The sequence below is a fragment of the Calypte anna genome, chromosome 28 (assembly GCF_003957555.1).
Source record: "Calypte anna isolate BGI_N300 chromosome 28, bCalAnn1_v1.p, whole genome shotgun sequence".
In the NCBI taxonomy this organism is placed as follows: Eukaryota; Metazoa; Chordata; class Aves; order Apodiformes; family Trochilidae; genus Calypte; species Calypte anna.
In genome coordinates, this window is record NC_044273.1 from 727384 (window position 1) to 866010 (window position 138627).

A 138627-nucleotide genomic window follows, 5' to 3' on the forward strand; every position below is an offset into this window, starting at 1 on the left:
CCCTGAGGAACTGGAAAACAAAAGAGGCTCCTGGAAAAGGGACTGGGAAGTTGTCCAAGCTTGGAGGGATTGATTTGCAAGTGATCTTTTGGAAATGTCTCTACATGTGCCTTATCTAATCACGTAAGAGTTGGGGAAGGAGAACCCTCCCTCCCCCACTGCCCCTGCACAGCTTCCAGGTGCTGATCCTGGAACCAGCAGGATAATGAAAGCAGTGGGGTGCAGCCTGGGGGCTGCAGGACACCCCTGGTACTGGGGCCAAGGTGAAGCCACCCTGAGCCAGAGCTCCCTGAATCCCCTCCACAAGGCAGGGGGGGCCCTGCTGCAGGACCCCCTTCCCTGGGGCTGGGGTTGGATCCTGCTCCCAGCTCCAGGGATTTCCTCACCAGTGTGCAAGGTGCTTGTGTTTGAAGCCTTCTCAACAGGACACAACCCCGGGTGGTGTTGAGCTTTTAGGTGCCTTTGTCTGGTGTCTGAGGTGTCACTTGAAGTGTTCTTTGTTGCTTGCTCAAGAACTGCCTGGTGATCAACTCCCTGGAAATCAAATTCCACTGGGAGGGGTGAGGGGAGGCTGAGCCTGAGGTCTCCCATGGGTCCTGGTGCAGCCATGGATCACACTCCTGCCCTGCCCCTCACCAGCCTCTTGCCAAATTTGGGGTTTTTTTTGGAATCAGTTGGTGCCTGTCCTTGCTTTTGGAGTGTGTCAGGTTGGGGAGCTCAAAGGAATCACGAGGAGAAGCATTGCCAGGGACTCCACCTCCTGCTTCTCTTTATTATTATTTATTTTTAATTCCTTTGGCCAATCTGGGGGCTCTTCTGGAGCAGCCTCGTTCAATCATGTTGGAAATGCTTGGGGCAAGGAGAAGGGATCCTGAGGAGCCTCTTCCCCAACCTGACCAGAGCCAGACACCAGAATCACTCCCGTGGGGGGTGGGATCCCCTCCCCCTTCACCCTTGATGCCAGAAACTGAATCTCCAGAAAGTTGATTCCCAAAGCTCTGCCTGAACTACTGCAGCTTCTTTTGGTTTTGTTTTTGTTTTGGACTCCTCTGTACGTTTAAAAAATGTTTACATTTGATTTCTTAAGACTTGTTAACACCATTTAACCTGGCCCTGGCTCCTGGGCTCTGTTTGGCCTCCCGAGGGGTGTCCACGTGTGATGTTCCTGGCACTCCTGGAGCTCTGGGCTTCTCTTTGTGTTTTCTCCTGATCAGAAGACAATAAATGCTCATCCTCTGCTTGGTGAGAAGAACTGCCCGGGTCACCACTCTCTGTTCCTTGGTAACCAATCAGCTGCCAGAGGGAAATCACCAGATCTCTCTTTTCTTCCCACTGGTGTTTTTTCCCACAGCACATCCAGGGATGAGGCTCAAGCTCTGTGCTGGGCCCTGGGAGTGGCTGCTGGGCTTGGGACCCTGACATCTCCCAACCTTGCTGCCATTATTATAGAATCCCAGACTCCTCAGTCAGGGGCATGGAAAAAGGAAGGAAAACCCCATCCCTCCTTTCCTGCAGCCTCTCAGCCAAGCTGGCAGCTCAGTGATCCCCTTAGTCCTCAGCCCTCAGTGCCTTGGCTTCTGCTGAGCACTGCTCTCCTGGTCAGCCCCACAGACACAAAATCCTAGAACCCCAAACTGGTTTGGGTGGGAAGGGACCTTAAAGCCCCCCCAGTGCCACCCCTGCCATGGTCAGGGACACCTCCCCCAGCCCAGGGTGCTCCAAGCCCCATCCAACCTTCAACACTGCCAGGGATGGGGCAGCCACAGCTTCTGGGGGCAGCCTGGGGCTCAGCACCCTCACAACAAAGAATTTCTCCCTCAGATCTCATCTCAATCTCCCCTGGGAATGGAGTTGAGGGAAATGCTGAGGGAGGAAGTTTCCTGGGAAGTGCTGGAATGGGTGTTTGGCCCAGAGCCCCAAACTCCTTTCCCCACTGCCTGAAAAGATTTCTGAGGTGAATCTGCCCCATGTCCTGGGGAAGAGGGGAGCAGCAGGGCTGTGCTCTGTGCCTCTTCCCTTCCCTGTCCAAAGGGGACACAACTCTTGTGCCTCTGAAAGGAAGAAACTTCCCTCCCCCTGAACCTTCCTTCAACAAAAGTTTTCTCCCTCCCTCCCAGGGGCAAAAAGCTCCTGGTGAGTGGCTGGGAACTCCAAACCCTGTCCTGGCCCCCCAGCCTCGAGTCCCATCCCATGACCCGGGGGGCACTGGGGACAATTTGCTTGGGGCCCCCAAAAGCTTCGAGAGCTGCAAACCCCCAGCTCCCGCTGTCCCGCTGTCCTCTGCTGTGGGACAGGAAGGTCCCGCAGGGCCTCACCCCAGCTGGGACCCCCCGGACGCTTCCTCTCACCCCCAGGCCCTGCCGAGACCCAGCCCGGGGCTCTGCCCCCCACTGCCGGGCTGTGCCCATACCCTGGAGCCGGGTCGGTATCCCCCGTACGGCCCCGTCCCCTACAGCGGGGCTGGGACCGGGACCAGGCCCCTACCTCCCGGTTGGATCCCGGGGCCCACCTCCTGCAGCGGCACCCGGCCCCTCCAGATGGCTGCTCCCCGCAGCCTAAGGGGGAGCTCTGCCCCGTGGCGGGGCCTGCACCGGAGGGGGCTGAGGGGGGAAGCGGGGGGAGCCCCGGTGGGCCCGGGCAGCGCGGGGTTAACGGGAGGCCCCGCCGGCAGCCGCCAAGCGCGGCGCTGCCGTAAAGCGCTGGGCGCTGCCGTAAAGCCGCCCTCCCGTCAGTCCCCCACCCCTCCTCCAACCTCCTATTCTCGAACGCGCTTTACGCCAACGCCGTTGCGCCACCCCCCCTGTGGTCGGGCTGCGCTTGCGCCGCGCTCCGCCGGGCCTCTCCGCTCCGGAGTTGGTATTCAGGAAGAGCGGTTGCGCCGGCGGCGTGGCGGGAGGCGCATGGGTGAGCGCGGAGCCTACGCCGGCGGCGTAGCGCTGTGGCTGTCTGGCCGCTGCCCGCGGAGTAGTGAGGGGAGGCGTGAGGAGAACCGGGCCGGGGGCTCCGCCATGGGCAGGCGGCCGCGGGGCAGCGCCGGTGCCGCCCGACGCTGAGGAACCGCCGAGGTAACCGCCGCCGCCGCCGCCGCGCCCGGGGAGGGCCTCTCGCTGCCGTTCGGCCCGGCCGGGACCGGGCAGTGGCGGGGAGGAGGGGGCCGGGCCGGGCGGCGCCTCAGGAGAGGGCGGTGGGGGCCGGGCCCGGGGCGCGGGAGAGGCCGCGGGGAGCGAGCGGGGCCCGGAGGGCAGAAGGGGCCGGGAGAGACACGGGGCAAGGTGGGTACCCGGGGGGAAGGCCCGGGCTGGGCCTCGGGGGCTGAGGGGCTGGGGAATGGGGGGGATGAGGAGGGGGCTCGGACGGACCCGGGGGGCTGAAGGGCTCCGGTTGGGGCCGGGTTGGGCCGTGGGGCCGAGGCCCGGGGCCGCCTCCCGTTTCCTCCCGGCGGTGCCTGTGCAGCGGCCTCGGGGAAGGGTCCGGGGTCCACCCGAGATCGCGGCCCCCCCAAGGCCCCTCCGGGAGCGGGGGGTGGCAGGATGGGCTCGGGGCCTCCCCCGGGTCTGTGCCCAGGGCCCGCACCCTGCCCCGTGGTGCCCGAGCCTCGCAGGATGTTGGCTCCTTTGTATGTGGCTTCTCTCTCTCCAGAGGGGTTGGGAAGTGTTTATTTAGGGAAAGGGACTCTGCCGAATCTGGGATTTAAAACAGCTTTTTTGTTTTGTTTTGTTTTTTTCCTTTCTTGTACGTGTTAGGTTTTTTTGTTTGTTTTTTGTTGGTTTTTTTTTTTTTTTTTTTAGCAAAGTGGGTGAGGATGAACGTGAGAAACAGGAAAAATACCCAATACCCCCCCCCCCCTTCTGCCCCCACCAGACAGGAGCTGACTTTAACTCTTCCCGAGGAGGAGCAGCAGCAGCAGCTCAGCTCTGCTGGGCCACCAGGGGCCTGTGGCTCCTCTCTGGGGGTTGGCAGAGGGACTGAGGGAGGCAGGGAAGGGAGGCTCTTGGACCTGGGAGGGAGAATGACGTGAGGCTGTGGGGATATTCGGGAAGGTGTCTCCTGAGGAATGGCTCATGGTGTGGGAAGTGTGGGGACCTGCCATGTGATGTGTATTTCCAAAGTTAAAACATGAAGTTTTGTTTAAAGCTTTCCCACGTTCTGCTCTGAACAGAACAGGGAGGGGAGGGAGGACCCGAGGTAAAATGTGTAAAATGACTGCAGGAGTGTGAGGGGTTTGCAGGCAGTGTGGTTGGAAGTTGCCTTGTGAACTCCTCTGCTTGGTGTTTTCCCTTTGCACAACAAGTGGTTGGCTGTCTGGAAAAGGAATCCTGAGGAGTCTGTGAGTTCCTCTGCCAGCTGGGCTGTCCCATCAGCCCCCCCAGGTGCAGTGTGCCCCCCATCTCCCCACTGCCAGCCCAGGGGGTTCAAAATCGGGCCTTATGTAACAGAGTGGAGACAACGTTTGGTGTTTGCCAGTGTGTCTGAAAAAGAATTGCTGCAAATGAGGGCAGGAGGCCTCCATGGGGATCCTGTGGAGAGGCCTTCCTCCTGGCAGGGGAGGCTTGGCTGCTGGGAGGGACTTGCCAGAGATGTGTTGGGGTTGTGTTCATTCAGTGCGTGGCAGAGAGGAGGGTTTGGTGATGGTGCTTTGGGTGCTGCTGAGCACCTTTGGGCTCCCTGGTGGGTTGTGGTGGTGCTGGGGATGGTGGGACCCTGCCTGGTGGCAGCTGGGCTCAGGCCTCTGGTGGTGGTGACTTTGGGGACCCCCCCAGGGGGGAATTGTCTCCTGTGGAGGTGGCTGCCTCCTGTGTCACTCTGCCTGGGGGTTTGATCTCTCCTGGGTTATCTCACAGATCTCTGAGGCTTTATAAATCATTTCTGGAGGTTTTCTGCAGAAACAGCCACTGGCATGGGGAGGACTGGGGTGCACTTGGGAGTGGTTTGCAGGGGAGGCTGTTGGGTTTTTTTGTTTTTTCCTGGGCTGTTTCTCTGGGCTGACTGAATGGAGCTGTGTTCCTGCCCCTGCAGGGTGGTTTCTCTTTGGTTTCCTTGGTGCAGTTCTCTTCAGGAGAGCCGAGTGGGGAGAAGGAAGTTGGAGCACTTGGAGTCCAGCAGGTTTCTGGATTCTGCCCGGCCAGTGCTTCCCTCCACTGTCTGTCCCTGTCCCTGTCCCTGGAGAGCCTTCCATCCCCTCTTCCTTTGTGTTCCATCTCCTGTGCAACCCTCAGGGCTGTCAGACCTGTTCAAGGGGAGTGACTCAGCGGATCAATGGGAACCACAGGAGGGTTGTGCTCACAGATCCAGCAGGATTATTCCCCCCCCCCTCCCTCCAGCCCCCACTGGGCTGGAAGAGACCACTTAGAGCAACTCCTAACAAAAGTGTTTGCTGGACTGGGGCCTGACTCTGTCTGTGGCCTCCTGCCCCCACCCTTGTGCTTTTTTCAGCCAGGGGGAGGTCTTCAGGAGCAGGAATCTTTCACCTTGGCTGCTTCAGCCAGGTGTGTGCCAAGCCCCTGCTCTGGGGGCATCCCAGCCTGCTGGAAGGACCAGTCTGGCATCAGCCTCTCCGGGCAGGGAGCTCTTTTAGCTCTGCTTTCCAGCCAGGGAAACTGCAGCACTGAAGGACTCTCTGAGATGGGGAGGGAGCCTCAGGTGAGTGGAGCTCCCACTGGGGTTTGGCTCTTTCCTGGGGCTGTGGCACCAGGGCCTTGCTTTGCCTGGGAGTCAGACCCTGCTGCTGGGAGGGGAGAGGCTCAGGTGCCAGTGCAGGAGCTTCCTTTGTGTGCTTACAGGGGGTTGTGCTCTGTGGAATAGCTCTGTCCACAGCCCTGGGACTGGGCTTTGACAAACCAGACTTGGGTTGTCCCAGTGCAGGGAGAAGCTGTGAAATTGAACCTTTTTTGGGCCATGGTGCAGCTTGGAGGCTGCTTTGGTCCTGCTGTGCCCTAGAGGACAAGAAGCAGGGGCAGCAGTCTCAGCAGCTCTGCTAGAGAGCAAGTTCTCAAAGCTGTGTGTTTATAAATCCTTTTCTCACTAGACTGGATGTTTATACTTGCCTGGCTCAGGTCTGTGGGGGCATCACGGTGTCCCCAGCAGGTCCCCAGCTGGAGGGCAGCAGGACTCAGTTGGGAGGGAAGTGTAAAGGTGACTTTTTGCCAGGGCAGCTGAACTCAGTGTTTGGGCTCACTGCCTGCTTCCCAGAGTTGTGCTGCCTGCCCTCCACTTCCTGGGGAATTCTCCTAAGTCCCTGCACGGGGTCTCCCTGTTGCACAACCCTCGCATGTCAGCCTGGTGCTTTATGCCTAATAACTGGCTTAAAACTGAACCTGACTGCAGAACATGTGTGGAGCTGAGGTGTCCCAGGGCAGCTCCTGCCCCTGCTGCTCTCCCCTGGGGCTGCTCTGACCCCAAGGTGCTCAGAGCTCTGCTCCTCACCACTGCTGGGTCCCCCCAGCCCTGCTGAGCTGGGGAGGGAGAGGTGGGACTGGGTGTGCTGGGGCCAGTGCAGTGTCTGTAAAACCACAGGTCTGTCTGTCTGTCTGTGGTGGCAGCAGAGTGGTGCTTGGTGAGCACTGAGGCCACCCCAGCCTGTGGGGGTTAGGAAATCGTTCTTCAGGTATGCTGAAAGCTGTGGGTGAGGCTTTGCAGGGTGTTTTAAAGTTTTGGGTAACTTGGTCTAACGGGAGGTGTCCCTGCCCAGGCAGGGGGTTGGGACTGGAGGAGCTTTAAGGTCCCTTCCAACCCAAACCATTCCGTGGTTCTGTGAAAATTCTGTACAGAGCAAGATGGCAATGGTCTCTTGCACAGCAAGGAGTGTTTCCTCCTGCAGGAGCAGAGTGCAGACTTTCAGTTGGCTTCTTTGGTTCTGAAAAGGTGATGGACAGAAGTTCTCTGTGCTTCCAGCAAGGTTTCCCAGTGCCCATGCAGTCTGTTCCTGCTGGAAGGCTGGTGACAGTCACACTTCCCAGGCAGTCCCCAGCTGACATCTGCCTCCTCCTCCCCACACTGACCTGCACACTTCAAAACCTGCAGCACAAACATTCTCATGTGCAGGGAATATCAGGTCTAATTCACCTGTGGCAGTAAAACCAAGAGCTAAAAACTTCCCTGCTAAGCCTGGAGTCCCCTCCTGTGAGAGCTGGAGGAGCTGAGCCCTGGGCCTGGGAAGGGATCCATGTGCTGCAGGCCAAGATCTCTGCTCCCTCTCCAGTGTCAGGAGCAGCACACAGCCCCCCAGCCAGCTGCTGGGGACTGGGATGGGGCTCTGGAACCAAACTGGGAAGTACTGGTTCATTTCAATGGTTTAAAACTTGAAGAAAGGAGATTTAGGTCAGACATTAGGAAGAAATTCTTTGGTGTGAGGGTGCTGAGCCCCAGGCTGCCCCCAGAAGCTGTGGCTGCCCCATCCCTGGCAGTGCTGAAGGTTGGATGGGGCTTGGAGCACCCTGGGCTGGTGGGAGGTGTCCCTGACCATGGCAGGGGTGGCACTGGGGGGGCTTTAAGGTCCCTTCCCACCCAAACCTGTCTGTGGTTCTAGGATTTTGTGTCTGTGGGGCTGACCAGGAGAGCAGTGCTCAGCAGAAGCCAAGGCACTGAGGGCTGAGGACTAAGGGGATCACTGAGCTGCCAGCTTGGCTGAGAGGCTGCAGGAAAGGAGGGATGGGGTTTTCCTTCCTTTTTCCATGCCCCTGACTGAGGAGTGTCCTGCAGCCCTTTGGTATTTACCATTAGGTAATGGGTTTAATGAGGGAGCCCTGGCTTTGCCTGCCCAAATGACAGCTTAGGCCTGAGAGAGATGTTCTGAAGTTAAACAACAGGGGTTCAGGTTGGTCTGGAACTTGGATTTTGTGGAGTTTTTCCTTTGGAAGATCTTTGCAGCCCCCCTGGGCTGCAGCAGAGCAGCCAGGGGCTGGGAGTATCCCGGGAGTATCCTGGGTGCAGGGCTGTGGCCCTGGGGATTGGTTCCCTCCCTGATCTGGAGGTTGGGAAGTTTTGAGGAGTGGCTGCTGCCTGGGTGTGGGGGGTGGGCACTGAAATGTCAGTGGTAATCATTTGAAAAGCAGAAATCAGTGGTAATCAGTTTAAAAGCAGAACAGAGGTGTGCTGTGTTGGTGCTGCTCAGGAGCTCCATTCTTCCAGACTCCTGTTGTTCCCTGATGCTTTCAGGTACAAAGTCTTGCTGCTTTCTGCTTTGGAGATACTGGGTGTGAGCAACAAAGCAAGAAACCCTTTTTCTTTTTTTTTAGGCTGGGCTGCTGGCAGTGATGAGGTTGATGTTTTGCCTGGGTTCCCCAGTTGGATGCAGAGGGAGGAGGAGGAGGATGGGGCTTTCCAGCACCTTCTGTGCCATGGGTGTGGGCGAGGGGCAGGCAAAGGCACTCCTGGAATGCCCCCACCCCCAGCTCTGCCACTTCCTCCTATCCCAAAGGTGCTGTGGCTTGGAGCTGAGGTCCAGCTTTTGTGTTACCCAGCACAGAGAACATTGAGGAGCCAGCAGAGAAGCAGCAGAGGTGTGGTCTGTCTGGGGGAAGGGACTGCTCCCAGCCATGGGGTGAGGCACTGCCAGGTCCAGGGCTGCTTTCTGCATTGAGCCTTGGGAATTCCAGCACCAACTCACTGGAGCTCATCACTCCGTGGGCTTTGGGAGCTGGGGAAGGAATAGGAAGTGCTCAGTGGGATGGAGCTTTAACATTTCCTCCAGGGTTACTGTGCTGTTTCCATAGGGATGTCTGCCTGCTGGGGGATCCTGGTCCAGAGCTCCCCAGCATTCTGCAGCCTGAAGCAGTCAGGGTGTGCAGTACAGGGAGGTGGAATCCCAGCAGGACAGATGCTCACAGCTCTCCCATCTCACACCAGAGCTGGGGATGTTGCCAAGGAGCAGCTCCCCACTGCTCCTCTTCTTCCTCCCCAGCCTGCTGCTCAGGGAGCTGAGCTGCTCCTCAGGCTTCCCAGCTCTGCAGGCACCAGTTCAGGAGAGGGAAAGGGAAGCTCATTTGCCACCCCCTGTGCTGAGCATTTCTCTGAGGAGTCAACACATGAATGGGATCTGTGGGGCAGACCAGAGCTGTGTCACAGGAGCCTTTCCCCAGCTCAGGCTCTCTGGGTAAAGCTGCTGTGACATTTGCCCACGGGGACACTCCAAGCAGCCCCCTTGCCTTGGAGCAGACTCTGCTTTCGGGTGGGTTTTGGCAGGGGCTCCTCTGCCTGGGCTCTGAGGGGCTATGGGGGTGCAGAGTGTGGCAGGAGCCCCCAGGATCCCAGCCCCTGGGTGCAGCCCTGCTCCAGCTCTCCTGACCTCACTGAATTAATTCCTTTTTTCTCCTTACCCTTCACTCTCCTGTTTATTGTGCTGACATCTCTCTGACTCCTTGGGCTCCTACCTTGCTGAGATATTTTCTTGCAAGAGCCAGCACGGCCATCAGGGGAGCTGAGCTGCAGAGCAGGAACAGCCTGGAGCATCTCTGCACTGGAGAGAGCAGTTTGCCAGGCAGGAAAGGTGGGAGCCTTTCAGGAGGGAGGTGGGGTGACCACGGGGGGAGGACAGCATTGTGCAGATGCCCTGACTGCAGTCTGGGTGGCACCCACAGGTGCTCTGATGTCCCTCTGAGGATGTGTAAGCACAGACCTGGCCGTGAGGCTCCAAATCCCGTGCCCAGCTCAGGGATGCACTGCAGTGAGCTTGGCTGGGTGACAGCAGAGACCCCAGGGGTGGGGATGCAGGGGACAGGTCCCACTGCTGCCTGTGCTCCTGGCAGAGCCTGATCTCTGACTGCTCCCCCGAGGAGAGTGTAACCCTCAGTGCTTTGCTTCTATTTCTGTTCAGAGCCAGAAATCAAAGTCCAGAGCTGTGCTTCTCCAGCCAGAATCACTGAAAGGCACTTGCTGTTGTTTTATGGCCAATATTTAACTTGTCCCTGTGATGAGACCAGCCCGATAGACTCTAAATATTTGCCTGGAGGAAGAAGTTGGAGGGAAGAACATCCACTGCTGGGGTTGGGGGGAGGCAAGGGGGGGTCAGGGGGCGAGTGGCAATCTGTGTGACCCGGCCCGGGTTCTGGCCCGGCTCTGCCAGGTCCCGAGGTTGCTCTGGCTCAGCCGCAGCACAGGGAGGAAATGTTTGTGAGCTCCGGCGGCTCAGGGCGTGTCTGCTCCCAGCCCCGGTCCTCGGCTCCTGCTGCCGGGGGGGATTTAAAGGCACCGGCTCTGGAGCTGCTTTCCAGCCGCGGCTGCTGCGGGCAGAAACTTCCTGATCAAAGCAGCTCTCAGGAAAGAAATGCTCTGCTGCTTGTGCTTGCTCTGTGGTCTTGGGTGCTGAGAGTTCATCACATCCTCTGGAGTGGATCCTGCTGGTTTCCCATTCCCTGGGTGAGGTGCTTGGGCCATCTCCTGTCCTGTCCCAGGCAGCCCCTCTCTGGGGACAGGGTGGGTTGGTAAATTCTGAATCTGGATGTGAAGTCTGGGCATGGAAACCTCTGCCCCACCTTCTCATCTTCTGTGCTCTCAAGCAGAGGCTTTTGGCCATTCTTGACTGTTAAAGCTGAGTTTTGCTCAGGTACAGAGAGAACATGTTTTCTCTTGAAGCCAAATCAAAGGCATGTGGCTGGTTGTGAGCCAGCCCAAGGGGAAGGCTTTGTCTGAGCTCCTGTGTGCAGAGTTCAGCCCAGCTCTGAAAGGTTGAGAACTTCCTCCTTCCAGTGGAGCAAAGGGCTTGCAGGCAGCCCTGGATCCCAACCTGAAGCTGTGCTGAGGGGAGCCAAGTCCAGCCAGGGCACGGCTCTGGATTTTAGTGATGGGTTTGATGCTGGGGAACCACTGAACTGTTTAGGTTGGAAAAGCCCTTTCAGATCATCAGGTCCAACCATTCCCAAGGCCTCCCCCACCCCATGTCCCTCATCCCCACATCCCCAGGGCTCTGAAACCCCTCCAGGGATGATGGGGACTCCAGCCCTGCCCTGGGCAGCCTGGGCCAGACCCTGACAACCCTTTCCAGACAGAAATTCTTCCCCAGCTCCAACCTAAACCTCCCCTGGCACAACTTGAGTTGTGCCAGAAGTTCCTCTTGTCCCATCCCTTGTTCCTTGGGAGCAGAGCCCGACCCCCCCTGGCTCCAACCTCCTCTCAGGGGGTTGCAGAGAGCCACAAGGTCTCCCCTCAGCCTCCTCTGCTCCAGGATCAACACCCCCAGGGCCCTCAGCTGCTCCTCCTCTCCAGACCCTTCCCCAGCTCCATTCCCTGCTCTGGACTCTCTCCAAACCCCAAAGCTGTTGTCAGGGTTTGTCTGACCCCCCCAGCTCAGAGGGGCTCAGGGGGTGTGTAGCAAGGTAGCAAACTGCCTTCCCTCCCCTTTGCAGAGTCTGCAGGTGTGGTGCCACCTGTGGTGATGATGATGATGATGATGCAGTGGTGATGACTGAGCTGGGTTGGTTCAACCCAAGGGCTCTGGCAGTGCCCGTGGTTGCATTCCCAGCTGGAAAGGCTGTGGAGGGGCTCCTGTCCTCAGGGATGGCTGCAGCCTCTCTGAGCACACACACACCCAACAGCACTGTGCTGCTCAGACTTCCAGCTTGGAAGTCTTGGCCCCTTTCCATAAGGAATATTGATGGGTTTTAGGCCCACAAACTGGCTGCATGATGAATGAGAGAGCCAGGAGAGCTGTGTCCTTCCTGCAGGGACTGGAAGAGGTGATGGGAACTCAAAACATGAGTAATTAAGTGAAAAAAAAAAAAAAAAAGGGTTTGGGTTTTGGATGGATGTACTGGAGAAGGGTGAACGTGTGTTGGCTGGTGTTTCTGGGACAAACTGGAGAAGTGAGAGCCCAGAAACGAGAGAGGAGGGACAGTTTGTTCATGTAAATAATGTTCCAGGTATTAATAGCAGCCAGATGAAACGGGTCCTCCTGAGGGGGTGTATCCTTTGTTTTCCCTGTGTGCAGATGAGGCAAAGGAGGGACCAGCAACGAGGTCAGAGGAGATGTACCTGAGGCAGAGCAGTCTTTTGGATGAACCCCTTGGAAAGTTTCCTTTCCCTGCCCACAGCTCCTCTGGGGGCTGTCACTGCTCTGCTGCTGCTGTGCAGAACACACCCAGGTGAGGAGTGAGGGGGGGGGAGAAACAGCCCTTGGAACATGAACTGCTTGGTGTCTGAGTCCTTAATCCCCAAAGCTGTCCTGGTGCTCAGTGAAGCTCTGAGTCTGATCCTCCCTGAGAAGGACAGAGGAGTGAAAAGGCCCTGAACGATCTCTGGAGTGAGCAGGAATGGGGTGTAAGGCTCTGGCCCTTCTGTTTTGAAGCTTTTCCCCCTTTTCCAGCTGGCTGGGGGGGTTGGCCAGGTTGTAGTGATTTGTCCCAGTTCATCTCCAGTTGGTTGGGATCCACCCTTCCCTACCCTCCTTTCTCCTGTGACCTGGTGGATGTGTTTCCTTCTGTGAGAGGCTGGAGGAGTTGTGTGCTGCTTCACTGCCCCATCTGTAAAACGAGTGGGTTGCTGCTGTACCTTTGAGAGGTTGCAGGGAAAAATGCGTGGTGGGTTGAGCTGCTTGGGTCAGAATGGAGGGGGTGGGACAGGGAGCACTGCAGGGGTCACACCTGAAGATGCTGCTGGTGTGGGAGCTGGTGGACATTGGGCCATGGAGCATCCCTCTGCCCCACTGACTCTGCAGAAAAGATTCCTTGCATGCTGCTGCTTTCCTGCCCACTGCTGGGTGACAGTCCCTGCTGGGTGACAGTCCCTGCTGGGTGACAGTCCCTGCTGGGGTAGAGGGCTGGGAGGGGCCAGGACAGCAGTGAGCCAACTCCTGTGGAAATGATTCTTGTGCCAAGGAGTCTGACAGCTCTTTGGGGAGAGGTTTCCCCATGAACTCCTCCTGGAAGCTTTCCCTTCCCTTGCCCCTTCTTTCCCTCCCCCCCCCCCCCAGTTCTTAAGGCAGAGGAAATGTGTGGGGCTTCAAGCAGCCCGGGGAAGAAAGTGGGGAGGGAGATGGTGTTTGCTTGTGTGTGGGACAGCTTGACTTGGCAGAGCTGCAGCTCTGCAACCCAGAAATGGAAACAGTCCTTGTCACCAGTGGGAATGACAGCCCCCTCCACCCACCCTGCTCCAGGGAGCTTTGGAGCAAAGTGCTTGGCCAGGGACAGAGCAGAAGAGCTGGTCCCCTCTTCCTTGTGAGCTGAGGGAGATGGGGAAGTTGCAGTTAGCTGTGGTTTGGGGGTTGAATGGCACCAGGCACTCCTTTTTCCCCTGCCACATCTTCCAAAAGGCCACCCCAGATCTGCCAGTGCAGCTGCTTCCTAACCTGGTTCTGTCAAGAGGATATGGGTTGAGGGAAAAAAAAAAAAAGCTAAATCCTACTATTAAAAGTGCTTCTGCCAACCCAGATCCTGCTGACAGAAAAGGGTTTGGTAGCAATACACATGACAGGAGGGCAAGCAGATCTCTGCTGAGTGACAGTCCCCAGATGGGCTGAGGAGCAGGGGAACCCTCCTGTCACAGCCATCTCCCCATTGGGGTGCAGCAGCCTGGCTGGAGGGACACTTGGGACCCTCTGAGCTGGAGTCCTGGGGGGGTCTGTTCCCCCTCTGCACTCTGGTGTGTGATCAGCTGGGTGCTGAACTTCCCCTGGATCCTGTGGGCTGAGGGACTGTCCCAGATCCTGGAGCTGGGAAATGGAATGGGCTGTGGGGTTTGTTCTTTGGCTTTCATCTCATTGCTTCCTCTGTGCCCTGCTCCTGAAGTGGGGCTGGGAAGGAGCCCTGCTCTTTGGGGTGCTGCAGATCTGGGTTCCAGCACTTCCCCAGGACTGTTGATGGAGGAAACATGTCTGGGATAGGCTGCACTCCCGAGTTCTCAGCTCTCCTGGGGGTGCTGCCACCTCTCCCTGGCTCTGGGCTGGTTTCTGGGTGCTGCTCACCCCTGGAGCCTCCCCTTTCCCCCTGCTGCCAGGTGACACAGGTGACAGCCCTGCAGTGACAGTGCCAGGGAGGGAGCAGGGGATCAGTGCTCACCTGTGTCCCTCTGGGTCACCTGCCAGGGGCTTGTTGGCTCTTCAGAGAGGCTGTGCCTGCCCAGGGTGGCACTGAGGGAGGTGCTGGCTGACCTCTGCCCCTGGGCATCTGCTCCACCCACCTCCTGGAAATGCAAACCAAGGGACAAATCTGAAACCAATCTGGGCATCAGCTCAGCCTGGGCACTGCCCTGGCCTGGAGAAGGGACCTGTGGTCAGAGCCACCTTCTGCACAGGTGACCTTAGAGGGCAGAGCAGCCTCCAGGCACCAGGGCAGTGCAGAGCTCCCCTGGATCCTGCAGGATGGGTTTCCTCTTCTGCTGGGGGTGTTTTGCTGTGCCCTGTGGTGGTTGTAGCCACTGACTCCAGAAGGTGCTGAGCAGGAGGGCTCAGGACCAGCTCTGGGTGGGGATGTTGTGGCCTCAGAGCTGCTGCAGTTTTCCCTTCTCTGCTTTGCTGATGTGTCCCCTCCTGCTCCTGCCCACCTCTGTGCCTGCTGCTCCTCTGGGATTGCTGCCCAAGTCCTCTTGCAGGAGGTTTGTCCCTAAAGCTTTGCCTTTGGCTGGGCAGCTCCTGGCAGGAGCAGGGCAGCTCAGCACTGCTGGGGCTGCAGAGCCAAGGTGGGAGCAGCTTTCCCCTGCTCACTGTCTGGGGAACTGGTGGCAGCTCTGTCACCCCCATTCCTCTGCACCAAGGGCCATTATAAAGAAAAAGCTGAGCAGCACTTCATGTTTTTATGAAAAGTGTTTGTTTTAAGGGCATGGGAGCATTCAGGGACAGGGCTGAGGAAGCAGTGTGCTGGTAGAGATTTGTCTTGCATTGATTTCAGGCAGCAGAGCAGGAGGAGGTGTCCTGGGATGTGAGATGGGAAATGGAAGCGTTTGTTCCAAGCTGCTGGGTGAAAAATTGCTCTCTGGTTGTGTCCAAGCCTTTTGTGTCACCATGGCCTGGGGACTGCCAAGGAGGCTGTGAGGAGGTGGAAGGGGAAGGTGCCTGCAATGCTCTCCTGCCTTGGCCCAGCACAGGTACCATCAGCACCAGCACAGGTACCATCAGCACCAGCACAGGTACCATCAGCACCAGGCTGGGGAATTCGTGTCCCTGACAAAATGGAGCTTTGTGCCTTTCACAGGGAGGCTCTGCAGGGCCTTGGCTCCCACCTCTGCCTCTTGCTGCCAAACCAGCAGCATCACCTGAAGTTAAACCTCCTCCCAAACTTCTGGGGGAAGGATGGGGAGGGCCCAGTGGTGCCTGGGACAGATGTGTTTGTGCAGCTCCTGCTCTGGCTCTGCAGGTGCTCTCAGCTTTCAGGAGCTGCATCCCTGTGGTGCTGCAGGCTCAGCAGCTGCTCAGAGCCCATCTGAAGAGGTTGGGTGTCCAGTGTCCAGAGATCCAGCACAGGACAGCCCACCCTGAGGGTGTTGTGGGTGCTGTGCTCAGGCTGCAGCTTCCTTGAGCTTCTTTTTAGCTTCCTAGGGCAAAAAACTAGGATTCAGTGGTTTGGGCTACAGACAGTCCTCTGGATACCTGCCTGCAGAGAGAGCCTGTTGGGGAGGGGTTACCAGGCAGGAAAGCAAAACTTTGGGGTTTTTAATAGGTGAGTTTTAGGAGCTTGACCTTTCCCAGTGGGTCAGTTGGATCCAGCTGGGTTGTTCTTTTCCAGAGCTGCTTTGGGTCAATGTTGGCTGCACAGCTGAGCCTTGAGCTTTAGTGATCTGGGCATGAGGGGGGTAAATAGCAATATTGGGTCTTGATTATAGAAAGAAAAGCTTTGCAGCCCCTCTCCCAGGGTGAGCATGGTTGTTACAAGGACATCAGTGCAAGAACTGGGCAGGATGGGACTGGAAGAAAAGAAGCAGATTCTGCTCTTCCATCAGCCTCAGCACGTGTGGAGGGGAGAGCAGGAGGAGGAGAGGGCACAGGACTGGTGAGCAGGGATTTGCTGTGGATTTTTGGAAGGCAGTTGGTTCCTTTGCAACTCTCCCTTGTAGCAGCAGTGTGGATTTAATGAATATCCAGTGTCTGACTGGAGTTTGCTGCTCTGGGGATGGACTGGCTGGTTCAAACAGAAATCCCACTGGCAGAGCCACAAAGCCTGGGGTGTGGGGGAGCTTGGATGGCTGAGACCACTTGTTCAAGTGGCTGGGGATGAAGTGGCTGATTGAATGGAGCTCTCGTGGGGCTTGAAAAGCAGCAGCAGTGTCTTGGCTGGGGTGCCTGTGTCTGTCCTGTGGAAACTGCTGGAGCATATGGGCTGTGGGAAGGGATGGAGATCTGGGAGTTGGACTCTGACTGCTGTCTTTTTAAGGTCTTCCAGCCAGAGACAGAGCTTTGTCTGTAATGATCTTCTTGTCTCCCAACACCAGGAGCTCTGCATTAGTAAAACCAAAACCACTTCAACATCCTACTTGGCTTTTTTTTTGGTGCTGACCTGCTAAGATGGGATGGATTCTCCAGCCCTGGGTGATATTCTTCACTCAGGCAGGAGGTGAGCCTGTGAATTCTCTGGTGTTGCTCAGAACCAGCTCTGACCCACCCCTTACCTGTGGTGTCTGATGGTAACACCAAAGCCAGTTCCAGGTTCCCAGGCAGAAATTGCTCCACCCATGAGCAGAACACTGCAGGAACACTGGTGTGAGCAGGCTGCAGCTCCAGCTGGGTCATTTCTTGATCTTGCCATCTTCCAGCTGCACACCAGAGCCTCTCCTGTTGCAGGAGAAGTGATACTGGAGTAGAGGGTTGGTAAATCCAGGTGTGAAGTTCCTCTGGTGGGGTCTGTGAAGTCAACCCAAAAGCTGCTTTCCTTCAAGTGTCTCTGAGAAAGCTGCAGTGGGTTTTCTGGTAGTTGTGGTGATCTCTGTCCTTGGAAGTTGAAATGTGTGGCCCAAAAAGGTGGATAGACTTTGTTAGGCACTTGGTTTTTGGGTGGATTTGTCTGACTTGCAACGTGGTTGATCCTTTCCAGCCTGGTTTTCAGATCTGGTTTTATTTTAGCTTGTGCATATTTACTATTATTATTTTTCCTTTGAGAAGTATTTTTAGCTTTTTTTTTTGGTTGGTTCCTGTGCTGCTGCTGAAGTTTCTGCCCTGGTATTTCCAGCTCCTTGGTAAAGCAGAGTTAATATTTTCCATCCAGGTGGCACTGCTTTGGACAGGGATCCAACAAAAAGAGTGAAATCCTGCATTCAGCTGAGAGCACATTGCATCCCAGCCCCCAGCAGTGGGCAGATGCTTCGTGGGGTTTTCTTGGTGGCTGCTTTTACTGGGACCTTTGGGAGTTGACTCTGCAAGTTGGTTTGGTGTTCAGAAGCATCAGGGATTGGGTTGTTCCAAATTTGGGCTGGCCAGAGCACGTTGCTTTGCATTTCTGCTGAGGGGAGCAAACACCCATCAAAAGTCTCACTCCTGGTGGTTAAAGGGACCTGCTCCCTCCCTGGGTATTTTGGGGGACAAAATAATCACTGCTGGGCTGCCAGGAAGGGGACTGAGTGAAGCTGATGCTGCTGTGCAGTCTGTCCTCTCACCTCCCCTCCTCTGCTCTGAGCTGTGCTGGGAGCACTCAGCACATCAGGGGGAAGTTTTCTGTGTCCTCCAGCACAGGAGGCTTCTGTACCTTTTCCAGGCTCCTCTCAAGAAGGAGGAAAGTGTTTTAAAATCCCACCTTCAGCACAGGGAATTCCCACCCTCAGTCCCTAGCAGCTCTGCAGGGTGTTGCCTTCTGGGCTCCATTGGGAACTGAAACCACTACTGGGGGTTTCCTCCTTTTTTTACCATTTATTTAACTTTAGTATTCTTAGGGAAGATATTTCAGGTTTGCTCCCCCTCCTCTTTTGGGGGGATGGAGATGCTGGGGTTGGGTCAGGAGGACACTGTGCATCCTCCAGGCTGGTGAGCACAGGCAGCTCCTTGGGCAGGAGGACTCTGGGGTGGTTGGGCTGGAGTTTGGCAGTGCTGGAGCTGGAAGAACAGCTGAGATTTTTGCATTCATAGCAGGCTGAGGGTTTGGGATCTGTCTCTCCTCAGAAGATCTCCATGGAATCACCTGTGAGCCATTGCTGGGTTGGTGCTGGGAGAACTTGGTGTCCCCACGGGTTGGTGAGGCCACCCAGCTGGGAAGCAGGACTCCTGTCTGATCCAGGATGTTCTCTGCTGAGGTGTTGAAGCTCTGCTCTTCTCATCTTTATGGAGGGGATGATGTGACACAACATTTTCTTAAAAAATAATATTGAAGATTCAGAGGAATCTGCTAAAGGATTATTTGTGTTTGGAAGCTGGGAGAAAAATAACTTTGAAGAGATTTGCAGCTTGATCTGGTGTAGGTTAAGAGCTGAGCAGGATGCAGTGTCCAGAAATCTCTTGGGGAAGGGAAAAGCCAATAATGAGAGAACACTTCTGATTCAGAGAAAAGGTTGATGGACACCATAGCTGGAAGAGGAAGCCAGAAAAAGCCATCTTCCTCACAACCCAGTTCAACTCTGGGGAAAAATAAATGTTCTATTATTAATTTTTTATTCTTATTTTTAATCCTGCTGTTTCTGTGTCTTGTTTTTTTATTTTGGATGTGACTGAGAGCCCTGGAGAGACACCAGGGTGAAGCACCAAGGCGCTGGGGTGGCTGCTGCTCTGTGCTGGGCTCAGTGCAGCTTTTCCTGGTGAATGCTTTAATCCCCAGCAGAGCCTCCGTGGGGTTGTGTTTGTTCCATGTGAGCTCCATGTGAGGTGATGGTGTGGGGGATCATTTGCCCCACTGGTGTGGTTTGGTTGGGTTTGGTTGGTTGGGTGTTTAATAAATGCTGGTGCCAGGAACAGTGTCTGAGCCTTGAGGGAGGGGGAGAGTCTGGCTCTGGGGTGCAGTGATGGGACAGGGGGTGAAGGTGCAGCTCAGGGCCTGCTCCTGGGGGCTGGGCATGTTTTATATTTATATATATAAACCTCTCACCATATTGATAAATTCTTTGGAACCACTCTGACAGCAGAGGTAAGAAGAGGAGTGGAGCCCTCGCTCCTCCCCACCTCACCGTGTGCTCAGCAAAGGGCTGGGGAGGTTTGGAACAAGGATGCTCAGATCATGCTGGATTAAAAGCTTTGCTGCCACAGTTTAGGGCTTTTTATGTTGATTTTTTTTTTCTCAAAGAAATTCTGGTAGAAACATTACCCTCAGCTTTTTTATTTTCCAGAAATGACTTGGTTGGGAGAGGAAGGGGGGGGTGAAGCCACATTTTGAACAAACTGCCCTTGCAGATTTCCTTATTGAGAACATTGTGGGGGCCAAAAGTGACACCAGGTTGTGGGGGGCTGTTTGTTTGCTGGAGGGAGGGGGGGGCACAGCAACCACCCCCCTGTGGAGGGGAAGCTCTTCAGCCCCTGCTGGTGCAGTGGCCATGGGGACAGAGCTGGGGGCTGTGCCTGTCCTGGGATCCCTGCACAGGAGCCATGAGGGATGTGACAGTGGGAAGAGGGGCCTGGGGGGCTTCAGGGAAGGCTCTGCAGGACGAGTGGGCTGGGGGGCTTGATGTGAGAATGCAAAGAGGAGATGGGGAGGGTTGGATGTTCCCCTCCTCCCCCTGAGCTGTGTGGGCAGGAGGTCAGGTAGCGATGGGGTGGGCTCCAGAGGCGGTGGTGCTGGCTGGGGAGGGAGTTTCTTCAGTCCTTGAGTGGGTTCTTGTCTTCTCCCTGAAGGATGGAGGCAAGGGGAAAGGTCACTGAGCTCTGAGCACTCTTCCAAAACTAAGAGGGAGCCAAACATCTCCCCAGGGACCTCAGAGGGCCAAGGCAGATGCAGGGGGTTGTTAACCCAATGGGACAGCCGGGATCTGCAGGGCCAGGAATCCACCAAGGAGGTGGTGGCAGAGCTGAGATCTCTCCAGTCCCATCCCTGAGCCAGAGGCTCCCCTGCAGCTGCCCAGGTTGTGCCCGGGGGCTCTGCAGCAGCAGTTCAGTAACAAAGTGTTTAACGGGAGCTTTCTGGTGTGCTGACACCCAGGGGAACGCACAGAGGAGGAAAGGGAGCAAACAGAGCAGCCTGAGCTGTGCTGGCTCCTGCCTTCCTGGGAAAAGCATTGGAGGTTGTGACCCCATCCCTGCTTCCCTCCACCCTGCAGGGCTCAGGAGGTGACAGTCTGGGGCTGCTTTGAGGCCTTCCTGCTTTTTGAGGGATTCCTCAGTATGGGTGAAGGTCCCTGCACCCCTGCCCTGCTGCTCCCACCCCATGTCCCTTATCCCCACATCCCCAGGGCTCTGAAACCCCTCCAGGGATGATGGGGACTCCAGCCCTGCCCTGGGCAGCCTGAGCCAGGCCCTGACAACCCTTTGCAGGGAGAAATTCTTCCCCAGCTCCAACCTAACCCTCCCCTGGCACAACTTGAGGTCAGTTCCACTTGCTGTTACTCCAGTACAGGTTGTCTGGTTTTACTGGTCCTGTTGGCTGGCCCACAAGAGATGCTAACGTTGGTTTGAACATTAACTTTCCAGAACATGAGTAGTTATATTATTTGTATACCCTGGAAAATCCACTGGCTTTCCCTTTTGTGGTAGCTGTATGGATTTTTATCCTGGATGAGCTTTTCCTCAAAGCTTTCATCTGTGGAAAGAACACAAGTGAGAAACCTCAGCCCAGGAGAGCCTCATCCAGCTCAGCAGAGCAGGGGACACTACAGACCTCCTGGAAGAGGTTTCTGCTGCCCTGAGACACTCCAGAAGCTTTTTCCCTTCCTCTTGATTCAGAGCAAAGTTGGTGGGGGAGAAGGAAGGGACTTCATGGCCAGCTCCTGTCCTTTGGGGTAGCTGGAACTGCCTTTGTCCCCACGCTGTCCCCCCAGCTTGTGGTGGCCTCTGCTCCCCAGTGGGAATGGTGGCTTCCCAGAGGATGTAGGTGTATCCCAAACCTCCATCCCAGGATGAGCTTTTGCACCACCACAGTTCCCAGCATTGTGTTGGAATGCAGGGGGGTTTGTTCCTTATTCTTCAGCTGCCCCCACCCCAGCTGAATTGTCACCTGGAAGGCCCCAGATCAGTGCCAGGCATGATGCCACAAGTTGTCCTGCTTCTCCTTGGTCTTTGTGGGCTTCATGTCTGGGGTGGGGGTGATGCAAGGAGCCCCCAGCAGTGGTGTCTGGATGCTGGGGTCCCCTTTCCACTCCCCAAGCTCTCAGAGTGGGGTGGGGGATGTCTTGGTTCTCCTGAGCTCCTGCAGGAGGTGGAACCTGCCCTGCATCCCTCCAACACCTCCTGTCCCACCCTTCCCTTCACCATCCCCATTCCAGGGCTCCCCTGGGGGAAGCCTGGGCAGGCTTTCCATGACCCCACTCCTTTGGGAAACCTCTGGCTTGTGTCTCAGCTTTTCCCTGTTCCATCATGCCCGGGGTTGGACTGGAATATGATCCCAGTACAAACCTTTGTAGCCATCACCTGGGCCCACCTGCAGTTGGCTTCACAGCTGTTGGATCTTCCATTTTTTTGAAGACTGGATCTCCTTGTAAGCTTTCCCCCGCCTCTTAAACTTTGAAATCGTGGTGGTTGGGGTTTGTTTCAGCAGTGTGAGGCACTTTGGGGATGGGATTTTTCTATTGGGAGCCAGCTGAGGGGTCGCCCTTTGGGACAGCAGGGTATTGGGATTATTTTTAGCTTTTAATTGGCAGTGATCTGTACTTGGAGCTCTGCAGTGTCAAGGGCTTTTCTTTTTTGTGTGTGTTTTCAAGAAGCTTTGCTTTCCCTTTTCATCTGGATGCAGCTGTGTTTCTCTTTTGCTTCCAAAAGGACGTGGGGAAACCAACTTCAAGGAACCATCCCAAAGGTTTCTGGTGATCAGGGCTCAGTCTGGTCAGGCTTCAGTGACTGATGGATCCATCACCCCCACCCAGGGGTGCCAGCTGGTCCACAACACCTGCACCCTCTTCTGAGAAGTGCCCTGACCTTCACCCATCATTTCCCTGCTCTGGTCACTATTTTTTCCTCTTCTTCCCCTCTTTTGTCTTGCCCTGGGTAACTGTAACCTTTTGCAGACAGGAACAGAGGGGGGGCCTGGAACAATGTGCCCCAGATGGGATTGTAAAGGACTCTCATCCACCGCAGGGTTTTGCCATACAGGAAAGAAATTATTTTTAAAAATACAACTTTTCAGCATTTTTATACTTGCAGATCTGTGGCCAGGAACTTCCCGAGTCTTGGCATTTCAGTCCAAGTCCCAGGTCTCAGAGAAGCTAGCACTAGAATCACAGCTTTTTTTCCTTTTTTTTTTTAAATAAACCCAACAAACACTCCCCCACCCCAAATCCCATTTTCTCACCCTCATGTCTGCAGGGAAAAGCTTGTAAAAATGACTGGAGCAGACTTGGTGTGCTCAAAACCAGATGGCCAAAAGAAAGAACCCAATATTTCAACAAAACCAACGTGAACCCCTTCTTTTGTTTCAGATCATGGCTTGAGTGTGTTTTAATCCCCTTTATGGTGCTTTCAGTCTTTCTGTGGTTCTGTTTTGGGGAGGTGCTGAATTTACTTGCACTTGTCTGCACTTTGTTTCACTTTCAGGTTCCCTGGCTGGGAGCACTCATTGCAAACACTGCAGGGCAGAGCTTATTTGGTTTAAGACCACAGCTTGCTTTGGGATTTCTTCCACCAAACTTCAAGCCAAAAATTTTTTTATTTTTTTTTCTTATTGGTTTCCCTTCCCCCCAAAGAGAGAAAGAAGTTTTCTTAGTCTCATCTTGCATCAAATTTGATGCCAGGCCAACAAATCCTGCCTAGAAGGTGCTTTTCTGAGGCTGCTTGCCTCTGTGTGACCTTTTGGGTGAGGATCTGTCACATCAGTCAGGGGCATCGTCCCCATGGTGCTGGTGCCCTGGGGATGGGGCAGCTCTGGGGCCTTGGTGCCCATCCAGAGGCTGCAGGGTTTTCCCAAACCTAGGTTTTGCAGGGCTGTTTGCTCCGGAGCAGCAGGAGTCCTGGAATTTCACCAAAGGTTTCTGTTTCTAATTAGGTTGTGCTCGATTTTAAAGGCCAGAGAGCTCTTTATGGCACAGAGTGGAAAACCTGAGCGGTCACTGACTCTGCACAGAGAGGTGGGTCCTGCATTTTACCAAGGTACAGAGAGCAGTTCCCTTGCCTTAGGGGCATTCAGATCTCAAAACAGATTCCTCCCAGCCCTCTTGGGCTCATCCTGGGAGCAGCAGCCCCTGGAGCAGCAGTCCCTGCCCTGCCACATAGGGATGGGGTTCAGCATCCTCCTGCAGCTCTGACCTCCTGGCTTGGGGAGAGAGGGAACTGCAGCCTGGCAGCCCCAGGGGAGGTTTGTGCTGTGGCCTCCATGGTCGTGGGGCTGAAATCAGGATTTGGAGCCAGGTTATTCCCTGAGGAGCTGCTCCTGAGGCTGAAGGACTTGTGCTGTGCTGCTGCCTGTGTTTGGGCCAGGGGAAGGCATCTCAGTGTCCCAGTGCTTGCAGGAAACAGTATTTATTTTTTTTTTCTTTTCTGTTAGGGATCAGTCTCGCTCCAGTGTCTGAAATGCTCTTGCAAGGGCTTGACCCATAACTCTTTAAAAGAAAAAAAAAAATAATAAGAATCCCAAGAGTGGGGCTGGAGCTGCCTCTGCTCTGGCAAACTGGGCCTGGAACCCTCCAGGACTGAACTCTGCTTCAAAAGGAAAAGGGGATGTGAAGCAGCAGGACCCCACACCTCATGGGCAGGAGCTGCAGCCAGGGAAGGGGGCTCCCAAAATGCTCCCAGGAGCTGTGAGGTCAGGGTTGGGAAATGTCTCTCTCTCTCCCCCAGGGAAGTGGGAAGAGGGGAAGGGGGGGGGGGGCAGCGCCGTGCGCCAAACCCGGGGCGGAAATTATCAGGGGAGCAAAGAATGAGCAGGATATCACGTGTGGGCTCTGTGTGCTTGGGGCTGGGGGAGAACAAAGCTGAGGGAAGCCCTGCTCTGGTGCTGCTCCCACCCTGCTTCCTGCTGGCACGGGAGGAGCAGGGCAGGAGCCCAGGCTGTGGCCTGCGGGGAAGCTGGAAGGCTCGGCGTGCCTCAGTTTCCCTCCGCCAAGGTGTGCTGGGTGCAGGAGGAGGTTCTCAAGTGTTGGTCTGCTGGGAATGGGCTTGGAGGGCTGGGATGCTCTGTGCTGGAGCAGTTGTGGATGCTCCAGAGGGGCTGGGCTATAGGATGGAGGATGTGAGGCAAGGATGGGGCTCCCACCCCACACGAAAGCCTCGTTCCCCATCCCACTGATGCGTGCCCAGCACCCTGCACCTCCAGTGAGTGCCTGCAGCTCTGCTTCCTCCTGGGGTCAGCAGTGTTTTGGGTGCTCTGGTGGTGGCTCTGGTGTCAGACAAGGGCTGGGAGTGGGGCAGCTCCAAGGAGCACCTCCCCTGCCCATGGACCCTGAGGTGGCTGCTCCTTCCCCCCTGCCAACCTTCAGCTTGGGTCTCTCCTTCCCTCTGTTGCTCTCAGACCCTCCTCCATTTCCCCCCATGCACCCTTTAGCACAAGAAGCCTTTTTTTGTTATTAATAGCTATCGAGAGCCATTAAAAAGTTTCACAGGGTTTGGCCAAGCCTCAGGACTTGCAGTGTGCTCATTTCCTGGAGGCTGAGCAGGGAAGGGGGGATTGGGGGGGGGTTTGGTTGTTTAACCCCCAGGTAACGAGGCCGTGGCAGGCAGGGGCCCTGGGTGGGCAGAGGGAAGTGGGGAGAGGGGGAGTGGGGCCCAGGGGGTGGGCAGGAGGGAGTGGGGGCTGCTTCTGCAGCTCAGCTGCCTCCAAAGACAGCAAGGGCTGAACTCAGAGCAAAACCAGAGGTGCTGGGAGAGTGTGCCTGTGTCTGTGTGTGCCTGTGTCTGTGTCTGCCTGTCTGTGTCTGTCTGCCTGTCTCTGTCTGTTCCTGGCAAGATTCCCAGTGTGCACCCAGCTCCTGTTTGACCTTCTGCAGATCCCAGTCCCTCTGGAGCTTCCCAGCACATTCCAGCCAATTCCCACCCAGGCATCTCTGCAGATGCGGAACTGAGCCTGATCCCCCTGCCAGGGCAGCTCTGGTGGGAGTCTGGGAGGGAGGGAGGGCACAGCTCTCTCTTGGAATCTTGTTTTCCTGAGCTGATGGATGGTCCTGCTCATCCCACTCCTCTGTAAGGGAGCGAGGAGCTGATTTGGGCTCAGTCAGGCAGAGTGGGCTTGTGCAGAACCAGTGGTGTGGAATCATGGAAGAGTTTGGGTCAGAAGGGACCTTTAGAGCTGACCCAGTCCAGGCTCCACAGGAACTCTGGTTGTTTGTGGGGGGAACCTGGGGTACCCCCCCTGCCAGCACGGGGCAAGCTGCTGTGTGACCACTGAGCAGATAACACGGCCATCAGCAAGTGTCACAGCAGGTTGTCCCCAGGCTGTGGCTACCAGCCCTGCTGGCCACCCTGCCTCACTCTGAGCTTTGCAATTAAAATGTAGGGTTGTTGGTTTGGGTTTTTGTTTTGTTTATTTTTTCACTGAGTGAGCTGGTACCAAGTCCTTGGCTCCTGGGCACACCGTGGTGGCAGCCCCAGGCATGGCCATTCCTGCAGAGTTCCTTGGAATCTCAGTCCCTTCCCACGCCTCCTGGCACAGGATCTCTGGCACCAAGGTTGTGGCCCAAGCACAGCCGAGGGGAAGCAGCTCTGACTCAGCTGCCCGCAGCCTCTGGGCCTGCAGGGACCCTCCTGGCAAGCAGTCACTTGGGGACAATGTCCTCATTTCCCTTCCTAGGAAATGGCATGCCTGGGGGGTTGCCATGGGGGTTTACACGTGTCCTCTGATTTTGGGGACCCTGGGGTGTGACAGTGGCAGCACAGCCCCAAGCACCTCGAGTTCTCCTTGCTCCGTGGGGACATTCTCCTGAGGTCACTTGCTGTTGGCTCTGGCACTACTCGAGTGTTTCACCTCCTGCCTTCACCTGAGGTTTATTTATTTCTGGCAGTGTTGGGGGGCACAGCCCTGAGCCCCCCCGGCATCTCCCACCGTACCGAGAGTTATCCCTAAGGCAGGGAGGGTGCTGGGGGAGCTCTGCAGAGCTGGGGGGAAGGAACCTGGAACCCAGATCCCACTGGTTGTCCTCCTGCTAATTTTCTCCCTGTCCTTTCTGCAGCTGGGAGACCCAGGAGCCGTGCTGGGAGGCCCCTCTGCAGAGGATGTTCCCTCCACCACAGAGCTCCCTGTAACGGGCGACGATGACAATCCCGGCGGGACCTTGGGAAGCACTAAGATTTCAGTAGCCCAGCACCCGTGGGTGGCCACTTCTCCCTCCTTCTCCACGCCCTGCCCTCCCACCACTCCCCGGGATGGTGTATTATTAACCAAGAAGAACCCTGCTTCTTCTCTTCTCCTCACCCCTCAACTTTCGGCAGCTCTGGGATTTGTATGGCAGCAGCGTAACCGTGGAGAGGCCGGGGTATCACAAACTTATGGATTTTGATAAGAGAGGAGGGAAAGGGGAGCTGGAGGAAGGTAAAAGGATGTCCAAGACAGGTGGAGGAAGGAGCAGTCATGGAAGCCGGAGTGCTGGAACCAACTCGGGAGTCTTAATGGTGGGTCCCAACTTCCGGGTCGGCAAGAAGATTGGATGTGGCAATTTCGGGGAGCTCCGTCTAGGTGAGAAGGGTGATCTTCTGTCCTACCTACATCTGCTTCTGCTCTGGCACCCACCTCCTGCAGCAGGAGGAGCTGGCATGGCCCTGTGACCCTCAGCACCAAGGCTGTTGTACAAGCCACAGGGTGCTGAAGCAGCACGTGTTGCTCTGAGGTGCCTTTTCCTCAGCCCCTTCACGCTGCTCTGCGTCTTTCAAAGCCCAGCTCAGCCCACAGGACTGATGCAGAGGTGGTTCCAGCCCTTTCCCATGTCTGTCAAGTTTGGGGTTTGTCTGGGAGAGTGTTTTCTGCTGGTCCAATCCAGCCTGGCTGTCCCCTCAGTCCAGGGGATGTCCCCTCCATTTCAGGAGATGCTGCTGAGCCCTCACCAGATCTCCCCCCAGCTGTGCCCAGGGTGCTGCCCTCCTGCTGCCCCACGAGCCTCAGGAGAGCAGAGGGAGAGCAGGGGGACCTGAGGGGTGTTCACTGCTGGGGTGAACATCTGAGGAAGAGAGTCAGGATTTTATCCCAGGTAAATTCTCTGCTTGTTGACCTCAGGTGTTTCAGAGACTCTTCCAACATTTTGTGCAGAGCAGAGAGAAAGGGCTGAATAAAACCCAGGCACCTTCCGTGGTCACTTGCCACTTTGGCCCAAGTTTATCAGGAAGGGGTTTGAGCAACTTCTTGGTTAGAGAGAGGGTGGGTTGCTCCTCTCCCACAGCCTTGGCGTGCCCCAGGAGGCTTTCAGCAAGCTGTTAACTCTTGGGTTGGCATCAGGCAGCTGGGAGAGGTCTTGCAGTGCCAGCAGCACAGCCTGGATGTCTCCAGGAATGCACCTTGGATGTGTTGGTGGGGTCTCTGCCAGCACCTCAGGGAAGTGTCCTGGGGAGAGGGAAGTGAGATGGTCCTGGGGAGCCTCTGGCAGCTTTGTTGCTCTGGGCTATTTTAAGCAGCCCCTTTTCAAACCCAGCTCTGAGCTAAACCTGCAGTCCCTGTGGTCTCCTGGGCGGGCTGGGTGTGTGCCAGAGCAGCAGGAGGTGGGAGGCTCAGGGTGGGGTGAGTTTCCCTCTGTCTGTGGGGAGTTAATGTCAGCTCTTCCCGGTGTGACAGACTGGCTGGTGCCAGGCTGAACCCTCCTGTCCCAGTGGGGTGGCTGCTTAATTGCAGAGCTTGAGAAAAAAACTCAGCTGCAAATCCAGCCGAGTGGTTCCTGTGTTCAGCAGTCCCTCCCAGCCTGGGGAAGGGCTCCAACCCTTCCTGCAATCCCACCCCCTGGGGAAGGGGTCAGGGATTTTGCTATTGCCTTCACTGCCCTGGGGGGATCTCAGCAGCTGCCTCTGCTGCCCTCCTGCTGCAGGGATGGTTGGGAAGGTGGATGGATGGAAGGCTCTGAGCTGTGCAGAGCCCACCTGTGTCCTGTCCCCTCCTTTTCCCTGCTTTCCAGTGAACATTCCACGTCTTTCTGGGTGGCTGTTCTCCAAGACCCTGCTCTGGGCAGGACTCTGAAACACCAGGGGCTGTTGCTTTGCCTGGTGTGCTCAGCACTGGGGGTCATTGTGAGCCCTGCCTTGGCCTCCCCCTGGCTTTGCAGGGACAGCAGCCGGGTGGGCACAGGTCTCACGGGGGTCTGAGCATCATCCGTGGGGCTGGCAGGCAGAACAGAGCCAGCCCAGGGATTTGGGAGCCCTTGGGCTTGGTTTGCTGTGGCTGAGGGACAAGCAGTGAGCTCTTGCTCTGGGGCTCTGCAGCAGTCGATTCTCTCTGTCAGAGTTTGTCCTTGCCACCAGCAAGAGAAGCTTCCAGTCCCTTCACGTGGTGTCCCTGCCCTGTCACACCCTGCACTTCCCAGCACTAATATGGGAAAGGCCTGAGCACAACATCACAGCATAGGGAGCCACAGCCATGGGGCTTTTCTCCTAAAACCCCATCTCTCTTCCTTAGGTGTGACCCTGAGCTGCCTCAGGGCTCAGGAATGCTTGCAGGATTCCACAGAAAGTAGGGATTCCTCCAGCTGCAGGTGAATGGCAAGGGACCAGAGGGATCCTGCTGTGATGTAGCAGGAGCAGGGGTGCTCCCCAGCTGCTGCTGAACACTCAATTCTTCCTGGGAATGGTGGCAGAGGCCAAAATGTGGCTATAGAAGTGCCCAGATCTGCTTTGAACTTTTTTTTCATTTCATTAAAAAAAAAGCCAGGAGGCCTTGCAAAAGCCTGCTGGGAGGTGACCCCTCCAGCTCCCAGTGATGGAGGAAAATGAAGTTGTTTTCCTGAAGCAAGCACCACTTTGCCCAATTTCAGCACCGTGCTGAGAGGGAGGTGTCCTTCTGAGTGCCTCAGGATGGGGACAAATCCTCCCAGGTATGGAGGTGCCCAAAATCACAAGTGAATTATTTAAAAATCATTAAAAAAAAAAAAAATGGGCACAAGGCATTTGTGGAAAGGGTTGTCAGGGCCTGGCCCAGGCTGCCCAGGGCAGGGCTGGAGTCCCCATCATCCCTGGAGGGGTTTCAGAGCCCTGGAGATGTGGGGATGAGGGACATGGGGTGGGGGTGGCCTTGGGAGGGGTTGGACCTGATGATCTAAAAGGGCTTTTCCAACTCAATGGATTCTGGTCTGTGCTCTGCTGGGTGCTGGGCTGCCTGGGAGCCACATTTCTGAGCCAGGAGCTGCTTTTCTCCTGCCCCTGGGGTTCCCCTGGGGCTGCCTGAGCTGGTTCCCTGCCAGGTTTGGTTTTCAGAGCCTCCTCTAGAAGAAAGTCAAATTTTAAAGTAACTATTTTTTATTTTTCAATGGTATGAGAGGCCACTGCTGTAAGGAACTGTCACTGCTTGGCCTGATGTCACTGGGGCTGTGGTGCTTGTAGGTCTGGGACAGTGCCTGCTGCCTTCACACAGAGCCACTTTCTGCCATGTTCCTCAGGTGCAATGCCTGGGACTGGAGAATCATGGAATTGTCAACGTTGGAAAAGACCTCTGGGATCATCACACCCAACTGCCTGCCCTACAGCCCCTAACCACTAACCCATCCCCTAGAGCACCTCATCTTTTGAACACCTCCAGAGATGGTGCCTCCACCCAGGCCTGGGCAGCCTCTTGCAACGTTCAGCCACTCTTACTGGGAAGAATTTTTTTCCTAATATCCAATCTGAACCTCCCCTGGTGGAGCTTGACCCCATTTCCTCCTGTCTGACCTCCCCTCTCCAGGGAGAAGAGGACAACATCATCTGTCTCACCACAACCTCCCAGGGAGTTGTAGGGAGCCATGAGGTCTCCCCTCAAGCTGAACACCCCCAGTCCCCTCAGCCTCTCCCCCAAACACCAGGACAGGAGAAGCCCCAGTTCCAGTCCTGGTGCCCATCCCAGTGCAGTGTCCCACTCTGTGCCACAGCCAAGGGGCAGCTCAGCTCCTTTTGGGGCTGCTGGGATGTGGGGGAGCAGGTGCTGGGAGGGCTCAGAGCAAGCCAGGTCCTGCTTGGAGATGGGAAGCAGAGCCAGGGACTGGCTGGCTCTGTCACTGCTGCTGGTGGCTTCAGCTCAGCTCTGCTCACACACAGTGTCCTGAAGGTGCTGGCAGCTGGGTTTGGAGGCACCACCAGCACTGAGCTGGGCAAAGGCCTCTGCAAATGCAAATATTTGTTTCCTGCTGCCCATCTTCTGCTTTTCTCTTTTTTTTTTTTTTTTTTTTTTTTTCCTCTCTTTATTTCATTTCTGCCTGTGACTCCTGCACTGCTTCCTGCCTGAGCATCCTCCCCTGGGGCAATCCATGGACTCCAACACATTTCAGGTGCTGAAGGGATCATCATGAGGGAGCTCTGGGCTGCAGGAACTGGGAGATTCCTGGTGCTAGCCAGGCCCTGCCAGGGGTAGAACCCTGCAGCTCAGCATCCTTGCTCTTTTGCTTTTTCTGTCCTGTTAATTTTTTTCCTGGTTCTGCTCTTCACACTTACATTTCTTTGGGTTGTTTTTTTTTTTTAATCAGAGAAGCTGCAGAGGGGGGGTCAGACAGCAGCACTGATTTTGCTCTCTCAGCTCCCCCATCTCTTCTCCCAGCTTTGTGAAGCCCTCCAAGCATTGCAGGGGGGGATGAGCCATGGAGGTACCAAACAATGTGAACTCATTTCTTGGGCTGAGAGAGGGCTGCCAGCTCCCAGAGCATTTGTGCTGGTATTTTTTTTGTGCATTTTTTCTGTGCCAGTGAGCCACGGGGGGGGACAACGAGGTGGGAACAGGACAGATGCCAGGTAACAGGGACAGGAATGGACTTCTCCAAGCACAGCCCTGCTGGGGATGCTCCTACCTCCTTCCTTTCTCCCTCCCCACTGTCCTGGGCTGGTTTTGCAGTGTCCCAGGTAACTGCCATGGGTTGGGTTGGTTGGTTATTTTTTTTTCCCCTCTTCAGACTGAGCCTGTGAAAATTCAGCTGTGAATTCTCAGGTTGCATGGCACTGCCCTGAAGGCAACAGGGATATTTTGGGGCTGAGTGTGCAGCCCTGAGGCTGGAGCCCACCTGAGCTGAGGAGCAGATGGAGACCCTGTGCTGCTGTCACAGGCAGGGCCATCCCTGCCTCTCCCTGCTTCCCAGCTGGCACATGGGGCTGTTTTGCTCTCCCTTGCAATTATTTGCAAACCACAGAGGTCTGGTGCCTGGCAGATGAGCTGCCTGCAGCACTTCTCCTCCCTGCCAGCTCCCTGCCTGCTCTCCTCGAGTCTCTGGGAGGTGACCCAGGAGTGAAGGAATCCTGGGTTCCATCAGGATTTGAGTTCTTCCCTGCCCCCATCAAGTGAGATAGAACAAGGGAAATGTCTTCAAGTTGTGCTTGGGGAGGTTTAGATTGGATGTTAGGAACAATTTATTCCCCAGAAGGGTTGTCAGCCTTGGCACAGGGCTGTGCAGATGTGGTGCTGAGGGTCATGAGTTAGTGCTGGGTTAATGGTTGGAGGTGATGATCCGAGGGGTCTTTTCCAACCCAAATGATTCTGTGATTCTGTTGTTTTCTACATTCCCAATGAATTGAGGGTTCTCTGGAGCCATGGATGTGTCTGGAGGTTGTCCCACCTCCTCCACAGGAAATGTCACTCCTCAATGGGCCAGAACCCCTGGGTCTGGCATGTGCTGGTGTCTGCCAGACCTTTCACCCCTCCTGATCACAGCTTCCCAGTTTCTGTGAAGGGATTTGGTTTTGCAGAGGCACCATGCAGAGCAGCTTGGTGGGGGTCCCATGGGATAGGAGAGGGTCAAGGAGGCAGCAGGACTGAGCCCCTCCTTGGTGGCAGAGCCTGTCCTGGGAGGAGCTGCTCCATGAATATCTCCCATTCATCCCTCTCCTCCGAATCCTGCTCTGGCACTCAGCAGCTGGTTCTGGTGTCACCCGGCCAGGATTTATTGCTGCTTCAGGTGGAGAGCAGCAGTTGGAGCAGATGAAATCTTATGCCAGGAGGAGCTTGTTCCCTGAGCAAATTGCTTGGAGAAAATCTGAGCAGGCAGATGCAGCTCCATCAGACAGACACAGGGTTGGGATTGGGATCGTGGGCAGGGATCCCCTGCAGTTACCTCCCATCTCCTGTGTCCTGCAGGACTCTGCCTCGGGCAGAAGGAGCACACAGCTCTTGCTGCAAACCTCTCTAATCACTGCTGGTATGAACCTGGGGCAGAGGTTGTTCTGACCTTTCCCAGCTGTAACATCATCCTTACACCCTCCTGGCTCTCTGGGCTGAGCAAGGGGATGTGCAGACAAACCTCTTGTGGTTCTGGCTATGTCAACTCCTGGGAAGGTGCTGAGCTCTCTTGGAAGGCATTTTGGGTGGCACAGCTGCCCTTGCAACTTACTTGGAGGCAGACATCTGCCTCTCCCCATTGCGCATCAGTGCCTTCAGCTCCTCCTCGGAGTCTGGAGCTGCTCCTGCCTCCCCCTACACCCAGGGCTGGGTGGAAGCATCCCACAGGAGGAGGTTGAACCACATGGATACCTCTGTGTGTGTGTGTGTGTGTGTGTGTGTGTCTGGCCATGTGTGACACCCCCAGGAGTGACCCCAGGATTGCCCCCTGCCCGTGGTGTCTTTGCCAGCTGCAATGCCTCAAGCTGCCCCAGCTCTCCTGGGGTTCCTCCTCCCCACCACCCTTTACATGGTTCTCTGGTCCTGTCCCCCAACTCAGGGCAGCCCTGTTCAATGCAGGGATGTGGCTGGGAGAAGCAGCAAGTCCCAGCCTTGGCTGCTCACATCTCTGCAGGCCTGGACTGGGATGCTGCTGCCTCCCAGCAGCCTTGGCTCTGGCCCCCAAGCAGCCTGCCAGTCCTGGAGGAATCCACTTAATTCATCTGGGGGTAATTAACAGGCGTGTTGCAACTCCCCACAGTGGGTTGCTGCTCCTGCTCATGCCTCCGGGCCTGGTTCTGTGTTTTGGGAGCCACCAAACCTGTTGGGGATGTTCTGCAGCCCAGGAGCCCTCGGGGCCACGGCGGGTGTGATGTGGGGGTTACTGCAGGGGCTCTCTTGCTTTCAATTGTCTTTTCTGTGTCTCTCCCCGCAGGAAAGAACCTCTACACAAACGAATACGTAGCTATCAAATTGGTGAGTCCCTCCGTGGTCAGTGGGGATGCTCAAGCCCCCCTGGGAGGAGATTGTTCACCCTCCCCAGGGGTGGATGGCAGGGGTCGAGCTGAGTGGGTGGCAGTGGGTGACACGGGGTGGCTGCACAGGAGCTGAGCTCACTATGGGGAGTCAGGACAGGCAGAGAAGGTGGGGTGAGCTGGGCTGGGTAGAGGAGATCCTGGAGGCTTTGGCTTCTCCAGGACCTCACTGTGCTGCACTTAGCTGGTGCCAGCAGAGAGACCTCCAGGAGGGGATGGTCCCCACTGCCACCTGCTGCTGGTGGTGTCTGTCCCAGCACCCGGGTGTCTCTGGAAGGGGTGGATCTGGCTCCCATATGGGCTCGTTTTCTCTCCTCATCCCCTGAGGCCTCATCTCCATTTTATACCACATACTCAATCCCAAATGCTCTTAGTCCAGCTGCTGCCAGCATGTGAAGGAGGTGTCTGACACCCAGACCTTCCTGACATCCTGCTTCCTACAACAGCCTTAACCTCTTCTCTCCTGCAAGGAACCCATAAAATCCCGGGCCCCCCAGCTGCACCTGGAGTATCGGTTCTACAAACAGCTTGGCAATGCAGGTATGGGCTGGGCTGAGGTGGCACCTGGCTGACAGGGCTCAGAAAGGGGAAAGGGGGAGAAAGGGAGGGATTGGGAGGCTTCCTAGAAATGTGACACTGCAGATTTGCTCCCCGGCATGAGTGATTCCTGACCATCTGCTGGGCTGGGAGAGGCCGGGTTTGCACAAAGCCACATCTTAATCTTTGATCCCTTTTTATTTAGTTCTTTTTTCCCTCACCTCCCCTGCAGCAGCCAGGGGTGCAGATGGAGCTTCCTCCTTCCCCCTCCTGCCAGGAGCAGAGTCAGGCTGTCTGTGGTGTGGAGGGAGGGCAGTGCCAGCCCCCATCCCAGCTCCAGCAGTGCCACGGCTGTGCCAGCATGGCCCTGGGCTGCTGCTCGGCCGTGTCCCCACCTCTGAGAGCCCCTGCTCCCTCTCTTGCAGAAGGAATTCCTCAGGTTTACTACTTTGGCCCTTGTGGGAAGTACAATGCCATGGTGTTGGAGCTGCTGGGACCCAGCCTGGAAGATCTCTTTGATCTGTGTGATCGGACCTTCACGCTCAAGACCGTCCTGATGATCGCAATCCAGCTGGTGAGCACCTCTGGTTCTGGTTCTGCTTCTGCACAGCTCACCCCAGTACAGAGCACCCCTGGGGAGTGGGGTGGGCATAGGGTGGTCTGCGTGGGGCCCCCAGAGGGAAGGGAAGGAGAAGGAGGTGTGACCCAGCATCCAGCAGATCCTACCTGCTGGCACATCCAAGCTCAGCTCTCCCCACACTCACCCCCCACAGGAGGGCTCTCTCTCCCTCACCCCTCTCTGAGCACTCGGGGACATCTCTCACCTGGGGTCACCCCAAGGCTGGGGTTGTCTCCTGGTGATGGAGTTTGTGCCCATCCAGGGTGATGTATGAGCTGAGGGGAGCAGGGTTGCTGGCAGGAGACAAAGCAATTGGAGCAAAGTCAATCCCAGGGGAGGAGGAGGGTGCAGGGAGGTTGTGTGTCTCTGCCATGATGCTGATGTCCTCTCCTGCTCCCAGATCACACGGATGGAGTATGTCCACACCAAAAGCCTGATCTACAGAGACGTCAAGCCAGAGAACTTCCTGGTGGGGCGGCCGGGCAGCAAGAGGCAGCACACCATCCACATCATTGATTTTGGCCTGGCCAAAGAGTACATTGACCCCGAGACCAAAAAACACATCCCCTACAGAGAGCACAAGAGCCTGACAGGGACAGCACGCTACATGAGCATCAACACCCACCTGGGGAAAGGTGTGTGCAGCCAGCCCTGCCCCACAGCCCAAAGGGAGGGGGAAGAGGACTGCAGGGTCTGGCAGGGACAGGGAAGCTGGCTGCAGGGGAAACATGGCTCTTTTTATTTATTTTTTTTTTCCCCTCCATGCAGAACAAAGCCGCAGGGATGACCTGGAAGCATTAGGGCACATGTTTATGTACTTCCTCCGGGGGAGCCTTCCTTGGCAAGGCCTCAAGGTAAGTGCTGCCCCTGGGCACAGCTGCCCCACGGGGCTGGCTCTGCTCTGCCCTGGGTAGCAGCAGGGTTTGGGGGGGAAAGCTTTCACTTCAGTGGGTCTGCACCTCACCAAACACAAGGGCCATTGCTCTGAGCTTGGTGCCAGGCCCTTGCTGAAGATGTCCCCCTGTCTGTGTCCCTCCTGCTTTGCAGCAATACTTGCTGCTCTCAGTGGCAGTCCGGGAACCACACTCCTCAGTGTTCGTCTTCCAGACCTGCCCTGGGTGAGGGGATTCCCTGGGAATGAGTCTCACTGTTACTTGGAAAAGGGAACCAAGAAATCCTTTGTGGTCTGATGGCACCCAGTGCCTTCCTGTCCCCAGGGGCCCTGCCCAGCCTCTGTTGACCTGCTCCTTGTCCCTGCAGGCTGACACGCTAAAGGAGAGGTACCAGAAGATCGGCGACACCAAAAGAGCCACTCCAGTGGAGGTGCTCTGTGAGAACTTCCCAGGTGAGAGCACTCCCTCCAGCCTGTCCCTGTCCCCAGAGCCCCCTGGGCTGGCTTTTTCTCCCCTGTCCCCTCTGAGCCCACTCTGTCCCCACAGAGGAGATGGCCACGTACCTGCGTTACGTGCGGCGCTTGGATTTCTTCGAGAAGCCAGACTATGACTACCTGAGGAAGCTCTTCACAGACTTGTTCGAGAGGAACGGTTACGTGTTCGACTACGAATACGACTGGGCAGGGAAACCACTGGTGAGTGGGGTGGGAGGAAGGTGTGCTGGGCCCTGGGGGGCAGTGGGCAGCACGGTGGGGGTGAGTCGGGGTGGTCAGCGGCAGCAGTCTGGGAGGATGCAGGTCAGGGCCTCAATTGTCCCTGCCACCCACAGCTGTGCCTCAGAAATCATCTTTTTAAAAAGAGACTGGATGTGGCACTCAGTGCTGTGCTCTGGGAAGCACAGTGGGGATGGGTCAAGGGTTGGACTTGATGATCTCAGAGGTCCTTTCCAACCCGGATGATTCTGTGACCAGGCACCCACAGCCAGCTCCCAGCTGGGGCTGCTGTGCTCTGGGGTAAAGCTGGGACACAGGAGTTGGAGGCTTCTGGAGCCAAGGGGAGCCCAGCAGTTTTGTTGTCACTTTGATTTCTGCTCCCTGCACCCTCCAGGGCTCTCTGCAGCCCCATACCATGCATGGCCTGCTGGGGTGGGGATCAGGCCCCCCCTTTTGGGAAGTTTCATGTTTGGCTAAGGGGTGTGGGGTGGCAGGAGGGTTGCTGTGCTGCTGCTGATGTTGTCCTTGTTCTTGTCCCCAGCCCACCCCCATCGGCACGATGCACAGCGAGGTGCAGGTGCAGCCCCCGAACAGAGACAAAGCACAGCCACACACCAAACACCAGGTGAGCACCAGCACTGCCATGGCTGGGCACAGCACCACAGCTGGGCACAGCACCATGGTTGGGCATAGCTCCAACTTCTCTCCACAGACCCATGGAGCCCAGTGGAGACCAGGCTGGGGGCAGCTTTCTGTCTGCAGTCTGTGGGAGGGCTCCCTGCCTGGCTCTGTGGCTAGCAGGGGCACCAGTGGCCTGGCAGAAGCAGGAGGGAGCAGCCACGGGAGGCTGTAGCTCCAGGCCTGGCTGTCAGCCTCTGGGCTGCAGGGTTTAGCACTGGGCAGGAGGTGCTGATATGGTCCAGGCTGCCCCACCTCCTGCTAAGGACAGTGTCCCCAGTGCTGTGTCCCCATGGGAGTAACTTGCTGCTCTGTTTGTGGTGCCACTTTCATCAGTGGAGACACAGGAGAAGGGAGGGGGCTGTCTGGTTCACAGGAGATTTGTGGGGCAGTGTGTGGCTCTGTGCTGGAGAGAACACGGGCTGGCTCTGGCCTGGGAACTGGCAGGATGTGGGAGCATCCCAGGGCAGGCAGACAGGCAGCTCCTGCCTGGCTCGCTGTGGGAAATGGGATGGGATGTCTGGCACTCCTCTGGTGCTGTGGTGGGTCCTCCCCTGGTGCAGGAAATGGCTTTAGGACTGCTGTCATCCTGAGCACAACTTTCCCCAGCAGCCCTGTATGGTCCATCCATCCTCTTGTCCTGAGCAGCTGCTGGGTGCAGCACCCTGTGCTCCATCACTCATGTGTCAGCCCAGGATGAGCATGGGGCAGCTGGGACAGCCCTGGCTCTCACTGGCAGCACTTTCTTAGGGAGAGGGCAACATCTTCAAAGCCCCTCTGACTTATTCCTGGGAACTTGCTCCCAGTATCTGTGCTTTGCCTCCAGCAGAAGAGGAATGCTGTGTTCAGCATCAAGCAGAGCACAAAACTCCCACGGCATGGGAGCAGATTCCAGCCTGGGGTTCTGCAGGGACCCCCAGCAGCTGTGGGGATGAGGTTTGGGGAACAGTTTGACAGGGAGGTGCTGAGGAGCCCCTGCCCTCAGGGAGCAGCACTGCTGACATTGTCCCTGTCACCCTCTGAAGGTCGTTGCTGGGCAGGGAACGCTGCGCTCCGCATCGCCCCTGGCACAGGAGGGAGATGCAGCTCCCACCCGCAGCCTCCAGCTCCACATGGGGTTGGTCCTGGTCCTGGTCCTGGTCCTGCTCCACAGGGCCACGAGCCCTCATCTGCCCAGAGCCCATCTCCATCGGTGGGGTAGGAGGTGTCTGTGTGTCCGTGGCCAGGGGGATGCAGCCCCAGGGCCTGTTCCAGGGAGCTGCCAGGATGGTGCTGCACAAGTTCCCTCCACAGTCACAAACTCGAGCTGCTCTGGTCATGTTTTTTGCTTTTGCATGTCTTATTTTCTAGACTCCCTTTGCCACTCTTCTCCCCGCCCTTTCCGTCCACCTCTCCCTTCTCTTCCCCATTCTCCCTCTTTTTCTTTTGTTTCTTTTCATTCTGTTCCTCCTGCCTGTCGCGAGCAGCCGCCCGAGGGGACGGAGTTGTGGGATCCTCAGGCCGGTGGGCAGCCTGCCCAGGAGCCTTTGGGAGCTCACCTGGCAGCCAGCAGGCTCGGGGGGTCCGTCCAGGTACACGCAACCACGGGCTGAGGGCAGGGGTGGGCAGCTGGGGGGGACAGAGCTGGCCAGCACCACGCAACCCGTGCCCACGTGTGCCACCAGCGGTGCCAGGGGAGCAGCCACACTCCCCCGTGCACGCCCAGGCTTGTGCCCAGGCTGCCACACGAGGGGCCAGGAGCTCTGGTGCTCTGGGTCGTGGTGGGTGATGCTCATAGCTCACGGATGCTGCTTCCCAGAGGCTGCCAGGCTTCCTTGGTGCTGCCAGAGGGACTCGGAGGGCAGTTAGAGGAGGACAAAGTGTGACTCTGCCACGCATTGCCAGAGAGTGTGGTCTCATCCCATGTGGGGACTTCCTGTGCCTCATTTGCCCAGAGTGACAGCTTCCAGCCCTTCTCTCCTCCCTCTCCCTGGGCAGTCCTCCTCTCCCCGCATCCACACCGTTGCTGCTGCCTCCCTCCTGCTCTGTCCTGGGGGGTCCCAGCCCAGGGGGATGGATGGGCACCCACACTGGTCCCCCCAGGGCTGGTCCCACGCTGCTTCTTCCATCTCTGCTCCTGGTGCTCGTTCCTGCTGCTCCGTGGGGAATCTCTGCAGGTGCTGTGTCCTGGGCCAGGGGGTCTGTCCCCTGTCCCTGGGGCTCACGCTCTGCCCCGCTCCTCCTGCACCACATCCCTGCTCCTGCTCTGCCAACCCCTCCTGTCCTGCTCCCAGCACTGCAGGGAGGTCCTGGTGATGCACAGGGGTTCTCTGGGGGGTCTGCAGCTTGGCAGAGCCCTGGGTGTGGTGGCTGTCGGGTGGCAGCTCCTCCACCAGCCTGGGTAAGGCCAAGTGTCCTCACGGGGACCTGCAGCTTGGTGTTCCCTTGGCCTCCACATCCCCAGGGAGCTCTTGGCTTTGCCTGGGGGCAGCAGGCACAGGATGGGGGTTCCAGGCAAGCCCCAGCTGCCTGTGCCAACCCCGTCCTTGCTTTGGTGACTGGGATCTCCTGGTGGCCCTGGCACTGTGCACGGCCCTGCAGGTTGGGTGCTGGGCTGCCTCGGGGCTCAGCCATGCTGGGCTTGGGGCTGGGGACCAAGAGCTGTCACCAGTCCCTCAGCCATGGTGAGGTGTCCTTGGAGCTGACAGTTTCTGGGGCCGTGTCTCCCTGGCATGTCTGGAAGCCCAGGGGGGTGCACAGGGGTTCCCAGGAGTCAGTCTCCTCCCAGAGACGCTGAGGGGAGCAGAACCCTCTGCAGTGGTGCTGCTGGGGAGTGCACAGCACCCAGGCTGATCTCTGCTCTCAGGGCAAGGGCACCATCCTGCCTGGGGACCTTGGTGCTCTCGGCTCATGCAGGGCCAGGGAGACCGTGTCACCTCCTGGAGCTGCACCTCTCCAGGACTCCGCTGCTGCAGGGCTGGGGACAAAGCCCAGGACTGGCCCCAGGGACTGCCCCACACTGACCCTCATCTCTCCCCAGGTGATGAGCTCCACCAACGGAGAGCTGAACACGGATGACCCCACAGCAGGACATTCGAACGCCCCCATCACAGCCCCCACCGAGGTGGAGGTGACAGACGATACAAAGTAAGGACACAAACCCTGCCCCCTCTCATCAGGGACAGGGGGACACAGGTTCCAGCAGCTTCCCTGGAACACCTTGTCCAGGCCCCTCTGGGGAGGAACAGCCCAGCTCTAGGGCAAGTAATTCCTGTCCTGTGGAACCACTTCAGGAGTGTCCCTGCAGGGCCACCCCAGCCCCCTTCCCCCCTCACCCTGCCCTGGGGCTCACACGTCCTGCCCAAAGCAGAGGGACCTGCACTGATCCAGGGCCACTCCTGCTCCGGACAGGAATTCTGTTCCATTCCTGCCTGGCCCAGGCTCCATCCACAGGTGTTGGCTCTGGCTGGCATCGTGTGCTGTGGCCGATGTCACTTGTCCTGCTTGGTGTCACTCTGTGCCCTTCACAGCGTCTCCCAGGGACACCTCCCAGAGCAGCTCTGCCCGCACGGGGCTCATTGCGGAGTTTTGATCCCTCCCCCCCAATCTCCTCCCTGGGGGTTCCCAGCCCGTCCCTCTCCATCCCGGGGGTGCTCACAGGTCCCCTGTGTCCCCTCTGTCCCCAGGTGCTGCTGTTTCTTCAAGAGAAGGAAGAGGAAAACCACCAAGCGTCGCAAGTGAGCTGCCGGGCGGGGTGGAGCGGGGCGTGCGATGGCTCCTCTGCCTCTGGCCACGGATGGAAATTCCCCCACGGAGCCGGGGGCCCTCGGTTGGGACGGGGACAGTGGGGGCCGGGCCGGACGGGCCCCCCCAGGGCCCCCGGTGCAGGCGGGGAGCGGGGCCTCCCAAAACTGCTTTGTCCTTTCCTCCGCCACTCGCCCGGCGCGTGGCCGTTTACTCGAACCAAGCCCGACATCGCCGAAGTTCCTGCGTCTGTCAAAAAGAAAAAAGGAAAAAAAAAAAAAAAAAAAAAGAAGAAAAAAAAACAAAACACAAAAAAAACCCAAACCCCAAATCCACAGCGTCACTTGCTTTGAGTCTATAACTAGTTCGAAAAAAGGGGATCAACTCTACAGACTGAACCGTCGCTGTCAGAAGAAGCAGAAGACAATTTGGAGAGCAGTGGGCTAAGGAGGAAAAACTTTTTTTTTCTTTTTTCTTTTTCTCTTTTTTTTTTTTTTTTTTTTTTCTGTTGCTTCTTTGTCTCTTAAGTTAATTTAAAGTGTCTCGGTGCAGAGTGCTGAGTCGTCAGTCTTTGACCGTCATCTTCAGTGTTACTGAATTCTGCTCTTCCTTTAGGCCCCCGCCCCAGCTCCCCGCCGGGTCCCTCCCCCTTCGGTAACGCCGTGGCTGGTGAGCGGTGCGGGCTCGGTGCGGTGAGCGGCGCTGGGGGCGCGGCGGGGGGGGGGAAACGCGTTTACAGTTCACTTTACAATGCACTTTTGTGAGCAATACAGGGGTTGGTCTTGCCAGGAACGGGTCGGTGACTCCAAGGGGTTGGAGGGGACAGGTACAGCTGGGCACTGGGCTGTCCTGGCCACTGACAGGACCACCTGGCCGAGACCAAAGGGACCCGTGGAGGGAGGTGGCGGAGCACCCAGGAGCAGCCTCACTGCTGACACTGCTGAGGGATGGATCTGTTTCCACCACAGCCTCAGGGGGCTGAAGGGGCAGTGGGGTTTGGGGGTTTTTGGCCTCTTTGGTTTTATAGCCCGTTTGCCACGTTCTGAGTCCCCCCTCGAGGGTCCTGGGGCTGTCCCCGGGGGGCACAGGGTGGGCCATGGCAGGTGGCACTGCAGGCAGAGAGTTGATGGGTGTCAGGGTGGCCTGGAGCTCCCTGTGTCCCCTCACCCCGGAGTTTGGGGCAGGGGCAAACTGGAGTTTTTTGCAACTTACACAGAAATGCATGGACACAGACACAGAGGGACGTGCACAGACACACAGACCCCCCCACCCCCCTCCCTGTCCCTCACCACCCCAGGGCACTGCAGCTTTCCCCGTGACTGACCCCGTGCGCTGTTGTGTGTATTGATCGTAACACATTGGGGGGTGGGGGGGGAGGGGACACACTTTACCTTCACCAAAACCCTGTTGTTTTGCCCCAGGAGAGGGGCTGAGGCTGTGCTGAGGCTTTTGCGGGGGGTGGGGTGGGACCATCTGTGGCTGCTTCAGAACATTTGTCCAAACTGACCGTGTCTTGGGGGGAGACTGAAGGCCCTGGAGCGGGGAGGGGGCTGCGCCGACCTGGGGTCCAGGAGGGGACAATGGGGTCACCCTGTCCTGCCCCAGCACCCCCAGGGCTGTGCCTGGGGTCCCCCTTCATCCCGGGTTTGGGACTGCCTCAGGTTTGGCTGCAGCAGGGCAGGAGGGGCCAGGGCAGCAGGTGGGGGGGTGATGTGCAACGCTCACCTTCTGTCTCCCCAACGAGGCAAACAAACAAATTCTTGAAAAAAAAGAAAAATCGCCTTAAATTTTCCCTGGAAGTGGATCCTCCTCAGAGCCCGGGCTGAGACCAACACAAGTGGAGCCTGAAGAGGAGCCGTGGAGGGGCCGGGATGGGGCCACGGGGGCAGCCCCAGGACTTGGGGTCCTTCCAGCCAGGAGTCCAAATGCTGAGATTGCACCTGAGGGCGTTTGTTCCATTGCGAGTGTAGTTACTGCTTTAAAACAAAGTGTACAGAAATGGCATTTAAATTTCTCTGATGCTTCCTGGAAGCCATAGAATTTAGGGGCTTTTTTTTTTTTCTTTTTTTTTTTTTTTTTATAATAAAACAATTTAAAAAATAATAAAAAAAAAATCTTTAAAACCCTACACCATTATTTTTCTGTGCTTGGTTGCCTAGCCCTGACGTGGTGGGGACAGGGACCCAGCAGCAGGTTCTGTGTCCCTGGGTGGCTCCCAGCCCACGCTGTACCCGGGCAGTTCCTGTGGAGCTGAAACTCCAATCCCTCCCTTCATGGGGAGCAGCAGGGAGCCCAATGGCTGCGGGCAGCTCCCTGCCCAGCCTGGCACAACCCAGAGCTCCCGTGGGTGTTCCCAGAGAGTGGGGAGGATGAGTGGGGTTTGAGGGCAGCTGCCAGGAGCAGCCCCAAGCAGGGGCTCGAGGCTGAAGGACCCGGGCCCTGTATGGGAGGTGGGGGAGCTGGAGGAGCCTTCGGCCTTGCAGCTGAGGAGGAGGAAGGACAAGGTGGGTGTCATGCTCAAGCCAGGTGAAGCTCAGGTGTGGCCATGGGGCCCTGGGCCTCCTCGGGTGCAGCCCTGGTGCCTAAAAGGGCCCTGTGGTCCCCTGCCCTCCAGTGTCCCCAGTAATGTGCTCCAGTCTGGATCCCAGCCCTGGGGACCCTCACCAGCTTTGCTGCTCCTCTCCCAGGAGCTGCTGAAAGGTTCCTTGTGCTGCTGGCAGAGCCAAGCACATCCCTTCTCCCTCCTCCACCTGGGAGCTGCCTTCCCATCCTGCAGCCTTCCCAGCTCCCTCACAGCAAGGTCCCTGCTTCCAAAGCATTGGGCTGACGGCTGCCAAGGCCAGGGCAGGTTTTAGTGCCTCTCTAATTGTAAAAAACCTCCAATAAAAGTTAAAGAAATTAACTCATAAGAGGGTGAATCTACCACATACAGGAATGAGGCAGCACCCATGGGGCGCACCCATTGCCCTCCTGCTCTCCTCCCCCAGCAGAAACACAGGCTCAGGAATAACCTCATTCCCCAGAGGGTTTGGGTTTCCCACGGGGGACCTGCTGTCCCCTGGGGACTCCCGGGGATCCCGGCTCCTCCAGGCAGAGCAGAGCAAGAGACCAAGGACTTGGCACCCTTGGTTGGATGAGAAGGGCTGGGAACCAGCCCAGTTCCACCCCCCCAGCTCCACCTTCCCTTGGGCACAGCCCTCAGCTCTCCTCAAATCATCAAGAAACGTCTAAAGACAACCTGAATGTCTTTATTGATTTCCTATTTACAAATCACAAAGCTGGCCAAAAGCAGAGTGTGAACACGGAACGAGAGCATCGGATACATTCATCAATACAGCACTGGAGTCGAGACAGTCCCAGCTCTGCTCAGAAGGTGACGTGGTACAACAGAATGTCTCATACTTTTGGGAACAGGCAAGTCCAACAAGGAATTACATTCATCTATCTACAAAAAGCCAGAATTGCATCAAACTGCAGGAAAGCCCTAAGAACAGAAGTTGCTCAGGTGTAGTTCAGCGTTTGCCTCATCCCCCTCCCTGACAGGAGAAGCTGCCTGATCTACCTGCTGGGGTGACAAGGAAGAGTTTGGGAAAATAATCTGCATAACGAAGCAGCTGGGAAAACAAAAACTTCCAGGAGAGCAGCGAGGAGGGGCTGAGCACAGCCTGTGCTCTTTCCACAGCCAAGTGTACAGCTTTGCTTCTTTCAAAACCCAATTATTTCCACTATTGCCACCGTTTCACATAAAGACCCCGAGGTGCCATCTCCACAGCCAGCCCCAGGGAAGGGCCACGGGGCTGGGATGCTCGCAGTGAAGTTCCCACAACCTCTGAGAGGGGAAGCAAGGACAGGAGGTGAGAGCAGATGCAGGGATGTGCATCCCAAGAGGTCACCTCCCTCCTGGCCAGGAGCGTGCCCAGGCTGTTAATCCATCCCATAACACCATTTGCATTGCACAGAGTCAGGTTCAATAACAAAGTCATGGACCCATCTTTTTTTTTTTTTTTTTTTCTTTTTCCTTCATCTTTTTTTTAGTACTGGCCATATTAAAAACATCCCACCTTGAAGCAGGCTTACATGAAACACATCTCACATTGTCTTTCTAGAGAACGGAACACACTACTGACATCTCTAAGAGCTACTGGTGAGGAGGTGCAGGCTGTTCCTGCAGGGCTGAGGAGGAGACACCAGGCAACCACAGAGCGAGGGCAGAGCAAGAGGAGGAGATGCCATTTCCCCAGCAAGTGAGCAGGCACTGAGCCCCCCACCACAGCCAGGGATGTCCAAGTTTTAACTTCTCACAGCTAAACACAGTGGCAGTGGCTCCCTAGTTCTTCTGTCTGGAGCACAAGGAGAGGTTTGCAGAGGGGAATCTCGACTTTGAGGCAGCACCACTCCTGCCCCCCCAGAGACCCCCAAAGGCTCCATCCATGCTGCCAAGCAAGGCTTTAATCACAGCTGCCTCTGCAGGGGGGGGACAACAGAAGTCTCAGAGTCTACCCCAGTGGACAGGAACTCTGGGGCTGGTCAGGTACAAACCCCTCAGCAGGAAAACCCTTCCCTCCCCAGCCCCAGTCCTATCTGCTGATGGGGAAAAGCACCCAGCCCCAGACAGGTGAAGGGATCTTCAAGGTCAGAGCTCACTGGGCCACAGCCAGGGGTATCAGTAAATACCACGTTGTGCCTCTGCACCCATCCCAACAGGGACTGTGTGACTGCACACAGGCAAACAAAAGGTCTTTAATGTTTTCCCAGACTGTCCTCATCCATCTGCTGCATTATCACGTAACAGGCAGCTGCACCTCAAGCCTCTCTCCCTGTTTCAGGTGGGCACAGCAGGCTCTGAGGTGGCCCAAGGACAAAGAGGAAAGGTGCCTGAGGACAGCAGCAACACAGAGGGCTGGGGGCTCAGGGGAGGGGTTCAGCTGACAACCACTGGTGCTCTCTGCCAAGGATTCCATCAGCACAGGAGCCAGCAGGGTGTGGGGGGTGTGGAGATCACACACAGCCCAGGGAACACCCCCCCGAGTTTGAAAGAAGCACCATGGAGCCTGCACCCAGGGGAGGGAGGAGTTGGCCCCTTCCTGGCTCTCTCTGCAGGGCCTCGGGCTGCCCACGGGGCAGGGCACTTGGCTGCCACCCCCTGCCCAGGGTCAGGGATTGTCACAAAGGAGTGAGAAGAGCAGGAAAACACGGAGGTGCCTCCAGAGGCCCTCTGGGTTTGAGAGCTCCCCATAGGGCTGAAAGAGTAAAGCCTCAGGGAAAAGGCCACTTCCTGTCACTGTTTAAAGGCGGCTGCAGGTGCCATGGCTGGCGGGAGGGAGGGTGCCAGGCAGGGGCTGGCCAAGCCCTGATGCTGCAGAGGTGCAGGAGTGACAAACGGTGTCACCCCGACTGCTGAGCTAGAGCAGAAGAGGATGGGCCATGCAGGCCTTGACTGTGTCTTTTTTGCAGGATTATCTCCTCACAGAAAGTATAACCACAACCAGAGCCACTCGTTTCCATGCTTCTGACTGGTGGAAAAGCATCTACATTCATTACAGTCAAAAAAAAAATAATGCATGTTGTTAGATAGGATTAATCAGTAAAGTGAAAAATGAGTAGCCACAGACAACCTACAAATGGGACTGGAACACCAGTTAGTCTGGTTTGTGATAGCAGCAGAATCACTAGCACAAGGCAGAACATGAGCTTTGAAATGATTTTACTGAGACCTTTGGCTAGTGTGGCTCCAATTGGTGTGGTCAAACTCAGCCAGAAATTTAGTTTGGAAGGTCACGGGGAAGAGAACAGAAGAGTCCAGAGCCAGTTCCAGAGCTGCACTATGTGTAGAAGATGATCTCTGGGATCTGTCCATCCTCCACCGAGGTGCCGTTGTTATTCCCAGCCGCGTAACAGAACGTGAAGCAGGTTTTGGCTCCTGTTGTTGGTGATTCATGGATCACTTTGCGCAGTCCTTTGGTTCCATAGTGGGAATCTGGACCCTGCCGTGGTCACAGAAGACAAGAAGAGATCAAGATGGGGATCCCAGCCCTGCAGGACCCTGTTTGGCCTCACGGCCTGGCCCAAAGCACTGAGCTGTGGAGACCTCAGCACCTCCCTTTTCTTTCTGGTTCTTGCACCTCAGGTATTTGGAACAAAGCTCTCCTCTCTATCAGAACTGAACACCCCCTTTATCCAGCAGTTAAATATCAACTTTTTCTAAACCACTGCAGGCAGGCTCAGAGTTACACGGCTGCAGGACTAACAGTTTATCTGTACACACCAGAAAATATAATCTCATCACTCATCACTAATGCAGCCTGTTAATTACTGCACACCTGCAAGAGGTGTTAAAAGACAACTCAGTGCTGGTGGTGAACGTGTACATTGCACCAGCAGGTGAAGGGCTGTGGAGACCTTTCAGATACACAACAAGCCCTGGAAAACACAGAGCAAGAACCACCTTGCACTGCAGGGCCTGCAGGGCCTGCTTCTCCCTGTCTCTGCCTCTTCTCCCCCTGCCCCAGGAAGGTACCTTGAGCGTAGCACATGCTGTGTAGTTCACATTGGGCAAAATCTCAACGGGCTCCTTGAACATGACGCGGAAAGTGTTTGATGATCCATCGCAGCTGAACCCCGTGTCATTCTGCCCCAGGACTGTGTTACTGTCTGTGTGGATGATCTGGAAGACACAGGGTAACTTTTCATCTGCATGGTTGTTGGACACAACCCTGCACCAGCTGCAGGTGTGTTCCCTGGACTGGACTGAACCCGAGGACTCAGCAGTTTGACCACCCCGCTGTGGCTGCTCTATCCCTCACTCCTGTCCATCTGCAGATCACACCAAACAGGGATTGGGTCCCAGCCAGCCCAGGACAATCCCTCCTTACCCTAAAGTCTGGCAGAGGACAGCCAGCCAACTTTCTGGGCTTAGACCTTCACTTGTCTTTCTCCTCCAAGAACTTAGGGGCACCAGGAGACCTGGACAATCACAGACAAAGTGCTGACAGACTCTGCTTGTCACATCAGCCATGCTGTGCTGGGGTAACTTTCCTGGAGTTCTTCTCAGCCGATCCAGACTGGAGTTACCTACCCTAATCCAGAACAAGGCCCACAAGATTTCTGCAAGCTGCCCCAAGTCTTTGAACGAGATCATGATGGACTTCAGACAATTTAATCCCTGTCCTACTCATCATCTCGGATGGGACACTGAAGATGTGAGGACCAGCACTGACACACCAACTGCTTTCTCCTCATCCCAGTTGTGGCTGCTCTGCTGCATTTCTAACAGCTCAGAGCAAAAGTTGATCCAAGTGCTACTGCAGCACCCAAGTGCTGCTGCAGGACCTGCAGGGCAGAATCACCCTGTCCTGCTCACAGTGGGACAACACTCACAGATTCTTCTCAAACGCTGCAGTGACGCATGAACGGGAGGCTGCATGAAATTGAAAGCAATAATCCTCCTTATCCCCAGTGCCCCATCTGGCCTCACTGCATCTGCCAACCACCCTACCAATAACAGTCCCTTCTAACTCAAGGTTTTGTTGCATGTTCACTAAAACATGCAAGATGCTCCCTAGAGCAGCAAATACTTCTGATGTGGTAAATTACCTGTATGTTTACTTGGTAATCCGTTGGCCCATGTATGGATCCGTATAATCCAAACCCAACTACAAATATCCTTTTGTTTACTGAGAACCTGCAGGAACAGATCAGGAAAGTCAGACCAGCTTGCCACCCCTGTAGTGGTTTAGTGCAAGGATGATACACAAAGATCTTCACTCACTTTAATTTTATACCTGTGATTTAATGAAACATGCTGCAGGTTTAACCACCACTGACTTATAACTGAAATCCTTCACAGAAACCAGAAAGTTTAAGCTTACACCTTTGACTGTCCTAATCAGCCAGCAACAATTTTGTTTGCTCATGGAAAATACAAAGCTGCACAACCCCATGGCTGAACTTCAACGTCCAGGCTCAGAAAGCATTTTAAGGCTGCAGTACAACATCAGCACCCAAACCCACCAGCCAGGCAAAGGCAGAGCAGGCTGCAGAGCATGGAATGGTGCCCACCCTCATGGCAGCAGCAGCTTTCCAGCAAGGTAACAACAGCAAAGATCACTCCAAGTGTCATTGGGTATTTCACAGCTGAGCACTGGAGGAGAATCCTTAATGTGCTTCTAAGTCTTTGCAGGATAGAGCTGCAGGGCAGCTGCACTCCAGATTTACACAAGAGTAGCAAGTAAGATTCAAAAGCTCCTGAATGCAGGAATCCTGGCTGCTGAAGGCAGCAGAGGGAAGGATATTCACCCCACTGCCCCACTACAGCTGTTTTCTCTGGTAGCTGAAAGCCTCATGCCTGCCAAACCAACATCACCATTTCTTCACCTGTCCACCAGCTCCTTCAGTCCTGTGTGTTCCAGCACCCACCACTGCTCTGCAACCAGCACAAAATATTCAGTGTGGAACCTGCACACAAGGCTTGCTGAACACTGACCATGATGCTGCCAGCAGTTGAACTTAAAAGTCATACACGGGCTCCAAAAGGCCTCTGAATGTCAGACCTGAGAGCAGGGAGTGTTTGGAGCTGGCAGGTCCTTCCAATTACCATCTCCTGTCAGGGGATGGGTGGCCCAGAAGATCCAACCAACAGCTCTATTGATAGGCAAGACAACCATCACAGGAGAGGCTTAGGAATTTTAAAGACCTGTATTAATGCACGTCCCACTTCTACCCAAGACAAAGGCAAATCAGGAAATAGCCAAGGTTTTCTGTTCCCCTCCTGTCTTGCTCTTTCTGGATACATTTCTGAGTAATCTGCCCTAGTTTTGGTCCTGCTCTGTCAGGGGGGTTGGTCTCAATGATCTTCAGAGGTCTCTTCCAACCCCTGACACTCTGTGATTCTGTGAACCACACACCACACCTCCAGCTCTGTCACCATGACTGAGCTTTGCTCTTTCTCTACAAGCTTAGGTCTAAACTAGATATCAGCAGAAAAGCAGGAGCAGCAAGCATTTTATCCTAATGTCTCTCTCAAATAGGCAAGATTCAGGGGCTTCTGAAGCTACATTTACACTTGCAATAGAGCAGGGAACAGACCAACTGGAGCACTGCTTACTCAACATACCCAGGCACAGGAGGAAACCCCGAGCTGCCTGGTGACCCCAACCACTGTGTGCCCACACAGCTGCAGGGAGCCACTTGGAAAGGAGAGAAATAATCCCCCAAGAGGCCTGTGCTGCAGAGCCATGTCTGTTGGAAAGCTTTGCCAATAGAGAAGCAAAGTGGCAGCCTGCAGCTGCACATGCAGGTTAATGTCTGGGGTGATGCTTTTGCCCAGCAAATCGCTGCCCCTTCAGGTTTCACACTATGGTGGACGTCAGGGTTTGGGACGAAACCTTGGAGGTTTAGTGCCAGGGTAGGCTGAAAGCTCAGTAAACATGAATCTATCAGCAGCAGAACGAGCAGAGAAGCTGACCTTATCCTGTCACTAGTCCCACTGTACCCCCAGCGGCTCTCCACCTGCTGGAAACGGCTGATGCTGCACTCCTTCCCCCGCAGGCAGCAGCGCGGTCGGTCGATGAACTCCACCCGGGGCTTGGGGTTCACTGTGAAGTGGAGGAACAGGCTCACCACTTCCCGGTCCGTGAGGATTCCCGACTGGGCAGGCCCTGCAGAGGAGCACAAAAGCAGCAAACCCATCAGCCCCCCCCCAAAAGCAGAGGGGATACTCTGGGGGCTGACCCTGACTCCCGCCTGCGAGCCGGCCAGACCCACAGCATGCCTGGGATCTTGCTGGCGTGTTGGGAAGCTGAATCCCAGAAGGCAGGGTGCTGCCTGCCTCTGGTCTGCACACCAGCTATGGCCTGAAGAGCCTCTGGATGGAGAATTTATGTGAAATGCCCACTAAGCACACAGCTCTGCAGAGCTGAAATGCATTTGGCTAAGAGGACGGGTTTAAAAACCTAAAACCTTCAGCTAATCCTCCTCTGCTCCCTCAGGAGATGATAATACTGGTAAGAGACAGGGATTTTCATACATTTATAACAGTGTATTTCATAACATCAATATATTAAGAGATGACAAAAGCCCACGAGGGGTAGTGGGAGGGAACATCACCTGGTTACAGTCAACTTAGAGAGCACAGGAGTGTTTTTCAGTCAAGATAACGATGGTTCAGTTCACGCCCTGCTTCAGTTCCCCTCTCCCTTTGGGCATTTTGACAAGGGCAGGGAGTGACAGGACATGGGGAGACAGTTTCAAACTGGAAGAGGGGAGATTGAGACAAGATCTTAGGAAGAAATTCTCGGGGGTGAGGGTGCTGAGCCCCAGGTTGCCCCCAGAAGCTGTGGCTGCCCCATCCCTGGCAGTGTTGAAGGTTGGATGGGGCTTGGAGCACCCTGGGCTGGTGGTGGCACTGATGAGCAATAAGGTCTCTTCCAACCCAAACCATTCCAACCTGAACTCCAAGATTCATTCCATTATTCTATAGTTAAATCCCTACTTTGTGTTTGAATTTTTTTAATGCCTTTATTGTAGAACCTAGGGAAACATGCTCGTGATTTTAGCAAGAGTTAGAACATGTTCTCCTCTCCTGTCCAGTAAATAGATGGTTTTTTCCAATGTGATGCTAAACTCAAGCTTAGGAAACCACCTGGAATGCTTTAAAAAGTGGAACTGGGTAAAAATTAGTCTTTTAACAAAGGAGTCAAAAGAAACAAGACTGCTGTGTACTAAACAAACAACAGCAATGCTCTTTAATGTGGGAAGCAAATGCCTGGATACTTCTTGGTCCCAAACAACCTGAAGCTGGTTAAATTCAGCATGATGTTATGCAGACATAATGTGGTCCAAAGCTGCAATAGGTAGAGATGAAAAGAATTTAAGGAAGTCTACTGTTAACAGATGAGCTTATGGATACTTTGCTCAGCAAAAATCAGCCATCACAGATCATGCCTGAACTTATCCTGTGTTGATGCCATTGGATTCTCAAGTGTCTCAGATTTCTTGCTCTAAGGGAAGGGAGTAACAAATTTGCCAGTTAAAACATCTCCATGCAAAGCACCATGTTTGATACTGGATTATACAAAAAACTGGTGAAACCACTGCCTGTAAAAATCTCTTTTTTGCTTCTGCTGTTGGCAGGGAGTGGTTCCCCTCTCCTACCTCTGCTCTGAGCACCAAAGAAATCAGAGTCACTCAGAAACTCAGAAGAAGGACAGAGATGAAGCAATACCCAGGTAGTCCCTTGTTTCAGGAACAGCTGACCAGCACAGCCTCTCAGGTTTGGTGTTTCTTTTGTTCATCCTTTAGGATAAAAGTGAATGGAGAAAACATGGGAGTTGCTCTCAAAGCAAGAAGATGAACCAAAGATCCAAGTGGATCAGACAGCTATGGCAGGGTTTGGGGAGGGACACTGACATTACCAGCTGAAAGGTTCAACTCAAGTATGCCCAAGCCAGCACCTTCCTCCCAGTGAGACACAATGGAACAAGATCTGAAGGAAGGGTTGAAAGAAAACCACAAAGCTTGGTACAGCCAAACTCCCCTGATGGCTGTAACACTATCCAGGAGGAGGATGCTCTGTCCCATCAAGCTGGATCCTAAGCAGGTGATCCCCTGTGTGCTGCTGTGTGGCATGATGGGCACTGGGTGCTCTGGGTGCTCCCACCCAGTGCCAACACAAAGAGAAATCACCCAGTTCAGGTGAAGGGATCTCTGCCTCCCTCAGCAAGCTGTTTCTGAAGAGAGGGGCATCCCTAAGAACACTCTGCAGCTGTGACAGGCCACAAAGAAGGCAGGGATCAAGTTTTATGCACAGATTTACTTCTTACTAACATCCCTCTACATCTTGAGAGATGCACAGTAACTGCTGGTAAGCTGACACCACCTTTGCCTTGAGAGGGGACGTGCAAAGGAAATGGTGTCAGTGACCCTTTCTGCTTCTTTGTACATGTAACTGCAGCCCAAAACAAGTTTCAGTTTTGAAAATGGCTCCACGGTGTCTTTTAGCATGAAAACTATTTAAGCCAATTGCCAAGTTTTCAGTCCCTGGAGAATCACCAGAATACGAAGTCAAAGGCAACAGGCAATAAAAACTAAACAAAAAAATCTTTACTCAAAACTGTTAAATGATTTAGATGTCTTTGCAGATCAAGATCTTAATATAAACTCGAAAATGTTTTAAGACAGACTAAACAACACCAACCCTGCAGCTCAAAGAAGATTCTGAAAGTTTTATTCTGTTACAGGGCTCTGCTCTGAAGGGCATCAGCAAGACACAACCAGCCCCACCACCAGATTACAGGTGGCAGCAAACAGAGAATGAAGAGAAACATCCCCATGCCTCTGAAGGAGCAGGCTACAACCATCACCAATTATTTTCAACTCCACTAACTTAGTGCAGCTTAAAGGTTTGGAATGGTCAGAAAGGAAAGCACAGGAACCCCTGTTTGGAACTCTGCTCTCAGGTGAATGAGAAGGTGACCACCTGAAGGTACTGTTAGTACAAAGCTGTGACCTGCCTGGCTCCTCCCTGATGAAGCACTTCCAGGTAAGAGTGAACGATCATGGATGAAAACAGCATTTACAGGACAGATTTTGCAGGTCAGTGGGAACAAGGAATAATCTTCAATTTAAATCACTACAGAACACAGAGCAAAATCCATTTTCAGGTCCTCGATCCTCTGTGGTTCAGCAAAAGCAAAGACCAGGGTTGCCAGAAAGGCCTTTGTTCAGTTACCTGCTGCAAACTCCTCAATAGTCATCAATGGGAAGCGGATAAGAGAAAGTGCTTTGCCCAGAACCTTCCGCTTGTTCTCCGGAACCACCTGGAGCTGCTGCCGCTGACACTCGGCCTCCGACCAGCGAACCACTGCATTAAACAACCGAACCTCCCGGATCCCCAGGGTGTCCCTCTCCAGCACTGCAACCAGGGTGTCTGCAAGGCAGGGCAGAGAGTGACAGCTTTAGGCACTGACCCACATCACCCCCTTTCACCTCGCCAGCAGCGTACCCGAGGTACAGCCCAGGCACAGGTAAAAGAGCAGCAATCCGAAACATCTCCCCAAAGTGCTGCCTGCAGCCTCTGAGGATCTGTCTGCAGATTCCAGAAGCAAGGAACTCGCTGGAGCAGCAAACAGTGCCCATTTAGTTGGCATGGAAGTGCAGCAGAATGAATTGCAACTTACTTGACATCACATTTGGATGAAGCCAGCAGCACGAAAGCCAAAAGGTTACCTGTGCCTTACCTCGGGGGTCCATCTCCTTAGAAGAAAGTTAAAATCTGAATTTGAATGTTTCACTGTTCCCAGCAAGTTCTGGAAACTGCATAAGGTAATTTAAAATCCAGTTCTTGCTTCCAAAAAACTCAACCCTTTTTAAACTTCAAAACCTGACCAAGACTCAGGGAATGATGCCAACTTCACAAAAGAAGGCAAGTTACACCCACCCAAAACCTGCCAACATCAACAGAGGAAACGGGCTTTGTATCATGCCCAGAAAACTCAAGTTGCACCAAAGTAAGCAGATTCCAGGATATTTTTAAAAGCAAGCATGCTCTTTTGCAAATGCCTTGTCTACAGCAACTTAGTACCAGAGAATTGTGGTCCAACAGAACAGCAAAGCCACAAAAAAGAGAAGTGTCAAGTATGAACCTGCAATAACTTCAGAGGCTCAGTTGTTAGGAAAGCACATAAAGGGAGGAGGGGAACAAGCTTACCCAGATCAATGTCTGTGAACCCTTCTGCATTGATGGCATCTGATGTGTTCTTGTCTATGTTCTCTAAGCACAGGCTGGCCAGCTGAGGCTCATCAAAAAGTCTTGCCTAGTAATGAAGAAGCAGTCATTAACAGGAAAGGTATTTCAAAGCTAAGCACAGACCTCCCCTTCTCTCCCAGAGCCCATCTTCATTAGCAGTACTATGCCTGACCAACCCATGAATCCAGTGGGCTGCAGCACTCTTTCACAAGCAGCTAAGCATGACAAGGCAAACACCAGAAAAATCTGCATTTGGCATCAGCCCTGGCTGAGCTGTGCATGTCTTCAGGCACGTCTTTGTTTGACCAGCACATCAGCTAATGGTGCTTCACTGCACCATACTGACCATGTCAGCTGAGCAGGGCTAAGTTTTACTACATCATTTTTACATTTAGAAGGAAGCTTTTCCCAGTGACTCCAGGACTGCTTGTTCTAGGAATATGTAGAGGCAATCTTTAAGAACAGTCACACTGATCTCATGTATTAGTGCAAACACCTCAGTAGGAACACTGCTTGTGTCCAGGGAGGTGAGCAAAACCCAGAGGGGCATGCAGCCTCAGTGCATTTGCATGTTTTACACAGAAACAGCAACTCCAATCTGGCTGTGTTAAAGAATTTCCCCCAAAATGGGTTACTATTCCAAAGAAAGCCAGCACACAGCTTAGAGAGTTGCTAAGAATCTCTCCACCCAAGTTAAGTGCAGTCTGGTAACAAATTTCACTCCCACCTCAGATCCCTCTGGACTGCCAAGACACATCATCAACCCTGTGCCTCACCTAAGCAGAAAGGAGGGAGGCACACATACAAGTCACAAGGACAACCTCTTCCTTCCAGTGCTTTGGCTTTGTTATTTAGGAAGCAACTGCCTGACCACCACACCTAACACTAGAGCTACTTCAACTCACTGCCACAGGTGAGGTTTAAAAACTGTGGTTTGGGCTGGGAATTCAGTCCCTGAGAGAGGCCAGGGATGTCAAACAGCATCTGCTTCACTCTTGCTCCAGAGCTCAGCAAGGCCAACCTTTGACACTGAGATATCAAGTGCAGAGAGCTGAAACACTTCTCCATTTTCCCAGGGATAAGGATGGCTTCAGCAGTCGTCACCTGCTCCTGGGGCTGGAGGGCTGCCAGGGCCTTGCACTCTTGGCATCCAAGAGCTGTGACTGACTCAGACTTTACTACTGTAGTGGCTCTCTCTTGACACGTGAAGGACTTACGTTACACTTGCAGAATTCTCCCTCAGAGCAGCTTTAGCCAAGCCATTATTTCCTTGTTGATCCAAGTGACGTTTTCACGTACATCTGGCGTGAAAGAGGATCAGGGTTCACTGGGAGGCACAATTAATTAGGGAGCTATTTTCCCACTGATGGTCCTGCCAGAGACTGGCAGTTGCTTGCCATGTTGTCAACGACACAGCTGCTGGACCAGCAGCATTCAGCAGGGATGCACACAAAGGAGGTTTGGGGTTGTATGATCTTAGATTCACATTCTTAAGCCTTTTGGGAAATGTTTTGTACAAGATGCATCTCAGGTCTCTAATTGACAGCACAAACTGTCCATTTGCTGCAGTAAAAGCAGAAAACAGGCTGATTTTCACACTGAAGGACCAGAACCAAAAGCATTTTGAGAACAGACCCATTAAATGAGGTGCCTCGTGCTGCCAGTCACTGAGATACAGATCCATTTCTCAAAGAACTCTCAGACATTTCAGACACTTGATATACTGCTACAGTGAACATAAACTGGCTACAAATCACCACAGAAAATTAATCATAAAGGATAAGCCCCAAACTAAAGGCATCAGGAAAGCCTGTTGCCATCTGGCATTTCAGCTGCCCCAGTGCAGCCAGCAGAGTGTCTGGGTTTTGATACCTGAACAGGGCTTTCCTCTTCTGCCAGAGGAGGAACCTTTGTCACTTGTAAGGAAATCCCCATGAATCTCAGTGTTACCTTCCCAAAGCTGCACAGTCAGGCTGCAGAGACTTAGCATGCTGCAAAAATCCCTGCATAAAGAACACCACCAAAAAGCTGACACCTCTAATCCTCCTAAGGTGATGATGGCTGGAAGCCTCTTCAAAAGTGCAGCCTATGGGAAAGATCTCTTCTCAGCTCCTGATCTTTCAGATTGCAGGCTGCTGAACCCAAAAATGGGAGAGCTGCAGCCAGGAAGTTACAGTTGTCCTACTTGATCCAAACACTTAAATAAAATCCCAGCCTAATTGAAGCAAACAAGCAAAGAGCTCCACAGCAACTACCTCAATTTCTGCAAAAGCTGCTGGTGTAGATACTACCACATAACTACAGTCAGAGCCTGACTACAGGTAACTACAGTCAGAACCTGAAAGGTGCCTGAACTCTTGACAAAGAGGACAAGAGTCAGCAGACAGCTCTGCTGAGCCAGACAGGACAACCCCTCAGTGTGCTGGTTTCCAAGCCAGGGTAGGTGTGAAAACCCCCCAGCAAGGTTTGCTTAACATCAGAAATCACAGCAGCTTTCCTGAGCTGGCTGATCAGAAATATTCCTCCAGAGCTAATCAAAAGGATGCCCAATCCCTAAAGGCAGGAAACCTGCACCTTCAATGCCTTCTGGTTTCTGGTTCCTACAACAACCTGGCCAAGATGTCTCTGGAAATGCCACAGACACTGCAACACGGAGGTGACAGCACTGTGGAAGTCACTGTCATGTCTCCAGCTATCAGCAGAGAGGATGACAGGGAACACAGAAAAGATGGGGCTAGGGAATGGGAAGGACAGGGATGCCAATTTCATCATCCTGCACACCAAGTCTGATCTTCTCCAAAATAAGCAGAAGTGTGAACTCTGCCTTTTAGTTTGCTACTTTAGAAGAGGTAAATGGAAGATGGAGGAGTTCAATCTTCTCAGACCAAATCAGATAGAGGGGCAAAGGGATGCACAACCAGCCTTACAGAGTCAAGAGAAGGCTGCACTGAAACTCCAGGTTCATGTCCTGCAGCAGAACAGGCTGGACAAGAGATCACCTTGTTCCTCTGCTAGGAAACCAAACCACTCATGGAAAAGGTGTATTTCTGTCTCTCATTCTCATTTAAGAGAAAACTATTGCAAAAAAAAAGTTCTTCAAAGAACATCTGACCATCTAGATGCAGCAAGCTTTGCACAGGAAAAGTTATTATACCAGTCCTAAATAGGAACAAGCAAAAATCCTTCATCTCACTCTTTTTCTTGGCAGATGAAACTCTTCCACCCTGTTAATTTCTTCTCCAGCTCTGGAAGGAATTGGTTGCCACACTAAAGCAGAAAGCAGATCTGAAACAGCAGCACCATTTGCTGTGTTTTATTGATCTTTGCAAGAACTTGCTCATCAGCACTAGGCTCCTGTAAGGAAGAATTCACAGTGACTCAAAACTGCTCCACTTTGTACAACCAACTCCACAACACTCAGAAAACTTCTGTTTTCCTGCTGTGATGGACCTTGCTCAAAGGACTTAATGCAACTGCTTGCAAACTCACCTGTGTTAGCAGCATGAATGCATTGTCTGCCCGGAGGTTTTTTTTCAGGAACTCCACACAATGAGCTTCAAGGGCTGGAACCGCATATTTTTTAGCTGTGTAAAGTGTTGTCATAACAGTCTCTGGTCCAATCTGAACTTCATCTGAATAAAGAAACCTGAAAATATGCACACAAACATTGCTCTGGTGAAGCAAACAGGGTAACAGCCCTGGCAATTCATACAGAACACGTTTGTGCTTCTGCCTACCACCCTGGGCCCATTTCCTACGCCTGGGAGATGGAAGGAAGGGTTTCCACATCCTTCCCACTGGCTCTGGTTCAACACGGAAAAACTTTTCTTTTAAAAAAAAAAACAACAACCCACACCCTTTACAATGTAACTTTTGATGAATGAAATAGCTGGGATAGCTGCTGCAGCACCTCGGATTGCCTAGCATCCCACCACCAAGTGAGCTGTTCAGCCTGCTGCTGACTCCAGGCTAGAACAGTCTCTGGCCAACTGCACCTCTTAAAATTAACATTTTTGGCTGCTCAGTTAGACTAAACAAGGACAAACTTTCAATCCTGCCTGCCTGCTTCAGAAGAGAAGCTCCATTTTACATGCTGCTTCAAAAGGAGCTCTAACACCTATCCATGTTTTATCCACACCTCACTTCCCCCCCATCTCCTCACACACTGAACTCTATCCCTCTCATTACACAGAAGTTACAGCACAGCACACAAGGTGACTTCAGCAAGAGTTAATTAGGATGAAAAACAAGGATGCCAGCAAAGCATCAGCCTTCACTCTTAGGCCAAACCAAGGAAGGACATTGATACAGCATGGAAAAACAAAGGTCTTCATAGGAAGCCTGCCCCAGCCGTGCTGATCAGAGACAACAGGAGTTGACAGGCTGAGGTCAGTAAAACCAGTGACACACTTGATGTTACCCCAACCCCATGCAGAGGTTTTGTTGACTGCTTTCCTTTGAACAAGTCAAGCATTTGCCACTCAGGATTCAAAAGGCACAGAGATGTAGTATTAAGTGTGGTAACTGCTCAGCATTCCTGCTCCATGGGATATTTTGGGAACACCAGCAATTTTCCCCTCTGCCTTTCTCTGCAGGGGACACAGCAACATGTCCTGGGGGCTCTGGGGCTGGAGGCTTCCAGCAGTGGCAGTGGGTGCCCAGTCTGGAAGGACCTGATGTGCAGCTCCAGCTAGAGAGGGGCAGGATGCAATTCAGGGAAGCAAAACCAGGAGGGTTTTTTTTTCAGAGGGAGGGAAGTGCTCATTACTATTGAAAGCTGGGTTTTGTGCTGCTCTAGAGCATCTGTTAATAACAATATCAAGCCACAGGCTCATGAATGTATTTTTGCACACATCCCTTCATCAGTCCTCTTTTCACTAAGCAATCCTTTTTATTACAAGATTAAAAGAACACTGTTGCTCTAAAAACAAATAGTTCTGTTTACTGCAATGACTACATTTGTATTTATTTTTACATTAAGCCAAACAGCGTGCACTAGAGGGATAACAATAGAGGCTCAAACTGAAAAAGTGTAGGCTCAATTTAAAAGATTTAGATTACAACCCCTGACAATCAACCACATTCTTCAGGTTACCATGAAAATAATCATCATGATTTTAAAAAAAAAGGATCTCTTGCACACTTACAGCAGAGCTGTTAAAAGCCACTAGTCCACAATCCCAAATGGGTGTCCAGGAGGGACCTTCTGCTGAACATTCAGCATGGGAATGTTGTCCCTGGAGAAGCTCCAATCTACACCATTAGGTCATGGCTTGGAGCAAGTCCAGAGACATATGTATGGATCAGCTGCCATTTCAGATCAGTGTTTGGAGGGACTGGTTTTCCTCTAGGGAAGTTCACACCACGTACTTGGTAAGTTTCCTACTGGAACACAGCATCCAAACTTCCTTTGGCACATTTAAGCTCTGAGCATTTGAAAAGCAACAGTTCAGTTCTAGATCCAAGCACCTAAGATAGCACTGGACCCTGGGCAGAGCTGCTGTGCATAACTGAGAGCTTCAGAAGCACTGTGAGAATCCAGAACTTCTCCTATACAAAATATAAATATTTCTACTGAAATTCACCTGAACACATCACTGCAGTCTTTTCATTTGATGGCTCTATTTCAAAAGCATATTGCTTATACAAGTGCTGAGATCTCAACACTGGCAGGGTAACTACAAGACTTTGCCTCTGATTCACTCTATATTTTAGCCTCACCAAGGTTTGAAGATAGATGCTAGCTCTGCACTCCAGAAATCTACCTGGCTGAGAGTCAGACACCAATCAGAGGGATTCTCCAGGTGCTGGTGTCTGGTTTAAGCAAGCCAAAGGGGAGGGGTCTGGGGGCTCCCTATTATTTATAGCCTTTTACTGTAGCAAAGATCAATTTTTAAATCTTCTAAGATAGCACAGTCGTGACTGAAGCACCTTTTGAAGGTAAAGCAGAAAGTGTGCCAATGCTACACACAGTTATTGTTCCCCATAGGAGGCAAGGGGGAAACATGTGAAGAGCACAGGACTGGAAACCTCTGGAAGTGGGTTACAGAAATCCTATAGAAACAGGACAATGAGTTTCCAGCATCCATTCAGGATTGCTGCTGGATGTTATATGGCACCAGCTGAGCTTAAAGAAATCAGTGAATAGGATGTTACAGCCCCTTCCTCCTCCTCCTCCCATCACACAGACTTACAACACAGCCTGTGAATGGAAACTCAACTCCAGCTCTCCAAAAGAGGAATAAAGCAGGCAGGAGGAGAGATCCCACACAGAATGGTTGATACTGCTTTCACACCCTTGCTTACCTGTTGTAACTTGCTCGTTTGCCCATAACCTAAATGAGCTCCAAGCATTTCTACCTTATGGAGCTTTAGGAGGGATACTTATCCCCTCTTCTCTCAAAGAGCATTTGGGTCAAATCAAGCCTATTTGTGAACAAGAATTCATGAGATGGTATCTAAAGGGATGAGTATCAATTATCAGGGCCAGCACATGCATTTATTCCAAGTGCTAAGTAGAACACCTTGTTGCTGCACTTACGTGGTGTGAAAATATTTAACAAATATTTACAAAATATGTCCAAACTGTCTGGATTAGCTCTGCTCATATTGCAGAGCATTCATTTAACCAAAGCGTGGAGAGAGTCAGGTGCTTTAGTGCAGTAGTGACAGTGGACTTTTACCCAGGAAAAGATTTAACACCAGCACACTTAAACACTCTTGAGCAGTTCAACAAAGGGGCATTTGAGACTGTATGTTAGAAGCAGCTTACTTCAGCAGAGCTAGGAAAGCAGCAGGCTCCACATCAGGCAGCTCAATCTCTGTAGAAGTTGTGGCCATTCCACCATTGAACATCGCATCGAAGACTGCGCTGCCCACGGCCAGCACAAACCTAACATTAAAACACAAACAAGCAAGAAAGATGTTATGTTAAATCCTAACAAGGAAAAAAAAAAAGGCCAGGCAAGTTGCTCTTCCCCAAGGCCACTCCCCAGGGAAAGCAAATCATTCCTAGCTTTAAAGCAAAAGTGTTTTGCAACACAAGGGAGTGTCAGGCTCTCTGCTCCTTTACACCAGTGCAAGCGACTTCATTTTAGTCCCATCCCAGCATACAACATGGTAATGGTTCCCCAAAGACAAGATTTTGTGCATCATGGAACAGAATATATGTGGCAGCTTTGCAAAGTCCTTGTAGGAGACCATTCATGAGGTTAAGAAGCTAAAAAACAATGAAGTGAAGGAATTTAAGTTATTCCAGTGAAAAGAGCCTGAATCCTGGTGGAATTCCCCACAGTCACATACTGAAAACACTTAGGGAAAACTTGCCATTAAACACTACCCATCCTCCTTCCCTCCTCCAGAGATGTCATCCTTGGTGACAGCACAGCAAAATGTTCTAAAAACATAGAAACTGGACCAGCAGCATCACCAGGAGCTGCAGCACCAGGCACAGGAGCTGTGTCCTTACACATAAAACCTGCTTCAGGCTTAGCCTAGAAGGCAGAGAAAACCCAGCTCAAAGCAAACCAGCACTGCCAGATACACTCAAACCCTCTCTGCACTCCTGTGAGTTTATGTGGTAATTAACAGCCAGACAGGTGTTATCAGCCCTGAAGAAACAGGAGGCACAGATTCCCCCAAACCAGGTCTGAGACTGGAAATAATATTCCAGTGCTCCCCAGATGCTTCCTCTCTGATCCACAGCAGCTCCTGTTTAAGGAGGCAGCAAAGCCCTGGGCTGCTGGGAGGCCTGTGCATGCCTAAGCTGCTGTACCTGCCTTAGGCCTCAGAAAAGCCATTTTGAGAACTTTCATTGTTTGAAAATGCAGAGACGAGGCTTTTTTTCCCAGCAAAGCGGCGTTTTTCCTGGGATCTGCAATCCAGCAGTTCCCTGAAGTTAAATGCAGCACAGGCCACAAAGGTCAGAGCTCAGCAGCGTGGGGAAGCAGAGGAGCCCAGGCTGCAGATGCAATTACTGCAACCACTTCTCCAGCTGACTGTAAAAAGGAAGGAGCTGGAAAATTCAGGGGCTGTTGCTGCGGCAGAGTTTGACGCAGACTTCAACAGAGAGAAGCAGCAAGAACTGCAGGCAAAAAACTGCCCGGGAACGAAGGCATGAGTCAGAAACCTTCAGTTCTCAGACCACAAGGAAAGCCCAGTACTAAAGGGGAATTTCAGATTTTGCTGCACAGCAAAAAAACACAGAAGCCTTTTTTTTTGTTTTCCTTTTAAACAAAAATTTCTCTCACTTCTCCCTCTCCTCCCATCCAGAGGAGGCCTTCCAGGGACACAACAGAGCACAGCACGACGGATGTGCCAGCCTGGTTGTGACAGACTGACTGACAAGCTGGGGCTCTATTGTTTCTGAGCCATTAAGAGAGTTAGGGACAAACCACAGCAGTTTTTAAAACTACACAGATGCATATTTTTATCAAACAATTCTGAAGACAAACGTCAAGAACAAATGAAAGAAAAAAACCCCGTTCACCATACTAAAACTGCCAGATGAAACAAAAATTCTTGTTCCTACAAAAGCAGCGATGGCAGCAGGACAGCTGAAGGAATTATTTGCCACTAAGAATTAACAGAGATCAGTTGCACTCTAAAACTTTCATTCTCCCAGCCAGCACAGTGTACATCCTCAATGAGCAGACTGAGTTCAGAAGCAATTTGAGAAGAACATTAATTAAAAAAAAAAATCCAAATTTTTCCTTCCATTTCATGGGACAAAGTGCTGAGGCCTAAGGGGATGCCAGTAGGTGCCACAGAGACAAACAAGTCTCCAGATTTGAAGTTCCCTTAAAATATCACAGGACCACAATTAGTAAGAAAATTCCTCCCTCTTCACGGTGTCTTCTGAACACCTGAAGTGATCCTAAAGACACCCCAGGAAAAGCAGGGACATGCACTGTTTCTCCTACACAATCCAAGCATTTTCCACTCCAACCACTCAGATCTGCAAAAGGAAGAAATGAGTTTGATCCAGATGGGAAAAACACAACTATTAAAGCCAAACTGGCAGAGGACTAAGGCTTTCTTTTGTACCCCCTTCCTATTTTCAGGATCACAGCTCTCAAAAGGGAAATGCAGGCATCCTAAGCTCAGTGTACTGACCCACCTTTGTCAGAAAAAGAATCCATCAGGGTTATTTTTCAACAAGCACACGGTGGCCAAAATGAAGTGGACTTTTGAAAAGATGCAGAGAAATGGCCAGAAGCAGAGTGAAAGAACCAAGAAAGCAACACCTGATGTCTTATCATTCCCACCACATGGGTAAGAATCAAAGGGACTTTCAGCAAGCTCAGCCACAGGAGCTTCCAGGGGGTTAATGATTTGATGTGTCTTCACAAGGATCCAAAGTTGGCTCCCAAGGTTTTTCAAAGCCTGCAAAAAATTGCCTTTCAGAACAGTACTTCTAACTTCCTTTCCACTGATTTTCACTGCTTCCTTGTCACCTAGTTTAACGTGTAAACCCAACAGTTCTGCTCCCCTTCCAGGCACTGTGGTAATACCAATAATAAAATAAACCCCTCAAGAACCACAGCTATTCCTCTCTGCACACCACCTCCCTCCTCCACCCGCTCCACTAGAGAGAAATCTTAAAATATTGATTCCAGAAGAGCTGGCACAGGAACAGAGCAACACATGATGGGCTGGAGCTCCATGAAACTGTGGGTGACAAGAAGCTACTGAACAATGATCTTTGCTTGCTGCATCCTTCCAGCACAAGGCCTGGAGACAGCAGGAGGCAAACCCCCCAGGAGAATCCCCTTCCCAAGCAGCTCCAGGAGCTGAGCAGTGGGACACCTTGGCACACAACACTGAACATACTCCTCCTATTCTCCCCCTTAACTCTGCTCTTTCGAGACCTCCACCTGGAGTCCTGTGTCCAGTTCTGGAGTCCCCAACATAAGGACACAGAGCTCCTGGAATGTGTTCAGAGGAGAGCCACTGAAATGCTCAGAGGGCTGAGCACCTCCCTGGGAAGCCAGGCTAAAGAAGCTGGGGTTGTTCAGCCTGGAGAAAAGGAGACTCTGAGGTCTCCTTCCAATATCTGAAGGGGCTACAAGAAGGCTGGGGGAGGGCTTTGGACACTGGGGTGTAGGGAGAGGACAAAGGGAAACGGTTTCAAACAGGAAGAGGGGAGATTTATGTTAAGACATTAGGGAAAAATTCTTTAATTTGAGGGTGGTCAGACCCTGGAACAGGTTGCCCAAGGAAGCTGTGGCTGCCCCCTCCTTGGCAGTGTTGAAGACCAGGTTGGATGGGGCCTTGAGCAACCTGGGCTGGTGGTTGGTGACCCTGCCCATGCAGGGGGTTGGAAATGGATGATCTGTAAGGTCTCTTCCAACCCAAACCATCCTATGATCCTATGATAGGTACTGCAAATAAATCTGCATCCAAAGAAAGACATCTAACAAGGGAGATGGCTGGAAACAGCAGCCAAAAAAACCTCCTCAGACTGTCCCCAAGATACAGATCTCCCAGGCTGGAGATACATCACCACATGCTCACCCTGTTCTGTTTTGGGCCGTGTTTTCTGGCCAACTAACAAGCTTAATTATCACACCCATGCAGCTCCTGCTTGATGAGGTTCAGATATTTCTCATGTCATTGACGTGCTTGATGAAGCAGATCTGGAAAACAACAAAAAACTCCTTTCCTCTTAAAGCTGGGCCAATCAACACGTTGACCTCAGCCACATCAGCATCATGAAGCTTCCAGGCAGCCTCCTTGGTCCACAGCATTTGTCAGCCCTGACACCAAGAAAAAATGAAGGCTGCTCCATCTTCTTCATGGCTGATTCAGCAGCAGCAGGGAACGAGCTCACAACACAAAAATGAAACTTGCTCCAGGGTACTCAAGCAACTTCTGCAGGGTCTGGACCCTCCTGAAGGTGGAAAACATCTCATCTTCCCAAGATGCAGATGCTTATAGGACATATGTACCCAGCACAGTCACCTCTGCTGTATCTCTCCCAACAGGGCCTTCACGTACAAAATGAGTGCTTGCTCTTAGTTGCTATGTGAGGTATCTATTGTCTGCTTCTTCAGCTTTGTACAAACTGCTGAATTTTCCAGATTCTCCTGGAAATGCACCTGAACCTACAGCTCTGCCATGCTCTGAAACCTCCTCCCTGCACCACCACAAGAGCTTGTTTGCCATATCTGTTATTTAACCACCTCACACTACAAATCACCTCTGCACTGCTTTTTTTCTCAAGAAGCCCCAGCAGGGAGCAGCTGCACTATCACCTCCAGCTCCTCCAAGACCACCACTCTCAGGTTTTTTATGCTGACCAGTTTGCTGCCAAAGTGGGCAATTTCTAGCCCACCATACACCCATCTCAAAGGTGACGAGTAAGACACTGCAGACCACTCCTCACTGACTATTCTTGCTGTCCAAGAACCCTCTTTGGGATATACTTCTAATGCAGCCATCCTTTATACCTGTCCCACTCTGAAAATTAACAATAAAACCAGACTGAAAACCACTTACCTGTTAACTGTGCCCTGTTAAAGACACTGAGCATCCAAGTGTGGTTGTGAGAGCCATACAGTGCCTCTCAAATGAAAGTCATGGTTGCTTTGCAACTCAATTCCAGCACAAAGTATCTCAGGCTGCTGTGGGAGAACTGAGCACAGAAAGGGTCTGGGTGGTTTTATTTTAAGCTCTCCGTTTCTGAAATAACTTTGGTACTTCATGAATCATCAGGATATCCCAACTGTACTATCACACAGGCAAGTTTTACCAAAAAAATCTATATAATCCTTAAGTGGGATGTCACAGCATGACACACTCTATTCTATCTTTACCAGCCAGAGTACCAGGTGGATTTCAGAGCAATTAAACAGCATTTCACTTTGGGGCTATTTTTTTTTAAAGCTTCATTTATTTTTCATTTATTTCTGGGCTGAATATTGCTCCTCCCCACCTAGCAAGTCTAGTTCTCAGCACAGGAGCAAGCTTACTCAAATACTAATTAAGCTTCTGTTCTTATAAAAGAACAGAACAGGCACCCTAAACGCTCCAACCAGCCTTGGGACAAGTGTGTTTCATTTGGAAAGAAAAAGGGAAATCTGAAGGTGAAACTTCCAGGAGTGCAAGCATGTCTGAGCAAAGTGATAGTTCAAAATAGCTTGCCAAGCACCACCTCTGAGTGTACCAACAATCCTTCCCCCAGCCCAATTAAATCATCTCCCTTCTTCAAGCAAAAGGCTCTTGCATTTGCAGCTGAGGAGTCCAGGAGGAACTTCCCAGAGGTGCCCCAAGAAGCAGCCACACATCCATCAGTTTTGCACTTCCCAGGTGGAGGCAGCTCCCAGCTTCTCAGCCAGCAAGCAGCTCAGAGCTGCCAACTCTTAATGGCAGCTGGGCCTTAAATGATAACCTCGACTGGTTACCTGGTGTCGTTCTCAGTACAGCTCTTCCAGAATCGAAGGGTTTGCTTTACAGTGGTGGATTACTCCCATAAATCTCGAGCTTCCAAACAGATTCAATAAAAGACATTGCAAAGAGAAAACAGTGTGGCAGAAATTTGGTTTCTCAAATCCTGGCTCCTGCTTTTCCATCCCCAAGGCTCTCTCACAGATGTGTCGGCAGAGATCAAGCAGACTTGGAGACTACTCCTCTCCTCCACTACCCACAAAACCAAGGATTGCTTCTGAGCAAGATACAACAGGGATTTAGGGATTTGGGGGTTTTCCCCACTGTGCTTGCCCCAGTCCCACCTACCCTCCAGGGAAAGCACACTCGGGTAGAATCTGAACCCCACCACCTGGGCTGCAAGGAGAAACAGGACATTGCTCCGAGGGCTGGGAAAAATCTGAGGGGACAGCGACTGTCGAGGGGCAGTCACCTCCCAGCAGGAAACCAGGGCATCCCAGCCTGGATCCCAGTGCTGCCTGACTGCCTCCATCCCACCGGGGTGTCTGATGCCAGAGCCGAGCTGGGCCTGGCTGAGCTGAGGCTGCTGCGTGTCTCCCGATGATGGATAAGCCATCATCCCCATGATGGATAAATCAGGGGGTGAAGTTACCCGACCCCCTCTTTATCCTCTCATGAGGGAGGCACAGAAATCCAAACCCTGACCCCCACCCCTCTCCCCACTGCCGCATCAGCCCCCAGAGGGTACGGGGGGCTCCCCAGACACCCCCAGCAGCCCCCACACCCAGCCCAGGGCCTCTCCCGACGCCCGGGACCCCTGACCACGTCGCAGGGTCCCCAGCAGGGCCTACAGCCCCCCCCCCCACGGCCTAGCCAGGCCGCCAAAGGTCCAGGGGCACCCTCACGCCCCGGGACACCCCTAGGGGGAGCCGGGGCACCCCCGAGGTCCGCTCACCCCCCAAAGCCCATCCCGGACGCCCGAGCCCCCCATGTTGGGGCTCCCCGCGGCCCCCCACCTGTGCGCCGGGATGCGCTGCGAGCCGCGGCCCTTCCCCACCAGGAAGTGCACGTCGCTGAGCACCTCGTTGTTGAAGAGGAAAGCGAAGCGCTCCTGCACCGTCGGCTTCGTCGCCTGCCAGTTATAGACCGGCTCCCGCTGCAGCGCCCCGCCGGGGCCGCCCGCTCCCCCGGCAGCCCCCGCCGCCCCCGCAACCGCCGCCGCTGCCGGGCCCCCCGCGCCTCCGCCGCCGCCGCCGCTGGCCGCCGGGTTGGCAGCACCGCACTGGTTGTAGGTGAGGCCGGGAGGAGACGGGGGCGCGCCGTTAGTGCAGGCGGCGGCGCCGTTGCCCGGCGGCGGCGGCGGCGGCTGCGGGCAGGAGGAGGAGAGGCCCCCGGGGCCCCCGCCGCTCCCACCGGCCGCCATCTTGTGCGGCGGAGGCGCAGGAGCGGGCGGCGCGGGGCGGCGCTGCAGCAGCACCAGCACCAGGAGCGGCGGGCGGGACACGGCGGCGGGCGGGAGCGGGGCGGCGATGGCGATGGCGGCGGCGGGCGGGAGCGGGGCGGCGATGGCGATGGCGGCGGCGGCGGCGGGGCGGCTGCTGCTGCTGCTGCTGTTGTTGCTGCTGGTGCCGGTGGTGATGCAGAGAGCCGGGCAGCAGCGGCGCATGGGGCACAGCGCGGCGCCGCCGCCGGCTGGGCCAGGGGGGAGCGGCGGCAGCGGCGGGGCGGGGAGAGGGCGTGGGGAGGCGGGCGGGGCCCCGCCGGGCTGGGTAGGTCGGGGTGCGGGGCCCTGAGGGGAGCGAGGCAGCCCCTGGGGGGGTGAGAGACCATCTTGGGGCTGCAGGGCATCGTGAGAGGCGGTTGAGGGCGTGAAGGGGCGATCCCTGAGATGATCCTTGAGGAGGATGAGGGGAAACCCCTGAGGCGCAGTTTTGGGGGATGAGGGGCGATGGCTGAGGGGCAGTTTTGAGGGATGAGGGCTCCATCCCGTGTGGGGGGTTATGCTGTGGAGGATGAAGAGGAGGAGGGGGGCTCAGTGAGCAGTTCATAGTGGGATGAGGAGTGGGGGGGGGGTGAGGAGCAATAGAGGTTTGGGCCATGGAAAGGAGCAGTCGGGGACAGAATGTGGAGGCAGGAGGAGCAGGGCAGGAGGCAAGAGTCGCTGCCTTCCCAATGTCACAAAGCAGCCTTTCCTCTGAAGCACAGACAGCCTCTGTCATCCCCACGACATCCTGATTTGTGCCCAGCAATTCCCCGGAATAATTATCCCCAGCTGATGGGCTGCTGCTGAGCCTGGAACCCCACATTACCACAGCACCCTGGTTATTACCCTGCGTGTCTCTTGGGGACTGCCTGATCTGCAGCCTCCTGATCCCTCACCTGCTCTTGCCCCACAAAATCCTACCAGATCTGCTGGGCAGAACAGCACCCTGGCCAAAGGGTCCCCACTGATGGCCATCTTGTTGCCAGTCAGCCTGAGGTGGGAAATGGCAGGGGGGGAAGGGGACAGGAGCAGCCTGAAAAGCAGAAGATTAATTAAGAGGCTGTGCCACTGCCCTGCTGTGATCTCAGTAACTGAACCAGTAAAGTGATTTATTCTTCACAGGGCAATTACATTCCTCCTTTCTCTCTTATCCATCCCCTGATCTGTGTTCAGCTCTGGGAGGTGCACGCATCTGCATTCAGGACCAAATGTGTGGTCCTTGATTTGACATGTTCAGTGAGGAGACGTCCCCTTCTGTTTTCTCTGTTTTTGCATTAAGGATTCTGTAATACATGAAGACTAGCTTTTTAGACTGAATCAAAGCTTCCAGACCCTTGATTAGCTCAAGGATCTCACAAATTAACCACTATGGCCAGGTGCTGTGGTGGCACATTGCCGCCGTGTTGTAACACCCCTAATTTTGATCAAGAGCTTCTGGCCTGGTTTTATATCATGTTATCAAATACCTATTTCTGCTGGCAGGTTTCCGCTGCATTTTTTTAAGGCTGTGTAACACTTCATGTGAGCGAGTTTGGGAAACTCCTGTAGCCACAGCTATGCAGTGTTCAGAGCTGGCCGTGCTAATAATCCTTCTGGCATCTGGTCTGTGCATGCGGGAATGAGGAGAAGAGGAACAGTTCTTTTTTTTTTTTTTGTGAAATCTTCCTTATATTAATAATAACTGAGCATGAAATACAGACATATTCTCTTTTAAAAACACTGCCTCCTTTTGTCTTTCACGCCATTTGCTCAGCACATCACACACTCACACCTCCTTGCTGGCCGAGCTGCTTCCATGTATTTCAGCATCACATTTTTCTACTCTCAAGATATCTGGATGCCTGCCCGGTCCCTGCTCAGTCCTGTTTGGCTTTTGGATGCTTCTTTCGGGCCGTAAACATTAGAGGGAGCTAAAGACTGCTGCGTGCGCCTGGAAGGACAGGAGGACGCAGCTGATTCCTGGCAGAAGTGGCCTGGAGCCTCCTCCCAGGGCAGGTGGGTACCGACTGCTTGATCCCACAGCCCTTCGGCTTCAGGAGAGCTCCCAGGAGGGTCACCAAGAGGCCCCTGGCGTAGCAAGGAGGTGATGTGAACATCCAGCCCAGCCCATGCTGGTGGGGATCAAGGTGGTAGAGGCTGAAGTCTCTGTGTCATAGCATTTCCTGCTTGCAAATCCTCCTCTGGGTCATCTTCAAGAAACAGAGATGCCTCCAAGGGGGCTGGTGTGCCTGCCAAGGAGGATGTGTGCTTCTCTGTCGTGCTGGGAGGAGATTTGATACCCACCGGAGCTCTCCAGATGACCTGGGATCCAGCAAGTGATCCTTTCCTGTTCAACACTGATCTCCCCAGCACCACCACCTTTTGTGCCTTACTCACCGTCCTGGCCCTGCTGTGGCTCATTAGACAGATCCTATTTATTCTGCACATGATGAACTAAGCAAGAATGATTCATACTGTGGTAGTAGCCAGAGGCTCAACCCAGGACCAGTGTAAGGAGAATAAGAAGAAATAAGAAGGGATAATACGGATAGCACAGAAATCTGCAGTGGGACACTTGGTCACCTTGGTTCTGTGGAATGGGGCCAGGCATTTGCTACAGCATCCCCAGGCCAACACAGCAGCAATTAGCAGTGTATTTGACAAAAGAAATACAAAAGAAAGAACCACATGGGAGAATCTTACATCCCCAAAATACATCTGACAACCAGGGCTCCTAAAAACGGCACGGCGCCGATACTTCCGGAGCTGATAGCTAGCAGATTTCTTCACCAATTAGGCACTCAGCAAACAGCAGCACTACTTGAGATGGGGTAATTGCAAGATCATGAAAAGCCTGAGCACAGCAATAACTCGAGGTGAGGGAATCACTGTGATTCAGTTGAAGGATGATGAAATATTGGTCTGGAAATAGAGGGTCTAAGTTGGACAAGGGCTGGAATGGAACTGGTGGGAGCAGAGTGCTCTGAGTTCAGTGGCAGAGGACACCTGGCCTTTCTCTACCTTGTAGAGGAAAAAATATATTTACAGCATATATATTCCAAGCAAAAGGAATGTTGGGGCAGTGCTTCCCTGACTGAGCAGCTCATCTCATAGGAGTTATGTTAAGAAGAAATGAAGCTCCAAGGAGGGCTGCATGGCAAAGACAGAGTGTTGGGTGTTAGCCAGAGGAGGGCTGAAGTGGGACTTGCCAAACCCTGTGATTTGGCACCAGACCTTTATTTAAACCTTCAGTCAGTTGAGAAGATGAATCATGAGGCCTATGACCCACTCCAGACATGGGTGGCAGTGAAGTCTCAAAGGGGCACAGACAGAGATGCTCTCCTAAACTTTAGGAAATCCTCACACTGCTCTCTTCCTGCTGACTGACCACAGCTCCCAAAGCCTGTGAAGTTCCACACAGAGCTGAAATCCTGGGAGAAAGCCAAACCTGAACTCCATGGCTCTCCAAAAGCCTCAGTTGCCCATCCAAGCCCACAAACACAAGACTGACCAAGGCCTTGTCCAGCTGGTGGAGGTGACAGCAGTGCCATGCTGTACTCATGACACCAGGGAACCAGCCTGCTGCAGGGCTGGACCCATGTGCTGGGATCTGCCAGGGTACACTGCTTCCTGAGATGGCTACAGAGAAGAGAACCTGCACACCTATGCACCAGCCACAAAATGACACCAAAAGGGCACATTCTAAAAAACAAAAACTAACAAAGGTTTGTTTTGGTTGCTGGACAGAAGTGGTGACTCACTGAGCATTTTTCAGCCCTTCACACCTTTCTCTCCACATGCTCTCTGGTTTTGGGACTCACTGTTTAGAACACCAGTCTAGGACTGAGGTCATCTGTGGGCCTCATGGTCCTTTTGGTTCTCGTTTTAAGATTTGTTTTGAGCAGATAGTGAATGAAAACCTTGGTTAATCATCCAGCTGGTCTCCTGTCACTTATATAGCCAGGTTGAGGCCCAAAATGCCAAAGACCCTTTGTCTGCCTGCTTGCCCACCCTCCTTGGGTTGCTACAGCATGGCTGTGGGGCTTTTCTCCAGTGGAAATCACCAGGGACTTATTTGTAGAGCCTTATCCCAGCAGGGGAGCCTGTTCTGTGCTGCTGCTCAAGCACCAGAGAGGCACAGGTTATTTTAACCCAGCGTTGGGTTTATTTTTGGAGTTGCCCTTTCTCTGCATGTGCTCTGCAACCATCTCCAGTTACCAGATACCTGTGAAACCAGGGGAAAGAGAAGGGGGGGGGGGAATTGACCATGCAGAGAAATTTTACAGACTGAAACCTAAACCAACCTCTGCAGGAAAGGCCCCTTTTTGACACAACCTTCCTGGGATGCACCCAGCAGCTTAGATCATCTGCAGGGTCTGCATGTAAAAAGAAAAAAAACTGTAAAAACATTGATGCTGGTCCCCCAGCAGGTATGGAACCCTCTCTGCTCTGCTACCTCTGTCACCTTCCCCAGCCCCCAGGTGCTCCCACATCCCCACCACCTCCAGACACTGCTTGGGGGCTCAGCAAGCCCAGGCCAAGCTCCCAGCCCTCCCCTGGGTGCTGCATGCCCAGAAAATCCCATTTCCAGAGCACTCCCCACTTCCCTCAAGTTTTCCCCTCTGCAACCTGATGGATAAAGGTGTGGGGAGAAAATTAAGTGGGGAGAAAATGAATGAGTGGTCTTTCAGAAGGGGGGGGGGGGGGGCACACCTCAGGCAGACTCCATCCTTCTGTTTATTGAACCATGACCCTCCAGCCCCCATTTGGGGACACAGTGGATCACACCACCCCATGGGAAAAGTGAGTCAGGGCCTGAGCTGCTGCCAGCACAAATTCCTGGCATCCAAACCCAGCACTGGGAGTCCAAACCCTGCCTGGCCCCCAGCCCCCTTTCGACCAGCCACAGGTCGGGGAGGAGGTGGTGAGGTCTGGGAAGGGCAACCAAGAGGAAGATCCTTTGGGTGGCTGCATTAGGGGGCTTGTTTGCCCTGTGCTGCCTGACCCCCCAACACCCAGGCACCAACCACGTAGGTCTCAATGCATTTTTATTAAATTCTTACAAAACAGAATACAAAATTCTGGCATCAACAATTGTTATAAAGGAAAACTTCAGTTCAGCTGTATCAGTTCACCTGGTACATACAGTAAAGTGCTTGTTTTTGTGGTTTCTTTTTTTTCCTTTTTTCCTTTTTTTTTTGTGGTTTTTTTTTGTTTGTTTGTTTGTTTTTTTTTCATTTTCTTTTTTTTATTTTCCAGCCAGCCCCCAAGCATTGGCTGCCCTTGTACAAACCAACAGTGCGTTAACGTGACTTATCGAACCAGCTTTGGCAGTCTTCATCAATTGTAAAGTGGAGAAAGTTTCTCCTGTTTTGATTAAAAAAAAGTTAGCTTCACAGTAAACATTTCTAACCAGTTCTAAGTCGAGTTAGTCGGCCAAAGGAAGGGTGGGGGGGAAGAAAAGGAAGCCAAAAACGCTTAAAATTTCCAGCCTTTAAAAGAGGAAAAAAAAAAAAAAATCTTTTTGAAGTTGGTTTCCGAGACAGATGCTCTGGGGAAAGGCTTTGGAAGAGGAAGAAGAAGAAGAAGGGCATTGGTGAGAGGGGTTGGCTGGTGCTGGACTGCAGGTCAGGGAGCATCTGTCTGGAAACCACCCTGGGAGGGGATGTCCAGCCCCAAGCATCACCCAAGCACTGCAGAGGCCCCCAGAGGTGCCCAACACTGCTGCTGGTCAGGGCGAGAGGGGTTTGGGAATCAATCCCCAAGCTCTAAAGGCATTTCAAGATCCTTCATAAACTCACAGCCCCCGCACACCAGAGCTGCCAGGAGCTCACCAGCCCGGGTACCCCCATGGGGTCCACACTCAAACCAAACCAAACCCCAAAGCCAAGCCTGAGCAGAGCGACTAACAAGGAGCTGACGTGCTCCCCAGCACCTCCATCCCCCCGATGCAAACACCTGCAGCAGCTCTGGGCATCCCCAGCCGAGGATGCTCAGCAGGGATGAGCCCCCCACACTGCAGGAGCCATCAGGAGAGGGGGGTTTGCTGATAGAAGAGAGAGGGGTCTCACACAGGGGAAAGGAGGGAAATTCTGCTCACCAACAAAAGCACGGGGGACTTAAAAAAACTAATAAATTGAAGACATCCCCCAGCGCTCCCCTTCCCATGATTCTTTTTTTGTTTTTAAAAAAAGGGCTGCAGCGTGCAGCATCACCAATAGCTTCCACAACACCAGCTCAAGGCATCGCGTACTGTACACATCATTCAAGTATTTCTTAATGTAAGACAACAAGGAATTATCTACAACTGATAAAATAAGCTATAAAAAGCAACGATGTACAATCAAGATGGATTTGTGTCTTTTTCTTTTGCCTTTAGAGGAGGCCTCTCCACGGTGTCCCAGTGCCTGTGGTAGGGGCTGTCCCCTCACCATCTCCCAGTTGGGGTGGTGGGACCAGGAGCTTGTAGGGGAGACTGCAAGGGTGAGGTGGTTTTGGGGGGGTGGGAAGGGGAAAGGGGAGCTGCCCTCCCTGCCCCACTGATGCTGCTCAGCAGAAGGGCTGCAAAGGGCAAGAGAAAACAATCCCTGCCCCAAACTCCATCAACACCCAAGATCACCATCTCCCAAGATAACCCACACACACCTCCCTGAAACAAAAAAACAACATATATTGCATAGTATTGCTGTCAGCAGTCTTAAAATAAAAAGGAGAACTTTCTCTTCTGGAGACAGTGACTGTCTTCATCTGAAGACCAGGGGAAGTCTCTTCCCCAGCTCAAAGCAAGCTCCTAAAGCCTTCACCTGTGCACATGATGGGCAGAGGCTGCTTTTTTCAACTCCAAAGCTCAAAGCATTGAGTTGGGAGGAAGAAGATGGCTAATGAAGGGGACACCCTTTCCCCCTCTATCTGGTGAGATGCAGGGAGGGCAGTGGGTACAGCTCAGTGGCATGGAGCAGAGGTTTGCTGCTCCAGCTTGGTGCAGGGGGGTTTGCAGGAGCTGGACCCCAGCTCACTCACCTGGATCCAGCCCTAGACCCCAGCCAAGGCCTCATCCTGCTGCAGCATCCCAAGTCCTACCCACACCTCCATTCCCTTTCTTCCCCAAAGCAAGCTCTGAGGAAAAGGCAACCCTGTGCACACACATGCATGAAGACACAGGAATAGTGAGCCACGTGAACACATGTGAACAGACATGCACAGCTCTCCCCAGCCACCTGACAGACCCTGCACTGCTCAGGCACTGCTACCCCAACCTCTAACCCTCTGGCCCCACATCCCAGCCCACTGCTGCACACCATGGCCCTTGGGGGCTGCTGCCAGCCCAACCCAAAGCCCACCAGCACCCCCTGGGCACTGGGCACACTCTGCACCCCCAGACCCCTCCCTGCCACAGCAGCCCTGGGGCCAGCCCAAAGCCACACCAGGTCACACCACCCCACAGCTCTTCACCAGGGGTTCTCTTTCCCCAGACCACCCCACTAGTCACAGAGAGGCATTTTTTTGGCTGGAGCCCCTTCATCCCACCTTCCATGTCCACAAGGGCACAGCTGCCAATGATCCCCTCTCCCCCCCTCCAAAAACAGGGGGTGCAACACCCAGCCCAGTGCAAGAGCACAACCCCAAATGCCTGTGCATCCCCTCGGCTCTGAGCTTACCCCTGGGGAGCTGCTGGCTGGAGTGTGGGAGGAAAGGAAGACATTTCTCCATGCCCTGTAGAGAAGCACAGCTGGCAATTTAAAACCAACAATAATAATAATTAAAAAAAAAAAAAAAAAAAAAAAAAAAAAGGAAAAAGAAAGAAAACAAACCAAGAAAAAAAAAGGGGGGGGCGAATAGCTTATTCTGGAAGCAGGCTGCCAAGGAGAGAGGGTGGCTTGGTGGGATGGGGCACTGCTCCCTCGCTGGCACCATCCCTCCTCAGCCTCAGCGGTTCCCTGCACAAGACCCCATCGTGTCCCCCCTGGGGACAACCCCGAGCACGGGACGGAGGGGCTCCCGGACCCCTGGGAGGGGATCTTATGGGATCTACCCCAAGACCAGAGAAAGACCTGCAGCTCCGAGGGGAGGGACGAGGTTAAAACCCAACTCCCGTTGTTGGAAACGCGACCGAGGGTCTTTTGTTCACAGTATGAAATGAGCTGAGATCGTCAGAGCAGCCGCGGATACAAAGAGTCCTTTGGTGTCGGGAAGGGGGGGGGAAAGAAAATGTCAAAGGAGTAACCAAGAGTCAGGAAACAAAAGTCCATGTGTCTGTCAGATGTCCTTGAGTGTGCCCTGGGTGAAGCAACCTCACGCTTGATTTAATACCTTAAAAAAAAAAAAAAAAGATCTTAAACAATCCCTCCCACCCCCAGACCTACAAGATCAGCAAAACCTTGGAAACCAGCCACAGGGAGGAGTCCTGATCTTGTCACTAGCCAGAAACGGTGGGGACTTAGGGGTGGGGGGGAAGTGGTGTGAAGAAAGAAAGGGGGAGATGGGGCATGGGGTACAGCAGGTCGGAGGGGCACAGCTCAGGCTTGGTCGGCCACCAGGACCAGCGGGGCCACCAGATGCTGCCCGGCGGCCACCGCTTTGGCCAGGCTGCTCTTCTGCCGCCGCTTAGCCAGCTTGGACTCGGAGGGGGGGGAGAGCTGCATGGCCCGTGAGGTAGCTTTGATGATGATGGGTCGTGCTTCCTCCTCCGCCTCCTCCTCCTCATCCTCGTCGTGCCGCGTCAGCTGGCGGTTGACAGCAATGGCCTCGGCAGCAAAGGACGTGAGCTCTTTGGCACTGCTGTTCCTGTGGGGAAGGGCAGGGGGTGAGGGGCTAGAGGGAGACTGGGGTCAAGTATTGGGGTGCTCCCTCCCCTCTCCTCCCAGACTTGCATGCCACTCTGGACCAAAAAACATGGCTTGAACCCAAATCACATGCTGCAAGGGCTGCCCGGACAGCAAGAGCTGCAGCAGAGCCCCTGAAAAGCAGCAAGAGTGGAGGGGACCCAAGATTTGGGGGGCTGGGACGTGTCCCCCCAACCCCAGAATCCCCATGCTCACCTCTGCAGGATGATGGGGGTCGGCAGGGTGTTGTCTGGGGCACACTGAAACAAAACACAGTCGGTCAGAGCTGCGCACTCCACAGGAGGTGTCCCCCACCCCGGCTTTGGGGAGCAGAAGGGGGGGCAGCAACACTCACCCCTGCACCCAGGGGTGCTCCAGGACCTGGGCAGCACTGAGCCGCTTCTTGGCATCTCTCACCAGCAGCTTGGAAATGAGATCTTTGGCTCCAAAGGAGATGTGTGCCCAGTCCTTGTCAGGGAACTCATATTTCCCCTCCTGGATGCTTTCGAAGAGCATGTTCTGTGCAGGGGAAGGGGGGGGGGAGGGAACAGAAATAAATAAAAAATAAGAGGGGCTGAGTTGAGAGAGGTGCTGCCAAACGGTCGGTGGGGTTTTGGCAATGCCAAAAATGTCCCCCCCACGTACCTGGCAGGTGTGGCATGCCTCGCCTCGGTCCCAGCCACAGTCAGAGCCACAATGGCCCACGAAAGGGGGGTACCCACTGAGCAGAATGTACAGGATGACACCCAGGCTCCACAGGTCACAGCGCTTGTCATAGATGGACGCCTCCTCGTTGAAGGCTTCCACCACCTCCGGGGCCATGTACTCAGCAGAGCCACACTGTGGGGAGAGGGTGGGGTGAGCCCCGAAGGATGGGGGATGATGGGACAGGGCTGGGGGGACCCTGCCAGAGCTGCATCCCCTGAAATGAGGGTTGCAGGCACGGCAGCTTCACAGGGCTGCTCCTGGCAGAGCTGAGGGCCCTGTCCTCACCGGGCTTCCTACCACATCCCATCACAGCAGGGACACCACCAACCTTTTGTGGTCACCCCAAAGGAGAGAGGAGGCAGCTGCCACCCCAAAATAAAAGAGCCTAAAGGGGTGCAACCACCTCCTGGGCACTCCCACAACCCAACCAGCTCAGCGCCTGCCCCGTCTCCTCGTGGGAGCGGCCACAAAGCACCGCGGGCAGGGACGATCCGGCTGGGGCTGTTCCTCTGCCTGGTGCAGGGAGGGCTGTGGGAGCAGGGATGGCCACCGGGACACTGACAGGATCTGCTGCTGCTGGAGGAGTCCCAGCCCCAGCCCCTTCCCGGTTCCTCCATCACTCCCGGGATTCTGGGGCTTTCCACAGCACGTGACTGACCCGCAGCCCACACGGGCCTCGTGACCAGGGCAGACCCAAGCTGCAGCCAGCAGATAATCACCCCCTAACATAACCAGGGGCCTCCTAAGGAGAGGCCTCCACAGCCCCAGCAGCTGATGCCACCGCAGGAAAACAAAACCCCAACCACCTCCCTGCACCAGGGCTTTAACTCTTCAGGGGCCAGGACAGCCACCTCCCTCCCCTCCCCCCCCCCAGCTTTCTGGGAATGGGGAAACTCAGGACACCTCAGGAATTCAGCCCCTTTCCCAGGAGGAAGATAAATGCAGAGGAATAAGGGGGCTTAGGGTGTTTTGGCCACCACATCTGCTGCTGTGCACCCCTCATCAGCACGGGGGGGGCCCTGCTGCAGGCAATAGGAGCAGTGGGGCTTCCCGCGGGGGGGTGAGGAGGCACTCTCAGCATCCCCCGTGGGAGGTGGGACAGCTCCTCACAACATGGGGGTCCAGCCCAGAAACCTTTGGGGTGACCACCCACATTATATCCAAACAGCATCACACAGCAGGTAAGGCGGGGGAGGGAGGGGCGAGGGGGGGGCAGCCCCCTCCCACCCACAATCACAATGCCCACCCCCCCCTCCCGGCTCCCCCAGCCCTGACCCACTTCCTCCCCCCCCCCCCGCCAGCCCCGGCCCCTGCACGGCCGCCTCTGCCAGGGACGGCTGTTGCTAAGGCTCACGGCAGCCCGGGCTCTGCGCCAGCACCCCCGGGCTCTGCGCCAGCCCCCCAACCCCCCCTCTGCACCGCCCGGCCCCCCTGGGCTCTGCGCCAGCCCCCCCGCACCGCCCGGCCCCCGCTCTCCTCCTCCTCCCGCCCCTCCCCCCCCCCCCCCTTTCCCGCATTACGAAACCGCAACTCCCCCTCTGCTGCGGGGCGGGGAAGGCGGCACCAGCGAGGGGAGCAACAAGCGTGGGGGAGGTCTGCATGCAGCCCCGTCCCCAAAACCCGAGGGGCAGCCCCCCCCACGGGCATTCCCCCCCCCTTCCTCTGCCGGGGTTTGCACACTTACCGGGGTGAGCAGCTCCGGGGTGGAGATGGGAGAGCAATCACCATTGAGTTTGATGCCACTGCCCAGATCAAAGTCGCAGATTTTCACGGGGGAGACCTGGAGGAAGGAAGGAAGAGCAGCCAGTCACCTCCCCCCAAGACCCCCCTGGGCACCTCCAGCCTTGCTTTCACACCCCAGCTGCTCATTAGTGCCGGGTCGTTTCCATGGCGTATGCTGCAGCAGCAACAGCATCCCCTGTGGAGGGGACCTGTAATACCCCCCCCGGCAGCATCCCCTGTACCCTCCCTCCCCCCAACCATCCCTGTGCTCACCCCAGCTCCTCCTCCCTCACCTGCTCATTGCTCTCACACAGAATATTTTCTGGTTTTAGATCCCTGTGAGCGATTCCTAGGAGGAAAGAGAAAGAGATCAGAAAGGCAGAAATCTGCCCCTCACCCCCAAACCGAGGCCTCCCACCCCCCTATATATTCCTGGAGAAAGCTCCAGGGGTGGCACAGGGATCCCGCCCTCCCTGACCCACATCACCGCAAAAAAATTGGCCCCAAGTCCTGGCCAAACCAGAGGAACAGGCTCTGCACCACCAAAACCCTCGTGATGCTGCTGGGCCTGACCCTGCGTGCCTGGGGCCAGCCCTGAGCCCTGGGCAGGAGGATCAGGGGAGGCAGCACCCCCCAGGGGAGGTGATAACGCCCCCGGGGCAGGGGGGGGCACGGTGGCTCCCTGGGGCATCCCAACTCACCTTTGTTGTGCAAAAAATGCAGGGCACTGGCTATATCCTGCACCACCATGCTGGCCTCCAGCTCGTTGAAGTGTCTTCTCCGGTGGATGTGGGTGAGGATGGAGCCTGTAGCCAGGGGAAAGCAGAGCTGGGGGGCTCGTGGGGGGCTCCTCTCTCCCTGGCTCCCCCAACCCTGGCATCACACTCACCTCCTCTCATCTTCTCAAACACCAGGTAAAACCTCTCCTCCTCCTCAAAGAACTCGATCAGCTCCAGGACGTTCCTGCAGGGACAGTGGCATCAGCCCAGCACCCCCCTAAAACCCTCCAGAGATCCTCCTCTTGCTGCAGCCCCCTGCCCCCCCCAAACACTCGCACCCACTACAGATCCCCGGGGCAGGGAGGGGGTTTGAGGGCACAGAACAGGAAAATTGCATTTAGTGATTGAAACCACACAGCTGGGGCCCCTCAGCTGCATTTCAGGGGGGCAGAGGGACTTTCAGCCCCCTGATTGCTGGCAGCCCCTCCTGGCTCCCTTGTCCCTCTGCAGGACCAGCGCTGGCAGCACTGGGCTTGGCCCCCAGCATCACCCCACCTTGGCCCCCACCCCGTGCCCCCATCATGGCAACTGCTAAGGGTGCCTCCCAGCCAGGCCGAGGGGAGGGAGAGCTGCCTGGCTCTCCCATGGGTGTCCTGAACATCAGCCTGGTCTCTGCCCTACTGCCCACAGCCACGGGAGGGGCAGGGATGGTGACCCCCCCCTGTGTTACCTGTGTCCCTGGCACTGATACAGCATCTCCACCTCCCGGAACACCCTGCTGCGGATGTGACCCAGCCGCTTCTCAATGATCTGAAATGCAAAGGGGAAGCTCAGGGAGGGGCACTCCTGATGGGTTAAAGATGATGGGGAGGGACATGGGTAAGCTCTGCACCCCCTCCCAGCTAGCCCTGGGGACCCCTGCAGCCGGGTGGAAGCAGGCAGGGAGTGCCTGAAGGGGTTAAGGCAGCAGAACAAGATGTTCCCCACCTCGGTGCCAAGCCGCTCCCTCCCGGGGCTGGGGCCAGGGCCAAGAAGAGACCCATGTGACACTGCCACGGGCCAGCGCTGGCACAGCCTGTGCCCAGGGGACATGGCAAAGGGGGGCCAGGGGTCCCCACCTACAGCATGGGTACAGCCTGTGCCCCTGTGCGCGGGGGACATGGCATCGGGGGGGCAGGGGGTCCCCACCTACACCATGGGTACAGCCTGTGCCCAGGGGACATGGCACAGGGAAAGGAGGGAACAGGGGGTCCCAACTCACAGCCTGGCAGATGGAGAGATGGGTGCTCCCACCAGCCCCAGCCCTTTGGGGCACAGAGCACCCCACTGCTACTCAGCCTACTCCCCACTGCCTCAGTTTCCCCACTGAGGCATCCAAGGGTCTCCCCTTAGGCGATGGGTGACACCAAGTTCTCCTTCCACATGGCCCCATTTTGACACTGGGCCCATCCCAGCCCCTGACACTGTGGCTGGGAGCCTCCAACACCCACATGCCTGCAGGGCCATGGAGACCTCCCCGTGGTGAGCAGGACCTGGCCACCCTGCCAGCACCACACCCCCTTCGAGTCCCCAGACCTGCTGCAAGCAGTGATTTAGTTTTCCATCTGCTGTAATTTCCAAGGAGAGGAGCATGGCTAAAGGGGTTGACCAAGGTCCCAAAGCTGGGTGGGGGCAGGTGTGACACCAGCATGGCCTGGCTCTGGCCCTCTCCTTCCCCCTCAATCCCATTCAACCCTTGTCCTGTGCCAGCATCACACAGTCATGCAAGCAGGAAAAGCCCCAGATGTGCAGGGTAGAAAGGGAAACTGAGGCAGAGGTAGGAGGGAACTGTTTGCACTCTCAGACAGCAGAGGTTTGTTTACCTTCACAGCATACTCCTTGTTGGTGATGAGGTTAATGCAGGACTGGACTCTGGCGTGAGCCCCTTCTCCCAGAACCTCCTCCTGCAGCTGGTAAACATCTGGAAGGGGAGAGGTCACCTGAGTTGCCAGCCTCCCCCAGCATGGGACACACCACGGCTGTCCCTTCTGCCCAGGCTTGTCCCCACATCTGAGGATACCACGAGGGCTGCAGCCCTGGCCCTAGGCAGCCCCTGCTCACCTTCAAACCTGCCAGAGAAGCTGTCAGTGGCTCTGCAGCGCTTCTTCTTCTTGTTCCTTTTCTTGGCATCAGGGATATCAATGGGCTGACTTGAAGGCATGTCTGCAGCACAGCAAAGCCACCACTGAGTCACCCCCAGCCACCCCCCATGCTCCTCCAGCATCACTACCCCAGGGCAGACCTCCAAAGTCTCTGGAGGAGCCCAAAGGGCCAGGGGCAAGGATGGGAGGAGTCCCCCAGCACACAGCACCCTCAGCTCACCAGGACGGGGTGGGCACTCGAAGTTGAAGACAGGCTCCAGGTGGTTGGACTGGTCAAACTCCAGGTCAAAGGGGTTTTGTCCCTGTGGAGGCCAAGAACAGGAGTGCAATAGTGGCCACTGGACTGGATTGCTACTGGCCACTCAAACACGGAGCATATACTGTCCCAGTACAGAAAGTGTGCTCCTGGCCCTGGCACACACCCTGCCCACCTGCCCACTGGTGCAAGACACCAGCTCACGTGCAGGACAGCAGCAGGACATGGCAGAGCCCCAGGAAAAGCCATGGGAGGAGAAAAAGGAGGAGGAAGGGTTTGATCATATCTCCTGATGAGGATGGTGCTGCCAGGTCATGCCTCCACGCCAGCAGCTCCACACCAGCATATGGGGAACAGTGAAAGGGGACTCAGGCTGCCTGCACCAACCCAACCTCAAATCTGCTTCCAGGCCTCAGATACAGTGAAGGGGGAAGATAAAAAAAGCCCTGGGGCAGGATGGGCTCAGGAGCCACCACACCGTGTCCTCCCAGCTCCCTGCAAGGTCATGGTGGGCTGGAGCCTGTGACAGTGGGGACATCATGCCCGCCTGGTTTTGAGACTTGGCAGGACCAGCCCCCTCTCCAAACGCTCCCCCTGCACCCTGGAGGGGAGAAGGGAATGGGAACCCCGACACACTCCAACCCCAGGTGGCTCCGGTCCCAACACCCCGAAGGGGACACGGATACCCTTTGCCTGCCGGATCCCTGGGTGGCCCCCGGATGGGATGGGGCAGTACCGGGGTGCCCGGGCGGGGAGGTGAAAGGGCCCCAGTATGTGCGGGGGTTACGAAATCTGTTTGGGCGGAGGAGGCGGCTGCCGGCAGCACTCCCGAACCCGCCCGCTGCCCTGGTGCCCGGGCCGGCTGCCAACCCCAGCGCAGGAACTGCGAAAACCCCGGTCCCACCGCCAGAAACAGCCAGAAAAACCCCGCTTGCTGCCGGGGTGGCTCGGGAGAGGGGGGGGGGGGGGACACGGACTGGGGACATTCCCACCGCGGTGGAGGAAGGGAGAGCACGTTAGCAAACCAAACACCATTCCAGATCTCTGGGGAAAAACATTCCTGCCCAGCGCTTTGTCAGCTTATACCCTGCCCTCCCCACCCCAAAAAAAAAAAACCAAAAACAACAACCAAAAATCTGAAATTTTGGAGTGCAACATAGCCCTTCAGCTGCTGCCCCACCCCCACCCAAGCCATGGGGCCAAGGACCCCGCATTTGGGTGACCACCCCCCAGAATAAGTCCCTGTTCCACAGGCAGGACGAGGCTCCCGGAGGGAATACATGGGGGACCCAGGGGGGGCACAGGGCCCTGCCAGCTGCTGCAGCACCGACACACAAAAGGTTTGGGGGATGGGAGGTGCGGCGGACGCTGCACACTGGCTCCATCAGCACATCCGAGGTGTCCCTGTCCCCAGGCACCCTGAGGGGGGGGGTATGTGTGGGGGGAGTGTTGAGGAGGGAGCCAAACGCCAGCCAAAAGCCTTAAAAGCAGGATTAGGTGTCAGCTAAAATAAGCCGGGCAGGTTTCGGGTGATCTCCCAGCATCCCTTGGAGCGCCGGGAGCCAAACTAAACAAAGATCCCACCAAAGCGCTGGGCCGCAGCCCGGGACAAGAGGCAGCGTTCAGGATCGGGTCCCCTCCCGCACCCCCCCCGACGGTGACAGCAGCGTGACGGGGCACGGGTGGGGCAGGGGGTGCCATGGCCACCCCTGAGTTCTACCACAGCCCCGGAGAAGGTGCCAGGGTCTGGCCCACAGACGTTTGCACAACAGGTCCCGGGGTCGGTCCTGGTGAGCCCCTGCAGTCCCCCAGCCCAGCAGAGACCCCCTCACCCCCCCGTACCCTTCGCCCCACAAGCAGCCGCCGCCCCCCCCCCCCAGCATTGCAGCCCAGCCCCCTGCTCCAACCCGGCTCCCCGGTGGCACATTAAGGGTTGCATGGGTGCAGCTAGGGGGGGCACAGTGCTGCCTCCCCCACAGGGAATCCCCGAGAGCTACAGCTGGGGGAGCAAACCCTTACTGCAGCATCCCAGGGCCCGCCCGGGGGAGGGGGGGAGTTCTCTGGGGACCCACCCTCCGGGAGTAGCCCAACCCTCGGGGCGAGGGGGACAGGGGGGTTCCGGTGCCCGGTTTGGGTGGCAGCATCCCGGGTGATCCCCTCCTCCGGGGGGTGTCGGAAAGGGGGCGCGGCGGGCAGAAAGAAGCCCTCCCCCCTCCCCCCCCCGCCTTCCCCTGCAGTTCGGGGATGCGGCGCATAACGCTGCAGCCCGCAGGATCCGACCGCCGCGGGCCCGCACCGGCCCAGTCCGCACCCCGGCCCTGGAGCATCCCCAGAGCCCCCCCCGGCACGATCCCGCAGCACCCCCCCGGCGCGGTCCCCGGAAGAGGAGCAACCCCTTACCTTGAAGGAGCGGTGGAAACCCGGGATCTCTGATTTCTTCTGCACCATCTTGCTGCGGGGAGGAGCGGCGGGGGGTGACGTTGCTGAGAGAAATAGGGGGGGACCGAAAAAAAAATAAAAATAAACGGGAGGGGGGGAAGGGAGGCGGAGGGACGGGCAGAGCCGGAGGGGAGTCCGGGGGGTGGCCGAGACCTGCGGGGAAAGGAGCGAAGGGGGGGGGGTGTCAGAGGGCTGCGGCCCCGCCCGGCCCCTCTGCCCCCCCCCGTCCCGGCAGCTCTCACCGGCACGGCCCCGCAGAGCCGCCGCTGCTGGTGGTACCGCAGCCCGCACCGCCGCCCGCTCCGCTCCGCACCGCTCCGCCGCCGGGAGGGGACGCGCGGCCGCCGCTCCCCACGCTTTTATAGCGGGGACCGGGCCCGCCCCGCCCCGCCCCCGCGCTGCGCCCGGGACGGGGACACCCCCCCGGGACACAAACACCTCTCCCTTCCCCCTCAAACACCCCCTCGGCGACACAAACAGTCACCCCCCGAAGACACGAACACCCCCCGGACCCTCCCGGGCCACGCACACCCATCCCGATAGCACAAACACCCCCCCCCCCGGACACCGCTGGGGACACAAACTCCCCCCACCAGGGACACAAACTCCTCCCCGGGCCACCACAAACATTCTCACCAGGAACACAACCCCCCCGTCCCACCCCTCCCCCCCGGGAAAACAAACACACGGTCACCCCCCCACCCCCCCTCCTGCTCCCCCTTGCTGCGCCCCGGGACGGGAACACCCCTTGGGCTCCGCCGGGGACGCAAACACACATACCCCCTGAGACCCCCCGTGTGCTGCTCCAGGAACACCCCCCCAGGCCCCCATTCCTCTCCAGCACTCTCCTGTGCTGCTGTGGGGGAGAGGGACATCCTCCGGGGGGCTCCCTGCACCCCTGCCCCTCGCAACCCCCCTCGCACCCTCCTGCCCTGCACCCAGAGACAGGGACACCCCGAGTCCCGCCCCGTACTGCACCCACAAAAATGGCCACCCCCCTGGCCACCCCCTGCCCTGCACCCAGAGACAGAGATACACCTCAGACCCCCCCTGCACCCCATCAAGGGACAGTTACACCCCCCCTGCACCCCGTACTGCACCCCAATCACCACCCAACCTCACACTCGAGTACAGGGACAGGGACACTCCTGGGCGCCCTGCACTGCACCCAGGGACAGGGACACCCCTTTTGGGTTATCCCCTCTTGCATTTAGAGACACTCGTTGGGATCCCTTCTCTGCACCCAGGGACACGCTTCTTGGCCCCCCCACTGCACCCAGGACACCCCATGGGGTCCCCCCTGCACTCAGAGACATTCCGGCTCTGTGGCCATTTTCTACCACCCTGAGTCTCAGGGCTGGGGCTGGGGTCTGGCCCTGCCCCTCCCGCCCCCAGCCCACACATGCCACGAGTGGGTCAGTGCTCAGCCCCCCAGCCAGGCCTGCGCCGGGGGCGTGTATTGGGGTGGGGGTCCAGGTCGCGGGGGGGTGGGGGCAGGGGGTCACATGCCCTCCATCCTTGTTGGATGCGACCAGCGCTGGCGGGAGGGGGGGGGGGGAGGAGAAGGGGGCTTAGGATCTCCCGCTCCAGGCTCGGTGGCACCGTGGGAGGCCGTCACGGTGTGGGTGTCCCGTCCCTCCCCCCCACACCCCCCCCGCCTCTCGTGACGCCATCCCGGGCTGAGAACAGACGCGCTCGTTGCGCCGGGGCCAATGGCTGCGGCCCCGCCGGGGACTGCGCCGCCCGACGCCGCCATTGCGCAGGCCGCGGCCCCCCCGCTTCACTGCAGCGTCACCCCACACCTCACCCCCCGACACCCCTCACCCCCGTCGAGGCAGCTCCCCCGGTCCTGCCGTCATGTTCGCCCCCCTAATCCCCGGCTTCTCTTCCTTCTCCCCAGCCTCCCTCCCCCGGGTCGTTTCTTTGCCGGATTTGCGCCCCTCCCTCCCCCCGAAGCCGCCGGTGTCATCGTGGTGCTGGGGACACCGCGGTGGGGTCCGGCTGCCCGCCCCTCCCCCAGGGTGCAGCGCAGGGTGTCCGGGGGTGTCCCTGTCCCTGTGCCCGGGTGTCAGGTTGCGGGGGGTTGGGGTGCAGGGGGGTGTTATTGTCCCCTGGTGCGGTGCAGAGGGGGTCTGAGGCATGTCCTTGTCTCTGGGTGCAGGGCAGGGGGTGGCCGGGGGGGTTTCCCTGTTTGTGGGTGCAATTCTGTTATTTGTGCCTGTCAAATTGCCCCTCGGATCCCTGCTGTTGCCTAATGGCTGCTCCCGTGTCCCTTGGGAGGGGGGGGCAGGAGTGGGACAGGATGGGTAAGGGGGTTATTGCCAGGGGTTTGGCTCCTGGGGTTAGAGGAGGGACAAGGAGCTGGGGTTGGGGACAGGGCAGTGGGTAAGGGGCAGGGGATGGGGGTTAGGGATAGGGGACAGGACAGGGAACAGGGACAGGGGATGGGGATGGGGGGCAGGGCAGGGGACAGAGATGGTGACATGGGGTGCTCTGGTACCCATTGGGTGGCTTGGGTGCAGGCAGAGGAGCCACATGCCTCCAAAATTGTGCACGCCACCATGTAGGTCACCAAGCTGGTAATGACAGGGTGGCAGCACCAGCACCCACAGCCCTGGGGGGACACCCTGGGGTGCCCGGTGTGGAGAAGACACCCAAGGAGCTTGGCCAGGAGCTTGCCCAGCCCTTGGGTAGTCCATGTGTGCTGGCTGCATGCTTGCTACACGCATGTTGCCTGTTTTCTGTGTGCTTGGGGCATGTGGGATGCGTGCTCTCCCCATGTCACCAGCATGTCACCAGCATATTCCCCTGCACGGCAGCTGCCTGCCTGCTGCAGCCTTCCCATGTGGCCCTTCCATGGCCTCTGCATGTTCACTTCACGCCTGGCACACGCTCACTGTGCTTGCTGTGCACACTCACTGCACGCCTGCATGGTATGTGCACACTCACGACACACTCACTGCATGTCTGCATGCTGAGTGCATGCCCACTGCACCCTCACTGCATGCTCACTGCATGTCTGTGTGCTCACTGCATGCTTCCCCCGTGCTCACTGCTCAGACTCCAGGGATTTGCTCCCTGCACACCCCTGGCACACGTTGCACACTCACTGCATTAAACACTCACCCCATGGGCCCTCTCTGCTCACTGCTCAGGCTCCCAGCTCACTGTTCGTTCCCTGCATGCTCCTGCTCTCTGCACACTCACTTCACACTCCCTCTGTGCTCACTGCTCACATTCCACACTCAGTATTTACTCCCTGCACACTCATTGTGTGCAGCCCACAGCACTGCAAAAGGCCCTGAGCCAGGGGGTGCTGGGGGGTCTCAAGGTGATGCTGGGGATGTCAGGATGATGCTGGGGATGTCAGGGTGATGCTAGGGGGTGTCAGGGTGATGCTGGGGGGTGTTGGGGTGATGTTGGGGATGTCAGGCCCGGGCTGGGGGATCAGGTGCTGTCTGTACACACTCACACACACACACATGTGCACATCCGTGCAGCTGCAGCCTCTCCAGGTGCATCATGGTGGAGTTGTGCAGTCCCCTCTGGGATGGCTCTCCCTCACAGATGTCTGTGCACACACATGTACATGCACACACATGTCAGTGCACACACGTGTACACGCACACACCATCATGCCAGCACAGTCTCAGGTGGTGTTTCTGTGCTTGTCCTGGCACATTGCCCACGTTCCACACCCCATCCAGGTGGGTGCAGGGTCCAGACAATATCCCTGCTGGAACTTAACCCCAGCTGCTTCCCCTCAGGCCTTCCCCCTGCGTGTTTTGGGGGCTGGAGTGGGGGATCCTGCACTGCACCCCCCCCTCTCCTCCTTCACAGGTCTCTGCTCTGGTGGCTCTGGTGACACCTGTGTCCCCAACACACCCAGAGGTGGTAGAAGGGGCCAAGCTGGTTCCTGGCAAGAGGAGGTGGTGGCAGCTGATGATCTGACTCATAGCCTGGGGCATCCACATTTTTTTCACAAAAAATAATAAATTTTGATGCTGGGCTCCCCCCAGGTCTCCTCCCTGCTCCTGGGGTCACATCCAGCATCTTGGGGCTGCAAAGCAGGGGCTGCCAGCAGCAAACCCACCATGCCCCGGGTTTTGATGGCATCCACGAGCAGTGGAACACCCCTGGGGTGGGCTGTCCCCTCAGTACCACCAGGACAGGGTGCCCCGCGGGTCAGTGGAGCCCCAAGAGCCAACAGCAGCTGAGGGAAACCAGGAAAGTGAGCGGGGCCATGCAGGAAGGTGTTTGGGATGGGAGCTGAGGGGGAGTGGGCTGGGCTGGGGACCACGGTGGCCACCATGGCCTGGCCACCTGCCCCCCCAGTAGTGGCACAACCTTCCCTGTTCCCTGCAGCTTACTCCTCCTGTGACCCACAGGTCCGATTTGGAAGGGGGAAAAAAACCCCAAAACAATAAAACTCCCTTTTCCTTGTGTTACTTCCCCAGCACAAGGAAGGCCCAGCTCAGCTCTCCTGGAAGGAGGAGGATTTGGAGGCCCTGGCTTTGTTTCAAGTGAAAAATCTTGCAAAACCCTGGAATTTCCTGCCGGGCAGAAACCCCGAGGTTTGATTCTCCCAGCAGTGGTCCTGCTGCAGGGCAGGACGGGAGGGACAGGGGACACAGGGGACAGGGGACACACAGACATGCAGGGATATGGCCATGCTGGCTCCTGTGCCTGAGGGTCACCCAGGCCTCCTTCCCCAGGGACCCTCAGGAGAGCTGCCCAGCCCTGCTCTGTCTCGGGGACAGAGGGGGACATAGCCACAGACCAAGGAGCCCCTGGCCATACATGGAGCAGGGACCCTAGTGCTGTGCCTCAGTTTCCCCATGGGGAGGAGGGGCTGTGGGGTTGACGAGCAGCCATAAGCAGTGTGGCCATGAGGACAGGTACAAACAGGCCCTTGGGTGGTTTCACCCTAAAAAAGCCTTTGAGGGGAGATGCCAGCTCAGTGAGGAGCATCCCCCATTCCCCAGCAGCCTGCTGGGGACACAGCCAGCTCTGCCACCTGGTGCCAGCAAGAACCCACGGGACAAGGAGATGGAGCTGCTGAGGCTGGGCACTGATGGGGAAGATGGATGTCACTGTGGGGAGAGAAACCCCTGCAGCCCCCAGACCAGGACAGGAGATCCAGGAGCTGTGGATTTGGGGTGCAGGGGAGAGGGGTGGGGAGGGGGGGTGCAGTGGGGGTCCCACCTTGGTTGCTCAGGGCAGATGGGAGCAGCATTTTCAAGGTGCCATTTAAACACCCTGGGCTCTCTTTGCCCCTCTCCATCCTCCAGATTCCTCAGAAAGGGGTGAAACCCACAGGAACAGCCCCGACCCTCTGCAGCTGGGTGGCTAAGGTAAGTTGGGAGATGTGGTGTGAGGGGAAGTGCAGGCTGGATTATTGCAGTTTCTTAGAAGGAGCAGAAAAAGTCCCAAACCACCACAACCCAAAAAGCCCCCTGCTTCCTTGCTGCTTGAAAAGGTCACTGAAGCCACAGCTGGGGCCCCCACGTGGGAAGATGCTGGGTGCCAGCAGCATCTTGGGTTTGCAGGGGACGCTGTTTGGCAGGAGCAAAAATAATCAAATCCCAGAGTGGTTTGGGTGTGAAGGGACCTTAAAGCCCCCCCAGTGCCACCCCTGCCATGGTCAGGGACACCTCCCACCAGCCCAGGGTGCTCCAAGCCCCATCCAACCTTCAACACTGCCAGGGATGGGGCAGCCACAGCTTCTGGGGGCAGCCTGGGGCTCAGCACCCTCACACCAAAGAATTTCTTCCTCAGATCTCATCTCAGTCTCCCCTCTTTCAGCTTTAATCTATTCCCCTTCATCCCATCCCTCCAGGCCCTTGTCCCAAGTCCCTCCCCAGCTTTCCTGGAGCCCCTTCAGGCACTGGAAGGTGCTCCAAGGTCTCCCCATTGCAGCCTTCTCTTCTCCAGGCTCCCCTTCTCTTAACCCAACTCTCTCAGCCTGGCTCCAGAGCTGCTCCAGTCCCTTTGATCATCTCTGGGGCCTCCTCTGACCTTGCTCCAACAGCTCTGTGACTTTTGTGTGTTGGGGGCTCCAGAACCCAAAGCTCTTTTTTTTAAAGCTGTCACTGTCAAAGCGTTGGGTAAGCCATGACAGTGAGGGACAGTCCCCTCCTGCAGGGACAGCACGGGGCTCAGCAGATGCTCTCCAGTATCTCCTGTGAGCCATGAGAAGGGGACACACACTCCCTGCTTCCCAAAAGGTCCACCAGGTCCTGCCTGTGTTCTGGGCATGGGGCCAGGGAGCTGCTGGCCATCAGCCTGGACTTGCTGTGCAAGGGAGAGGGAAGCACATGCCGTGCCAGTGACCTTTCCCTTGTCCCCCTGCTGTCACCTCCTCCAGGTTGTCCCAGAGGGGGACAAACCCATGGCTCCAATCCCCCTGCCCAGGAGGCAGCGGGTGGTGGGTCAGGGCTGAGGGGCTGCCAGGATCCTGAAGGGCCCCCAGGGAGGATCTGGCCTCAGAGGCATCAGCTGCCCTGGGGAAAAAAAAACACAAATCACATTTCAGATTGCTTGGACAGCTGCCCACCTGGGGACAAGGGACAGAGGAGCAGGCAGCCACAGGGCTGCCAAGGTCTTGGGGGCTGTGGGTGGTGGCAGAGCTGCTTGGGGACTCGTCCTCTGCTACCTCATGTCCCTGTTTCCCCATCTGTGCAAGGGGCACACAGGATGAGACAGCACCTCCTGGGGATGGGGAAGGACAGCTCTGTCCTCTCCATAGGGGTGGTCCCTGGCTCTGATGCAGCCATGGGACAGTGCCCAGAGCACAGGGGAGCAGCATCCCTGCTGAGCTGCTCCAGCCTGAGGGTCAGAGAAGCCTCAAGGACCCACTGAGCTTACAGCAAAGCCCCAGCACTGCCCCAAACACCATCTGCTTCTCGGAGGGGAAGCGGTGACTGGGAACATCCCTGTCCTCAGCTGGCAGGGCTATGACTCCAGGGCTAGTGATCCCAGGGACACTTCTTGGCTGAAGCCACTTGCCTGCAGACACTGCAGGAGACCCCCAGACCCTGCTCCCCTGGTTCTCAAGGGCTTCTGCAAATCCTGCCTCCCCACTTTTGGAAACTCCGCAGCCAATTTTCAGCAAACCCTAAAGACAATTGAGCTCCTCAACGTTTATGGCCCTGGCAGGGGGAGGGTGCAGGCTGAGCCACGGCTTCCTCAGGAGCAGCGGGTGACACCGGGCTGAGCCAAAGCAGAGGAATATTTCCCGGTGAACATACGGCTGGGCTGCAGCAGCTCCCTCCGAACCCCGGCGGGGAGGTGCCTGAGCCTGAGCCAGCTCCAGCCCCGGGGCAGATCCCATCTGTGTTTATTGGGAAGGGGTCAGTAGTGGCTCAGCTGCTGGAGCCCTGGGCACGTTACCTGCTCAAACCAGGGTCTTCGATGCAGAGCTGCAAACCTGTTCTCCTTTGGGCTCTCACCAAAGTCTGGGTGTCACCTCGCCCCGCACCCCTGGGGACTGACTCGCACCCAGGCAGCTGCAGCTCACGGGTGAGTGAACAGGAGGCCCCCGCACAGGGGAGAGGAAAGCAGAAAGCTGCTGGGGTGGGAGGGAGAAGTGAAGAAGGGCCGAGCTGAGGCTGCCCTGGCTCTGCAAACCTGTCTGGGCAACATCCTGCACTGCTGCACACCAAGGAGGATGGGGCTGGGCTGCACCAGCACCTCTGGTTCCCGGCTGCTTTTCCTTCTTCTTCTCCCTTGGCTGAGCCAGTCCCACGTGGAAGCAGACAGATCTTTCCCCCAAAAAAGGAAGGGAGTGCAGAGGCAGCCCCATGGGTGCCCCACACCTTCGGACACAGCACTCAGCACCCGAGATGGGTGTGAAAGAGAAAAGTGGATGAAAAGTGACACGAGCTGAGCACCACTCAGCACCCACTCAGCCCCACAGCCCAGCACTGAGGTTTGTGCCCTTCCCTGCTTGCACACAGGATTTGGCCGCACTCCTGAAGCTCCCTAGGGGGCTGAGGGTGCTGCACCCTCTCCCAAGGAGTGGTGGGCTCAGCTCTATGGGGGCTCCAGCCACAGCACTGGGCAGGCTCCAGCAGCACCTACCAGGGGATGGATGCATCTCCAGCCCAGGCACAGGGAGCAGGCAGGACACAGCCAGCAGTGGTACTGCCAGGAACCAAGGTGCTGGGGCCCATTACTCTCCTCTTGGCCAGGAAAATAACTTGTGGACCCTGAATGCTGAGCCTTGGCCAGTCCATTAGCCTTGACTGCTCCTTCCAGTGACAGCACAGAACCCATCAGCAAGGTGGTAAAAGCTTGAGTTCACCTTTGCTGCACACATCCAGCCAAGTTTTAGAGCTGGGAGAATCAGCCCTTGGGTTCAGGGACATCACAGAGATAAATCCAGACAACCCCAGGCTGAGTCCAGCACTCACCTGCTCTGCCCTACAGCTCTGGGGACACATGTGGGGCTTGGAGCAGCCCGGGCCTGGCACCTTGAGAGCTGGAGGGACAAAACCTTTGCACAGCAGAGCCAGGAGCACACACCCAGGAGCTTTCAGCAACCATAGGAAATGGCTCTCCAGCACACTTCCCGAGGAGTCCAAACACATCATGTTTGTTTTGCTGATAGAAAGTCTCTGACCAGCACACAATCACCAGATGTTCAGCAATCTGAGTGTGTATGTAAATACAACATAATTTATTGTTTCAGTTTCAGAGAACTATAGTGGTATTGGTACGGGTGTCCTAATGATAGTACAAGAAACAAGAGTCACGTATGTACAGAGATTCCAGGACACAGAAAAACTTCATGAGGAAGAAGTGGTTAGTGGTACAGTTTGGTCACTGTTCATAGAAACCTTTTCTATTACTGTAAACGCTGCTCCTCCCCAAAATCCTAGGTAGAGCAACCTACCTACCCTGGGACCCTGTGGAGCTCCTGCCCTGCAGCAGAGGGGCTGGGCCAGGGGTCTCCAGCTGCACACCACAGGCTTTGGTTACAGGATGGGTGCAGCTGAGCAGGGACTTGCTACTCAGGAAGAGGGAGAAGGCTTCGTACCCTAATGGGAAGCAGAAAATGGTCCATGCAGAAGCAGCAAGTGAGGCTGGAGGGTGAGCAGCTCAGTTCCTTCTCGGCAGGGTCAAAGTACCACAGGGAAGTGCAGGTTTTGGAGCAGATTTCCCCACCACGCCTGTCCCAGCACCTTCCTGCTACTCATTCCCACGGGTGTGTGTGGGGAGGAGCTCAGCTCAGGGCTGGAGTAAGAGGCAGGAGCAGACTGACAACAGCAGCAGTGTTGGTTTAGCCATCAAAGACACCAAACTCCAACTTCTTTCAGGGGGAAAGCACAGAGGACCAAGCCTTGGGGACGGGATGCCAAGTGGGGGGCTGAGCACAAAAGCAGCTCTGTCCAAAAACAGGACTCACAGCCAGTGGAAGAGGTGCTGGAACCAAACAGCACCCCAGGGGATCCATGGACACCAGCATTTCTTCCAGAGTCCTCATGGAACCTCCCTTCCCAGGTGGGAGGTGGGTGTCCAGAGGGATGTACCGCTTCCATGGCAGCACCAGCTCCACCACACGGCTCTGGCTGAACCACCTGGCTCAGCTCACTCAGTGCCTCTGCAGTGAGGGGATGGGGAAGAGGCAGGACAGGGTGGTTCTTGGCTCTTCCCTCCTCCCAGAGGCAGCAGGTCCACCAAGAAGCCCAAAATATTTTCTTTTTTTTTTTTTTTTTTATAGAAATTACTATAAAAAACTAGTTTATCTAGAGCATCTTTAAAAAAATATTCCTGCAATATCACAGTTTTACATTGAAACTCATTAAAAATATATAGATTTCTTTTAACAAAACATCTCTGTTCTGCCCTTCAATCACATCTCCAACGCAGGGGCTGAGACTCAGAGGCCTCTGGGGTGGGAGCAGGAAAGGTCTCATCTCAGTGGCACATCCGAGAGGTCATTTCCTTCTGTCAAAGGGACAGACAAGACACAGGACCATGAATGAACAGCCAGACTGTCAGGTGAGGGTGTGGATGAAAAAACCCTCACCTTTGTTAAGTTGTAAACACCCTTCTCAGGTGTGAGGTGACAAAAGCTCCCATTTGGGCAGGTCCCTGTTCCCCTCACCACTCCCAGGACACCCTGTCACTGCCCAGCAGGTCTCCTCTGCTGCTTATGGCTTTAAAAACACCATCACCACCTCTTTGTGAAGGCAGTGGTGTTGCCCTTGGTTTCCAGAGAGGGAATTAAGCACAGGGAGGAGGTTTTACTATTCCATCCATGCCCTGGACATAACAGGGTTGGGCTCACGTGGTGCACACCAAGGTCATCCAGCTGCTCCAAACACGAGGAGGCTGCTGGAGAAGAAGCCAAATTCCCCCAGCTGAAACCCAAATGACCCCCTCTCAACTGTCCCTATATGTCCTCATTTTCCTGACAAACTGTGAGGCCAACCAGTGCCTTGAATTTGGGCTGAGAAGGTACCAGAGACCCCTGTGACTCCTCAAGCCCCCACCTCCTGTGCTGCCTGCAGACCCTGAGCCCACCCAGACACTCACCAGTGGTTCCAGCTCCTTGGTGTCTATGAGATTAAACTCTTTCACAAAGTAGTAAAAGTGCTTGTAGCATGTGTTCACATGGGCTTCTGACCCCATCTGGGTGATCCTATCAAAATGGTGGATGTAGACATGGACAAAGACTCGGAAGAGCCTGGAGAGAATCTTCTTCACCACTGGGAGGAAGTTCTTGGGGAAGGGAGTACCTGGAAGGGAAGACACAACCATGAGAAACTGTCAGTGAAGTTAAAAGCAGTTCCTTAGGGCTAAAGGAAAATGGATAAAACGAAAAGACTGAGACAAAAGGACTTTTGTCTCTGGTAATTTCCAGTCCTTTCTCCTTTTCCCTTTCCATTGGATCAGATTTTTCAAAGCACAAATTTCTTCAGTGACAGAGTGCTGCCACCAGAAAGCCTCAGATTCCCAGCAGCTGTTTCACTTTGACAGAGTTTGCTTCTACTCCTACTTGGGGTGTTTATAAAAGCACTGCAGAATACTAGATATGTACAAGCAAGTTCCCAAAAGAAAAGAGCTGGGGCTGTTAACTCCCCACAGTTATCTCTTACTCTGATAGACCTTCAGCTCTTGGGTTAAAAATTAAAGCTGTTGAGGTTCTCTTTAAAGGCATCGTTTCCTTGGGATCTGTTAGCCAGGGCCCTGCAGCAGTGGCCTGGCCAAGCAGCCAGCTCAGTGGAATATCACAAATACTACAAATTCACAGTTCCACAGTTTCTGGAGGACCAAGGATTAGTTAAACCCCTTCAATGCTCTGCAGGAACTGCAGGATGTCAGTCGGTGTTCAGAGTGAGGAATCTGGTAAACTGAGCTGAAAACAACTATTGCAATAAAAAGTAAAAAAAAAAAAGCCTCATAACCCTCCTGCTGTGGGAAACTTGCTTTGCCTCCCCAAAGAGAAAAAACCACTCAGCCTGTAGTCCCCAGAGAGGTTTGCAGAAGAGTCCCAGCTGAAGGCAAGGCAGCAGGTCACTGGGGTGACAGGAGAAGGGGTGGGGATGATTTCAGTGTTTCAGCTGTCTGAAGCACAGAGCTGTTTGTGGCTCTGCTCCCCACCTCTGCCTCCTCAGAGCAGCTTTAAGCAGTGTTTTGGGAGGGGTGGTGGAGCCCTCTGGATGCTCATGTGGCAGTGGCAGCAGCCGTGTCCCAGAGAGGCACCAACTGAGTCCCAGCAGAGCTCTGACAGGGGCAGGAGGGAGGGAGCTTGACTTCTGCATCTCAGAAGATGTGAGAGCTCTGAACTGGATCAATCACATTTACCAGATGCTTTAGATACAGAATTCTCACATCTTACTCAACACAAAATGAACAAAAAACCCCCAATATCTTTGTCCCAAAGCCAGTATCTGTGTTTGGATATGCAGATTTAGGTGTCTTAGACCAAATTTTCAGTTCTGTCACCGTGGCAATAGATGAAACACCACATCCCTCCCTCCATGCACGTGTCAGCATCCCACCCAGCTGCAGCGAGCACCCGCCGGGAAGCCTGGAGCTCAAAAGGGCAGAGTCAGCTACCACCAGCCTGTAATAACAAAGAGGTTAATTATGGAAACGTGGCCACCACCACCAGCCCGATGCAGAGCACACACACTGAACCCATGCTGGCAACTGGCTCTGAAAGAGAGTGCCCATCAGGAGACCACATCCAGCATCAGCTGCTCCAGACTCATGTCAGAGACTGACTTTCCCAAGAGCAGCCTCTTGTTTTGGTTGCCTAGGCTCAGCCTGGCTTTCCTCGAGGCATCCATGACTCCAAATAGGATCTGGTACAGCTCTGGGCATTCTAACACTCCAGAAGAGCTCTGAAGTTTCTCAGGTGCTTGGAAGAGTTTACTGCACTGCCAAACTCTGAGAGCACAAAAGGAAATAGCTCTGCTGCAGGGGTGCCCTGTGCCACGGCAGCTCCTGGAAGAGAAATGGGACCCGAAGGGCTCAAAGGAGGAGGCTCTTCATCCTCCCCCAGCAAACGGAACTGAACTCACCAACGTTGGTGGGAAAGATGTCCTCGTTGTTGATCTGTACCTCAATCCAGTCCATCAGGAGGTTCATGTACTGGGGGGCAGACAGGGCCGTGGGTTTCCTGTACTTGTGCTCGTCCTGCCAGCGGTACTCGTACTTGGGTCCCCCCGACATGACAGGGCAGGACTGCTCTGTGCAGTAGTCACTGATGGTGCCATAGATCAGGTTGATGCGGTTGAAGAAGTCCACGACGTGCACGGCCACCCAGTCGTTCTGCTCCTCCCCTGGTGGCAGCTGCACAGCAAGTTTCAAGTCCAGGCCAGCGTTGAGGGAAGCTTGGGCCTTCTTGTGCAGCTCAAACCGCTGAGTTCCCGGCTCAAACTTGCGCTTCGGCCGGAAGGTTTTGTCTTTATTGAACACTTGCTTTAAAGCATGGGACATTTTTCTGGTCTGTTTTCTCTTCCAGGTCCGTAGGGATGACAGGCAGAGACACAGCACTGCTGGGCCACTTCCTGAGGCCGGGCTGGGGAGACTCTGATCTTCACAGGAACCTCCCTCTGCTCATCTGGTCCTGATCTGCAAGGCAGCACAGCAGGGCAGCGATTAGCAGCAGCTCTCTCAACAGGAACCCTTGCCTCAATCCCATAGGAAGAGATCTGGGATACCATCTGGGCCCTCGCCCCAGATCCTGGAAGCCGGAGGAGCCGGTGCCAGTTTTCCTTCCTCCCTGCCCCCTGCCAGCCCAGCTCACAGCAGAGTGGTGGCTCCACTGCCAGGGGGGACCTGGGCTGAGTCTCCCTTGGGGAACCCACCCCAGAGGGAAGAGATGTGATGGGAAGGGGCAAAATAAGATGCTGAGATTAAAAAAAAACCCTCCATGGCACCCAGTACAGGCTCAGCAGGAGATGAGTGCCACTCACCCCCACATCCCCACACTGAGATGCCCAAGCCCCACAACTCTACCAATTGCTCAGCTCCAGTACACCAAATAATTACAAAGAGTAAAATTTCCAAGTTGGCTTTCACCTGCATTTACCCCCTTTTTGGAAACGAGCCTACCAAAACAGTAAGGTTATGACAACCTACATTTGAGTTCAGATCTTTTGCCAGGCATACTCCAGCAAAAGAGCCATTTACAAAGGAGTTATGTGTGCTCTCCCAGTGCTAGAGACAGGACATGAAAGGGTGGAGAGGAACAAGAAGAAGAAGAAGTCACAGCTCAGGCACCTGGAAAGCAAATACCCTGAAATAACATCAGCTCTAAGAGCAGCCTCAGCCTCTCCTGCAGGTGCAGACAGACCACAAGCACATTTTTCACTTCAGTTTAGCTCACTTCAAGTTGAAGGCTGGCTGAAAGCTGGGAGATGAGGGAAAGCTTGCCTTCCCCTTCCAATCTGTGGAAAAGAATTAGCTCCAAGAGGGTGAGACACAAGTTAAGATCTGAAAGGATGCTGACGAGAAACACAGCTCTGTTTATCTGTAGCTAATTATACCTCCTTTGTTCCCACATCCATCCCCTTGGATAATTTGTGTCAAGCTGCTCTTTGATGGAAGCTGAAGGCAGAAAGCTGTGTGTACCAAAAATATTATTTTACGTGTGCTGGACAGACAAATAAAGTAACAGAAATTAACTAAAGCTGATGCCTTACTGAATCTGGCAAATAAAGAGTTTTCACAGATTTATAAAAAGCAACTACACAAATCCCTTTCACCAAGCAGAAATCTGCTCATATTTGTATTTAGCTGCAGTGTTGTTGAAATAGGTAAACAGCATCCCCAAACACTGGCAAGAAAATCCCAAATTCAAGGTCAGGACTAACTTTGTCAGGATTCAGCCCATCTCCAACAGATGCTGCATAGTGCTAATCAGTGCTGCTTCTCTGGAGAAAGATTAAAAAGATTAAAACCAAGGCCTCTTGTTTTCTTATTTAATTATAGCAAGGAAGCAAACCCAAACCACTTCAGTTCATCCCACTAAGAACAGGCTTGATGTTTCCTAATGCTGCTTTTCCACTGGGAATGGGCTCAGCAACCTCTTCTGGAGCAGAGAAATCCAAACTCTTGCTGTAACACGGGGTACAACAAGCATTGGGAGAAATGAAAAAAAATAAATAATCATTTTAATGTGGTTTGGTGAGATCCAGGCTGGGGTACAAGGTGAGGTCCTGACATGCAGCACCGCCAGAGCAGCCACTGCGACCTTGCAAGCTGCTGTGGGAGAGGCAAAAAGAAAAAAGGAGAAACCCCCCAGAAAATTTGTCCTTACTGATCACAGCACAGCCATGGGTAGAGGAAGTAAGCAGCAAAACAGCCCTGAGTGACATCTGAGCATGAGGCAGCAGCCTTGGTTACCAAGAGCTGTGTCACAGCCTCACCACATCCTGCAGCAAAACCCCAAGGAGGCACCAGGGGACTGCACCCACCCCACTGTGGTGCCGTGTCCGGAGTGAAGGCAGCACCAGCCTCCAAGTAACCAACAATGTGGGCAGCAGGTGCTGAGTCTGCAGCAATTTCCAGCAGGAAATCAGTCCCAGAGAGGTACTTGCATGCGATGATTTCCTTATGCTGGAGACAGAGGAAGAAATGTCCTTTAAAGCAAACAAGCCCCAAAGAAGCACAAGCATCACCCTCTGTAAGCTCCCTGGAGGATGAGCAGCATGCCTGGCACAGTATGACTCTGTTCCTACTTATTTTCTGTGAGATTTGTCTAATTCCAGTGACCCCACTGACATCCGTGCTGGCCCCAGGGTGCAGCCAGGCCCCATCCCTTCTGCTGGCCAAGGATGTGTTTCTGGAGCAGGGGTGGGGCTGCAGCTCCAGGGAAGAGAATGGGGTGAAAAAGGATGGCAAAACAACAGGATAAAAAGACACAACAAACCCCCCCTAGGCTTGGCTGCACACATCAAGAAGCAAACACCGATGATAATCCAGAAGAAAAGTCATTTGAGCAGGGTGAAGAGGCTTTTAATATGGCTGATTTGGGATTGAGTTGCTAGCCATCCTACAAACAAATTTCCTCTTGCTATGGGCACGTCCAGGAGAACTGGGGAGCTCGACACAGCAGCAATCGTCTCCCAGACGACTCAGCATCTGTCTGAAGGCATTAGCAAAATGAGTAGCTAAGACTTCAAGCAGATGCAGTCTGTTTAATTATGGTCTTTGACTGCAACCGAGCTAAAAGAAACATTTAGCTCTAGGGAAAAAAAAGAAGAAAAAAAAAAAAAAAAGAAAAAAAGATAAAGACCAAAAGCATCCCTGACATTTCTTGAAGATGACATCACACATTCAACACCTACTTCCACAGGCAGGAGTCACAGTTCAGGCAGCACTAAGATGCTGCCTTTGCACAGAAGAGAAAGGAAAGGTCAGGAGCAAATGGGATCTGAGATATGCAAAGTACCTGAACGACATTTGCAGGCTCCAAAGATGAGGGAAAAACCCCCATCCCCCACAGACAAACCTGCGGGGACATTTTGTTCACTCCTCCTCTCCAGCCAGCCAAGATTACAGCACACGTCAGCGGTGCTGGGCCAGGACCTTGGCCATCCCTCCCATCACAGCCCCACACCAGAGCACAAACCAACCTCTGGTTTCCCTGCTGCTCCCAAGGACAGAGAAGCAGCTGGGTGAGGAGGGAACTTCCCTGCCTGGCCAGGGGTGTTGGAGCCTGACCCTCCCCTCTGGCTTCCTCCCCTTACTCCCAGTTCTGAGCCTCCCACGGATTCCTGCTGCTGGGAGCAGAGGATTGCCCCTTGGAAACCAGGATCCAGGTAGAGGAAGCCCAGGAGGTCACTTCCCTGGCTCTTGGTTGCTGTCACACACGGATCAGGGTATGAAGAAAGGAAATACAGTCACCTCCTCTGGAACACCTGGAAGCTTCCTTCCCCTGCACGCCTGCTGCAGCCATCCCAGGTGCAAACAGCATTCCTGCTGGATCCTGCCCTCCCCACAGAGGCAGAAACCCTCTTCCAAGAGTCCCATGATTGCTCTGCCAGCACCTGCCCCGAGCAGCACGAACACCACACAGGGGTTTAACAGCCAGGGATAGAAAAAAAAATACCCCAAACAAGCCAGGACATCAGCAAGCTCCTACCTGCACTTCCAGCCTCGGCAGAGCACTCCACGATTGCTCAGTGCATCTCTGCAGCTTCTACAGCTGTTTGCAGCCACTGAGGCAGTTTCCTTTTTCAAAAGAGGGGAAAGTACAAAAAAACCCTGTCCTGTTTCAAGGGCAGCTGCAATCCCAAGGCTCCTGCAGGCTGGGGAGGGGTCAGAGAGGCGGCCACTTCCCCTTCTGTGACCCCAGCACCGGGGAGGTTCACATCCTGTGCTGCTGAGAAAGTGCTGAGGCAAACCCCAGTGAGCAGAGCATTTCTCCAAAGAACTGATTTCTCTGGTTTCCTTTCAGGGAAGCCATGCTGCCATCCTGGGAGAGCATCCCAACGTGGTATTGCTGCAACGCATCCACACGGAGTCCAGGCAAGGGCTCCTGCTGTGACTGCTTTTAATTGGGGCCCTTTGGTGATGAGCTGGCAGTCACCCCGTCCCCACTGGGGAAAAGGGGAGCAGCAAACCCCCTGCCTTCCCCCCTCCAGCCTTTCTCAGTGTCACTCACCACTAACGATGTCACTCAGGCCACAGTTTCCGATACAGGACACAGATTCACCCGTGCTGGTTTGATAAAGGAGCCACAATATCAAATCACAGAATCATTAAGGTTGGAAAAGACCTCAGAGATCACCGGGTCCCAGTGTAACATCAGATGCACCGAGTGCCTGGACTGAGAACCAAGTTCACAGAGCACACCCGTGGAGCAAACTGGCTTCAAAAGAAGGCAGTTTAAACAAAAAAAGCCAGTTTAAACAAAAAAAGCCAAGCGGGACGCACACGCACATTTTTTTCATTTCTCCCCCGCTCCTTTCACAAATACCTTCCCACGGGCATTCTGCACCAGCTCTTTCTCACTCCAAGATGAGTTGGGGTTTTCGACCATCAAAGGGGAGACTTGGACATCGAGAGAAAGGACAAACCCAATTCCAGCAAGCAGGGCTGGACTGGCACTAATGACAGCCAGTTTGGAGCCAGTTTGGCAACCAGGACATCTCGCCTTCCCAGGGGGAGGTTTTCCAGCTGCTCCAAAAGGAGGAACCAGGGTCTGGTACCGCTGCTTCCCTCGGGCAGGGCAGGGCTGAGCGTGGCTGTGTCGGGTTGGCCTTGGTCATTCCTAATCCCAGCCAGACAGCACTTCCACGTCAGCCAGCTTCCTGTCTGGCACCCAGGCCGGCCCCAGGCGCTGCCAATGTTTTCCCAAAAGTTAATCATCCCCCTCTGCAAGTCGTGGGGTTTCTGTCTTTTCTCCAGGCGGCTGCAGGAAGAGCTGAGCAGCTGCCCAGCCTTACCCTCAGCGTTGCCTTTTCTTGTTTCCCTCCCCCCTGCTCGCTCCTGGCAGCAGAAGCTCCTCTGGAGTTACAGGAGAGGGAGCAGAGAGTGGATCTACTACAGCCCCAGGCCGGGTGAGATGTGAGCTGTGAGCTCAGCCTCTTGCTCTGCAGGACAATATCTACATTTTTCTTCTAGAAACTGCTTCAGTAGCAGCATTTGCAACAAACCTAAAAGAGCTGCTCAGAGATGCACATTTCAAATGCTGAATTCCCAAGGTTCAGGCAAACAAAGAGCCCTTTCTGTTTCTTCACAAAATCAGTTGTGGCCAGCCAGCCACCCCCACACCCTGCAATTTATATCTGATGCACATTTTGGAAATTCCCAAGTAAAAAACAAAGTACTGACAGCATTGGCATCTCCTGGCATTTCCCGGAAAGAAGCTTGGGAAGAGGAGTCTCTGAGCCATGGAATGCAGAGCCCATCTGCACAGCCTCACACATAAGAAAAGGAAACAGCATAATAAAAGACCCAAAATTAGTAATATTTTTCCCCCTAAAAGGCCACACATTCAGAGCAATTTTAAAGTCAAGTTAGTTTGTATATGAAAGGGAAAAGCCCTGTCCTGTGGAGCCAGAGCTGGGTTAGAAGCAAGCAGAGCTCAGGCAGCTGCCCCAGATGGAAAAGCTGCAGCATGGGGTGGAAGGCCCAGGTCACCCAGCAGTGAGAGGGGTTTTCCTACCATCAGGAGCAGGACTGAAGAGCAGTCAGTTTATTGCTCAAGCCTGAGCTCAGGATTTAGATCCAGACCACGAGGGAGGTTGTGGGGTCTGTCCAAGGGAGCTCACTCCACGTGGGTGTGTGGGCACCATAGGGCTGGGTGGCCTCTTTCTGGGGGGTTCATTTCAAGATGACTGGATTTCCAGCATGGGTTGTGCCCCTCCTGCCCATCCAGGCATCCTCCCCACAGCCACAGAGGGTGGAAAAGCCACATAAGAAAGCAAATTTCATAAATTATCACCCCTCCTACTTTCCCTTCCCCAGAAAGGGGAAATTCAGGCAGCAGATGCTGCAATTTCAAATCTTCATTTGAGAGCCTAGAAACGACTGCAGCATGGCAGGAACAGCTCTCAGAGCTTTACTGATCCAGGGCCAATTTTCTTGCCTCTGACGTGATATCTGCATCTCCTGCAATGTCAGAGCTGCAGCTATTCTGGGAGGCTTCCAGCGGAGGGGCTGGCAGGGGGCTGGGGGCTGCATGTGGAGGCAGAGCTAATCCCCTGCAGGCTAAGCTGACAAGCTGGGTCACGACTCCAGGAGACAGGTTAACTGCACAGACAAATATTTCCAGGATAAACCACAGGTAGTGGGTGGCTGACAGCACGTTAAGAGCAGCTCTTTCTTTTCAGGCTCTGAGGAGCTGTATTTTGCATCCTGTTCCTTCGGGAAGGCCTCCTGCTCCCCCCCCCCCCATCCAGCCTGGCTTTGTCCCCCATCGCAGGATCCTTATGGGGCAGCGTGGGGTTTGCTGAGTCCAAACTGTGATCATCATGTTTCTTCCTGCTTCTGCAGGCTCCACATTTCTGTCCTCACTGTGCAGGGGTATTATTGAACCAACAGCAGCTTCAGCTTACTCTGACTTTGGGATCTGCACCCACCCAAGGAGAAGGGAACACCAGTTTGGAGCAGAAATTTTGCCTTTGGTAAAACGACCACAGCAACAAACAGGATTTTCACAGCCTGGTTATGGGGTGGGGATGGCAGGAGGTGCCAGGGTTATGAGCTCCTTCACCCAGGGGCTGAGCTAGAGCACGAGCTGGCCACACGGCCAACCTTGCCCATGGCAGGGCTAATCCCATCAACAAACCTCTTCTCCTCATGTTAGTTCTGCTTTTGGAAGAAAAGCAGTATTGTTTCTCACTGAAAGCAGATGCCCACGAGGCTTGCTCTTCCCCTCCACGAGGAGATATGGCAGTAACCCAACATGTTTGGATGTCTTCAGGCAAGGAATAAGCCCACTGATGTGGAGCTAGAGATCACCCCAAGATGAACCACATCATAAGACCTCCCACCACACAGTGAGAGGAACACGAAGAAAGAAAAAAGGCCCAGACAGCAGCCCCAGGAGAAGCCTGCAGTTAAGAGGAAGAAAAAAGCAAGTATGGAGCCTTTTTCAGTGCAGCCATGGGCCTGGCTCAGCTCCTGTTTCAAACTGAAACAGGTTTGGGATGGCTGTAGCTCATTTTCTGTTCCACAGGCTCCCTGGGATCCAGTGCAGAGGCACACAGACAGAACTGAGGCTCACCCAAATCCAGCTGGTGCCCAGGAAACCCAGCACCATGGTCCTGGGTGGCAAGGGCAAGCCCTGAGAAGAGCCACAGGAGGAGAGCAGCAGAGCACCAAGCACAGCAGGAGAATCCCACAGCACCCGGGAACGTCCGGCAGCCTCACCACCTCTGCCTCTCCTCAGACTGACTCAACAACCACAAGGCCAAGCACCTGGGGGACTTCATCCAGACTTTTCTGAAGGAAGTCAAAGCTGCCACAGCACGATGGAGTTTTTTGCACTGGCTTTGCACACTTGCAAAAGTGACCTTTTTTTTTTTTTTTCCCCTGGCCTCCACCATTTCTGTTTCTCTCCTCTGCTCCCTGTCCCCTTCACACGCTCAGAGCAAAAACTCACCCAAGACCCCACTATTTAACAGGCACTTTTAGCACAATACCAGGTCCAGAGGGAAGCAAGCAGCAGACCAAAGCCAGAGTGGCAGATAACTCTGCCTCCCAGGGCTACCTGGAAAAAGGAGGATAAAGATGCAGCCTAAGGTGCACTTTTTATTGAAGGTATTAGCTGGATATTATGTATTTCTAAAGATAAGCTCCTAAACCTCCAGCAAAGCTGGTTATGGATCCACTTACAGCAGCATTTATGGCTCAAAATACTTGCCTGTCTTATAAGAAACTCAAACTTACAAGTTAAAGGCAATTCTTTTCCCAGATCCAAACGCTGTGTGCAGGACCAGTTTGGTTTTGCTGTTTCTCTTCTCTGACCCTACACGTGTCCGTGGGTGATAAGGAAAAAAAAATCCCTTTGTGTAGTGTGGCCATAGAGATCCTTGTCCCATTTACAGCAAAGGAGTCACAGCAGGTGTCAGTACAGCCCAACCTCCCCAAACCACACCCATTGTCTCCAGGTGACCCTTCACACCCCAGCAATGAAAGGGCCACAAGAGAGTCAAATGTGGCCACAAAAGCATCTGGCAAAGATGGATTCAAGGAGGACCCTGCTCAAGGTGCTGAGTGTGCTTCAAGCTCCTTAAGCCTCAGCCAGGAGAGCCCCTTTCTATTTCTGACAGCAGCACAACCCCAAGCAATGTGTCCACAAGAGCATCCCAGACCCTGAAAGGTGAGATGGGCACAGGGAACCAGCTCCCTGCTCAGCACCTGCACTTGGCTCCTCAGCGTAAACCGAGACCCTGAGTTTTTGCCACGATACCACTGAGCTGGCACAACCCCCAGCACTCTGCTCTTCCCTTTCTGGGGATTTGCAAAGGTTTCCAGCTCACCCTCCTGCCCAAATCCACTTCACATGTACGTGCCTGAGAAGAAAGTGTAGCTAAGACATGGGATATGCAGTCTAAGAAGTGACAACAGATAAGCACAGAGTTGGATGGGAGCCTAGAGCGTGGAAAGGAGGCAGAGTGCAAGGACAAAGCCCTGGGGACTCTGATAAACAGGTGGCCAGGGAAATTCCACATCTCCCAGCAAAAACCCCCCTGTGCCCTGCAACTTGGCAGCAGATTTCCAGACCGGAAAGGAGTTTTAAACAAAGAAAGGATGGAAAGTGAGAACATGTGGCCACTCTTCAGCTCCAAGCACTAGGAGAAGGGGGATTTTGCCTTGCACTAGCACCAGAGTTCATGACAGGGATGCTTTTTCCAAACATCTGTGCTGCATGCTGGACAGCATCAAATCCATCTTCCCTGTCTCTCTCCAGAGGGTTTCCTGCCCTTTTTGTCCATCCTTCTCTCACACAGGAAAAGTTTTCTTTGAAGGAGTTGAGATTATTTTACTGAAGATCAGTGCAGAGGCAGCTACTGTATTCCTGTGATCAGAGCAAGAGACAGAAGCAGAACAAGAACTTGCTTTAAAGCTGAGTCACAGCTCACTATGATTAGAAAAATAAAAAGTGGAGAATTTCCCATTACCCCAAGTAAGACTGAAGAGTTTGAACTTCAGGACTGTACCTTGACCTATGACAGAAACATCAGCATAAATTATTAGCATAGATAAAGAGGGACAGGGAGGAAAGAGGTGGAATAAAAATATATGAATATCCAAGACAGTAACTTCATGGTAACACTTCTTCTCTGGGTATTTGGGGTTTTTTTTTGCCTCATTATGATATTTTTTTATTTGCTAGTAATGACTGCAGCAAGTAGCACCACCCAGACACACAAACCCTTCCAAGGGAAGGTGACACCATCATCCAGGTCTCTGCTCAGGGAGGTCACTGCTATGCACCACAGCATCCCATTGAAGATGTCCTTCATGGCATGTGAACACAGGCAGAACCATAGATAAATTTGGGTTGAAAGGGACCTTAAAGCCCCCCCAGTGCCACCCCTGCCATGGGCAGGGACACCTCCCCCAGCCCAGAGGGCTCCAAGCCCCATCCAACCTTCAACACTGCCAGGGATGGGGCAGCCACAGCTTCTGGGGGCAGCCTGGGGCTCAGCACCCTCACACCAAAGAATTTCTTCCTGATGTGCAACCTCAGTCTCCTCTATTCCAGTTTAAAGCCCTCCCTCCCGGTCCTATCGCTGCACACTCACACACCGGGGCTCTGGGGAGCGTGGCGGGGCCTCAGGGGCCTCCTGGCCCGGCCCGAGCTGGGGTTTCAGTACCGACCGCAGCTCCGGGAGCGCAAAGTCACGAGAAACTCCCTCGCTATTGCCTTCCGGCCCAGGAAAAGAAAAAATACAAAAAACCAGAACCAAAAAAAAAAACCCAACCCAAAACCCAGAAATGATAAAAACAAGAAACGAGAGCAGATGTGGAAGTCCCAGCTCAACAGGTTGCTGGGCACGGCCCCGCTGCGACCCTCAACCCGCGGAGCCTCGGCCCGGACCCGCCTGAGGAGCGAGGCAGCCCCGGAAACGCACCCGGGGGAGGGGGCGGGGACGGCGACCCCCGGGCAGGGCTGGGGACCCGCCCGGCCGCCTCCCGGGCTCAGGGACCCCCCGGCCACCCCCCCGCAGGCCCGCTGGAGTCCTTCTGCGAGCCCCCCCTGCCACAGGCCCCTCCCCAGCTCCCTTCCAGACCCCCTGTGCTCCCCCCAAAGGCCCCTCCGGGCTCTCCCTCACCGGGATGCTCGCTGCTCGCTCGCTCCCTCCCGCCGCTCCGCTCCGCACCGCTCCGCACCACTCCGCCCCGCACCGCCCGCAGCCGCCCCACTTCCTCCGGGAGGCACCGCCCCGCGCTCCTCCCAGGGGTGGGAACGGGGGGGTCCAGGTTGGTGTTCCGGTTCCTTTACTGTGTGGTGGTTTTCTCTTACTCTATGTTCAGTACTTTCTGTTACTCAATTTTATTTTATTCTCTTCTATATAAAATAATTTTGTTATTTCTGTAAAATAAAATTTCTTGGTTTCCTTTACTGTGTTTGATTGTACCTTACTCTCTTTTTTTATTTACTTTGCTTTCTGTTGCTCCACTCTGCTTCATTTTACTGTTTCATTATTTTCTTTTACTCTTTAACGCTTTTATTTTGCATTCTGCTACTCCACTTAGTTTTACTTTATTTTTTTAACTCTCTTTACTCTTTTATATGGTTCTATTTTGCTTTGTTAACTCCACTTTACCTAATTTTACTTTATTAAAACTTTCCTTACTTCATTATATTCAACCTTTTCCTTTCCCTTTATTATTTTTCCTTTTTTTTCCCCCAGAGCCAGGGAGAAGGAGCAGTGCATAGCACCATGGCTGGACCCCAGATCAGGGATCATTAAATATTTGCTGTTCACCCCAAATGCTTCCTGGTTTGGTTTTTTTTTCTTCCCCCAGGTATGTACAAAGCAATGGGTGTTTGTTTCCGTTTTCATCCTGTTCCATCAAGTTCGAGCAGAGAGGACAGGCAGCCTCCCAGAAATGCCCTGGTGCCTCCTGCAGCAGGAGCTTGTCAAGTGGTAATGGGGCTGACAAGTTCCTGCAAGGTGTGGGGTTTGTTCCATGCTGACTGAGCAGCCCCAGTGATGATGGGGTTTTAGAGATGATTTTCACAGGTGCTGGTCTTACTGGTAACCACTGGGACCACCAGCAAAACCAAATGTCTCAGTTCTGCTGTGACAATACTGGATATTCAGCCTCACAGGGAGCCTGCTGTGTTCCCATCACAAATTTGCCTGGATGCCAGACTGAGAGGAAGAGAGGGAAGGTGACAACTTGTCTTATTCTCTAGGCATCTCATTAAACCAGAGGCTAAAGTTCCACAAATGCTTGGATTTTACCTGTCACTGAGATCTGAGATAAAAAGCCCAGACTGGTTTGGGTGGGAAGAGACCCAGAAGCCCATCCCAAGTCCCACCTCCCCCAGCCCAGGGTGCTCCAAGCCCCATCCAACCTTCAACACCTCCAGGGATGGGGCAGCCACAGCTTCTGGGGGCAGCCAGGGGCTCAGCACCCTCACCCCAAAGAATTTCTTTCTCAAATCTCATCTCTATCTCCCCTCTTTCTGTTTGAATCTGGGCAAGGGCAGGGAGTGATGGGATGAGGGGGAACAAAGTCCCTCCCCAGCTTTCCTGGATCCCCTTCAGTCACTGGAAGGTGCTCCAAGGTCTCCCCATTGCAGCCTTCTCTTCTCCAGGCTGAACAACCCCAACTCTCTCAGCCTGGCTCCAGAGCTGCTCCCACCCATGGATCACCTTCATGTCTTCATCCAGACTGGAAGGGTCTTACAAAAGGACTGCTTACAAAGCCAAAAATTTAACTTTGTTTTGAAAGTTTATTGGATCATCTTGACACAAAATCATTACAGCAGCTTGTGGTATGTTGTTTCCTTTTTTTGTAATTTTTTTTTTTAAGGGAATGTTGATAGCAAATAAATTTGTGAATGTAACACATCATACAGTTTCAAAATTCTAGAATCACCGCACAGGATTCTGTAAGAGAAGACTCTACATGCTAAAGTGACAGTTTTCATCCATGAATTAAAAAAAAAACAAACAAAAAATACTAATTGAGGACCATTATCCTTTAAGACAATTTTAATATGTTCAGTTTCTATTACACAAACTGGCTAACCAAGGGAGGTTGACCAATACCAACAACTACCACTCCACCAGCAGTGAAGTCTGCTGCAGACAAGTGTGGTCAGAACACGAAGCTGGGCCTGGCAATGGAACCACAGCAGAGCCTTGTCAGAAACACCCTCACTTTTGAAGAGTGTAGAGAGCACAAGACAGGGGTAGAGCACAGGACATTCACCCAAAGGAGAAGATGAACACTTTCTCCTGTTCCCTGCACAGAGTTTTAGTTCAACTCGACTGGCCATTGCTGACCCTCTGGGAGTTGTGGTGGTGCTGGAGCAACCCAACGCCTCCCTGGAGACCTTTTTGGTAAAAGCAACCAACAGCTCTTGACCTACCTCAAAGCAAAACCGTTCAAGTGTGTTCTCAGATTGCTGGGTATGGAACAGCAAGTAAAAAAGAAGAGAGAAGGGGGATTGAAAGCAAGAGATTTTGGAGAAGAATATCAACTGAGCATTTCTGTAAAAGGAGAGGGTGACATCCCTTTCTAGTCAGTGATTCCACATGATTTCAATAGTGCAGAATTGGTAGACACCTCCCTCTTTCTGAGGTCACCTACTCCAGACCCAAGTCTGCAGCTTCTCACAAAGGCCTTGATGCTGCTGCCCAGGCTGGAAGGTTCTGCTGCAGGGACCCAATTGGACTTCAGCTTCAAGATCAGCACCCACCTGCTGGGAGGGCTACAGGGGGAACCGAGGCAGCACCACATCTCTGATGTCACAGCACAGAGGGAGGGGACAGGGCTGTACCTGCAAACTGTTCAGAGCACAAGGGGTTACACACACGGCCACTTCTGGTAGTGGTCAACCTCAGCTGGTGAGCAAAATGATAAAAAAGCAGGAACAAACCCCTTTGGATTTCCAGTTTCTTGCTACACTTTAACTTTTCAGGAATGTGAAATTGAAGTGGACTCATAAAACACATCAGCAGACACTGCTCAAAGGGGAGAGGCATGATAAGACTCCATTAGCAGGGGTGGTCAACAGGAGCAGAGAACCAAACAGTAACACTTCAGCCTGTTTCATGCATTCACTCTCTTCTCAGCTTTCACTAAAAGAAGGTTAAGGCTCAAGGCAACTACTATAAACAAAACTCCAACATCCCAGTTCTCACAGGGCTCATTTGGATTAGCTCAAGGAGATGAAGGATGTTTATATGCTGATCACAATAGATCTTGAAATAATAATAATAATAATAATAAATCATATATATATATATAAAAAAAAAAAAAGAGGCCTTCAGGTCCAGCACCAGCCTCTGCTAGAAATATACATCAACTACAGCAGCCCTGAAGACATATTCCATGGCTAAGGATCAAGTCAACCTTCCCTGGCAACAAGCACAAGCAACAGACTCTGTGCTACTGTTGAGAAAATTCTGCTTAGTCCACTGTCCCACGCAGATGGCAAGGTTTATGGGATTACCATGAGCTGCTGAATAAATAGCATCCCTCCCTCCTCCAGTCATGTCACCAGGATCTCTTTGGGCTAGAAAGGGTTAACACCACAGTCTGTAAAAAGTTTTGAAATAAAAAGGTAACATACAGCCTTAAAATGTCTAAACTGCAAACAATGGTGGAGTTAACTGAAAAGCACGTGCCCAGGATAGTACATGCGTACGAGGGAGAAACTTAACACTTGGGTCTGCTCTCTTTACACATCAGGTGTGTTTCTTGTAGTTGGAGTATTCTGTAAGGAGTATTCAGCACTTGGACAATGTCTCTTTCATCTCATCCAACAAGTTGCTAAGCAGGGTGGAATCATTACATTTCCCATCTATGGATACAGAGTTCTCTCCCTTAAAAAGAGAAAGAAAAAAAAAAGGAACCCATTAGCATCTCCCCTAAGTGGAGACAATTTTATTCCCAGCCAAGCTCAAGGACTGGAAACAGCCAAGTTTGGGGGAAGCCCTCAGTGCTCCTCCTACCCACCAGAAGGCCAGGCATGAGATAGGCAACAGAAAACCCCAGGGAGGTACCAGCTTGGCAGCAGCAGAGTGAAAACTGCTGGATGGGCCAGAATTAAACAGCCCTTGGTGCCCCTGGATGATTTAGGCAGGAATATTTCCCTTTTTCTGTTAAAACAGGAGAGGCTGCAGATGTAGCTTCTCTCAGGTCTTGTTTCAGTGGCTCAGTGCTCTCACCTTTTTTACCAGCAGGCAGACGTGATGGCCTTGGATAGAACGACTGTACATGGATGCACAGGAATCGACACGTTCCACAACTAGAAAGAGAGCAGGAGGTCTCATTTAGTGGGACAATTTTGAATAAAAGGTTTGCTTCACATGAAGGGGAACTACTGCTTTGCCTGGCCTCAAGGAAGAGAAGCTTTTACTTAGTGAGGGGAGGAGAAAGTCGTCAGGGTTAAGATGATGTATGTGCCTGGCTCCTGTTTGGGATGTTTCACAATAATGAGGTTACTCATTTGTCTTTTAAGTAAGCTGCTAATATTTCATGGCAAAAATGCTGATCAGCGTGTAGCTCACTTCCCCAGAAACACTTCCAGTGAGGCAATGTCTAAGATGTACACCAGGGCATGATGAAACAGCCATTTGTTTTGCTTCAGCCTGTTCTTGTGTATTAATTAGTGGGTCCAAACTTGAATAGGTCATGCTCTCCCTTACTGAAAGGAAGCATTGGGAACAGAGAGAGGTTGAAGCACCACAAAGATCAAACACACCCTCCAGAGAACAGTTACAGCCCTCTCTATCAGCAAGCTGCTCCCATGATACCTGCCACATGCCTCAGTGGGCTGAAGGAAAGCCACAGGGACAGAAGGAGAGTTATTTTGAAGAACACAGAATGCTTTGAGCATACCAGTGTCTCACAAAACTGAAAAAAAAACCTCCTTTCTCAAATTTATTTAATCTGGACACCACCAGCTTCTGTCACTATAAGGCCACAGAGTATTGCACTTGCTGAGAACAGTAGAAATTTTAGAATATGGAATTATGCAGAAGGTTCTGCACTGAGGAAGACTCACCTGAAAAATGATGATGAAAACAGATCTTTGCCAGTAGATGTTGGAAGGAAATGCTAATTCCATCTACTTTAATAGAACTCATGTGCAGATCTCCAGACTCTAGGAGCTTGGCAAAAGCATCACTGCAAAACAGGACGGAAAGTAAACATTTGTGGTAGAAATTCCAGTGTCAGCTGCCACACGAGCCCCATGCAGACCTTGAGACATCTCAGGATGCAGAAGTTTAACTACTCCCAAGCTCCAGAAAAATGGGTTCACAGCAAATATGGAAACCATACTCAACTCCACTGGAGTACCCTATAACCTCAACCAGAGCTACTTCCCCACAACCTCTGCCAGCTCACAGGGTACACAGCTCCTTCTTCAGAATCACCCGAAACACGTTGCTAGATGCATTTTATCAGTCAAACATTCCACGAGGTAACTGAACTGCAACCAAAGCAATCACAAGCAGCCAAAGTCAGAAGCACACTGTGTATCTTGCAGAGATGGCCTCCAGCCAAAGCTCAGCTTCACATGGGTGGCAAAAGCACAGGTGTCGTGGCCCCTGCATGGCACTTACCTATAGCAAGGCGTCGTGATCAAGTATGAAGCGCAACTGAAGTGCAATTTGAAATCTAGTTTTTCATGGGTTGAACCTTCATCATTCTGCAACAGGTCAAAGGAAAGGAGATGAATGGGAGCCCCAAGGCACAGCAAGAGGAGGCACCACCCCCAACCTACCAAACAGGCACTGATGAAGACTTAAGGCTCAGTTCTCTTTGCTACACCCTGGCTGGGCTTGAAGGATGGGTCTGAGAACCATCACGCTACCCCATCAGGCCAATGAGAGACAAGGGTTGGGGAGCAGGGTTGATAAACACACCCTGAGCAGATAAGGGACACAACTGGAGGGAGATGACTTGCATTTTCAATTGCACCTTGCTGGAATCAATTGAGCAGCTTGAATTTAAACTGACACTTGGAGATGTGGTTTTATGGTTCACTGTTTCCCAAGGAAAATAATAAATTAGTATCTCCCAGATTCTTAGGCACTGAAAATAGGACTGGCATGCTATTTTTAAGAAAGCCTTAAAATAGAGATCATGGCTGACTCAGAAGTAGCCACAACTGTCTCCATTCATTTCCTTCAAGCTGTTCACACAGCTCCTTCATTAATAATTTCACTCAAATAAGACTGGAAACCCAATCTTATGTACGTCAATACCAAACAGTACCTCCAGATAACCTCACTCTTGTTCTGGGTTTCCATTCTTATTAACCATATCTAATTCTTACTGGTTTTCCAGCTTTGGACCAGACAGCAGTGTCCAGCTGATCTGTGGGTAACAGATCAGAAGGAACAGGCTCTGGAGGCTGCCTCTCTCATCAGCCAGGTAACCTCCTCTCCTGCACTGAGTTTCCAGCTGGCAATGTGGCAAATGTGTTCAGGCTGCATTGCTCACACGCTGCCAGGAATGACAATTTAGGACATGCTTACACAGTATTTGGGACACTCTTTGCACAAGATGTCATGTAAAAATACTTCTCACATCACAGAATGGGCTGGTGCAGCAGAGATGAAATGATGCCTAAAAAAAAGAAGCTCTAAAGCAGTGCTTTCCACCCAAGTCAAGCTCCCTTATGCAGTTCCAAAGGAAGCACAGAGTTTGAAGCTGCACTTACTTTGACTATAAAGGACAGAGTTCCTTTTAACTTCTGAGCCATAACAATACTCTGAAGTGTAAACACAAACTGGGCTTCATTAGAGATTCCTAGCATGAAGAGAGAAGAGGGAGAAGTCAGGCCAGAAAATGGTTTCCATATCTAAGTAATGGTTAGAATAAACAAATCAGATGGAGCTAAGCTTTAGGTATTGACTATTTCTGAACAAGGTTTGAAGTGTCCCGTGGAGCTGGGAGAGAGATATGCACAGTTCCTGCTGTGAATTAACAGTGTTAAAGCACTTTGCTCTTGGGGCTCTGAAAAGCAGCAGTGAGAGCTGGCATCTGCTGGAGGCTATTGAGTGCCTGGACAAAGCATGTCACAGTGGCAATATATTTAATTTGTTTGTGTAATACACACATTTCCAATTAGTTTTCAGAACTAATTTGCATTCTAATGTTTCCATGTTCTTCTTTTAATATACAAGTTTGTGTCAAGAACTTCTTGATATAGAACATAAAAAACCACAGCCCACTGCTTCCCATGGGGGATCTGAATGCACCCAGAAGGCACCAAAAGCCAGAAGACTTCTGTGAGCTGTGAATTTCAGCATTCAAATTAACTCTCTGGCAAGGGAAGTAAAATTTGTAGAAACTCAGTGACCTGTCTGCACTATTGCACCATGGATGATGCCAGGATCCTTCAGCTCCAAGTCTAGTATTTCTTAAGGCCTCAGCTTCTCATTCAGAAAAACACACACAGAATTTCACTGCAGATGGATCCTGCCATTAAAACAGGGGGATGATGGCTCAAGAATAAATCCAGAGGGGATTCTAAGAGTTCAAGAACCTATAGCTCTGTTTCATTTTAAGTCTCACAGCAAACTCCTTGTGAATTTGGGATTCCAGTAGTGATGCTGGCACATTCAAAGGTGTGCCAGCCTGCAGCCACCTGAAAAAGGAACTTGGACATTCAGGCACCCAGTGCTACATGATAGACTTTGCTCTTGCTGCACAGAACTGCCTGTTTTTATAGCCACACTGTAAAAAGACTTATCCTCTCCAGTGAATTGTGTGAAAACCCAGTGAACACCCAGGCAGAGGGACACACTTCTTTCTGGAAAAGACCAAGTAGCAAGAAGTTCCAACAATTCTTTCCACAGGAGGGCAGTGCAGGACTAGACATCCTCCAAGAACCCTGTGCAAAGCTGAGCGTACCAGGGGGCAGCTGGAAGGGCACAGGGATCCCATCGTGTACTGATGATCCTTCTGGTCGGAGCATTTTAGTGTTGAGAGAGTCCAGGACATTTAGTTCCATGCTCTTAAGAAAGCTAGTGCTTTTGTTCTCAAAGATAACAGAGACAGTAACTTGGCTATCATTCTGGAGGTTTCCTTGAATATCATAGGTCTGCAAGTGAAGGGAAAAAAATATCACAGGAAAGATTCAGAAACTTCAAACAGCAGAGCACCAGAGCAGAACACAGCAGCAGAATAAAGCAGATTTCAAAGAGAAGGAAATCTGGTACAGCTAGAGAATAATGTAAACCACACTGGTGATCAGCTCCACAGTACTGCTAAGGAGTGGGAAAATATCTACCTAAAAGCTTAAATGGGACATCCAAAGGAATGGAAATGGAGCTTTATGTTTTGCCTCCTACAATTTAAACAGTTCTTCAGTTAAGTTGCTATACTATCCCCAGCATATCCCCTCTTCTCTTAGAGAACACAAAACATCTGGATTTGAATGCAGCAAACCTCACCATTTTAATGTATGGATTTTCAGCAAGGAGGCGATAACTGGACATAGGCTGAAAAACAAGAGAGAAATCAGTCACAATATAATTCATTTCTCTGAAAAGAGCTGTCATCCTCCTCCTTCCCAGACCAGTTTAGCTCCTGCCTTTTCCCCAGGGCAAGTGCTGCCAGGGCACAGCTACTCACTGGTAGTGGTTCATCATCTAGTGTTCCATTCTGCACTGACTCTGTTGTCTCCTCCTCGCTGTGATGACTTTTCTTTTTGGATTTCTTTTTATCCTTTGACTTCTCTTCCTTCTCTTTCTTGTGCTTTTTCTTCTTATGCTTGGAGGATTTCTACCAGGAAGAACAAGAAACTACAACAAACCCTTAAAGAATCCCTACATTCCCAGCCATTACATCAGGACACCTCTCTCTACAAACTCCCACTCTAGCCTTAGGGGTGACTGAACATAATTTCCTATTTCTGCAGAAACCCAAAACAGGGTTTTTAAGGAATACAAGACTCTAAGAAAATATGGCTAAGGGTGTCAGCAATTCAAGCCACTTACCTTTCCTTCATCCTCCTCCTCCTCATCTCGCTCTTCCCTTTCTTCCTTTTTTACCTCTTGAGGTTCAGCCCCAACAGCAGCACCCACTTCAGGCTCACTCTGAGAAGATGAGCAGGAAGATTATGACACTAACAGAATGCAGTTGAAACAACTGATCCCACACTAAAAGAAATCTTCACAGTGACACTCCCTTCCACAGCAATTGTTACTTTAACATTTACATTTCACTGACACCAAGCCTTTCATTTTTATGTCTCTGAAACCCAGCAAATAGGATCACCTGAAGACAAGATACAAAAGAATCCATTCCCTTATATTCCCTGTCTCTTCCTTAAAATCTCCCATTTAAATTCAAAAGATTTTCTTTCAGACTGCCTCTCTCAGGTCTATTCATTCTGCTTGTGTCTCCCTCACACTAGGAAATCAAAATCATATAGTATTATAATATTAAGACCCACCAAGCCTGTAGCTGTACCTGGATTCCTATCTACTGATCTTTGCAGCAGAATAAGCTTGGAAACTCTCATTACAGAGTCTGGGAACTGGGGAGACAGAACATCATCGCTTCCTAGCAGTAAGATGAGGAGATGAAGCCTGTCTTTCCCTCCTCTCCTGCAGCATGACAAAGCTCTCACAGCTAAGATGCCCTCACAAGAAAAAGTTTCCAGGGATGTGGTTAAAACATTTACCTGTGGCTGGGTAGTGGAAGCAGGTGGTGGAGCAGTGGAGAGCCAGAAATCCAGGTCTTCCCCCTGCATTGCAAGAGAAAACAAACCCACTCTGGTTTGCTTTGATACCTCATACAACCAGCAAGCAAATGAACAACTAAGTTAAACCCCTAGTTTTTGTGGAAATAGCTCACTCTGGAATGCTCATACAGAGGCTGCAGTACATTTAGAAGCAAATAGCTCAAGAGGCTTAGCCTGAACCTTGGAGCACAATTCCAGACCTGGATATAGGTGACAGCAATTGCAAGTGACCCTGCATGTGACAGCCACTCCAAGCACACTGGCCACACCCAAGAGAAAAACTGCATCTCCACTGAGTGGGTAGCAAGAAAAACAACTAATATCAGGTTTTATAGCTGAAAGAGTCTGGAGTATATAAGGGACAGGATGGAGAACAAAAGGAAGTTTCAGGTATTTTGCTACAAACTTCCTAATTTTAAGAACAGACAAAGTATCAGTACAATCAGCTTCCCAATCAGATCTGGAAGATCTGCTGTGTAGGCTGGAACTCTGCTAACTTTGGAGGCTAAGTAAATGTTATTTTTATTAACAGAAATCTTCAAATATCTGCTCTCATGGCTGTAAAAACTTATGGAAATAAAAGCCAAAACCACTCAGCTGTTTGACTTGTCAAATGTGACTGTTCCTAAGCAACAAATAAAACATGGCCAGAAATATGGCCTGCAGCAGCAGTTTCTAAAATAAAGCAAGTCTTGGAGAATTACCTTTTTTTCTTCTTCCTCCTCTACTACCTTTTTCTCCTTCTCTTTCTTCTTTCCTTTGTCTCTCTCTTTTTCTTTGTGTTTCTTTTCCTTCTTCTTGGGTTTCTTGGTCTTCTTCTCTACTAGAGGAGCTTCTGAGTCTGGTGACTTCAGGGTCTCAACATTTCTGTGTCTCTGCACTGGCAGCTTCTCACTGTCTGCTAAGGGTCTTAAAAACAGAGACCATAACCCTTCTGCAAAAACTCTCCATTAGCTTAGATCATCTGCTGGATCTCCAAGACATGGTTTGCTTTGTTTTTAACAGTTGAGCCCCAAGATATTAAATCAGCACATAACTTTTTCTACCTGAAGTTTATTTATCTAACTGCAGACACTGCCCTTGAGAGTTACAATTTAATAAAAACATATTGAATGTTAATGACAGCCAAGCTCTTGCTGGTACCTGATCACTCTTAAGAAGTGGTAACTACAGACTGAGTAGAGGCTGAGTAGCAGTAACACCTACAGGAGAACACATACACACTGTTACCTGGCATTTCTGTGAAACTGCTCACAAAGGAAGACAGAGCAAAGAGGTGAGACACAGGAAACATTTGCAACAGTGTGGGAATTTAAGCAGTGGAATGATAGCATGGCTCAAACAGCCCTTGAAGGTGGGGGGTTCCCTGTTACTGATAAATAGATCACTCCAGCTGGAAATCATTGTAAGCAGGAAAATGTTTCATTTTGGAAGTTTATGCTGTGAATCTCTACTCTACCATTACATTCAAGAATGTCCTATTTAATTCCAGATACCTGTTTCCAAAGAGCATGAGTAGTAGTTTTGATTTACACTGTAGCATAAAGCTGTTGCTTGGGAAAAGAACATCCCAAGTATTTCTGCATTCTTGTTGAACACTGTCCAAAAGTCAGTGGGAAGTTCACAGATTGCCTGTTTCTCTATTTCAAGAGCTTTTACCTAATGTTAATTTTCATATTTGAGCAGCAAACATCTGTTCAGGAAGATTTTGCTAATGATCTCACCTGCCTTGGTTTTTTTTTTTTTTTGCTTATATTGCCCTAGAGGTGTGCAACAAATATGTGGATGTGGCACTTCTGGACATGGATTACTTGGCAGGGTGGTGTTGGGCCGAGGGCAGGACTTGACCTTAGAGTTCTTCTCCAACCTGAATGATTCTTTAAGAACTGGACCCAATTGTTTTTTCACTTTGAAACAGACACTGCAAGGGTGACCTGGACCCCATCAGTTTGAACAGTGAACAGATCTCATCTTTAAGCTATTTCATGTGTACCTGTACAGAACAGGGATTGGTGCTGAAGGACAATGCTAGGATAGACTCACACTGATCTAAGGGACAATGATTTCAATTGCTTCACCACCCTTCAAACATTCACATTGTCCACTGCAATTAACCAACCTGGGAAAGGTCAACCCCTTAGCAATATATTCTTACCTGGAAGGCTTCCCTGAAACCAGACTGCATGTGAGGGTGACACAGACAGAGCAGTGCAAGCACAGAGAGAAAGAGAGGACAGAGACATGAGAAAACATGACAGGAGAGCACACTGACTCATATGGAATGGAAAGAGAGTGGATGGACACAATACAGAAGTCCACAGATGCCTCCTGGAGCACAGGCTTCAGAAACTGCTCAGCTCAGTGTTTGCTGTGTTGTTGTGGCTTGCCATAAAAATACCAGGTCTACAGGCAGAAGTTAATTTCCTTTTATATATTTCTCCCCTGTAGACCGAGAAGAATGCCACTGGCTCATGAGAAAAAAGTTTTTCAGAAACTGTGCTTTCACTTTTTAAAACCACTACATCATTTTTTGCAAGGTATCAAGGGGCCAAACCCCTACAGATTTGAGAATCACAGAGAACAGCACAGACCTTGAAGTTATGCATCCAGTGCCTGCAGTGTCTTCAAGACTTTACAGGAGGCATCCATAGACCATAAATCACCAACTACAGTCAGCATGATCATTTTGTATTACAGGAGCTAAAAAAAAAAATACCTCTCCATGTGCAACATTAACAGCTCCCTGCTAATTATCATGTGGCCTGAGGGGACTGGGAGTGCTGGAAACAGCTCCAGGAGCTGAATGGGGGACCAGACTCTGGGCAAAGTTATGATATGCAGTTCACTCAACTCATAAATAACATTTTTGTCACTAGTGCCACCCCACTGAATGACCACAGGGCAGTGGGGATGGTACAGACTGGCTGTTACTGGTCAAGTTTATCAGGACACAGAGTTTGCCATGGGTCTGGGGGTTCTGAGCTGAACACTGACAGATGCAGCTCACACTGGGCCAGTGCAGGTTAGATCAGAGAGGTACTGGTACACCCACATCCTCAGACTAACTCACATCTGATCCCAGCTACACTGCCTGTGCTTTCAGGCTCCTTTCAGTCACACAGAATCATTCCTCTGCCTCTTCAGCAACTTTTATCATCTGTGCTGCAGTGGGAACCCAGGCCTGGCTGATCATCCAGGGTTACATCCAAGACACTTGTTAATGCCTTTGCCTGCTCAGCCCCAAACTTGCCCTTCATGCATTCTGATTAGCAGTAAATCCACACACAAAACTGTCACTTACTTATCCAGATCTATATCAAGTGCTTTATATGGATCATTGGGATCTTTGTCATCTTCATCACTGGGCAAAGCATTCTGCAGGAGAGAGAAAGAGATCATCCACTGGAGAAGTGAACCACAGGCAATTCTGATGCTGAAGTTCTACATCCCCCAAAACCAGTTTTTTTTTAGGACTGTTAACCCTGGAACAGGCCAGCTTGCAGTCAGGCTCAGGATGTCACAGGAACAACATGCTTTAATGCAGCATGAAGTTACAAGATTAATTTAGAACAGAAAACCATTCTTCATAAACTGCTGGGTCTGAACTGCTGCTGTCCAGTTCTGACTAAAGGAAATTTTAGGAACAAATACAGAGTATGTCATTAGCATGCACAATTAATTATAATCAGCTCCAAACCTGCTGACTAGAGAGAAGTTTATGTCAAAGTGAAGCAGCAAAGCACACTAAATGAAGTGACTGTTTGGATGGAATTACTTTTATAGCAGAAATGCATATTTTTTTGTTTTGCTGGAGTGTTTTTAAATAGTTTCAGTGGCAGTTTTGGTCTTCTGTGCACAAAAAGACAATTGTTTCTCCCCCTGTAAAGAACAGCCTGGGATCATCTCAATCAGTCATTTCTTAAACAGTCTGGCAAGAAGTCAGAGCTCTTGAACTCCAACAATACAGACTGGCTGGCAATTCTTGGGGAAAAATCTCTCCAGAAGAGCACACTGATAAGCCCCCAACTCAGCCCACCAACCTGAACAATGGAATTAACTTCCAGTGATACAGAGAATGCTTAATTTCCATGAATATACACCCAAAGGTTTCTGTTCCCTTTTCAAGAAGGTAAGATTTGCAAAGTTTCCCTTTGTTCCATGTGTATTTTAACATGGTTTTTTCCCCCACCAGCTTACACTAAAAGATCTTGTATTTTATGCAAATAGTGTTCTTGACCTTCAAATATAAAGACAACCAAATAAATCCTTTAGCACTGTGAAAGGACAAATTATTTCAGGTGTTTCTGACCTCTGGCATCTCTTCTGTTATGATATCAACGTGGTGAGCTGGAGCAATGTCCTCCTCACTCTCTGTGTGCAGAGAGTTGTGGCGATGATGTTTGCCTCTCTTCTCCTTCTTCTGTTTTTTCTTTTTCTTGTCTTTCTCCAGTTTCTGTTTATGTCTTCGTTCTTCTTCCAGTTTCACATACTGGTCAGACATAGGCATTCCTGCAGAGGAAGCCAAACTGTTTTCCACATGGACACTGATCACTGCAAGACTACGTTAGGAGTGACCCTGGCTTCTGGCTTCTCCAAATTAGATCAAATTAGATTAGCACCTCCCTGTGCTCCCCTATCAGCTCACACACAGCCCCTCCAGCAGCAGCTTTCCTACCACACAGGACAGAGCTCTATCCTGCTCCCTAAATTCTTGTCCACATGAACTGGATTACAAGGAGCACCTAAACATTGATATTTCAAGTAGAATTGGTGCCATTGCTGCATAAATACCAACAGCTTTGCACACTTTGGGAAAAACCTATAAAGTAAGCCTTAAATATTTGCCCTTAGATCTCATCACTTGCAACCTACTGCACTTTATCAACAGCTTTTCAGTGCTACATCAACCCCCACTGGATACACGTCCATCTTTTGATATTTGAACCCAGTTATTACAATATTATCTCTACTGTTAAGACTCCACCTCCTGTCTCCTGATGCCCCTCAGCATCCCTGTAGGACATTGCAAAGGTGAGTGAGTCCTCCACAGGACAGTGGTTTGTTTATAGGATTTGGCTGCACAATATTCTCAGTCACATAATTACTTTCACTGCTGTCCTGAGAGGAACTGGACTCATCCTGCAAAATTCTATTTTCAAATATATCTAAGCTGAGATACACTTGAGTGTAACAAAAGAATGCTCCTTGTCCTTAAAAACCTGAGAAGGAATCCTAAAAAGGAATTTATATTTCTGCTTAACTGAAATTCTGTCACTAATTATACAGATCAGCTGGACTTACCTGGGACTTTTAAGGGGACAGAGAGGTCGATCTGCACCACAGGTATATGTTCCACCCCTGGAGTGTCCTGGTAACGCTAAGAAAATGGAAGTTTGTTACATTCTGAGCACTGCCAGATACAGATGTATATAAATAGATACATTCCAAACATCAAGCTGTTTAATCAATTAAGTGAACATTTTAAAGGATAGGAATGGAACAGCTCAGTTCTAAATCCTGTGTTAGAAGGGTGTATTTTAAAGCCAGATAGTAAGTGTTACAAAAGACTCCACTTCTAGCTAGTTTTTTAACCTTGGTACTGCCCAGGCTTGTTACAACTCTGAGGGATTTTTGGTTTGTGTTCTATTGCCAGGAAATTGCCACTTGAAAAGATAAATTTTGAAATTTAGGTTGAGGAAAACATGGTAGTGCTTAGGATGTACAGGAATAAGCAAATTCTTCCCCTGAAAAGGGCACTAAGGTCTCTTCCACAGTGACCTTTTTGGTTGATAAAGCATACAGCACGTTCAAGGTTCACTCTCTCTGCCTTGCTCTTAACAAGGTGCCCAGCAACCTGACCCCTTCCATCACCTAGGGCTGGGACAAAGTACTGCACAGGAGCTTGAGGTACCAAAAAGTATTTCTCAACAACCTTCAGGGAGTCCTTGCTAAAATATAAAGACTACACTCCCCATGACAAGTTAATCCACAAACTCCTGTGTAATGGGACCACTACCACTTTGTTATTTCTAACCTGAAGGCCCACCAGAGATTCACCACAACCTGGCTGCTCTTGTGATATATTAAATCATAGGAGTTTCTCAACACAAATGAGAACTGCAGTGGAAATAACCAGAATGTATCAGAGGGAAGGTGCAGCTCTGACATGCAGCAAGCTTTCACACAATTATATGAGAGGTCTGCAAGATATTTTAATTCAGACTCACTCACCTTCTGTGGGGAAGGAGAGCTTTTAATATAAAATGGGTTGTTGGCTTGTTCTTGTTTCCGGGCTTCTCGACGCTGAAAGCAAAGGAGTATTTGTAGTTAGAATGTTTGTTTAAAAGAAAGAGATAAAAAGTATCAAAGTGCAAACACAATCTCCCCGGATTTTGGAACAATGCTTAACTACTTGCAAGAAGACTAATGCACAGTAGCCTGACTACAATCAACCAGTTTTGAGTTACAAAACCTATTAGGATATGACTACAAGTACTTCTGTTGCTATAACTAGTAGTTATTAGAACATCCTTTCTTTGATTTCTAATTCTAGATTAGAAACTTCTGAGTAACAGCTTTTGATGGCAATTCAGATGTTTCTATTTTCATTTTTGAAAAGAGAGGAAGAAGGGAAGATTCCTGGCAATAAAAGGTCAGAAGCAGGCAAGGTGGCAGCACTGCTGCCTGTCACACCACAGGAGTTCATGGAAGCTGTGAGGGTCCATGATCCAAGATGCTGCTGCTTCTGATGATGACACAGAGGACAGACAAGAACAGAAGTGGAGCAGTGGAGGAGCTGTGTCAAAAACCAAATAGTTGCAGAGCTCAATGTCCATCCTCAAGACCCTTTACTTGGAAGGGAACTGCACACCTTACAGGTCAGAGCTCAAAAATCCTAACAAGGGACAAGTTTTTGTACTATTTTGCTTCCACATTTGGACAAGAGAGCCAAGCTGGACTTCCAAGAGAATTTTATACTGGATGTATTCCACAATGCCCAAAACAATATCAGTATTCAGGGACATACATTTTGTTCATGTTGAACCTTGAGCTGCAGAGAGATGAATGGCTCTCTGGCTACATAACCAATCCACAACAGCTCCAACTTCTTTAGTAGCACTCACAACATCACTACTGAGCTATGTAGGGAAAAGTGTTTTAACATGCACTCACTCTGGCCAGTTCCTCCTCATCTATTTCTGGCTGTCTGTGTCTGGAATGCCTTTGTTCCTCATCATGAAATATTGTTTTGGGCTTTTCATCTTCAGACTCACTGTCTGATGGAGGTTCATTGATCCAGGCATCAAGGTCCAAGCTGGTAAGAATTGCAGTAAACAAACAGCTCAGTACCCTTGAGTACTTCAGTGTTTCTCATCATCTTAATTTACTATTTCATAGTTTAAAAGTTTAAATAAGGCTTTTGGAGAACATTACCCCTCAGGAACTGGGACTTTCTTCTGTGCTTTAGGAGCCACAGGGTTCAGCTCACCAGCAAACAGGGCTATTACTTCTTCAGCTACTGGTACTTCTTTTATTTGTAGCTTCTGGATGTATTTTATTAGTTGTAAGATGCAAGAAGCCTAAAATCAAATGCAAAATTAATTTCAGAATTAATATTTAAAAACTGATGAAAAAATAAAAGAAAATGAGAAGACAACTGTTCTACTCCATTAAGAGAAGCAGCATAAACTGCAGGTTTAGAGCAAATGTAAAAAAAAGAATCCATGTATATCCTCTCTTCTAGCTGGGTCCTTTCCATGTCCCTATGTGCTTGCATAATTTTAAAATGAAATTGTTTTAAAGTTAAAGTGTTGCAGTCTCCAGAGGTGGTAATGAATTGGAAAAACATCTGAGTTCTGACAGAGTATCACTGCTCTTTCTAGTCCTCTACTTTCAGACCTTCTCTTTCACCAAGCTAATTAAAGCCCAGAGTAAACACACCACTCTGTTCATAACACTGACTTAAATAAAATGTGCCTGTCCACAGGAAATTACATGAATGCTCCAAGACAAATGAGACTTTGTAGGATAAATCCCAAAGTAATTTTGTTCTCTTACCCTCTCCTGAACTTCAAGATCTGCACTCTGTACAAACTGAGGCAAACGCTCAATCATCAGCTGTGTAATTTCCTGAGCTGCTTCCTTTTCTCCAGACTGCTCCTTCTGCTGCAGGATGGATGCATAGAGCTTCACCATGTTCTGGACATAAACTGCTTGGATGTGACCTGGTAGAGTTGTAACTTTAGGCCTCAACATTGCTTCTAGGGTTTGGTTTGCTTCCTCGAGATGTCTACAAAGCAGAGGGGACAGATGAAAAAGCACCTGAGAAGTTTCAGTGTTTCATCAGTCTTCATGGAGAAAAAATTTCCCCCAAAATCTCAGTTGCAGTGCAAAGTGCTGCAGAAAGAGAGGACAGACTGCAAATACATAAAATCATTTCCTCTCTGCAGTATTTTCCCTTCCAAATTACTCCAGTAATGTGGCACAGAAGAATTTACAGCTTTCTCTATTGACAGAAAGGGAGGGACAACTCAGTTTCCACTTTGACAAGTTCAGCATTCTCTCCATTAACTCAACATTGAATTTTAAGTGCCAACTCCATTGGCAGGCTGGACCAAGCAGCCCAACTGCCTCCCTGCCATCCTGTACTTCGCCACTTGCAGCAGTGAGGTGGTATTTCTAATCATTTACTGAACAAAAATAGAATCTAGTAGGCAATGATTAATACACAGAAAAGAATGCTGATCATAACACCTGTTAAATTTCATGCTTTTATTCAAAACTCTCTGCCCACGACTAAAGGGAAAGGTGTGTATGCACGCAACCCAGAGACAAAACTATTTCAGCTAAAGGATGCTGCTGGCACAAGAACATCAAAAATTATGCTGCAGCAGGTGAAGGTGAATTATGAGCAAAAAAGATCTAAAAACTTCTAATCCTCAGAAAAGATTAGGTTCTGCAAAACCTTTCAACAAGGACAAAATAGGGAGGAAAGCAAAAACTCATTCAGTCAAACATGGTGACTGGATATTTTCCCTATAATGTACTAGTGGGGTTAGACCTTAACAATTTAGGAATTCTTTCAATGTCTTAAGATCTTATTGCTCACACCCAAAATTGTGTCTTCATGCACAAGGAGGCAGGACTACAGAGATAAGAAAAAAGCCCAGATACTCTAAAGTAAGTATGAGTCTTGGCTAGAAACAGAAAAGGAGATTTACAGGGCAAAGGAGAAGGAAAGAAGAAATAACTTTATTTATGTATTCTGCATTATCTTTCTCTCAAAAAATTCTTTTCAATGACCTGAATCTTTGCCCAAAAGAATCCATTCAAACCATGTCTGATTTTGTTTGCACTTACTCAGAGAACTCCCCACATATCCAAGCAGCAGCATAAAGCACCTCACAGATCCCATTTCTCTGGGTGTTGCTGGCTATGAGATGAGCATTGTCCAGAAGCATGGCCATCTGGGAAACTGCAAATTTCCTGATAGCTTTCACTCTGATAGCCACATCTAACATCTGAGCTGCTATGAGGTGCCCGTGCCGTGTGCCTTCCAGCCGGGTCAGCTCCACCAAGATGCTTATGTACCTGGGAGAAGTGAAAGGGATCCAAACTGAGCAGCAGACAATCATACAGGGCCACTGCTGCCAGTCTCAAAAGTTGACAGATGAAGCCACTGACCATTCAAAGTTTGTGATGTACTGGTAATTGGACTGGCTGCAGATATCTATGATTTTGGTCAGCAGCTCGTCCCGGTACGTTGTCCCTTCTGCTTTATCCACATGAATCATCAGCTTCTTCACTATCTCCATCAAGTTCTTCTTTGATACCTGTTAAAGAGTTATTGAAGGGTTGAACCAAAACTAAGCCATTTTCCATACTGTTGAGACCTTCTGATTCCATTAAAATGGAATTCCTCTTTGTTGGACCCATGTCATGTATTAACATGAAAGAAACCAGAACAACCTCCCTATGCCCCAGTTTCAGCCAAAAGAAAAAAAAAAAACCTGTTTAGTTCTTCACAAAGCTGTTACCAAAGCAGAGTCAGCACCAGCACATACTGGAAGAGCTGAAAATGAGAATTATTATCAGCAATACAGAAACGTGGGAGAAAGTGAACTGTTTGTTTCTTCCAGGTGGCAAATTTAGTAGTGTGAAACATTTTTGTTTCTAAACTGAACAAATTAAAAGGTCATTAACATCCAACAGAAATCTAGCATAGCAAAGCATAGTTGTATTAACTTGCTCTGGAAAGATACAGCAGTTATTATCACAAGGCTACTGGAGAAAGGGAAAGTTGTTGTTTTTCTTAAACATCAGCCTCTTAAAGGGTCATGAGGGCTGGACAGGAAAGGAAATAATGCAGAAACATACCATGCCATAGAGGAGATCTAAAGCTCGGAGTCGGATGGACTCATCTTTGTCATCCAAACACTGGAGAATGAGATCCTTGTGAGACTGAACTGATTTAGGATGTGTTTTCAGGATTTTGGACATAGCTAAGAGTCCCAGGTATTTCACTGTGAAAGACAAAATAAAACTTCTTTCCAAATATAGAAACACTGCTTTGGGTTGAGCATGAAACCTTAATGCTGAGTGAGATGTGAAATCAACTGAATACACTAAAAAATCTAAGATAAAGAGAATCTTTCAGAAAACAACCTATCACAGATTATGGTCTTTATATTTATGTATACATATATATACCTTTATCATATATAGACATGTAATTACATATATATCCTTCATTTCATTCTTCTTGCACCTCAAGTTTTGCCAATTAAGTTATTCTGAAACTATGGGTTCATCCTAGAATGAACCCAGCTTTAAAAGCACTAACAAGACCTGTGTAGGAGTCTTGTTCTCAGGGGGAAAAATTCATAATTGCACAAAAAAAGGATTTGCCACTGTTCTTTGTAGTGACAGGATAGCCCTCACTACTTCCCAAGCCACAAGTTTATAAAAAGGGAAAACCCAGAGCATGGAAAGAGAACTGTTTGAGATTTAGAAGCCCACAAACAGTGGTAGCAATTAATCTCACTCGTTTTTAAAAAGCTCATTATAATGAACCACTCCCTATCAAAAAAATTATTTCCACATTAAAAACCCCAGCAACTGTTTACAATGTACCAGACACAACAATACTGAACAATTCTTTTTTTTTTTTTTTTTTTTTTGAGAAACAGCTCACTGCTCTAAGAACACTGCAATTTCTCCCCAGTGGTTGGCTGCTAAAAGCTTCTATGAAGACAAGCAACATACTTACAGTTCTGGTCTGAATCTTCTATCAATATCCTTAACTTCTGAACACAAAGCTAGAAAAAGACCACATCATGGTTATTACAAGGCTTAAGAGTCTTAAATAAAATAGCTGCATAAAGTTTACTAGGTACACAAGGAAATAAGACCTGGGGTGTCTCAAAGGAGGGTCTTGTTGCATTAACAGAGTTCAAAACAAAAGGAACTTCTCTATGATTGTGTTAAAATTAGAATAAGAGAGTTAGAAAAATAACTAATGAGCAGAGAGAGTTAGGAAAATAACTAATCTTTCCTTTAGAGGAAAGGAAAGATGATTTATATAGGAAGTGACTCAAGTTTGCAGGATTCCACCTAAGTGAGGTAGTTTCAGGGAGCTACTGCTTTAACCTGGGGCAGAGAACCAATTTCTCCATGGCACTTGGAGCAGAACAAATGACCCCCAAGAAACCTCAGCACTGTACCTGGATGCTGGCACTGTGATTGGGCATCCCAGAGGACAGGGAGATCAGAACTGAAAGACACAAGCAGATCTTTTGGTTGGAATTTGTGTTCTGAATGAATGCAGCAAGACACCAGCTTGCTCAGCTCACAGGAGAGGTGCAGTTTGTCTGTTTGCTTGGGAAGAGGAGTTTGTTACTAAAACTGTGGTTTCATACACCTTAAAAGTAACAGCAGGGCAGAGAAAAAAAGTGTAAAGGTAGGAACTGCTGGAACAGGCAGTTCAAAGCTGCTTTTCATTATGCTTTGCTCTCATTTATTGCCTGCACTGACACTGCAGAGCAGTCAGTGTCAATGTCACCAGCTACTGTGCAGGTGAACTTGTGTGTGCCCTTCCCTAATGTAACAAGATGCAGCAGTGGATTCCAAAGTTTAATGTAATTACACTGGAGCTTTAATCAAGTCAACAAGAGACTCATGGCAAAAATCAGGCCCTATGGTTGATTATATTGGCCACTTGTAAAGCTTTGGCAGCACACAACCTCAGAGCAGAACAATCCTGTCACCTGCTGCTGCCATACACACATCCACAGCAACACCAACTCCTGCTGAGCACTTCACACACGCTGACCTTGGCCACTCCCAAGTGTAGTTGTTCTCCAGAGTCCTGCAGAGCTCCACATCAGAGAAAATTCTCTCCTTTTGGGTCATGCAAAGAGTTGTCAGTGCAAAGTGGTGCTCTAATGAAGGCCTCTGGTTCACATCTCCTCAATTTGCTTCACATTACAGTCCCTGAAGTGCCTTAGGTGTGAATTTCCCTTCAAACCACAGAATTATCCCATTGTGTCTCAGGGTGGCAATCTCTCATCCACAAAGGATTTAACCTCTGTGTTATTTTTCCCCTCCAATCATAACATCAACCTCACACTTCCCTGAAGGAATGCATGAGTACAAAATGAGTGACAGATCACCCTTTCCTCTCTGAACTGACTCACTACAGCAAATTCCTGCATCATTATCCAAACCACCAAGAGAAACAGATTTTGGGGCAAACCATGGATGTCAATAACTCTCTGCTTTCATACTGGGAGAAGAAAGGGCCAAGTCTGAGCTGGAATTCTGTGTTATCCCTTTTTGCCTTTGTTTCTCTCCTCATCCTCTGTTACTGAGTTCATAACCCAGAACTCCCAAGAAACCAGAACTGTAAATCAATAATTCCAATGAGCTCCTTTAAGGAATTACACTACATTTTAAGCTGTGAAACTGTAGAATGAAAAAGTAAGTCTGCTCTTTCATCATACAAGAAATGTCAAAGTTTCCATGAGGCATCAGCTATATTCTAATTCTATGGCTGCTGGTATACTTGATAGTTCTAGCAACATATAAATAATCAGCTTTTTTATACTTTGTTTCAGCCTTATTAAACACAACACAGCTGAAGCAACCAAGCCTCATCAACTGAAAAAAGGTGTTTCAGGTATTTACAAGGTGAGATAAATCAAAGTTTGCCAGGTGACTTATTTCAGTTATAAAACACATTGAATTAAAAAACAAAACATAAGGTATGCAAATGGTGTTGTTAATTGATGACAAAGTTCATAAAGTTTTTTTCTAGGTGGCAGATTTCTGTTCTTACCTGCTATTACTGTGTTCACACATTCATATAAGAGAGACATGGCTGAGGTGCTGAAACAGAAATCAAGTATTTTAAACAAGGAATAAAATCAGCACATTTTGGAGCTGTCAGCAGTATTTTGGAGGTAGTTAACACCTTCAATTACACAAGAACTTGCCAGTGTTCTGTTCCATACACCTTGAAGCAAAATGAAATTATTCTCACTTTAAAACTGTTGGGGGAGGCAGGGCTAATGCATTCAGGTGAACAGAAGCAGGACATAAACAGCTGGGCCTTTTTTAAGCTGGAGTTTTCATATATTCTCCATAGTAATCTCTGGCTTAAAAAGAAGTCAAAGGAAAGCAAATTGCTCCAATTTTCATGCATGCTCTGGGGAAATTCATGCTGACACCCAAAGACTTCCATTTAAGCTATTTTATCCCATGCAAGTTTGTAAGACATAAGCTTGGTGTGATTAACTTTTGATAGCTTGAAGCCAGTACTGAGACTCAAAGTTCAGAACTGCATCACAGACCCAGCTCCTGACCTACCCAACAGGCACTTCAAACCTGAATGAAAAAATTAACATCTCTCCCACATACCTATGAATGAGATTGGTCAGAGGCTCAATCAGTTTCTTTCCCAGCCTAGGTTCTAATGGAGTAAGAGCACCAAACTATTAAGAGAAAAGTGCAGACAAGAAGTGATTTAATATCTGCTTTTGAACAGTATAAAAACATTTTTTAAATTGCAGCTCACTACCTTTAAACCAAGCTATACTGTTTTTCTCTCTTTGGTTACAGTCAAACATTAGAAGATATCCCTGGTTTCTTTTTACTTAGGTTTCATGGTACCTATACCTCCCAGCAAGAAATCCATTTTTGCATCCATGGTAATTCAATGAGAACCCCAATCCTGGAAAAACAGATGCAGAATACTTGCCAGTTTTATGATTTTAATGAGAACCCAATTATTTGTTGAGGATGTCATCAACTTGAAAAAGAGTGGGGCAAGAGAAAGGTAGTTCTTGGGATTGCGTCGAGCCAGCTCACAAATAACATTGACTGCAGCAGACTGCACACCTGGGGAAAACAAGTGGGAAAAGCAGAAATCTCATCAACACCTTCATTGTAATTGAAGTTTCTGGTGCAGAACAAAAGCAGCTAAAGATTCAGAGTTGTGTGTCCAGGAGGAACAACTGAGCCTCATCACCAACTGTGAGGCAGTGAACTAAACACAAGAATGGAAAGGCAAGCTGAGAAAGGATTTTTTTTTTTTTAATTTTGGCTATTTTCTAAGATATCTGCAAGTTGGATATCTACTTTGGATCCAGTATTACAAAGAACAGGACAGTGCCAGCCTCCTTTCCCCTTCACTGTGGAGAGATTGTTTGTGGAACACAGACAACACAATAATCAATAATCTTACCCACCATAAAGTTTCCAAACACTCTTGCCCCTTTACAATGTATTATTTAGATGTGCTTAATACAACACAAAAATAATTCATCCATAAACAATCTGACTGGACAAGTTTATTCCCTTTTAATTGCTCAGAATTGATTGTTTTCCATTTGTAATGTTATTTTTGGAAAATCTAGGTAACCTGGGGTGTCTAGGAGAGAGAATCCTGTTCTCCAGAAAGCATAATAGGTATTTTTTTCCTCTGGAGGTGAGGGGTGTTTGTGTTTTGCTCTCTTTAGAAGCACTGTCCCTGGATGATCATAGAATCATAGAACTGGATGGGTTGGAAGGGGCCTCAGAGATCATCAAGTCCAACCCTTGATCCACTCCCCCCGTGGTTCCCAGCCCATGGCACTCAGTGCCACATCCAGGCTCTTTGGAAAGATCTCCAGACACGGAGAATCCACTACTTCCCTGGGCAGCCCATTCCAATGCCTGATCACCCTCTCCAGAAAGAAATTCTTTCTCATCTCCAACCTAAACCTCCCCTGGCACAACTTGAGACCCTGCCCTCTTGTCTTGCTGAGAGTTGCCTGGGAAAAGAGCCCAACCCCCCCCCTGGCTCCAACCTCCTTTCAGGGAGTTGTAGAGAGTGATGAGGTCTCCCCTGAGCCTCCCCTTCTTTAGGCTGAACAGCCCCAGCTCCCTCAGCCTCTCCTCAAACGCATCTTACACGACCACACCAAATTACTCCAGTACATGCAATTAAATTTCTCCCTCAAAACACACATGCAGATCAACTGGAGGTCACAGAACTGCATGGCACACACATTCATGCATTCTGGAAACAAATGTATGACATTTTGGTGCAGTGAGGGAAGGGAGGACCTCCCAGGAAGGCCGAGTAGAAATGCAGACACAATACAGAGCAATTGCCAATTTCCTGTGCTGCAGTTGAGCTGCACTGACACAATGCTGAAGGGCCCAACCAGCAGCCTGGACTCAAAGTTTAAATGTAAAAAATAGAAAAAAAGAAGTTTCAGTCAGTGATAGGAAACTATTTAAGGAAATCCATTGCAAGCCAAGAGCTGCAGCTTTCTAAAAGAGCACAGGAAACAAAATCTCAAGCTCTGAAATCAACTGAAATATCTTCAATAGTCAAGTTAAGTAAGCAACAAACCAGGAAGCTTTAAGTAGCTTTGTTTAACTAAGGTTTAATCCACTAAGATAGTTTCAATAGCTTTGGGTTTAGAAATAAGAAGTGGCTATTTTAAATAATGTATTTTTAATACGGCAACAACTGTTGAAACTCTCAAATGCTCATCTACCTGTTCAACAGGCAAACCAGCAGCCAAAAGATGATTGCAGCATTTTTCATGTGCTCTAAAAGAACATATACCCAGCCACCTTGGAGCAGAAGCAATTCACTGGAATCCACTCACCAGGATCTGGATCTTCAAGTTTCTCTTTAAGGCGAGGGAAGGCGGGACGGAGGGACTCAGGGTATTTCAAAAAAACTTTGTACATGATTAACACTGCCTTCTTCCTGATGTAAGGCTTTGTATGAGACATCTGGAAATGAAACAACTGCAGTCAGGCTCCTGGCAAAGCTGTGTTGGCAAAGTTTTTCTCAGGGTCCTTATATCCACCCTCCTGTCTTAGTGTTTCTCACCGGGGAGCCTTAACTACTGTCACATCATCAAAAGTAACAGGAGGACTCAAAGTAATTCTCCTGAGCTATAACTAAGGCCTGCAAAAGCTCTCCCGAAACAGAAGAACCCACAATAGTTCTGAATTTAACAGCTATTTACCAAATTTGAGCAATGTAACACTCAAAAGTTCTTTCAATCAACTCACCAGTGTCATGATGTCATTTGCCAAGTCCCTGGCAAGATCTGGAGTAACAAAACAGGACAAGCCAGTCAGTGCAACTCCAGTATCATACTGGTTAGGGCTACTCAGGTCCTAAAAAAGGAAAAAGAGGCTCAAAATTTAAGATCACACAAGATGTTCAGAAGCAATTTTCTCAGACCAATTTTATTCACTCAACAGATACAGAGCTGACTTTGTACTTCATGGAAATATTTATATCAACTGCTCACAGGAATGTCCTCCAACACCTGATAAAATTTACCTCCTCTGAGGTTTAATAACAAGCATAAGGAATCATAACTAAATAATATATGGGTGACTGCAACATAAAAGCAATGAGAGGTATCATATCTTGGTGGTATTTTAAGAAGGGCAAAAGAAATGCTGAAAAGCTCATTACATGATCACAAACGTGTGAAGTCCTAAAAACCTGGTATTACAAACTAACCCTGCCAAGTCAAAGCCCAATTGCCACCAACTTCACTGGGAAAAGGCACTCCTGCTGAGTGCTGAGCAGTGCCCTAGCTTCATCTATTAAAAAAATCAGATTACTTTCCTTCCAAGATGCCAGCAGCACCACAGTTTTCAGTCCATAACACAAGTGTAAAATACATTTTATTGGTCAAGTTTCTTTGGCCTTATCTGTAGTCCACATCCTACAGAGTATTTCAGTATTTTTCTAAGCCTCAGACTTTTAACAGTATTAATATTCCTATCTGAATATAAGAACAGATCTCACTGAACACAGAGCATGACAGGATCCATCTCTAAGGGCAGGGATTATGAAACAGGAATATGAAGGCAACTGCACAGAGCTCTCCCACATGAACCACTGGGATCAACCATCTGGTCACAGGTACTTAGGGCTGGTTTAGGAGAGCTGATCACAGCCAGACCTCAGGGTTCCAGGCCATTTGCATCTCATTTAAAAACCTTTTCCAGGTGGTAGGAAATTAGATTGGACTTTTAAGAATAATGAAGTCTGCTTCTTAAGGAGCCACAAAAGTTTGCAATTCATTCTGGCTTTAATGTATTTTGAGAACTTAGAACCCTTTAAAATACAAAGTTTGTAGGTCAGGGAGACATGAGAAGGCATAAAGATGTTTTTAAGTAAAAACTCTGGCACAAAAAGGAAGAAGTAGCCCAGTAAGGGACTGAAAATCAGTATAATAAAGTCTCCATAATAAAAACATACTGACATTATTAAAAATATGCACTTCTCAGAGCAGTATAGTTTAAAAAACAAAGAGAAAAGCACTAGTTCTTTAGGAAGGATAAGAGGTAATGTCCCACTGGTCTTTTTTAAGCACAGAAAGGACATTTTGGCTACTCTTTAAAGATGTAGGCATGTCTTCTACTGCATTAGTCAAGTTTTAAAGGAGTGATTCTTAAAAATATTAAATCAAATAGCTTTAAAAATAGAGCTATAATCCAAAGAAAAATAATCCTGCAACCCAATAACTCCAAAACAATTCAAGTGCTAAATAAAGGTCTATGAAAAAGAATACAATGCACTTTGCTACATTAATACAGAACACAACTTTACATACACTCTTGTCCATTTTTTACACACAATTATACTAAAGAAGTCCAAAGCCTGCTCTTGTTACCAGAAGAAAACAGATACTCACAAATAGATATTTTGTGGAGCCAGGTAACTGCTCATTTTAATTCTTTCCCATTACATCCCTACAGAGGCTGCCTAGGAGCCCAGTAATATTAACAAAGGTGATTACTGTCACCATTCACTGTGATGAATAAACACACAGCTGGAATGAGACAGCACAAGGGCAGCCTATGGACAGCTTCTAAGTACTTCATGAGTCCTTCAGCTTGTGAAATGACAGCTTTACACCAAGTAAGCAGAATTCTACTTAAACACCTGTATATTCCTAGAAAAGAAACATTTTGTACAAATGTACAAGCAGGGAGACAGTGCAAGGAAAAGAATTAAGAGCTGAAGTAAGAATTTTACCTTTCGGATCTGATTAGTTGTCAACATAATTACATCAGTCCCTTCATGAAAGCACTGAGAGGCAGCTAGGTAACCAATTCTCTGTAAAAAGACAAAAAGATTAAATTTCCAAGGATAGGCAATGTTTAGAAGAACAACAATTGGTAGTTTCATAAGCAATATTAAAAAAGGAACAATTAAGCAGGAGGCTTGCATAACAGAAGCAGCATGATAAGGCTCTCTAGAAAAGGGCATTTACATGAAGAAAGAATAATCTCAGCCAAGTAACATCTCTAGTGATAACACATCTACCTTAAGAAAATAAAACTAGCTTCTCTACTAAATATCTAGAAAATAAAACTTCTCTACTTTGTTAGAATACACAGGTTCAATTAGCATGGAGATGTAGAAATACAGCAGGATTGGCAGTAGAAGGAATGGAGAATATTACATTTATTTTGTCTGTGTTGAGCCCTGACTTTCAGGTAAAACCACTCTTTAGGAAGTAACATTCCACCCTGTTTGGTGAAAAAGGTCTGCAACACAGAGCATGAAGAAAACCTTCTGAAGAAAAATGATAAAGCTATTACAAAATAAAATATTCCTACTACATTCCTCCAAAGTCTTCACATAAAACTACCCTGGTTCTTCTTGATACCTATTGCCAAATAGCTGGTAGGAAAAGCCTATGCTAGCAGGCCAAGTATTACCCATATACCAGAAACAAATACAGTCTACTTCCTTTCTGTATTGAAGAAAGCAAACAAAAAGCTGATGTACCCATGCACTCATGAAACAGCAGTGGAACAGCTTGGCTAGCACAGCTGGAGAGACACAGAGGACTCACTTTGAATGTAAACTTGGATGCACTCATGACTTCAATAATATTGAAAGCAGCCCAGCTGATGTCATAGCCCAGCATCTGTAACTGTGAGCAGAGAAGGCAAGAAAAACTTCTGAAATTAGAGACTCAAGAAAACAGGTCAAGATACTTCACAATATTGAAGAGGAAACAACAGTCCAAGAAGTATACTCTAAAACACCTAAAGTTCATGAGTAATGTTACAGTCTACATTGCTCACAGTGTAGGAAGTAATCTTGAAGTTCCACCAAGTTTTAAAGCAAGTTTTAAACAGTTTGCATAAATTCCAGGTAGGACATTTGAAGCTATACAAGCATCCCTGTAAAGGTTTTTTCCCCTGGAATTTTTTTAATATAAACCAGAACAAAATCACAAATATAATTCCTTAACAGTGAACCACTTCTCTCCTTCCCAGCAAAGGACTGCACAAAGAAAAAAAACCCCACCCCTTTCAAGTTCTCATGCAACTATGTGATAAGGAACAATCCAGCTGAAAACAACTTTTAAAAACTGGATTGGTTTTCAATGAGATTAGCTTCTGACTTATCTCAGAAGTATAAAATTGTTCCAATAGTGCCAGCCCAATGTACAGAATGGGAACATTCAGCCTCTACTGTCAGAAACACATGGGAGCATTTTCACCTGCAGCCTGCACTTACAACAGCCTAATAAACTGCAGTCTGAGAAAAGCAGGCATGCAGGCTGAAGTCTGGCTCCTAGTCAGCATGGAAAAAACCCCTTAAAATATGATTGTGTCATAAGGCACTTACATATGTAAGTTTGCAGACTGCATTTGCCTTCACTGCAATGTTATCCTGCTTCAGCTCCTGCTTGATCTCATCGATGCACTGGGAGATGTATTTTGCCTGAGGAAAACAAAGAAACAGAAATTTGTGCTCCTTTCTGTTTTCTAGATTTCCAGGGGAGAAGCAGCAGAACTCATCATTTGAAAACACCAAAGCCCACAGACACACACACTGTTCAGGTAAGCACTAAGTTTTGACAAAATTACTGATTAATAAATGCTCTAGCACAAAACCCAAAGCACACTGAGATTTTTCCTCAGTGGTTTCCCTTCTCCTCTGTCTCCCTTGCAATTACACTGCTCAGTCTGAAGCTCTTATTTTGAAAGATTTGCAAAAAGTGGGGGCTCAATGGAGATGGTGTACCTGAGGGTCTGAGCAAAACCTGAGTCCCACTGTTCCTACAGCATCCACTCAGCACTCCCCTCCATGGGAAGTCAGAGATCACCCCTTCATTATGGGTCTAGAAAAAGAACTATGTCAAGCACTAATAATAGCTCATAAATTGGAGGTGACTGATTAAAATACTATGAGTTACTCTACTTTTGAGCAGTTGTACAGAGGCAGCACTGCAGATGTGAACCTTGCAACCTGCTGCAACACAGCACAAGCCCCCTGCAGGTACTCCTGGCCATGGCAAGGACATCCCCCCCTCCCTCCCTGGTTCATGAGCAATTTTGTCATTTACACATTTTGATAAACAACAGTTATTTGTATGAATTTCTCAGTAATTCAGAGAGCCAAATGTCACAATATTTACATTTCAATTTCTTTCCAAACAATCCTGTGTCTGTGCTTGTGGGAG

General features: G+C 51.9%; 5 protein-coding genes across 9 annotated transcripts in view; 1 reads left to right on the plus strand and 4 right to left on the minus strand.

Annotated features, from left to right (window-relative positions):
* The first annotated feature begins 2941 nt into the window (after nt 1-2941).
* CSNK1G2 (casein kinase 1 gamma 2) lies at nt 2942-40822 on the plus strand. Of its 3 annotated transcripts, XM_030466640.1 has the most exons (13): nt 2942-3065; nt 22959-23040; nt 26074-26576; nt 33079-33119; nt 33649-33718; nt 34141-34289; nt 34735-34969; nt 35103-35188; nt 35595-35679; nt 35774-35922; nt 36482-36565; nt 39638-39744; nt 40284-40822. In XM_030466640.1, the coding sequence occupies exons 3-13, from the start codon at nt 26390-26392 to the stop codon at nt 40336-40338; spliced, it is 1248 nt and encodes a 415-aa protein (XP_030322500.1). In that variant the 5' UTR covers nt 2942-3065; nt 22959-23040; nt 26074-26389; the 3' UTR covers nt 40339-40822. The 3 variants fall into 3 exon arrangements, with proteins under 3 accessions (XP_030322500.1, XP_030322499.1, XP_030322501.1); XM_030466639.1 differs by lacking the exon at nt 22959-23040; XM_030466641.1 differs by lacking the exons at nt 2942-3065; nt 22959-23040 and adding an exon at nt 3208-3272.
* Nucleotides 40823-43569: 2747 nt separating this feature from the next.
* On the minus strand, nt 43570-68060 carry BTBD2 (BTB domain containing 2; the record flags this gene model as incomplete). The annotated part of the gene is made up of 9 exons (XM_030466652.1): nt 43570-46325; nt 46859-47005; nt 47935-48022; nt 49805-49997; nt 53069-53266; nt 54047-54152; nt 57575-57731; nt 60858-60977; nt 67489-68060. Coding segments are annotated over 9 exons (1743 nt in total), but the record flags the coding sequence as incomplete, so codon positions are not given.
* A 4905-nt stretch (nt 68061-72965) lies between these two features.
* On the minus strand, nt 72966-85060 carry MKNK2 (MAPK interacting serine/threonine kinase 2). The gene is made up of 14 exons (XM_030466355.1): nt 84984-85060; nt 84703-84894; nt 82267-82348; nt 82006-82107; nt 81768-81865; nt 80636-80715; nt 80076-80149; nt 79888-79992; nt 79480-79535; nt 79149-79244; nt 77402-77596; nt 77112-77275; nt 76973-77017; nt 72966-76718 (listed from the first exon to the last, which is right to left on the minus strand). Exons 2-14 carry the CDS (start codon nt 84748-84750, stop codon nt 76451-76453), a joined length of 1413 nt encoding a protein of 470 aa, XP_030322215.1. The 5' UTR covers nt 84751-84894; nt 84984-85060; the 3' UTR covers nt 72966-76450.
* An 8833-nt stretch (nt 85061-93893) lies between these two features.
* On the minus strand, nt 93894-108058 carry MOB3A (MOB kinase activator 3A). 3 transcript variants are annotated; one of them, XM_030466389.1, is made up of 5 exons: nt 102185-102468; nt 101870-102029; nt 97278-97830; nt 95284-95486; nt 93894-94692 (listed from the first exon to the last, which is right to left on the minus strand). In XM_030466389.1, the coding sequence occupies exons 3-5, from the start codon at nt 97693-97695 to the stop codon at nt 94663-94665; spliced, it is 651 nt and encodes a 216-aa protein (XP_030322249.1). In that variant the 5' UTR covers nt 97696-97830; nt 101870-102029; nt 102185-102468; the 3' UTR covers nt 93894-94662. The 3 variants fall into 3 exon arrangements, with proteins under 3 accessions (XP_030322249.1, XP_008496632.2, XP_030322248.1); XM_008498410.2 differs by lacking the exons at nt 101870-102029; nt 102185-102468 and adding an exon at nt 107997-108058; XM_030466388.1 differs by lacking the exon at nt 101870-102029.
* Nucleotides 108059-109616: 1558 nt separating this feature from the next.
* The window catches only part of AP3D1 (adaptor related protein complex 3 subunit delta 1), a 42312-nt gene continuing 13301 nt past the window's right edge, over nt 109617-138627 (minus strand). Inside the window, exons 2-32 of the mRNA XM_030466354.1 lie at nt 137790-137885; nt 137005-137085; nt 136179-136259; nt 134189-134296; nt 133774-133903; nt 131871-132010; nt 131531-131604; nt 130950-130999; nt 129337-129386; nt 128883-128931; nt 127991-128136; nt 127298-127446; nt 126974-127204; nt 125672-125903; nt 125048-125193; nt 124787-124928; nt 123845-123916; nt 122915-122990; nt 121923-122122; nt 120915-120988; nt 118318-118522; nt 117554-117616; nt 116865-116963; nt 116500-116649; nt 116319-116366; nt 115777-115966; nt 114581-114669; nt 113478-113563; nt 112916-113037; nt 112077-112156; nt 109617-111731 (exon numbers count right to left, since the gene is read on the minus strand). Of these exons, the coding sequence (XP_030322214.1) occupies nt 111636-111731; nt 112077-112156; nt 112916-113037; nt 113478-113563; nt 114581-114669; nt 115777-115966; nt 116319-116366; nt 116500-116649; nt 116865-116963; nt 117554-117616; nt 118318-118522; nt 120915-120988; nt 121923-122122; nt 122915-122990; nt 123845-123916; nt 124787-124928; nt 125048-125193; nt 125672-125903; nt 126974-127204; nt 127298-127446; nt 127991-128136; nt 128883-128931; nt 129337-129386; nt 130950-130999; nt 131531-131604; nt 131871-132010; nt 133774-133903; nt 134189-134296; nt 136179-136259; nt 137005-137085; nt 137790-137885 (3555 nt within the window). The 3' untranslated portion in view covers nt 109617-111635. The remainder of the gene's footprint in view (nt 111732-112076; nt 112157-112915; nt 113038-113477; nt 113564-114580; nt 114670-115776; nt 115967-116318; nt 116367-116499; nt 116650-116864; nt 116964-117553; nt 117617-118317; nt 118523-120914; nt 120989-121922; nt 122123-122914; nt 122991-123844; nt 123917-124786; nt 124929-125047; nt 125194-125671; nt 125904-126973; nt 127205-127297; nt 127447-127990; nt 128137-128882; nt 128932-129336; nt 129387-130949; nt 131000-131530; nt 131605-131870; nt 132011-133773; nt 133904-134188; nt 134297-136178; nt 136260-137004; nt 137086-137789; nt 137886-138627) is intronic.

Bases quoted from the DNA above. Each gene is read 5' to 3' on its own strand.
- CSNK1G2 (XM_030466640.1), top strand. From the start codon at position 26,390: ATGGATTTTGATAAGAGAGGAGGGAAAGGGGAGCTGGAGGAAGGTAAA. The intron at 33,719-34,140 runs GTATGGGCTGGG...CCTCTCTTGCAG, and splicing joins CAAACAGCTTGGCAATGCAG to AAGGAATTCCTCAGGTTTAC. The intron at 35,923-36,481 runs GTGAGTGGGGTG...TCTTGTCCCCAG, and splicing joins ACTGGGCAGGGAAACCACTG to CCCACCCCCATCGGCACGAT.
- MKNK2 (XM_030466355.1), bottom strand. From the start codon at position 84,750: ATGGTGCAGAAGAAATCAGAGATCCCGGGTTTCCACCGCTCCTTCAAG. The intron at 82,108-82,266 runs GTGAGCTGAGGG...GCTGTGCTGCAG, and splicing joins CGAGTGCCCACCCCGTCCTG to ACATGCCTTCAAGTCAGCCC. The intron at 79,245-79,479 runs GTGAGGGAGGAG...TCCTTCCTCCAG, and splicing joins TGTGTGAGAGCAATGAGCAG to GTCTCCCCCGTGAAAATCTG.
- MOB3A (XM_008498410.2), bottom strand. From the start codon at position 97,695: ATGTCCCATGCTTTAAAGCAAGTGTTCAATAAAGACAAAACCTTCCGG. The intron at 95,487-97,277 runs GTGAGTTCAGTT...CTTCCCTTCCAG, and splicing joins CATCTTTCCCACCAACGTTG to GTACTCCCTTCCCCAAGAAC. The intron at 94,693-95,283 runs GTGAGTGTCTGG...TCCCTTTGACAG, and splicing joins CCAAGGAGCTGGAACCACTG to AAGGAAATGACCTCTCGGAT.